Source organism: Anolis sagrei, chromosome 2 (assembly GCF_037176765.1).
Source record: "Anolis sagrei isolate rAnoSag1 chromosome 2, rAnoSag1.mat, whole genome shotgun sequence".
Lineage (NCBI taxonomy): Eukaryota > Metazoa > Chordata > Lepidosauria > Squamata > Dactyloidae > Anolis > Anolis sagrei.
Genome location: NC_090022.1, coordinates 183,886,410 through 184,030,588, shown reverse-complemented (window position 1 = coordinate 184,030,588; position 144,179 = coordinate 183,886,410). Strand labels below are relative to the sequence as shown.

The 144,179-nt window shown below is 43.5% G+C and overlaps 3 protein-coding genes and 1 long non-coding RNA gene across 6 annotated transcripts; 2 read left to right on the top strand and 2 right to left on the bottom strand.

Moving 5' to 3' along the window:
• Nucleotides 1-28,429: 28,429 nt before the first annotated feature.
• Nucleotides 28,430-46,032, top strand: NEMP1 (nuclear envelope integral membrane protein 1). 2 transcript variants are annotated; one of them, XM_067464235.1, is made up of 9 exons: nucleotides 28,430-28,569; nucleotides 31,656-31,771; nucleotides 34,394-34,613; nucleotides 36,681-36,753; nucleotides 36,947-37,040; nucleotides 38,940-39,054; nucleotides 40,457-40,682; nucleotides 41,611-41,784; nucleotides 42,837-46,032. In XM_067464235.1, exons 1-9 carry the CDS (start codon nucleotides 28,512-28,514, stop codon nucleotides 43,042-43,044), a joined length of 1,284 nt encoding a protein of 427 aa, XP_067320336.1. In that variant the 5' UTR covers nucleotides 28,430-28,511; the 3' UTR covers nucleotides 43,045-46,032. The 2 variants fall into 2 exon arrangements, with proteins under 2 accessions (XP_067320336.1, XP_067320337.1); XM_067464236.1 differs by having other exon boundaries at nucleotides 28,432-28,569; nucleotides 41,608-41,784.
• Nucleotides 46,033-48,493: 2,461 nt separating this feature from the next.
• Nucleotides 48,494-73,386, bottom strand: IGFBP6 (insulin like growth factor binding protein 6). Its single transcript, XM_060763019.2, has 4 exons — nucleotides 72,840-73,386; nucleotides 57,134-57,273; nucleotides 54,956-55,075; nucleotides 48,494-49,509 (listed from the first exon to the last, which is right to left on the bottom strand). The coding sequence occupies exons 1-4, from the start codon at nucleotides 73,357-73,359 to the stop codon at nucleotides 49,396-49,398; spliced, it is 894 nt and encodes a 297-aa protein (XP_060619002.2). The 5' UTR covers nucleotides 73,360-73,386; the 3' UTR covers nucleotides 48,494-49,395.
• Nucleotides 73,387-91,162: 17,776 nt separating this feature from the next.
• LOC132767740 (uncharacterized) lies at nucleotides 91,163-92,153 on the bottom strand. The gene is made up of 2 exons (XR_010909277.1): nucleotides 91,919-92,153; nucleotides 91,163-91,834 (listed from the first exon to the last, which is right to left on the bottom strand). It is a non-coding gene; the product is annotated as an uncharacterized lncRNA (long non-coding RNA).
• A 24-nt stretch (nucleotides 92,154-92,177) lies between these two features.
• SPRYD3 (SPRY domain containing 3) lies at nucleotides 92,178-143,895 on the top strand. Of its 2 annotated transcripts, none has more exons than XM_060763020.2 (12): nucleotides 92,178-92,258; nucleotides 94,466-94,535; nucleotides 98,462-98,604; nucleotides 99,789-99,864; nucleotides 102,015-102,139; nucleotides 103,976-104,111; nucleotides 105,614-105,805; nucleotides 122,042-122,191; nucleotides 125,326-125,383; nucleotides 138,088-138,207; nucleotides 140,210-140,364; nucleotides 141,591-143,895. In XM_060763020.2, exons 3-12 carry the CDS (start codon nucleotides 98,477-98,479, stop codon nucleotides 141,723-141,725), a joined length of 1,275 nt encoding a protein of 424 aa, XP_060619003.1. In that variant the 5' UTR covers nucleotides 92,178-92,258; nucleotides 94,466-94,535; nucleotides 98,462-98,476; the 3' UTR covers nucleotides 141,726-143,895. The 2 variants fall into 2 exon arrangements, with proteins under 2 accessions (XP_060619003.1, XP_060619004.1); XM_060763021.2 differs by having other exon boundaries at nucleotides 92,199-92,267.
• Nucleotides 143,896-144,179: the final 284 nt, after the last annotated feature.

The following is a 144,179-nucleotide window of genomic DNA, read 5'->3' as shown; positions in this document are numbered from 1 at the left end:
CATGATTCAGTGCTATGGAATCATGGAAGTTATAGTTTTAATAATGGTGGTGCCCCACCAAGCTACAATTCCAATAACCGGATAGCACTGAGCCATGGCAGTTTAAGTGGTGTTAAGATGAATTAATTCTATAATGTAGACACACTCTTAGGCCCCATCTATATATATAATCCGGTTTCTGAATCCAGATAGTCTGCTTTCAACTTGATTATATGAATCTATACTGCCATGTAATCCATTATATGGCAGTGTAGATGGGGTCTTAGCCTGGTGGGAAGAATTGGAATATGGTATGATCTTTAGTTCTGACGACTGATGAAAACAATAGGATTGAAATGCATCTGACCCTTATTTTATTGATGGCTTGTTGGGAGTCATGGTCATCAATCCTCCTCTAGTTATAGATTCATACACAACAGATCCTTAAACCTGCTGCTACTGAATTGTTTTGATTTTATATATTTTATCTGTGAATTATTGCTTGCTTGACAAATTTATTAGAACTTTGTATATAGTGTTTATCAATATTTATTCATTTTCTGACTGTTCCTTTACTTTCTGCTCTGAAAGAAAGAGTTACACTGAACTTTGAAATAAACCGGAGAACGAAAATATTTGCTTGTATATATGTTTATTTGTAGAATTGGGGAATCAAGATGGGTTAGAAAATCCTTTCAAAGATTCCAGTAAATTTACACTATCATGAAAAACATACGAAGAGTTATATCATTAAACATAGAAGTTTAATATTTCAATAATCGCAATTAAGGACCTAAATACTGTTTTGTTTATCCCAGACTATATTCTGTCGTCTTCCTGTATAATCAGGAACAAAAAGACAGTCAGCTTCCTAGTTCTGTTTATTTTAAGCCAGGGTAAAATCAGGAAAAAAATCAGAAACCAAATCGAAGACTTACGTGCCCACAAAAAAACACAGAGGAACAGAGGGGGTGGGTGTCAGAGAAGGAAGATGTGAATGTCAAAACAGCTAGAGAGTGGAGTGGGAGAACCTAAAGGGCAGAGTGCCAGTCAAGTGTGAAAGGAGAAGGGGCAAAGAAACAATAGCATATGAGTAAGTATACTTTGAGAGGTGTCTGGAAAGGGAGGAGAAATATATCATAAAAGGATGCTCAACATGAGAGTTTCTGAGTCTGAAACTAGTATCTAAAATGAGAATTTTGAGTCATGATACAAACAAGATCTCTCTTTTGTTGTGTGTAGTTCTATAATAGAACTTCCTGCTATGATGAAAACACAAGTATTTGGCAATCTCAAAAGTGGCTTTGAATTCAATATAAAGTGGCATTAGTGATATCTGAAGGTTTTCACCACACTATTAACTGACTAGCATCAGCCTCTATCTGATAGTTATTATCCCTTATTTGTCTAGTTCCATAAAATGATATTATATAGGGTCAATATCGGAGCCCACGTGGCACAGTGGGTTAAACTGCTTAGTTGCTGAACTTGCTGAATGAAAGTCGGCGGTTCGAATCTGGGGAGCAGGGTGAACTCCCGCTGTTAGTCCCAACATCTGCCAACCTAGCACTTCGAAAACATGCATATTTGAGTAAATCAATAAATACCGTTCCAGTGGGAAGGTAATGGCACTCCATGCCATCATGCCAGCCACATCTAGGAGGCATCTATGGACAATGCCAGCTCTTCGGCATAGAAATCGAAATGAGCACCACCCCTGAGTCAGACACGAGTAGGCTTAATATCAAGGGGAAACCTTTACCTTGCTGTCCACTTTGCTTTTGTCTGCTTTGAGGAACTTTGAGTTAGTTGATTTTGGCCCCTTCTACACTGCCCTCTATCCCAAGATCTGATCTGAGATTATCTGCTTTAAACTGGATGATATGATTCTCCACTACCAGATAATCTGGGATAATCGTGTGATTTGGGATCAGATCTTGGGCTATAAGGGCAGTGTGGAAGGGGCTTTAGTGTGCTTTTTATTCCTGGTATGTTTGGCTTCATGAAGAGAGAGAGGGAAAGAGAGTAAGAGAGGGAGGGAGCCTGGAATGAGTACAGTATGAAAAAAAAAGATGCTTCTTCCTCTTCACTTAGTGCTTCCTTGCCACAACTTTGTGCTTCTATTATTTTAAAGTTAATATTTTTATTGTTCCATGTGAATGTGCATTTATATATTATTTATTATTTATAAAGTACATTTCCTCATTTCAAAGACATATAACAAAAATGAGGTTGGGTGGGTCAGAATGGATTAATAGCATTTCAATGGGAAAATCACTTTGAGATAAGAGCCATTTGTGTTAAGAGCCAGGTCAGGAAACAAAATTAAACTCTTAACTCTTAACTCAAGATATCACTGTACATGAAGTAGAAAAGGACTACTTTTAGCTGTTTCCTTTAGGATTTTCCATTGACCACATGGATTCGAGAGGGTTGTCATAGTGGTTTGACCCTTGGACTCTGAATCTGGAGACCAGAGTTCGAGTCCAGACACCATGTTGCACACTTTTTGTAACTACTAGCTTGAGATTTTAGGTGTTTGCTTTCACTCTGAGAAGTTAAATTTCTACAGCAACTGCCCTTCATATTATGGCCCTAACAACTACTTGCAATCTTACAACTTCCATCATGGGCCAGAAGTAGCAGGATTTAATTAATGGGACAGTGATAATGTTCCTTCCTTTGATTGAAACACCAAACTTTTATTCTGATATCAAACTCATTGTAAAGGTATTTCTCTTAATATGAAGCCTAAAGCTATGTCCAGGCAGCAGTTTCTAGTATGGTTGCTTCCCATTGTTTAGAACAGTGGTTCTCAACCTTCCTAATGCCACGACCCCTTAGTACAGTTCTTCATGTTGTGGTGACCCCCAACCATACAATTATTTTCGTTGCTCCTTCATATCTGCAATTTGGCTACTGTTATGAATCATAATGTAAATATCTGATATGCTGGATGTATTTTCATTCACTGGGCTAAATTTGGCACAAATACCAAATACGCCCAAATTTGAATACTGGTGGGGTTGAGGGAAAATTGATTTTGTCATTTGGGAGTTGTAGTTCCTGGGATTTATAGTTCACCTACAATCAATGAGCATTCTGAACTCCACCAACGACGGAATTGAACCACACTTGGCCCACATAAATCTCATGACCAACAGAAAATACTGGAAGGTTTTGGTGGGCATTGACCTTGAGTTTTGGAGTTGTAGTTCACCTACATCCACTCAAACAATGACGAATCTGAACCAAACTCAGCACAATCACTCAATATGCCCACCTGCAAACACTGGTGGAGTTTGGGGAAAAATAGGCCTTGTCATTTGGGAGTTGTTGTTGCTGGGATTTATAGTTTTCCTACAATCAAAGAGCCCCTTGAACCCAACCAATGATAGAGTTGGGCCAAACTTCCCATACAAAACCCCCATGACCAATAGAAAATACTGGAGGGATTTGGGAGGAATTGACAGTGATTTAGGGGAGATGTAGTTCACCTACCTCCAGAGAGCACTGTGTTCCAAAGACCGTCATAAATATGTGTTTTCTGATGGTCTTTGGTGACCCCTCTGACACTGACAGCGGGCGCTGCCGGTAGCCCAGCCTTCACATTGGTATGAACTGCAGCAGGGAGTTCCGCAGTTCCTGGGCCGAACTTTGAGGCCAGCAGATGGAATGTGCCCCAGCCGCCAGTTCCAAGACCAGGAATGCCTGCAAACCACAGCTAACTTTCTCCCTCCCTTACTTTGTGTCATTCCCTAATAAACCACTTGAAACTTGAAACTTTTTATCTTTCCGCATGCTACTTTTGTATCCCTTCCTGGCTCAACACTCCATGAACGCTTCCATAAACTCCTTTCTGGGCTCCGGAGGGCCGTGAGCCCGCGGGGGACGCCTCCAGGTGGCCCCCGGACCCCGAATCTGCGTTCGACCAAAACGCGGATAAGGAAACCGCCATTACGGACCCCGCTATCCACTAAACCATTTAACATGGCGGATCGCCGCCGTTCCAATTTTGGCTTGTTCTATGATTAATTCTAAGTCTATCCGCCATCTCAGTTTCTCTGTTTTGGGCTGCTCCTCCCGGGGGAAAAAATTAGTTTTGTTTCGAGGACTTCTGTCTTGGAGAGAAACAGCTGATTGTCAGTGGCTGGGCTCTTTCTCGCTTCCCCGCGGCGGCCGGCTGCAGCAGCCCCGAGGAGGGGCCAGATGGCTCCCAAGTCTTGACTGGGAGCTGCAGTTCTCCAAAGGACATTGCCCCACTCTCCACTACTTGCAGATTCTTTGCGGACCTTTCTGCCTTCTCTGATTGACTTGGTGCCCTAGCATCACGGACTTCCTCCATGAACTCCAAAAGCCAAGCCGCTTGGGAAGCATGGCCCCCGCCTGTGGGTGCATGCCCTTGTTGCAAAGGATCATACCTTAGGAACTCTGCTGATTGCCTTTATTAATTGCTGTGGGTTTTCTAATAAACTTTACTGGGATGGGGATCTTTCCTATGAAATCTATGAGTTATGAAAGACTGTGAAGAATATATATATGAAGTATATGAAATGTAATGAGATGAAATGAAATGAAATGTACCCTCACCCCTTTCCTTACCTTTCCCCTCTTGAACTTTGCCCTACAAAAGAGTATGTGACCTGAGGATTACAGTTTAAGGAATCCAATTTCCTTGGAAGAAGCTCCATTCATATTGACATTGCATGGAAAATACTGGCAAATCTATGGCTTTGTTTTTCAGAGTTCAGACAAACAAAAGTCAGAGATTTTGTCAGCCAAAAGCCCGGAAAAACAGACTGATTGCATCAAGTATGGTGTTTGTGCATGCTCCCTTGTGACAAAGGACCCCTTTGCCCGCAAGGTTGAAGATCCAGACACCACCCATAGCCACCCTTTTGCCTATACACATCTTTTATCAAGACCCAGGAAATCCCTTGTTCTCCCCATCCGCTTCCCTGCTGTGAAGAGACAAAAGGTGTTCCATCAGCTGGCAGACGCCTCCCAGGCATTCCGCCCCTCTGCGCTGTCAAACTAGAGCCCGCCTCCTGGCCGCCGATTGGACAATCTCTGGAGGCGCTCCGAGGGCTCTGATTGGCCCTCTGGAGGCAACAGCGGCCGGCGATTGGAGGGAGGGTGGGACCAGCGGCCAAGCCTCCTCCCAGCTGTTCCGGAGCCGGCCAATCAGGACAGAGGGAACTGACAGGAGGCGGGCGGGGGATTCAAACCAGGATTTCTTTGTTCTGCCTGTATAAATATGCCTGAAATTCACTGTACTGCATGCCTTATGGAGGATTCATCCCTGTAACGCATCCTTTTCAGCTGAATCGCAAAATAAACGCCTCGGTCGTAGACTTCTCTTCAGCCTCTGGCGAGATTGATCTTCAGTAACTTTGCGTCTTCTTGAATTGGCATCCGCTGGCCGCTCGCCAAGGTCAAAGACCCCCTTTGCGGTCTTCTGGGGCCTTCCTCGCTGGGAAAGCCCCCCAAAAAGAGCTCGATATCATTTGGCTTTACCACGAAGGGACTGCTGCTTGAGGTTCCAGACTAAATTATAGCCTAAATTCTCAAGCAGGCGCCTTGGTCTGATTCTTTGGGCCAGCAGCGAAGGAGGAACGGCTTGGGAAAAGAGGCGCCTCTCCCAATTCGGACTTTTCATTTGACCAGCTAACCAAAACTACAAATTCTCCCGCAGCCACTTCCTCCCAAGCTCTGACCTAGGGTTTCAGCACAAAGGAGCGCCAGGGAAGCCTTGATCTAAGGACTTCCAGGAAGAGGAGCGACCGACGCGAAAAGGGGGGAAGAAAACGTCCGGACGGGTAAGAAGCCAACCGCGGGCTGCCTTGGCTGCCAGGTGGGAGGGGATTCTAGGCTTTCTGAACCAGCTTCGGAGTCGGCCCACTGGGGAGGGATTCTCTAGGTCTCGGTAACAAATTCCTGGCGGGGGGTAGCGAACATCCACGTTTGAGGCCTGGAATAGCAACTCAGCTCGCTTTTGCGGACTTGGCTGGAGCTACGCTGGAAAGGGAGCCCTCCCCTTTCGGACTGCCTAGCTGTCCAAGTGCTGATCGCCTCGGGCTCTCCTGCTAGGGGACCGTTCAGGCTCTAGCCTGCCAGCGGTTGGGGGGGCTACCCTGATTAGCCACTTCAGTGTGGGGCTACCAGGAGAGATGGGCGCATGTTATTCCAGGGTCAAACGTCCTGCTTCATCAGAGACATCTTTTGGAAGAATACTGGCAGAATGGGGCAGGGTTGCGTCGCCGACGCAGGCCAGTAGGGTAAAAAATCGCATGGAGAGGTGGCCCGTCCGGGCCCTCAGCAGGTGGAGTTTCGTGGCCCCTCATGGCAGTCGGATCGCTGTGAGGGGGCCAAGAGGACCGAAACCGCCTCTGCCTCATGCTTTTTACCATGTGCCGGTGGGAGGTGGAAGGGGGGTAGCTGTGACCAACTCCGACCATGCAAGGGGAAGGTTACAGAGCCCCAACCCCCAGGAAGCCCCCTCCAGACCCCTTCACCCCTCCCTTTGAGAGAAATTGCTTGTTCCCCTTCCATCCCTTTCCCATTCCCCTTTGCCCAGTTTCCCTATCACCCCTTTCCTTGGCATCCCAGCATCTCTATCTTCTATTGCTTCCCTCCTCTGGCTCCCAGCTGGAGCCTCTCACCATCTTTCCTTGCCTCTCTAGAGCCCCAGGGCCTTGGGGATGGGTGAAGATGCCCCCCTATGGGACCTAATCTTTACTTTTTTCCCCCCCCTCTTCCAGCCTTATCTAGAAAGTAAGGGGCGACCTCTTCCTATGAGTGAGGGGATATGGGAGCAGCCAGGTAAGCCCAGTCCTGCCGGCAGGTCTCGCCACTGGAGTTCGTCCTCCATTTTCAATCAAGGCCCCGCCTCAAGATTGCCAAAGGAATCAGATCACAGCCAGAAGATCGTCGGATGTGCTCCTTTCCTGGACAGGGCTGGCCTCAAGGTGCCCAAGAAGGAAGATCCTGATCTGCAAGGACGCGGTGAAGTATCTGGGACTTGAAGTTCCCCAGGGGCAGGGGGCAGGGGACGCGTGGACACTGCTCGCCCGGCCCCAGGGGGGGGAACGGCGCCTGGCCCAGAGACTTTCCTTCCCTTGTTTGGATCCACAGAAGGCTGGGTTGCCTTTGCTGGCTTTGCTGCCTTTGCTGCCACCAAAAGGCCCCTGTGTTTGCTCCTGTCCTCCGCCCTCCTTAGGAGGGAGTTGGGTCCTCCTCCTCCATGGGCCAGGACATCCGGGGGGTGGCTGCGGGGGGTGCTGACCCAACCCATGGGCAGCACCATGAGAACTGTGGCTGCCACTGCGGTGGGGGGCAGAAGGGGCCAGCCAGTGACTGTCTGTGGGACCCAGGGCATCCTGGTTGTCCCGGATGCCAGAGGAACCTATTGACTTTCTGTTGGCCGGCCCACTCGCCATCAGGCCTCCCGCTGGCCCCGCCAGCCCCAAGATCCAGCCACCCCAACGTCCATCGCCCCTTTTGAGGAGATCAACACCAGCCACCCAGACCCCAAGGGGTTGGAACTCAACACCCTCACCGGAGCCTTGGAGCTGGCTGAGGAAAGGACTGTCAACATCGATCAGGGTCTGACTTTGCCTTCCTGTGGGCTCCATGCCCCTTTTGGACCAAGTGGGGGGGGGGGAGGGCTGCCAACGAACAGCTGGCAGCCCTGCCTAACGCCAGACTGGAATTCGAAGGCTCTCGGGATTTGTCTGCCAGCCTGCTGCAGTTCCAGTCGCTCACTGCGGGGGGGGGGGGCATCAGCCTCCGCAAGGGCACCAAGTGGGGTCTCGGCGCCATGCTGGAAGACCCCAGGACTCCTCCTCCTCCAATCATCGGCTGGCCCGACCATTCATCAGGGCCATCGGGCGGTGCCTCCTGTGTTTGAAGGCAACTTGGGAGCCAGAGGAAGCCTGTGGCCGGGACGAGAGGACGGATCATCCAGCAGGATGAGATCTGTAGCGGACGGGCCTGTCCTGGCTGGATCCCCACTTCTCTTTGCTCTCGCTCAGGGTGGGGTGGCACCTGGTTGGAAAGGCTGGAATTGGGTTTCCTCTTGCAGTATGCCCTCCTTCTCTCCACGGGCCCCTCTGAAGGCTGAACGTCTGCATGAGGGGGGGGGGCAGTGGTTGTTAGGGAAGGCCGTCTCTCCTACCTCTTTTCCTTCTCTTCAAATAGGTACCTGCTTTCTCACCTTCCGGTCCCTTTGGATGCTCCTGTCCACAACTTCTCCGTTGCTGGTTGGGTTCTTGTGAGGACATATCGGCCAGAGGCACTGTCAGAAGAGCGGATCAGGCCCCACCAAATCCTCCTCACCACCCATACTGCAGCTGAGGTAGCGGGTATCCGGTCCTGGGTTCACCATTCCAGGCTGAGACTCGCCCCAGAGCCGCAAGTGGGGACCACTGAAGAAAGAGGACATCTAAGAGGAGGAAGCATCGTGCCTCCGGTCGAGGAGGGCCTCCAAAGGATCCCTGCCAAGTTTCAAGTCGATAGCCTCACGGGAAGCCACCTTTTTTCGCCTACTTCCGGGATTCAGAAGGTCCTCTGACAGCTCTTGACGGCTGTCAAACCCGCAATCAGCTGAGTTTGACAGGCGCGCCAGGAGCTTCTTTGCTGCTTTCACTTCCCCGTTGGCCTGCCGCGACCGCTGGGAGCTGTCCAGCACTTCAGCACTCTCGGCAAGCAGTAAGTCTATTTGGCCACTAGGGGGAGGAGCTGTCCAACACCTTTCAGCATGATCTATCTCTTATTATTTTGCCTGCTTTTCCCTTCCCAATGCATGACTTCCAGTCCAGTACTGTCATGGCTTAGAAAGGGTTTTCTGGTCTTCCTGAGTCCTATTGTTCTCTTGCTGGTCTTGAGCTGCTGCTGGTCGCACATTCCCTCTCTGCTCAAAATTGGCCAAAAGAGGGGACGTGCAGATCCGTCTAGGCAGATGGCCATGCTGCCATTAGTGGGCTACCGTGGGTGGGCGGAGGCTGTAGGAGGTCGCCTCCTGCGCCCTCCAGCGCCTCCGAGTGGGGATTGACAGCGGGCGCTGCCGGTAGCCCAGCCTTCACATTGGTATGAACTGCAGCAGGGAGTTCCGCAGTTCCTGGGCCGAACTTTGAGGCCAGCAGATGGAATGTGCCCCAGCCGCCAGTTCCAAGACCAGGAATGCCTGCAAACCACAGCTAACTTTCTCCCTCCCTTACTTTGTGTCATTCCCTAATAAACCACTTGAAACTTGAAACTTTTTATCTTTCCGCATGCTACTTTTGTATCCCTTCCTGGCTCAACACTCCATGAACGCTTCCATAAACTCCTTTCTGGGCTCCGGAGGGCCGTGAGCCCGCGGGGGACGCCTCCAGGTGGCCCCCGGACCCCGAATCTGCGTTCGACCAAAACGCGGATAAGGAAACCGCCATTACGGACCCCGCTATCCACTAAACCATTTAACATGGCGGATCGCCGCCGTTCCAATTTTGGCTTGTTCTATGATTAATTCTAAGTCTATCCGCCATCTCAGTTTCTCTGTTTTGGGCTGCTCCTCCCGGGGGGAAAAATTAGTTTTGTTTCGAGGACTTCTGTCTTGGAGAGAAACAGCTGATTGTCAGTGGCTGGGCTCTTTCTCGCTTCCCCGCGGCGGCCGGCTGCAGCAGCCCCGAGGAGGGGCCAGATGGCTCCCAAGTCTTGACTGGGAGCTGCAGTTCTCCAAAGGACATTGCCCCACTCTCCACTACTTGCAGATTCTTTGCGGACCTTTCTGCCTTCTCTGATTGACTTGGTGCCCTAGCATCACGGACTTCCTCCATGAACTCCAAAAGCCAAGCCGCTTGGGAAGCATGGCCCCCGCCTGTGGGTGCATGCCCTTGTTGCAAAGGATCATACCTTAGGAACTCTGCTGATTGCCTTTATTAATTGCTGTGGGTTTTCTAATAAACTTTACTGGGATGGGGATCTTTCCTATGAAATCTATGAGTTATGAAAGACTGTGAAGAATATATATATGAAGTATATGAAATGTAATGAGATGAAATGAAATGAAATGTACCCTCACCCCTTTCCTTACCTTTCCCCTCTTGAACTTTGCCCTACAAAAGAGTATGTGACCTGAGGATTACAGTTTAAGGAATCCAATTTCCTTGGAAGAAGCTCCATTCATATTGACATTGCATGGAAAATACTGGCAAATCTATGGCTTTGTTTTTCAGAGTTCAGACAAACAAAAGTCAGAGATTTTGTCAGCCAAAAGCCCGGAAAAACAGACTGATTGCATCAAGTATGGTGTTTGTGCATGCTCCCTTGTGACAAAGGACCCCTTTGCCCGCAAGGTTGAAGATCCAGACACCACCCATAGCCACCCTTTTGCCTATACACATCTTTTATCAAGACCCAGGAAATCCCTTGTTCTCCCCATCCGCTTCCCTGCCGTGAAGAGACAAAAGGTGTTCCATCAGCTGGCAGACGCCTCCCAGGCATTCCGCCCCTCTGCGCTGTCAAACTAGAGCCCGCCTCCTGGCCGCCGATTGGACAATCTCTGGAGGCGCTCCGAGGGCTCTGATTGGCCCTCTGGAGGCAACAGCGGCCGGCGATTGGAGGGAGGGTGGGACCAGCGGCCAAGCCTCCTCCCAGCTGTTCCGGAGCCGGCCAATCAGGACAGAGGGAACTGACAGGAGGCGGGCGGGGGATTCAAACCAGGATTTCTTTGTTCTGCCTGTATAAATATGCCTGAAATTCACTGTACTGCATGCCTTATGGAGGATTCATCCCTGTAACGCATCCTTTTCAGCTGAATCGCAAAATAAACGCCTCGGTCGTAGACTTCTCTTCAGCCTCTGGCGAGATTGATCTTCAGTAACTTTGCGTCTTCTTGAATTGGCATCCGCTGGCCGCTCGCCAAGGTCAAAGACCCCCTTTGCGGTCTTCTGGGGCCTTCCTCGCTGGGAAAGCCCCCCAAAAAGAGCTCGATATCAACACCCCCTCGCAACCCCCTTAAGGGTCCTGACTCCCAGGTTGAGAAACGCTGGTTTAGAATGTGGAAAGTGGTGTGTGTGTGTGTGTGTGCGCGCGCGCACTTGATAAGAATTCCATACAAGAAACCCGTGTTTCAGTAATGCTACATAGGTTGAATTTACTTGGCACTAAATTTACTTGGCACTAAAACTGGGATATTATCCGCCCCCATCTACACTGCCAGAGAGTCCAGTTCCTGATCCCAGATTATCTGCTTTGAACTGGATTATATGGCTGTTGTAGTACAACGTGATGGTAACGTTGCTACTACTGGTAGGAGGGAGAAGAGAGCTGCGCAGGTGTTGGAAGAGGAGCAGCAGCGAAAGCGGATTAGAGAGATAATCATGGCCCCGACTGATTCCGAAACCTTCGAAGGTTTGCCCGACTGTGAAATGGGGGATGGGGAGGAAAGAAGGGGAGTCAAGCAGGCTACTCGCGAACAAGAATCTGATGAGGAGATTCAAAGGAAGCGTATCCGTGATATACTTAGCGCTCCTACAGAGGATGAAGACTTCATGGGTTTTGAAGGGAGTGATGGGACTGAGAGTGATATGGGGGAGGTGGATGAGCTTGATTGGACCCGTGTACAGGAGATTAGGGATATCTGTACCCAGCCTACCTCCAGCGATGACTTTGAGGGGTGTACAGAAGAGTGGCAACCGGGGAGCACTTGGCAAGATCTAAGTCTTGACAGATGCTGGCAAAGGTGGAGGGATGGCGGTCTGGGTTCAGCTGCAGGGAATGGGGCAGCTGAGAGCGATGATGAAAAGGTGGGGAGCACCTCATCTTCTGATGAGGAACTTTAGGATATAAATGAGTTTTGTTTCAATGGGTCTTTGCAGAAGGCAAAGTGTCTTTTCGTGTGTGATTCTTTGTTACTGCCACAATTCTCGAGTTTGGGTCCTTGGAGTACAGATCTCCATGTTCCTGTGTTTACTTCTTGAAACTCCGTAAGTGACGACTTCTACTCTCCTGTTTTTGACTCCGGATCGTGTTTGACAACGGCTACGTGTTTTGGACTATCTCAACTTGCTTGGGACATGTTTGGACTATGAACTGCCTTTGGACACTGTTTTTGCTCATTACCAACTTGTTTTTGTATGCTCTTTGGACACTGTGAGTTTCAAGCGGATTGCTACATGTTTCTGTTATACCGGATTATATGCCAGAATAATCCGGATTATATTTAAGTTGCTTTTTTTGCTTTGCGTTTGCTACAAACTCTTAGTTCTTACTTGAGACACTGAAGTAAGTGTGTCCAAGCCTTTTTTGTAACAAATAAACCTGTGTTTGGACCTTTTACATCGTGTTTGGCGTCATTAAGGCTTCTGGGTCTTGACAATGGCAGTGTAGATTCATACAATCCAGTTTGAAGCAGAAAATCTAGGCTCAGATACTGGATTATATGGCAGTGTAGATCCAGCCTCCATTTATCATTTGACTGTAATAAGAAATTACTTATTTAACAGCCTCCTTTCTCCTTTCCACCCTCCAAGGAGTTGGCTTGAGATTTCCCAAACTCCACTGGCAACACTTGGGATCTGTTCGTAGTTTTATAAATGGTAGATTCTGGAACAGCGAGCCAAACCAGGACTGCCAGTTGCAGTAATATATATCTTGTTTTCGTTTTATCTTGCACAAGTGCCTTTTAACATCATGCCAAGATATTTTACTGACACAAAGTATTGCTAAGCCTACTCACCAGAAAGTAAATTTCATAGAACTCATTTCTGAGAATATCTGTTTCAAATGCAATCTCAAGCTTACTATTTTAACTGAAGTGCTCCTCTTAAGAAAGAAAAGAAATAATTTGTCAATTCTTTGAATTCTACTTGGAAGCAGTTTAGTAGTCACCAGCGGAACTGTTGTAAAAAAAGGGAAATGTATCCTCAGTGTAACTAGCCTTATCAACAGTCTGACAGAAATTCATTGTATCAGCTGAATTTCTGAACAATCTTACAAGACAGACTTGCATAGGACACTGTAATAAAAGACGAAGATATGACAAATAACAAATAGGGCACTGAGGAGAGTATGATAGTGGTGGTATGTGTGTGGCTGAGGCTTGAGATAAATTTGTATGAGAGACTTTACAATGTGCAGTCAAATACCATAAACTGAATCCTGTTCCAATACCATAAACTGAATCCTGTTCCAAATATCTTCAGCCGTCTTCCTTGAAGCAAATCTTCACCTCAAAAACTGGACACAAGTCTTTGTTATAAGAAATTTAACAAAGAAGTATTTATTTAAGGATTGTCAGGCACACAGTAGCTTCTTCTCAGTATTCCTTAGTATAGTTACAGTTAACTTAATTTCATGAACCTTTGAAACAGTTTCTATATAACTTCCAGGTTGGCTTATCTTTCTGCCAAGCTGACTTTAATAACTAGCTGTACTATAAAATGTTATTCCTTTTTCAGTCCTCTGACTGGGTAAATATAATCTTGTAGGTTCTTCACCTAAGTGATAGGTTAAGTGTAAATTTGTCTCCCAAAGTACACTTTTACCCTCAGTTCCACTGACTAACACTTAGGCACAGTTTTGCCCTTTATTTACTTCAGCTCTCCTACTGAAGACACAAAATATTACTGTGGATTCCTTTCTCCTAGCTCACAAACTAGTTACTAATACAACACTGGTTCATTTAACCCTCTGAATCCAAGGTTGAAGACTTAAACTACTTGGTCTAGCTCCAACATAGCTAAAACCAACCTTTCTTTGGCTCCTCCAGCCAAATACTGGCTAACTTTTAAAAATATCAGCTCTGCTCCTGTTGGCAGTAAGCTCCACCCCCTTTGGCTACGGACCTCTGCTAAACTGGATACATTTCTACAGCAAACTTGTTACTATGGCAACGCATCAACACAGCAGCTGCAGCTTAAGCAGACCTGTGCTTACAATATACTAACCTTAATAAACGTATTCAAAACCTATATTCTAATTAGATGTCTCGTTACAGACACTTTATAGTAATTGAAATAGAATTGATCTAAGGCAGATCTGATACTTCTAGGAATGAGCATATTTGACACACTGGTTTTAACTATGCAAATGTGCTCCTCACTATTGCAGACACCTGAGCATCCAGGCAGAAAGCAGAGTTCAGAAGTACAATATGATTCTTGTATCAGTTGGATTGTTTCATTTACCCGGGTCTGCCCTCTACAGGCATTCTCTAGGTCTTCTAGGTATCCTTGTGCTAGAAGTTGTCCATAGAATTGCACTAAAGGATGTAGCGATGTCTAGAAAGTGTCATCTCTAGGCACTTACCCAGTCAAAGCCTTCCAAACTGTGTGCCGCAACATATTGGTGTGTCAGCTGTAGTGTGTAGGTGTATTATGCAAACATAAAATATAAAGGAAAGGTATTGTCGAAGGCTTTCATGGCCGGAATCACTGGGCTATTGTGTGTTCAGACAATCAATACAATGGTACATGTTATTACCAGCACCATCATGTGATTTTACATATATGTCCCACTGAGATAAATTGGGCATTCCAGTTTTCCAGAACAACAAACTGAAATTTGGGTTGCTGTGAGTTTTTCGGACTGTATGGCCATGTTTGAGAAGCATTCTCTCCTGACATTTTGCCTGCATCTATGGCAGGCATCCTCGTAGGTTGTGAGGACCATTGGAAACTAAGCAAGGGAGGTTTATATATCCGTGGAAGGTCCAGGGTGGGAGAAAGAACTTGTCTGTCGGAGGCAAGTGTGAATGTTGCAATTAATCACCTTGATTAGCATTGTAAAGCCTTGCAGTTTCAAGGCCTGGTTGATTCCTGATTCCTGTCTGGGGGGATCCTTTGTTGGGAGATGTTAGATGGCCCTGACTGAAAGCTTTTGACAAAAAATTGGGAATACATTGCAGTCTACACAGGTGAGAAGGTATAAGTTTGCATCCTTAGATGATTGTTTAATTCATTACTGAAAAAGTGATACATTTGTATATGAGAAAAGACAATTACAAAAATCAAAAAGCAAACTTTATTTTTAGCTGATTGCATGCTTGGGTTGGCAGATATAAGGAGGAGTGCAAAATAAGAATCGAAGACAGGCTTTGCCATCTGCAGTTTTGATAAGTGTCAGAGTTAATTTGTATGTCTTGTTTTTAAAATCTGCTGCCTGGTTAATTAAAGAGCCTATGTTGCCTTTCTGATTTTTTAAAAAAAACAAACTTAATATTGCTAATTAAATGTTTTAGATTTAGTTTGAAATAAAAACTAGAAGGAGCTGTGATTGCAAATCTTTATTGCCACTGTTGTGAGTCCCAGGCTTCTACACTGCCATATAAAATCCAGATTATCTGCTTTGAACTGGATTATATAGCAGACTCTTATAATCCAATTCAAGGCAGATAATGTGGATTATCTCTTCGATAATCTGGATTATATGGCAATGTAAGAGTAAGGCGGAACTACAAAATGGAACTTGGGGAAGTTACCAGTACTCATGGGATAGGGGGCAGTATGGGGTTAGGGAGGGGTTTGGCAAGGGTGGCGGGTGGTGATTGGATGTTTGGGTGGCAGGGGATGATTGGATGTTTATTAAACTGCACCACAACTTAGTGGTCATAGTGGTCAACTTTGAACCAATGATTTTTGTTCCGGGGCGGTCCTAAACCGAACCCCTTTGACTGTATAAAAAGGCCACATGGCTTGAGGCCTGTGTCGTTTCCACGAGGCGCCATGTTGCGTAGGAGGCGACCCAAGCAGCTGCTTGACTTCTGAGTAAACTGCTTTCTTGAAAGAAACTGACTGCCTGTCTTGTTGTTCCTGCGCCCGCCGATTTTGCAGCCTAGGAAAAGGGATCATCCACTTCATTTTTGGTGACCCCGACGTGATTACTTTGAAGGGCCGATAACAACAGACAGGTCCTGTTGGCAGGTCGATTGCTGGTCCGGGACCGGGACTGGAGGCAACCACCGTGAGCCGAGAAGAAGGGGGCCCCCGACCGCCGCATAACCGGTTGCGGTGCTTCCCTCTTTGGGCCGGGCCCGAACCAGGACAATCGCAGTCGAGAAGTTCGCAAGAAACCAGTCCGGGGAGGATCCAGGTGGAAAGTCCAGGGGCGGAGGTTGTTCCGACGTCTTCAGAAATCTGGCAAGTATAGTGGTCAAGTTAGACACTAGGGAACACACACATAGGGCTGGTACCAGGGGAAAAAGGGTGATCACTAAGTTTCCCTGAGGGAGGGAAAAGGGAGGAAGGACTGAAAACCTTGCGGTTCCTGAAGCACGCCGTTGAGTGTCCGGGTGCCCAGGCCAGGGTGGAAGGTCCGCGTAGGAACCATGGGTGGGGGAGGTTCAAAAAAGGACACCCCATTAGGATGCATGTTGAGGAATTTTGACAAATTTGTGGCGGCTTCAAGTCAAGCCGATCCAGAGGATTTTAAGGACTATAGGTTGAGGAATTTATGCACTAATGAGTGGCCAACTTTTCCATTTGGGTGGCCAGAAGAAGGAACTTGGGACATAAAGAAGATTAGGCAGGTTGAGGCCTATTGTGCTGATCATCATCCGGATCAGCTCATCTACATAGATGCGTGGGATACTGTAGTGACTCAGAATCCGGACTGGGTGCAGCAGTGTAAGAAGCTTAGGTGTATGGCTATATGCAAAAAGGGAGGCCGAAAACCAGCCAAGATCTTGGAGGCAGATACAGAAGAAGAATGGCCCCAGGCGGTTCGAAGGAGGATCCCGGCGGGACTTCCAGGTCCTCCACCTCCACCTACGGCCCCTCCGGCGGCCCACAACCTGTCCCCAGGACAGTCAGTAGTTGCAGAATTTGACCCCCTTGCTCCGCCAAATATGGGTCCGCCGCCTTTGCCACCTTATGATAGTACTCCCTTGAGGCCTACTCCATCTGGGCCTCATGGGGACCTCTCTAAAGAATTGCAGAAATATGTGAATCGGAGACTGCCCAGTGATGCAAGCCCGGCTCTTACAAGAGCAAGGGAGGCTTTGAAAAAAGGAATAGGAGCAGATATGCCTACTGGGGACTTATTGGGAGAATTCCCGATAAGGGAAGTCTACGCCTTAGGACAAAATGACGCAGTCCAATCCCTCTTTCAGGTGGTCCCATTTACTAGCAGTGATCTCCTGAATTGGAAGAATTCCACACCTCCTTACTCAGAACAGCCGATGGCAATGGCAAATCTCCTAGAGACAATAATGTCCACCCATAATCCCACTTGGAAGGACTGCAAACAACTTTTGCAGGTCCTCTTCACTAACGAAGAAAGGAGGCAGATTTTAAATCAGGCAAGCCTAATTGCCCAAGAGGTAGACGGGAGGCCGGCCGCTACTGACGTGGCCGAATGGGGACGTCAGCAGTTTCCCCAAGAGGTAGACCTGCAGTGGAACTACCAGGAGGTAGCCCATCGCCAGAGGTTGAGTGTTTTCCAGGGGATTTTGGTGAAGGCCGTAAGGCGAGGGCCCCCGAGACCGGCCAACATTTTAAAAATCCAGGGGATACGCCAGGAGAAGTCTGAATCGCCCACAGCATTTCTTGAAAGGTTAGAAGAAGCATATAGAAAATACAGTCCATACAATCTGGACGATGATAATGGGAAACGCGCGATACAACAGTCATTCATTACTCAGGCAGCAGATGACATTAGAAGGAAGATACAGAAACAGCCAGGGTTCATAGGTAAATCTATGACAGAACTCCTGGCCATAGCGGACCAAGTCTATATGGCCAGAGATCAAGTCGAGGAGGAGAAAAGAAAGAAGGACAGGAAAGAAGGGTACAAGGTTTTGGTTAATATGATGGAGAAGCCTGAGGCACCCAGGGGACGGGGGCGTGGGAGAGGCAGAGTACGGTTGGATTGGAACCAGTGTGCCAAATGTAAGAAATATGGGCACTGGAAGGGAGAATGCAGGGGACAGGAGGTAGAGGGACCAGTCCAGAAGGATATGGGGGGTCGAGGAAGAGGTAGAGGGAATGGTCGAGGAAGGGGACGCGGAAGCTACGTCCCATTCCCCAGGAAGGAGATAGCAGCCGCCATAGTCTCAGAAGAGAATCAGTGGGTGGACATGGAGGAAGAGGAGGAGGAATGAAGCGGCCAGGCTCTTGTACTGCTGGATCCCGGGGAGCCGATGGTTAAGGTTAGAATCGGGAACCAGCAATTGGACTTTCTTGTAGATACTGGGGCAGAACGGACAGTGGTAAACCAAATGGTGAGCCCCCCCACAGATTACACCACTCGAGTGGTGGGTCTTTCTGGAAAGATGCAAAGGTGTCCGTTTCTGCAGGAAAGGACCTGTAACCTAGCAGGTCATGAAGTAAAACATAGACTATTGTACCACCCAGATTGCCCAGTGTCCCTATTGGGAAGGGACATTTTGAGTAAGCTCCAAGCGCAGATTCAGTTTTTAGAAGGGGGCCAGATGGAATTGACTTTGCCAATGGAAGAGGAATGGAGACTGATGATTGCAAAGGAGGGGAACCCCGGAGGCGGCTCCAGTATACAAGAGTGGCCATGGGATAGGACCCCAACGGTCTGGGCCGAGGACAATCCACCTGGGCTGGCAAAGAACGTACCCCCCGTGGTGGTGGAAGTTAGGAGAGGAATGGGATCCGTTAGAAAACCTCAATACCCTGTGAGTAGGGAAGCATCATTAGGAATACAAAAGCACTTAGATCGCTTGATTCAACATAAGATTATAGTACCTTGCAGTTCTCCATGGAACACTCCTCTTCTTCCAATTAAAAAATCCGGGGTGCCGGGGGAGTACCGCCCAGTTCAAGATCTAAGGGCAGTTAATCAAGCTACAGTCCTATTGACACCAGTAGTACCAAACCCATATATTATGATGAGTTTGATCCCACCATGGACTGTCTGCTTTTCAGTATTGGATTTGAAGGATGCTTTTTTCTGCATCCATTGGCTCCGGTGTCACAACCAATTTTCGCCTTTCAATGGGACTCGCAGCAGGCAGGTCAGAGGGCCCAGTTTACCTGGACTCGTTTGCCACAAGGCTTTCAGAACAGTCCGACGATTTTTGGGCAGGCATTGGCCAAGGATTTGGAGGACTTTGAAATTCCGGCCACAGAGGGGGTGGGGCTCCAATACGTAGATGACCTTCTGATCGCCTGTCGCAGTAAGGAGGGTTGTCGGCACTATACTTTGAGGATGTTGGAAGCCTTAGAGGAGAAGGGCTATAAGGTTTCGAAGAGGAAAGCTCAACTCTGCCAGACAAGAGTAAAATATTTGGGGTTCGAGATAGCAGATGGACATCATACGTTAGGAACAGAAAGGAAGGAAGTAATATGTGCCATTCCCACCCCCACCACTAGGCGACAGGTGTGAGAGTTTTTGGGATCTACAGGGTACTGTCGTCAGTGGATCCCTGGGTATGCCGCAATTGCCAAACCTCTATATCAGGCTACGAGAGGGGGAAGAGAAGACGCATTCAAATGGACCCCGGGGTGCCAGGAGGCGTTCGAGAGACTGAAGGAGGCTTTGATGACTTCGCCGGCCCTCGGACTGCCAGATGTGGAAAAACCCATTGTCCTATTCGTCTCTGAAAAGGATGGAGTGGCTATGAGTGTCCTTACACAGAAATTAGGATCTTGGCAGCGGCCGGTAGCATATTTGTCTAAGCAGTTAGATACAGTGGCCCAAGGGTTGCCCCCTTGCCTAAGGGTAGTGGCGGCAACCGTCGACTTGATCAAGGAAGCTAGTAAACTGACCATAGGACAGCCGCTGACCGTAAGGGTACCACACCATGTTAAGGCATTACTAGATACAAAGGGACCTCGATGGCTCACGAACGAGAGATTGACTAAGTATGAGGGGGTCCTGTGTAATAATCCAATGGTGACCCTTGAGACCTGTGCCTCCCTAAACCCGGCCACCCTGTTACCTGTCCCAGGGGATGAAACAACTCACCAATGCACTCAAGTGATGGAACAGGTATATTCCAGCCGGCCAGACTTAAAGGATGTGCCGTTGTCCAAAGTAGACTTGACCCTATATACTGATGGTAGCAGCTTCATTGAGAGTGGTGAGAGGCGAGCAGGATACGCTGTTGTCCAGGAGGGAGGGGAGGTCCTGGAAGCAGAGCCTCTACCTCCGGGGACCTCAGCTCAAAAGGCGGAGCTTGTGGCCTTGACCCGAGCTCTACAGTTGGTGAAAGGAAAGCGGGTCAATGTCTACACCGATTCCAAGTATGCATTCACCACGCTGCATGCCCACGGGGCATTGTACAAGGAGCGGGGACTCCTAACGTCGGCTGGAAAGGGAGTGAAGTATGCGGGTGAGATTGTAGCTCTCCTGGAGGCGGTCTGGGATCCGGATCGGGTAGCGGTGATGCATTGTAAGGGCCACCAAAAAGGGGAAGATGCGGTCACAAGAGGAAATCGCCAGGCGGATTTGGCCGCAAAGGAGGCCGCTCGGCAGGGTGTTGCACAAGGAAGGGTGGCAGTATGTAGAACCGATGCTCCCCCTTTAGAAAGACTTCAATACACAAAGGAGGAGGAGGAGTGGGCTCTCACAGAAGGAGGACAATGGGAAGATTCAGTGATCGTGATGCCAGACCACCGTGTCTATGTTCCTAAAAACATGGCATGGCACATAGTTCAACAGGCACATCATACCACACACTTAGGAAAAGGTGCCCTGGCGAAACTCCTTGAGAGACAGCTATACATCAACGGGCTACACAGTCTGTCCAGGGCAGCCGCCATGAGATGTTGGACATGTGCCAAAAACAATCCAAGAGAAGGACCCCTGCAACCTCCTGGGATCCAGCATACTGGGGGGACCCCTTTCGAGGCACTGGTTGTTGACTTTACGGAGATGCCCTCTCATCGGGGGCTCCGATACCTGCTGGTGTTTGTAGATACTTATACCGGGTGGTTAGAGGCCTACCCCACCCGAACTGAAAAGGCTGTCGAGGTGTCCAGGGCCCTCCTAAGAGACATTATTCCTCGATTTGGAATACCCCTGCAGATCGGCTCAGATAATGGCCCAGCTTTTGTCCATAAAACCATACAGGGATTGGCCGTCCTATTAGGAACAAAGTGGAAATTGCATTGCCCGTATAGACCTCAATCATCAGCTAAGGTTGAAAGGATGAATAGGACTTTAAAGTCAGCAATTTCCAAAATTTGCCAAGAGACTGGGCTACAGTGGCCAGTCGCCCTGCCAATGGCATTGCTAACAGTCAGGTGTACTCCGCACCGGAGGAGAGGACTGTCTCCTTATGAAAGGCTGTATGGGAGACCTCCACTCAATTTGAGAAACATTTTAATGCAAGGGGCAGAGGCCCATGTAGTAGGAGAAGAGCAAACGGAGGGACAGTTACGAGCTTTGGGAAAGCAATTGGAAAAGTTGGCTCAATATGTCGCAGATCTTCATCCCCCTTATCCTACCACACCTCTGCATTGTTTTTCACCAGGTGACGAGATTTTAGTAAAGGAACTAGCTGTGCCCTGCCACATGTTGCTGTGGCCTATAGTAAAACTTATCAAAGTTGAGGTAGATATCTGGACTATTATGAAAGAGAGGTCCCTACCTATTCCTTCCCCCTTTTCCTCCCCCTTTCTCTCCTTTCTTCCTTCTCTACCTCTTTCTTTCTTTCACTACTTGGTTTCATCCTTCTCTCTTTCCTTCATTCCCTCCCCCTTTCTTCCTTTGCCTTTCTTCCCTCCCTGTTTGCTTCCTTCTTTCACTTTTTATTTCCTTTTATTTTACCACCATCATAACAATAACAATAATGCAATGCATTGCCTCTGGGACCTGACACCTCTCCCATTCCCCCTAAAAGGGTCTCATAGGAATAATAGCATAATAATAATAGAAATAACAACCTTTACCCGCCACGTGTTGCTGTGGCCAATCTTCCCTCTTTCTCTCCTTTCCCTCCTTCCTTCCTTCCTTCCTTCCTTCCTTCCTTCCTTCCTTCCTTCCTTCCTTCCCTCCCTCCCTCCCATCTTTCCTTCTCCTCTTCCTTCCCTACCTCTTTCCTTCCTTCCCCCTTTTTCTTTCTTTTCTGCTGTCTCTCTTTTCTTTCCCTCCATCTTTCCTTTTCTTTCCTTTTCTTCTTCCTTCTTTCTCTAACTTTCCTTCCTTCCCCCTTTTTCTTTACCTCCCTTTCTCTTTCTTCCTTCTTTCCTTCCTTCCTGTCTTTCCTAGATTTTGACAGGGCAGGAAGGGGCGGGGTGGGGTTTGGAGGTGGCGTGAAGTAAAAGGAGGTAAGATTGGGGCAGGGGAGTGATGGAGCATGGGGTTGCGTGTGTGTGTGCGGCGGCGGGGGGAGTGATGGAGCGTGGGGTTGCGTGTGTGTGCGCGGCGGAGGGGGGAGTGATGGAGCATGGGGTTACGTGTGTGTGTGCGGCGGTGGGGGAGTGGGGTTGCGTGTGTGCGTGCGGCGGCGGGGGAGTGATGGAGCGTGGGGTTGCGTGTGTGTGTGCGGCGGCGGCGGGAGTGGGGTTGCGTGTGTGCGTGCGGCAGCGGGGGGAGTGATGGAGTGTGGGGTTGCGTGTGTGTGTGCAGCGGTGGGGGGAGTGATGGAGTGTGGGGTTGTGTGTGTCTGTGCGGCAGGGGTGTGTGTGTGCGGGAAGCGGCGCGGCGGGGCTTGGAGTGGGCATGGCTTCCGCAGAGGGAACGTTGGCTGGCGCCAGGGAACTTGCGGCTGGGCGCCAATGCGCATGCTCAGTTGTTTTGCCGTTTTGTGAGTGTGTTGTTGTGTTGTTTTTCATTTTGAGTAGATATGTTTGTACCTTGTGGGTTGTGTTATGGGCATGGGAATTTTGGTTAAGTTTCGTTGGGGTTTTTTTGAGTTTTGTTTTTTTGCCGTTTTGAGTGTGTTGTTGTGTTGTTTTTCATTTTGAGTAGATATGTTTGTACCTTGCGGGTTGTGTTATGAGCATGGGAATTTTGGTTAAGTTTCGTTGGGGTTTTTTTGAGTTTTATTCTTTTGCCGTTTTGTGAGTGTGTTGTTGTGTTGTTTTTCATTTTGAGTAGATATGTTTGTACCTTGTGGGTTGTGTTATGGGCATGGGAATTTTGGTTAAGTTTCGTTGGGGGATTTTTGAGTTTTGTTGTTTTGCCGTTTTGTGAGTGTGTTGTTGTGTTGTTTTTCATTTTGAGTAGATATGTTTGTACCTTGTGGGTTGTGTTATGGGCATGGGAATTTTGGTTAAGTTTTGTTGGGGTCTTTTTGAGTCTTGTTCTTTTGCCGTTTTGTGAGTGTGTTATTGTGTTTTTCATTTTGAGTAGATATGTTTATACCTTGTGGGTTGTGGTATGGGCACGGGAATTTTGGTTAAGTTCCGTTGGGGGATTTTTGAGTTTTGTTCTTTTGCCGTTTTGTGAGTGTGTTGTTGTGTTTTTCATTTTGAGTAGATATGTTTATACCTTGTGGGTTGTGGTATGGGCATGGGAATTTTGGTTAAGTTCCGTTGGGGGATTTTTGAGTTTTGTTGTTTTGCCGTTTTGTGAGTGTGTTGTTGTGTTGTTTTTCATTTTGAGTAGATATGTTTGTACCTTGTGGGTTATGTTATGGGCATGGGAATTTTGGTTAAGTTTCGTTGGGGGTTTTTTGAGTTTTGTTTCTCCGTTGGATGCCCCTAACAAATTTATATATATAGATGGAAGATTGACCCTTTGGGGCCAAAGTGGAGAGGGCCATATATGGTGATATTGTCAACCCCAACCGCAGTAAAAGTTAGGGAGATTAAACCCTGGATTCATTATACCCGCATAAAGCAAACCCCACCTACGTGGAGGGTACGAGGAACCGATCCGAGTGGATTAAGACTCAGGATTGTCTGGCAACACCCTAAGGGGACAACAAGGCCATGAAGCTGACCCCTTCGGGAACAACAGAACGCCGTTGGTCAAGTATGTCCCAGCGTGACCCACCGAAAGCATTCTCCTGGAGTTGGTGGAAAAATGTCCTCATGGGAAGGAGGGAGACTAGAGGGCCGGTGGGACGGAGAACGGTGTTTGGGTTTATAGTGTTGTTTAGCATGTTTGCACCGACCCTTGGGAATTGGTTTACTCTCCATGCCAGCGAAATGTTCAAGGTACATGGGAAAAATGTGACACTGATTTATGAGCACCCCCGGAGGGTGGGGGATTTTGCCTTTCTCCCTGATGTGTTTAATGAACCCCAACCGGTCTTGGACGACTTATACCGAATAAACAATAATCGGCCCCCTGGCTATTTACTAATATTTCCAATAGGGCGGGAAACGATAGGAGTACATTGATTAGATTCCGAAAAGCCACCAGGGGTTTGTGTTTCTGTTTTGGCACAAAAGAAAAACAACCGAATTTTGCCAGGGGGATACAAAAGATTTTTGATGAGATGGGAAACTATAGTGCCTGTAGAGATCGTTTCTTTCTCCATGGTGCATACAATTACTCATACCTTAATGACACCAATAATCTCTCGGATTTTCTAAATGAGTCCGAATGGAAAGAGATATATCCAAATTTTCAATACACTTCCCAAGTAAGAATCTTTCCGGACCCCATAAATGTATGGTGGATAAGAGATCCCAACTTATGGTTTTTCTTTGATAAATGGGCTACTAAATACCATCCTGGGAAATATCAGTGTGCCGGCATAGGATACCTGACTTTCCCAGTCCGGGTTCTACACCTCACAGGAAAGATATCCACCGGACCCCGAGCACGGAAAAAGAGGACAACTTACCAAACAGGGCCCCTAGGGGCAGGGTGCTCGGACGAGGTTATAATAGGACAAGGTTTGTCCTACTCAGAGGGGGCAAGGGTGATTGGAGGATTACTCACTGGGACTCTGACGCTCGGGTCCTATCCAGGGATCATCTCTCAGGAAAATAGGAGAAGTATTTTAGGCCTCACCTGTAGATTGGAGAAGAGTGTAAACACCACTGGGGAGATTGTAAGGGCCTTACAGACTGAAGTTGAAGAGTTAAGTCAGATGATTATGCAGCAAAAGGTAGCTCTAGACTATTTGCTGGCTGCAAAAGGAGGTTTCTGTAAGATGGTGGGGCCCCAGTGCATAGTTAGGTTCCATAACCTGAACTCTACCATTAAGGATGATCTTGAAACGTTACACAACTTAATAAATGACAATGTAAAAGAAGATCTGAGATGGTCCCCCTTCTCGTGGTTAACCGATTGGTTGCCCTCAGAAACATGGATAAAAGAAATTTTGATGATTTTTATGCTAGGCTTGTTTGTATTTTTCATCATACTATGTTGTTCTCCCATAGTTATGCAAATGTGTACCAAGTATATGATTCAGACCCCAACGGTAGAAAAGGTTACTATGTTTCAACCCAGTAAGACTTGGAGGGATCCATAAAATGTTTATATTGTTTTACTCAAATGATAATGTCATTTTCACATTTGTAGAACTGTTAAGAGGGTTGTTTGATATTTCGTTTAAAGGATAATGACCACTGGTCTAATAGGATGGTCTACTGGGAGCTTTTCCAATTTCCCTAGAAAATTGGACTTTTGAGGTCGGACGGGTTTTGAAAAAAAAAATGGGGGAATAAGGCGGAACTACAAAATGGAACTTGGGGAAGTTACCAGTACTCATGGGATAGGGGGCAGTATGGGGTTAGGGAGGGGTTTGGCAAGGGTGGCGGGTGGTGATTGGATGTTTGGGTGGCAGGGGATGATTGGATGTTTATTAAACTGCACCACAACTTTGAACCAATGATTTTTGTTCCGGGGCGGTCCTAAACCGAACCCCTTTAACTGTATAAAAAGGCCACATGGCTTGAGGCCTGTGTCGTTTCCACGAGGCGCCATGTTGCGTAGGAGGCGACCCAAGCAGCTGCTTGACTTCTGAGTAAACTGCTTTCTTGAAAGAAACTGACTGCCTGTCTTGTTGTTCCTGCGCCCGCCGATTTTGCAGCCTAGGAAAAGGGATCATCCACTTCAAGAGGACCCCCAGTATTCAGAAGAAGCAATAGTACAGAAAGCCAGAGAGGACACAAAAAGGAAAACAGTCCTGTCTTTATTGCTTCCTGAAAGTAAACCATAAACGTAATGCTGAGGTTGGAGTCTTTGGCTGGATTTACTCTGGCCTATATCCCAGGATCTGATGCCAAATTATCTGGCAGTGTATTCATATAATCCAAAGTAATTAATTGGGATCAGATCCTGGGGTATAGGGCAGTATAGATTCAGCCATAGGGAGAGCCTGAGGCCCCTTCTGTTGTCGAGCAATTTAGAATGACTGTGGATAGTGAGATCCAAACCATTGTGGATTTAGCCTGGTGAGAAAAAGAAGCCAGTATTCCAGAATAAATCTCACCAAGTTGAAGAAAAGCCACCAAAGTTTATTTTCTATTCCAGCTGGAAAGGATGACGACTGCAGTAATCTGCCAAATAAGCTGACATGCCTGCTAGGCGGGTAAATACAGAATATATAGCATTCAGATTCAAAAGTTCCCATGCCCCCCCCCCCCCCCCCGAGCTGGCTTTGTTGTGATTGGCTGTGACGTCAGCAATGACAGCCTGTGCCCCGCTTTGGCCGCTCAGCCAAGGTGGAAGGAGGCGGGCAACAGGGAAACAATGAAAAAAAATGTCATGATGACAGGTTATGAATGGCCCTTTCCGTCCCTGTGTGGCCAAAGCGATGGTTTAAGCTCTCCAGCCTCGGTCAGGATTATTGTCCTGATCTTTTGAAATAACATTTTTGTCTGGCCTGGTAAGACCAGGTCTATTGTCTTACTGTCCTGCAATATTGACCATTGATGAAAGTGGAGAAATGGCATAGCAGGGGGGGAGGCGGTGACAGTCACCTTTTCCTCGCAGATGGGGAAATGTCCTTTGTGTTGAGTGATTCAGTATGTCCAGAGGTTCCATTGTCCTGGATAGCCTAGCCATCAGGGCCCTCCGAAGTCCAGGGAAAAGGGGCCATTCACTTATTGACCATGCAGTGAGTTTTGGTCAAGTCCTTTGTTAGGAGATTATTGGCTCAGGAAGTTTGGAGATTCCTAGAGCCATGAGTTGCTGGCATAGTTTCGCCTGCATCTATGGCAAGCATCTTCAGAGGTTTTGCCATAGATGCAGGCGAAATGTCAGGAGAGAATGCCTCTAGAACAGGGGTCCCCAAACTAAGGGCCGCGGGCCGGATACGGCCCTCCAAGGTCATTTACCCAGCCCTCACTCAGGGTCAACTTAAGTCTGAAACGACTTGAAAGCACACAACAACAATCCTGTCTCATCAGCCAAAAGCAGGCCCACACTTCCAATTGAAATACTAATTATTAATTATTTTAATTATTGTATTGTTTTAAGTGGTTTTTTGCACTACAAATAAGATATATGCAGTGTGCATAGGAATTCATTCATATTTTTTTCAAATTATAATCTGGCCCTCCAACAGTTTGAGGGATTGTGACCTGGCCCTCTGTTTAAAAAGTTTGAGGACCTCTGCTCTAGAACATGGCCACATAGCCCAGAAAAACCTACAACAACCTAGTGAGTCTGGCCATGAAAGCCTTCGACAATACATGGTACCTACCGATCTACTCACATTTGCATGTTTTCAAACTGCTAGGTTAGCAGGAGCTGGGGCTGACAGTGGAAGCTCACGCCGCTGCCCAGATTTGAACCTGTGACCTTCTGGCCAACAAGCTCAGCAGCTCAGCGCTTTAACCTACTGCACCACCGGGGCCTCCAACTAGCATCTAGAGCAGGGGTCCTCAAACTAAGGCCTGGGGGTAGGATACAGCCCTCCAAGGTCATTTACCCGGCCCTCGCTCAGGGTCAACCTAAGTCTGAAATGACTTGAAAGCACACAACAACAATCCTATCTCATCAACCAAAAGCAGGCCCACACTTCTCATTGAAAGACTAATTAGTTTATATATTTTAAAATTGTTCTTTTTAATTATTGTATTGTTTTTAAGTGGTTTTTTGCACTACTAATAAGATTTGTGCAGTGTGCATAGGAATTCATTCATGTTGTTTTTTCCAAATTATAATCTGGCCCTCCAACAGTGTGAGGGACTGTGACCTGGCCCTCTGTTTAAAAAGTTCTGATCTAGAGGGTGGGGACGCCGGGAAGCCTTTGTTGTCCTCCCATAGGCTGAAAGGTAATGACTTCTACCCAATGAAAAAGAGGGGCGGGACTTAATGCCACCAATCATGCTGACCTGCCATGGGAGCCGTGTGTGGAATTCTAGAGTCTGTCGTTCCGCGAGGCCCAAGCGCCCTCTGACTTGGAATTCTAAACGCTGCTCCTTTAAATATGCAAATCCCAGTCTCCACGGCAGTTAAGGCCGACAGAGAGCTCACTGAATGGCAGCCTTGAAAGAAAGCGCAGAGAAGCGCTTTATCTCACAGAAGCCGCTCGCACTGACGCTGAGGGTCGCTGATAGGCTAAGAGCGGCGCCACTCAAGGCGACCCCTTGAGCAGCGTTGCCTTTTCCGTCCAATCGCTCGCGGCGAGGGAGGCGGGCTCGGCGCCTGATAGGCTGCGGTGGACGCGCGGCGCGAAGGATTTCCTCGAGGATGGGCGGCGGGTGAAGGAGGGCAGGACAGCGATGGCGGGAGGCCCGCTGCTCTGGGGATCCCTGGCGCTCCTGTTGCTGGGCGGCTCAGGTAGGAAAGAGCCTCATACACCTTTGGGAGCCTCTCCATGCCACTTTAACGGCCTTGGCTCAGTGTTAAGGGATCCTGGGGTTTGTAGTTTACTGAGGCACCATCACTCTTCGGCAGGGAAGTCAAAAGGCCTTTTCAAAACACTACAACTCTTTATAGCATTGACACAAGGCAGTGGAAGCGGTATCAAACTCTGCTGTGATGATAATTTCATACAATCATAGAGTTGGAAGAGACCACATGGGCCATCTAGTCCAACTCCCTGCCATGCAAGAAAAGCACAATCAAAGCACCCCCGGCAGATGGCCATCCGTCCTCAGTTTATAAGCCTCCAAAGAGGGAGCTTTCACCACACTCCGAGGCAGAGAGTTCCACTGTTAAACAGCTCTTGTTTTCACTAAGTTCTTCCTAATCTCCTTTCCTATCATTTGAACTCATTTCACCCAGTTCGAGGCTGGATCTACACTTCCTTATTATCCAAAACATGTCATGAAAGAGCTAGTGTGATTAAACCCACAGAACATAAGGAGTCTATTTCTGTTTATGAACTGTTTGCTAAACAAATATTCTTAACTCTAGATCAGTGGTTCTCAACCTTCCTCATGCTGTGACCCCTTAATACAATTCCGAATGTTGTGGTGACCCCCAACCATAAAATTATTTTCGTTGCTACTTCATAACTGTCATTTTGCTACTGTTATGAATCATAATGTACATATCTGATATGCAGGATGTATTTTCATTCACTGGACAGATATGCCCAAATTTGAATAATGGTGGGGTACTGGAAGGGTTTGGTGGGCATTGACCTTGCGTTTTGGATGTAGTTCGCCTGCATCCAGAGACCATTGTGGACTCAATGATGGATCTGGACTACTCCATATGCCCAAATATGAACACAGATGGAGTTTGGGGGAAATAGACCTTGACATTTTGGGAGTTGTAGTTGCTGGGATTTATAGTTCACCTACAATCAAAGAGCATTCTGAACCCCACCAATGATAGAATTGGGCCAAACTTCCCACACACAACCCCCATGACCAACAGAAAATGCTGTGTTTTCTGATGGTCCTTAGTGACCCCTCTGACACCCCCTCGTGACCCCTCCAGGGGTCCCGACCCCCAGGTTGAGAACCACTGCTCTCGATACTCTAAACTTGATATGCTCCAAGCTAGAATATATCCAGAAGAAACTAGAATGTACTAATTTTAATTCTGTTGAGTCTGCGAATCCCACAATTGGAATAATGCCAAAACAGGATCAAGAAGAAATAGATAAGACACAGCCTGTAACTGGGCAAGACCAATTATTCATGCGACACCCAATTGTAAACAAAAGAAGTAACATGCCAATTGGAATTTTGTATTTCACCGAACTCCATAAACTGGAATAGATGGGGTAACAAAAACCATGTACTCTTCTCTCTAAGTCTTCTGTTAAATGTTCCAATAAGACAGATAAATCTCCATTCATTGATTTGACTCCCAAAAAGACACTTCCATAAAAGATTTATTTTAGATTTCAGCAGTCCTTCGATTCCACAGTTGTTACTCTCTATGCATTCTCATTTACATCATAAATTTGGAATTTTCATAAACAGAGTGTTCGACGAGAATGGAATAAGGTCTCTTATCGGAAATCAATAGAAAAAATAATAACAACAGCAACAAAATAACTCAAAAAGCAGAGCAATAACATTAACAACACACAATGACGCAATTAAAATCAAGGGCAGGGCCAAATGTAATAATTAAAATTAAAAAGTGCTGGGTGTGACCAGGTGGAGTGTTTGGAGGGGGATGGGCATGCAGATATCCTAGATCTCTGATAAAGTGCTTAAAGTGATAAATCAGCACTTGAATGTTGTATGTGCCAGCTCTAATTGTTGAAGTAATTAAAAGTTACAATTACATGAAAACAAGCAAAATTATCCTTAAGGTAAAGGTAAAGGTTGTCCCCTGACATTAAGTCCAGTCGTGTCTGACTCTAGGGTGTGGTGCTCATCTCCATTTCTAAGCCAAAGAGCCGGCGTTGTCCGTAGACACCTCCAAGGCCATGTGGCCAGCATGACTGCATGGCGCACCATTACCTTCCTGCAGAAGTGGCACCTGTTGATCTACTCACATTTGCATGTTTTCAAACTGCTGGGTTGGCAGAAGCTGGGGCTAACAGCGGGAGCTCACCCCATCCTGTGAATTCGAACTGCCGACCTTCTGGTCAGCAAGTTCAGCAGCTCAGCAGACCCCATATAATTTCAAAGCAGGTAGTCCAGGCCCCCTTCCACACAGTTGTATAAAATCCACATTGAATTAGATTACATTGCACTGTGGACCCAGATAATCCATTTCAAAGCACATATTTATGCAATCCCCAAGCAGTCTGAAATGACAGGAAGACTAACTTGCCTTGAGTTGTGCAAAGTCCTTGTTATTTTAATCGATGAGTCTCTGCAATGATTGTTAAATGATTTTAGAATGTTTATTTATGTCATTCTTATGGATGGCTTTATTGTTATATATGTCTGTTGTTTGTACTGTTTTTAAAATGTGAGTCGCTTTGAGTCCCATAAATAATAATAATAATAATTATTATTATTATATTTTGGATTATCTGCCTTGATATTCTGGGTTATATGACTCTATGGAAGGGCCCCAGATTATCTGCTTTGAACTGGATTAAATGAGTCTACACTGCCATATAATCATGTCCAAAGCATATTTTACATAGCCCTGTAGAAGGGGCACTAGTCTCACATGTTTTTTTTAAAAAGTGTTTTTGAAAACCCATAGTGGCCTTGTTCAATTAAAGTAAAATAATGGTTAATGGTGTTTGTTTTTTAATCAAATCAACATGTTTTTGCTGGAGTTTGTTTACTGTTAATGGCCACAGTTTATTGAATACTACAACTCACAGGCTTGGTGTATGATTCCTGATATGTTGGGGTGCTATTTCAGGGATCATGAGACAGATTTCACGTGATTTAGATTGAGACTAGCAGTGCACATACCAGCCTCTGATCTCAAATTGGGTTATTTGCAGTGTTATTGTCACATTACAGTATAGTTTTCTTTATTTGAACTTGAAGGTGGAGAGGTGATTCAACTTAAAGAAAACATCGAATATAGAAACAATTCCCCAGAGCGGTTTTGCTATACAAATGACTTGATACCAAAATGGCATGATATATGGACACGGATTCAGGTAAGAATTAGAGTCCTTTCTGTTTCTTGAAACCTATTAAAATGTGAACCGTATTTGCCCCAAAATATTAAAGAGAACTAATGCTAGATTCGGTAAATCATTGCTAAGTCGTTGCATACAGTTTTTTAAAACGATAAAACCTGGTGCATTGTCTTTTGTTTCCTGCTATGGCTACTTGGGACCTTAAAACCTGGCTAGCTCCTATTGGAGACTACAGTTTTTCAAGCCAGTTATTACATACTAAAAGGCTCATAACAAGTGCTCTTGTGCTTGGAAATGGACCAGTAACCAGTTATAGAAACTGTTGTAAGCGGGAAGCCACATACATCCATTAACTAGCCCGATTAATCCCTGGTCACAATATTTTGTACCAGTTGAAGTTTCCAAATACCATATTTTCCAACATATAAGATGAATGGGCGTATAAGACAATCCCTACCATTCCAGTTAAAATATAGAGTTTGGGATATACTCGCCGTCTTCCAATGCACGCCAAATAAAAAATTTAAAACATCAGATTTGATTTCAATATGGTAATTTTCCTATTACCGTACCTCCTTCTCTGCCTCTCAGATCTTGTACATGCGTGCCTGCGCTGCTTCACTGCAGTTCTCAGGAGCAAGATTTGAGAGGCAGAGAAGGAAGTACAGTAATAGGATACAAGGGCGGGCCAGACGTGTGGGCACAGCACCGCTCTAGCTCTTTTTTTCCATATCGTACTTGTACAACGCTGCTCTTTCTGCTTTCATACGGTCGCCGCATATGGTGGGGAGAGCTCAAAAACGGCCGCAACCACATCCCCGCTGTATGTGGTGACTGTATAAAAGCAGAAAGAGCGGCGTTGTACAAGTACGGTATGGAAAAAAGAGCTAGAGCGGCGCTGTGCCCAGAAAAACACGCCTCTTTCACACGCCTGGCCTGCCCTTGTATCCTGTTATGGTACTTCCTTCTCCAGTCTGGCTTGGAAGTTTCAGCACTCACGTATAAGATGACTCCTAACTTTTGAGAAGATTTTCCTGGGTTAAAGAGTAGTTTTATATGCCAGAAAATACAGTACTTTTCAAAGGTAGCCTGATGTGGAGTATGCCACAAAAGTCCATACATGTATTACTTGTGCTAATTGCACTAAGAGGAGCAACATCTTGTACTGTTATTATTTTACTTCAAGGCTTGAGAAATAAATCAGTGATGTCAAATACAAGGCTACCTTTTGTAGCCCTTGTTATGTTGTAGCATGATATAACTACTGGCCTTTATGAGTTATCCAGCTTATCTCTAAACTATTTGTTTTTGCATTCTCTACATTGTACTACTCATTTCACTGCTGCTTTGCTAGTTTAAATTAAATTAAATCTAGTGTAGAAGGTGCCTCAGGGGTCTGAGGCCCCTTCTACACTGCCATATAAAATCCAGATGATCTGCTTTGAACTGGATTATATGGCGATGTAAACTCATATAATCCGGTTTAAAGCAGATAATGTGGATCATTTTTTTTAACTTTACTTGTATACCGCAGTTTCTCAGCCCAACAGGCGACTCAACGCGGTTTACAAGGATAAAAATCAATCAGCGATATACAATTTAAAACCGTAAGACCATAGTATACAATATTGATACAACAATAAACAACACAATACATCTCATAACTAGAGTCGTAATCCAATTCGTCGTCCATATTTCCATTCCTGTAATCATCACATTCATTGCACTGTTTATCCGAATGCCCATTCACACATCCAAGTTTTTAATCTTCTTCGAAACACCATTAGCAAGGGGGCTGATCTAACCTCCATAGGAAGGGCGTTCCACAGCCAAGGGGCCACCACAGAAAAGGCCCTGTCTCTCGTCCCCGCCAGCCGCACCTGTGAAGCAGGCGGGATAGAGAGCAGGGCCTCACCAGAAGATCTTAGGGTCCTGGCGGCCTGATAGGCAGAGATACGTTCAGATAGGTAGCTTGGGCCAGAACCGTTTAGGGCTCATTTGCTTTGATAATCTGGATTACATGGCAATGAAGAAGGTCGTCGAGTGTCTTTTTTTGTGATTGTATTCTTGGTATATTCTAACGATGGTAACAGGATTATATGGCAGTATAGACTCCGATAATCCAGTTCAAAACAGATCATATGAATTATCTGCTTTGACCATCTGAATTATATGGCAGTGTAGAAGGGGCCTGATTGGCAGTATCAACGAATCACTCTCCACTCTCCTAGGCCCCTTCTACACTGCCATATAAAATCCAGATTCTCTGCGCTTGAACTGGATTATATGGTAGTGTAGACTCAGATAACCTAGCTCAAAGTAGTTAATGTGGATTATAAAGCAGTGTAGAAGGGTCCTGCAGCCGGAGATCAAGAAAGACCTTCCAATTATGAAGTGGTTTAATTTCTCAGGGGCATTGATTTACCTCCTGCTCAGTTAATTGAACAGTAAAGTTCAACTTTAGAAGAGTGAGTTTTTCTGTTTTGTCATTTTCTCCCCAGTATCTTAATAATTTCCTTATAAAGTAAATGCTCCACAACTCTATCCAATATGTGTGGTGGTGGATTCAAATATCTTTTTAAGCTGACATTGTGGTGGTTTTGCATTACGCGTTGTCCTTTTCTTCTTCACTTTGTACAGATTCGAGTGAAAAGTGACAAGATGATCCGGGTCATCCAAGTTGAAAATGAGGAGAAGCTGAAAGAACTGGAGGGGTTCAACATATGGAACTACATTGGTTCCTTCTTCAAAGAGAAGCTCAATGATACTTACATTGCTGTAGGCCTCTACAGTAGTAAAACCTGCCTGAAAGTTGAGCCCATTGAACTACCCTCGCATTACAGTGTCATCGTTGCTCGTAGTATGTGTTGTTTTATATTGATTGCTGAAATGTTGAGAAAGTTGTCATCTAGTATTGCTACTGCACTAGATTAGTCTTGTTCTTTACTAATTCTGAGAATAGTAACTGTTGGATTCGCTGTCTGTGTAGCCTCAGGATTACAAGGATAGCAACTGGGCTGATGATGTAATATGGAACTTTTAACGAACTGGTTTATGCAGTACTATAAATGGGATCCCCTAGAATGCACTGTTGGCGTTAGCTTCTCCTGTCTACTTAACTGAACAAATACAAAGTACCACAGTTGAATAACACTATGTAACATGATTTTTGTTCCTGGTTATAAATGCCATTTCCTGATGGGTTCTGTCATAAAAACCTGGGAAAAGTTATTTAAACTGCAAAAACTTTGGTTGTGGGGGACATCCTGCAGCACATTTTGCTATAGTTTTTCAATGAATATCTCATCAAGTCTCAGTCAATTCAATATAGTTTGTGGCAGTCACAGTAATGAAGTTTCTAGAGGATAACTACTTTCAAAGTAAGTATTGCACAGTTAAACAGGAAATAACACTTTCAAACCAGGAACAGATTCCCCCCCCCCCCCCCAAATCTTGTTGCATAGTGTAATTGCATGGGAGTAGTTCATCTTAAAGTCAACTAAAATAGAATAGCCAAGTTCCTTATGGAGATGAACTTGTATTCATATTCCTCTGTAGGAGAGAGCTCTCTCCCACTTCCCTTACACATAGCTCCAAGAGCGTTCACAGAGTTCTACCACAGGTATCATTTCTTTACTAAAGTATCCAGAACTAATCAGGATTATGTTCCTCAAGAAGGCCAATCCCCATAGAGCAGTGGTTCTCAACCTGTGGATCCCCAGATGTTTTTGGCCTACAACTCCAAGAATTCCCAGCCAGTTTACCAGCTGTTAGGATTTCTGGTAGTTGAAGGCCAAAACATCTGGGGACCCACAGATAGAGAACCACTGCCACAGAGCAAAGTCTGCTTGCTCTTTAATAGCTATCTCTCCTTTACCCTAGTGGGTGGGGTAGACTGGGTTAGCGAATCAACTATATTTTTGCATATCCCATTCTGTGTAGAAAGAAAAATCATTGCAAGCTCTGTGGCATTAGTCCTGCATAGACATGTGCCTTGGAAGCCACAAGGGGCTATTGTTGAATACAAGGAGTCTAGGACAGGAATGCGGTCCTCTAGATCACTGTCTCTTAAACTGTGGATCCCAAATGGGTGGTGCCCTTAGCTCAGTGTTTTGTGTTAGAAATATCTGGCAGCTGTAAAAGTTACAGGCAAGATTGATTCTGTAGATCTGTTCTTAATCTGAATTTGTATGTAAGTAGGAACAGGTACATTGTTAAATGTAAGTCCAGCCAAATGAGTATTCATATTAATTTTGGATAGCATAGGGAAGGTTTAACACTCCTATGACATTCGTTTTTCTGCCTGTGCCTCTGTTTGGAAGATTGCACTTCGCTTTCTGTCCCTGTGATAATTTGATTTTAAAAAAAATATGGCTTGTTGTGGAAATCAGGATTGATGATAAAGCTTCAGTGGAGACACCTTTTCCCTGTGATAACTCTTTCAGGAGTACACTTCCCTTCCTGGGAGTAGATTTCCTCTCACTACCTGTTGTGTCATCTCCATTCTTAACTATGAGTCATAGGTGAATTGTATGTATGTAACTTGGAGATTACCTGGACAAGGTTTACAATGGGCTCTGCAGAACATACTTCCACAGTTCTTCATAAATAGGAAAATCAGCCTGTTTAGCAAGCCTTGCAAATGCTGATTTGTCATCAGTAAATGTTTGATTTTTATACCTATTTTGTATTTCTGTATAACTGGGGTCATATAAAATGGCTTGGGCCAATGGGAGAAAAGTTTAAGAAGCCTGCTCTAAATATTGTACTCTGATTTCTCATCAACTCTTGCAGCATAGCCAGTTAATAAGGAATGCTGAGAGTTGCAATCCAATCACATTTGGAGAACTGCAGTTTTCCCACTTCAAATCTATTAGCTCTTTGGTCAGTTCAGCACACCTGATAGGTTCTTTTGTTTACTTTCTAGGACTTGATCCCAAGCTCTTCGTGGTTACATTTGTGGGCCTTCTGCTGTACTTTTGTAGTGACTTAATGAGCAGGTGAGTGTTGCAATGGTCATTGTAGATAGATTTTTGCTTATGTAGTCATAAACTCGGTTATTGACAGATTATTTGCTGTCTCCTAGAAGATGAGTATTTCACTTTTTATTTTAATAATTTCTCCTTCTTGGGGCTCTCTGTATGCATAGATCTTCTTTTTGTACAGCCACTGAGATAAGTGTTGTCTTTGCAGGAGCTCATTGTTCTATTATTCAGCTGGCACAAGCATTGGGGTGCTAGGTTCACTGCTCATTGCCATCTATGTGGTGTCCAGATTGGTGCCTAAGGTGAGTAAAAAACATGTTATTGCTGGCTAGTATTGATTATTTAGCAACAGGAGGCACAATTTAAATGGTTGAGCACTACTCTAAAGATCTCGTTGAGGCCTTTGCTCCATGGAGTGCATCTGCACTGCTTTAATTTAGTGGCATGGAATCACAGAACTTGTAGATTGGCAAGGTATTCAGCCTTCTCAGAAAAAAAAGAATACTGGTATCTCACTACATCCCATAGCATTGCATAATGGCAGTTAAAGTGCTGTCAAACTTCATTAATTCTAGAGTGTAGAGGCATCCATGATCTTGGGAACATGTAGGAAAAGCCGCTTACCCAATCAGGGCTACAGTAGACGATCTCCAGCACAGTTTTGCTATTCATGTTACTGCTTTCCTAATTTTTCCTAATCTTCACATGCATTTCTGAAAAGATCCTTAAGGGTTCTGGCAAGAGATAGCAACAAATATATGTATGTGTTCTTCTGCCTTCCTTTGGGAAACTGATTTCCTTGGTGGTGGACAGAAGGAACATTGATGCAACATGATTCTCTTGGGATTTCTTCTACTTGTTCTCAAAGACACCGGATATAAAAAAAGAGGAAATGCACAGCAAAGAAGATGGAAGTTATAGCTAACTCTGATAATAGTAATTGAGCCTAGATGGCAGGACATGGAGGATTCTCATAGAGGAAGGATGAAACATGAGTGCATGGAAGCTAGAGAAATAGACTCATATTCCCCACAATAAGATAGTTCTTATTGAACCTTTATTGTACAAGGATCTTATCTATTATAAAACTGCTTGGCACAGTATCAGTATGTCCTTTTGCTAAAACTTGGAAACACATTGTTAGAAAGCCTGAAACGATTTCACTGCAGTTTAAAATATAGTGAAGTATTTTCCTGACAGTCGTGGGAATAATTGGTTAATTCTGTGTGTTTCTGTCATACCAATCTGACTGTGGAAGTTCATATTCAGGCCTTGAGAAAATTAGTATTTTGGACTATAGCTTCCAGATCTTCAACCAGCAGTCCTGGGGATTTCAGGGATTTGATAACAAAACCTTTTCCTAGTTCTGTTCAAATGTTAGTGATTTTATACTTCAAGAAATCCAAGAAAAGGCTAATTTTGCAGTGTACGAAAAGGTCTATTACCAAGAAGGCAATGCAGATTGTTCTGTTTCCTAAGATGCCTTCCTGACAAGTAAATCAGGACATGATTATGCTAATTTTTGAGCAAGATGATGATGATATCCTGAAGGAGACCGAAGCGGCCTAACGTAAGATACTGAAATTGAATTAAAATGTCATCTGTGCTGGGAAAGGCGATATGTATTTTCCTGTAAATTTTACATGTTTAAGCATCTCTGTGGAGTTTTGAAAAGTATTGAACTGTTCCTTGTGACAGCATTCCAACACAATGCAGTAATAGAATATAGTGGAGTTAGAGTGGTGGCCTGGGACATTTTAGTTATTTATCTGATTGATATTTTAATCCTTCCTCATTAGTGTTTGTGGTTTTCCCACTGCCCATTTATTTTCTGTAGCCTGAAATGTTACACTGTATTTAGGGGGGAAACACTGAAGCTGACAAAAGGAGTTTGGAAAAGAGCTGATGAGACCTGCAACCCATATGTTGCCTACCTATAGTCTAAGTGCAGATTGTCCCTTTCGTTCACAGATGTGAGAATATCACAACTGAATGTTTCATCTCAACATCTAACAGGAGATTTCTTCAGACAATTTGCCCAGACTCTTTGGCAAATTGTCTGAAGCCCAATGAATAATTAATACACGCTGCACATTCATTGGGCTGTAGCCCAGCAGTTATTTGTACCTGCTTTAGTACTAATTTATTTGTCTGCTGTGTCATAAATACTGACCTATATTTTTGGATTTTTTGTGCCCTAGAAAAGTCCCATCTACCTCATGTTTGTGGGAGGCTGGTCTTTTTCCGTTTACCTCATCCAGTTGGTTTTCAGAAACCTGCAAGAGATCTGCAGATCGTACTGGGAATATCTACTGGGTGAGTGCACGACTCAGCCTTCTGTGATCTATTTTCAAAGCCTAAGCTTAAAACTGTTTTGCATATTTCTAAGCAAGCCTAATTAGGAAATAAATGATATCTTCCTTCAACTTCTACACTTTATTAAATGTGTAGCTTCTGATACCTGTTCACGGCTTCCTATTAGCCTCTCATTATGGCTCAGAAAGCTGCCTGGTTATCTTGATCACTGTCTTGGAAAGGAGAGGACAATGTTTAGGAAATTATTTGTAGGCAAGATTGGAGTCACTTGAAATGAGTTCCGTGGACTAATAAGTAATTGGGTTGTTACACCTTAGTGCAGGCAGTCTCCAAGTTACAAACATCCAACTTACAAATGACTCATAGTTAATGGGGGTGAGACAAGAGGAAGGGAGAGAAAATTTACCCTTCAGAAGGGAAATTCACTCCTGAAAGAGTTATCCTGGGGGAAAGGCATCTCCACTAAAGCTTTCTCACCAATCCTTGCTTCCACAACAAGCATATTTTTTTCAAAATCCAATTATTACGGGGACAGAAAGTGAAGTGAAATCTTCTGAACAGGGTCAGCAAAACAAACAATACAGTGGTGTTAACCCTTTCCTATGCTATCCAAAGCCTGTGTAAGACACACACACACAAACATGGCTGGAGCGACACTTAAAAATGTACCTGTTCCAACTTACTTAAATTGAACTTGAGAACAAACATACAGAATCTATCTTGTTCATAACTTGGGAACTGCCTGTGCTGGAATGGGAATTATGAATGAGATCATGGCACCAACCGTGCTAATAGATATCATACTGTATGTGTGTTTAGAGTGACTTGTTAAAGGCTGCCTGTTCAGTCTTCATTGAAACAGTCTTGATTGTAATTGTTTGTAATCTGTTTTTTTTTTTAACAGAAACATGTTTAGAAATTACATGCTTTCAGAGTACAGGAGAGCAGTGTCGTAGTAATAATAATAATAATAATAATAATAATAATAATAATGATTATTATTATTATTATTATTATGTTATTATTATTATTTCTTACCCCATCAGAAGAGTTCTGGCAACCTAGAGTAGATGTCCTCTAGAGAACCTCAGTGTGCAGGGCAGATTGTATGAGAGAAAGCAATCCTATAGGTTTTGAAACACTTTTCTGGTTCCAGACCTTCCCAGTGTATTGGGCTTTTGCCTTTTGTTACATTCTGTGTTGTGCACTTGATTGTGTGTTCTCATCTTTTGCCATTTTTAATGTATTCATATTCAAGATCAGCACCTTACTCTTGGCATATTTATGCTGATTTCTCACTTTTAGGGTGAAACTTAATTCAATTATTTTTGTATTTTTAAGTAGAAATATTTCTTGAAGTTCTGCTTTGTATGTATCACATGCTTTCCTCCCTTCCTCACAGGTTACCTGGTGATTGCGGGGTGCATCAGCTTTGCTGTGTGTTACAAATATGGCCCTTTGGAGAATGAACGCAGCATCAACCTCCTCACTTGGGGCCTGCAGCTCCTCGGCTTGCTGCTTCTCTACTTGAGCATTCAGATACCTCAGATCTCCATTGGCTTGATCGTCATTGCATTCTGCACTAAAAACTTGGAGTACCCTGTTATCTGGGCCTATGCCGTCTACAGGTGATGGATGGGAATTTGAAGCATTACTCATGTAGAAGGCACAATCCAATAAGAGTTCAGAAGAAATAGGTGTTTATTGAAGAAAGTTGTTTAAGCACTAGATGGTTAGGTCTTTAGTTATATATTTCCTCCATGAGGCTTCTTGTCTAAACAGATTGCGGTTCAGCTGTTTGTGGATTTGTTTGAGCGTAGAATAGGGGCAAAGTTGAAATCATTGAAATGTTGATATTTAGATGGCCCTTTGGCATTAAGATTTGAGATAATTTTATTATATTTAAGAGAGCCTCACCCTTCCTGGCGTTCAGGTTGGAGTGTGGAATGGCAACTCCCACCATGCTAGATCACATGACCATACAATAAACCTAGCATTTTTGACAGGTTCTCAAGGCATAAATGAGGAATGAGAATCCCATGGTCCTTCGAGTGTTGGCAAGCTGCAAATTCCTGCAGCCAGAACAGTCAGGGTGGCCCGTGGTGAGGGCTGCTTAAAGTTGCAATCCAACATGGAAAGAGCCATGTGATTCTCATCCTGATGGCAAAACAAATGTCACCTTCTAGTCCTTTTTAATGTGATACTCTTATTTTATACACAACTGTGAGGTGTGCTCATCTGCTCATAGAGCATATACTATATCAAATTAAGCTGAGCAAATGTGAGTAGAATTCAGTCCAGACCTTCAAATCTAGGAAGGATTGCAGGACAGATTCTCTCCCCCAGGTCTAGTCTTACTGTATAAACATGGTGTGGAGTCCTTGGGAGACAGTCTGTACCCAATCCCTGTCTCCTGAGAACCCCATCATCTGGGCCTATTCCACCTTAAGGGTTATGGATGGGAATCATGACCATTATTCAAGAGTTGTTGAAAGGAACCAAACTCCAGTGGATTCAGGCTTGAAGCTGCCACTAATGCCCTTGCTATTCTAGCAGGAAGGTGTTCACAGCCACAGCAAAGCCCAGCCCACCGCGCCTGCTCACTGAAGAGGAGTACCGAATACAGGGGGAAATAGAGACACGCAAAGCGCTGGAGGAGTTGCGGGAGTACTGCAGCAGCCCCGAGTTCTCTGCATGGAAAGCAGTCTCCCGCATCAAGTCTCCAAAGAGGTAATGGGTGGGTGGGTACTCTGTGGGATATTTCTTGTCCTTGAAAAGGATGCTCATCTTACAGACCTAGTGGTGGGAAGCAGGTGAAATGTGGGGTTGTGATGGAAATAGGAATGAGATTCAGAACGGATGTTTTTCTCTGTCCTCTCTGTGTACCAAATGCATCCATAGCAGAATGCTTTTGTAGCCCTGTAGCTAATTTGAAACCTCTTACAAATATTTAATAGGGTCCCTGGTGGCGCAGTGAGTTAAACCGCTGAGCTGCTGAAATTGCTGACAAAAGGTTGGCGGTTCGAATCAGGGGAGTAGATTGAGCTCCTGCTGTTAGGCCCAGCTTCTGCCAACCTAGCAGTTTGAAAACCTGTAAATGTGAGTAGATCAATAGGTACCACTTTTGCGGAAAGGTAATGGTGCTCCATGCAGTCATGCTGGCTACATGGCCTTGGAGATATCTATGGACAACACCGGCTCTTCAGCTTAAAAATGGAGATGAGCACCATGATGATGATGATGATGATGATGATAACAACAATAACAACTATTTATACCCTGCCACCATCTCCCCAGTGGGGACTCGGAGCGGCTTACATGGGGCCAAGCCTGGACAACATATTACAATGAAATAAAACAAAAACATAAACGATAATCAATATCATCAAAATTACATAGGAGAAAGTTTAAAAAAATGACTAGACTTAATATCAGGGGAAACCTTAACCTTTAATGTTTTAGCATTATACACACACACACATACACACTCCTTCACTAACTTGAATGACATGACTATTGTATGCCTTTTAAGAAGAATCAATACTGTGCTATGTGGAGTCCAGGTTGAGTTACTACATAACTGACCAGTGATAGGATGAGAAACACCGAAAACCCACATAAAATTGCTCAAGTAATTGATTGTTTCATCACATTTTCATATTTATTTGTCTTTAAAAAAAACTTTCCATGCTTCAGAACTTCACTGTATAAATATAACCTAAGTAATGGAAAAGGTTTACTTCCTTGCTGAAAAGCCCTCCTTTTTTCTGGCTTCCTTCTAGATTTGCTGACTTTGTAGAAGGTTCTTCACATGTCATTCCCAATGAGATCTCGGTCCATGAGCAGGAATATGGACTGGGAGGATCCTTTCTAGAGAACCAACTGTTTGAAGAGGAAGGTGAGGAAAGAGATGACAGCTTTGACGAGGAGGACTTCTTGGATGCCTCATGGCCCCCGAACTACCAGAGTTTTCCAGACAGGGAAGGCTAATATTCATACCAGCAGAGTGATTGGTATCCTTGTTGGCCTGCAGCTTTGCTGTCCTCTGGAGCACATCTTTGCAAAGCCTGTTCTGTATGGCAGGCCCATCACAAAGTGTATCTGCATCAAGGGACGCTCTGGGAACCATGGCAGTGGTAGTGTGTGCCATTAAAGTCTGGTCATCTGCCTCTGACAGTGAATCAATGTGAATTGAACTTCAATTGGGATATGTCAGAGTGCTGCGCAATTGCAAATCAGGTGGTTGGGCTGCAAGCTGTGCATAAGGGTCAGAGAAATGAGTTTAAAGTGGGTTGTGAGAATCTGCTGAAAGTCTGCTAGTGACGAACTTTGTATCTTGGTAAAATCAAGGGCTTTTAAAAGGCCTGTGTCTAATATGAGTTCAGCTTGACAGAAATATTGTAACTCGCATTTGTCCTTTGTTCATTGGAAGTGCACAGCACGGTCCTCTTAAGGCCAGGTGTGTGGCATTTTTGCCCAGTCTATTCCCCTGCACTGATTCATTGAGTAACACTTGTCTAAACTATCAGGCTTGACCTCTTTGCACAGATCTACTTTGATCTGGAAATGACCCACACTGTGCAGATCAGTCAAAATTTATGTTTTATTATTTTTGCTTGCAAGTAAGTTTTGGGTTTTTTAGAGTTGCCCCTCAGTTTCAACTCAGAAGATGGAAGCTTCAAGAAGTATGATGAGAACTTTGGAAACAGACATGTATCTAGGCCTCTTTCTGCCATTGCACAATTTATTTGTTTTCTCATGAAAAGGGAATTCCATCAACTTGTAGGCCTCCTAAATAAATCCCTCAGGGTTTCTGATTTGCACCTTTATTTGCACCCTTCTTGCATATTCAAAATGTGTTACGTGCTAGGCCTGCCAGGACACAGGTATACTTCATATACACTTTTTATCCCTGCCCTTGTACTTCTGCACTTCCCCTTATGAGACAGTAGTACATCAATGAAGATGTGGCAGAAGTAAACGTTGTGCAACAAATGTTTACATCATAGCTGTTCAAAAACCACTGTTTTATGTCAGGCAAGACCAATTGACTGGTACTGGTCTTTGAGTGGGATTTAACATGTGGTCTGTTGCTTTCAAGGACCTGCCTGTATTTTGTGTTATTTGCAGCTCTGATATTTTAATGCTGGCCTGCTGCCCATTACTAAACTTCTTCTCAGATGAGTTACATAGGGGTCTATTCTGTTGCTAGCAGCATTTTATAGTAGAGTTGAGCAAAGAGGTCTTAAAAACAGTTTTGACTAAGCCTATTGCATTCTCCCACTGCCACTTTGACATCAGAGGTAACTGCTGAAATCAGGAAAAAAAGAATACATCTTCACTTCCACATTTTCAGATGTGGTCTCAATAGAGAGACATACAGTGAAGATGTCCCATTTTCAAAGTTGCTCTTTTTTACCTAAACTGGGCTAAATCAGATCGTAACAGAATGGATGAATTCTGTGGGATTCTGAAATCCATTAAAACATAAGCCCCAACAAACAAGTGCTTCTGGTATAGAAGAATTTTACCGCTGAGTTGTGCCTTAATTTCTTGCTTAAATATAATAGAAAATATAAAAAGAGGGGAAACGTGTAGCTACCAACAATCTTGTCTTTTCTAACTATTCGTTTTCACCTTTCTAACTTGACATTTGAATGTCCTTGCAAAGTGATTACATACGTAATTGGTGAAACCTTTGACTTGAAGGCCAGAATCCAATTTAGTACTTAAGCGGGATGGTACCTCTTTCTTTGGTCTCAGTGGCCTCCCCTCCTCTGGCAGCCCCATATATCCCTAGAAACCTGTTGCTGAGGATTTCCCATTCTCCTGGTCCTTCCATGGGGGACTTCAGGAAGAAGAGTGCATGTGCTCGTTGCAGAATGTTCCATTTTAAGTACACCGCTGGAGAGCATAGACCAGTGGTTCTCAACCTGGGGTCCCCAGATGTTTTTGGCCTTCAACTCCCAGAAATCCTAATAGCTGGTAAACTGGCTGGGCCAAAAACACCTGGGGACCACAGGTTGAGAACCACTGGCATAGACCATGTATAGTGCTCTGCTGATGATACAGAGGATGCTGCCTTGTGGATGTATTTTTTTGCGAACGGAATGAACAGTGTTACCAAAAACACAAATCTGCTGCTGAAAATGACAGCCCAGTGTGAACATGTGTCTACTGTATTCCTTTGTGGCACTGCTTATCCAGGACCCTCAAATCTTCCCCACCAGCTGCATCCAAAGAGCAGGGAAAGGAAACGCACAGCATATTGTTGAGATATAAATACATTGTTCTAGAGCAGGCGTGGGCAAATTTTGACCCTCCAGATGTTTTGGATTTTAACTCCCGGAATTTCTAACAGCCAGTAGTCCAAAACACCTGGAGGGCCAAAGTTTGCCCATGCCTGCTCTAGCGGTATTGCTACAAAACTGACAGAAAGGCAATGAGGTTTTGTAACACCACCTTACAAATGGTTTATTTTCTTTTATTTTGTGTTACTTTAGAGTTCAGCAGTAAAGCAAATCACTTTTATTTTGTGTTTTATATTAAAAGAACCACCGATGTCTGATCTAACAGCAAAGCCCCTGACCTAGAATGTTTTTTTTACTAAGTTAGTATTTTCAGTCATTAGCAGGTTTGCTCCACACTTTATGTAAACTACGTATGTAAAATGTCACTGGTCTCTTCCAACATTTGAAACCAACGTGAAGCACTGAATTCTAGGACTCTGTTTAGCTGCAGAGCATTCTGTGAAAAGGGCCAGTTACTTGATCTATGCAATGTATCTTCATAAGGAATAGAAGCCATGGATGCTTTTATGGTGGTGGCCATTGAGAATATCTCTTAACAGTGATGAAACTACTTGCAGCTGTAATGTTTATGTTTTACTTGTTTCTTTCATTTTAATTTGTTATAGAAGATAAAGTCAATATTTTTTAAAAAAAATGTACAAATGACAATAAATATATTGAGATACAACTTCAATGCTTTTTCACTCAAATTGTGAAAGTTTGAGATTTTTAATATCGCCTCTTTTTGGTAGGAAATGGACTTCTATGTGATGCGGTGGTGGTGGGAAAAAATAAATTCCTTTTTTACAGGTTTTAATACAGGGTTATCAGGCATGTGCCTCAGCTTTGTCACAAAAATTGCCTTTCCGCTGTTTGCTTGTGAGGTTTTTCCTCTAGTATTACATATATTAATTTTTTTACTGGCTTGGGCATGGAGTTTTTCCTTAAAGGGTTGAGAGTTTGAGCCCTTTCTTCCAGGCAAGTGGCTGCTTGATTATGTGCCATTTAGTAGCTGCTGTATTAGACATTTTAACTGAGTGTGCTGAAACACATTGTAATCAGAGGTGATGGTGTGCAAACATTGTGCAGTTCTCATGCACTTGACAAACAGCTGGAGATGAAATCAGTGGCTTTTAGCTGGTCTATCAGATGCTTAACTGTTTCTCTAAACATAGTGTGTGATTTCAATTTGGTCTGCCCAAATAAACTGGGTAATTATTTTTTCATGTTAGGAGCAACGTGAGAAACTGCAAGTTGCTTCTGGTGTGAGAGAATTGACCGTCTGCAAGGACGTTACCCAGGTGACACCCGGATGTTTGAATGTTTGATGAGAGAATCAAGGAAACTCAATATCTGGGGCAGGGGGATTTCAAGTTTCTCAGGACCTGTCCACACAGCCATATAACCCAGAATATCAAGGCAGATGGTCCATAATATCTGCTTTGAACTGGATTATATGAGTCTAAACTGTCAGATAATCCAGTTCAGTGTGGATTTTATATAGCTGTGTGGAAGGGATCTCAGACTGTAGACCTCTGCATCCTGCATCATCTTCTCACTTTCAGAGTATTACTAGAGCGAAATACAGCCCTATTCACTGCTCCTCAGTAACTCAGCACTACACTGTAGTTCTAATAGAGTTCAATATTAATTTGTTCTTGTACTGCACTTTACAAATATTTTAAAATAGAGGAGTTGGCTTCTCTCTGCTGGCAATAGAGTAGAAAGCAAGTAGAATCACTGGTAGAGAGGTGAGAGCAAGTGTGGTGTAGTAGCCTGGGCTTTGGACTCTGGAGACGCAGGGTTTGCATCCTTGCTTAGCCATGGATACCCACTGGGTGACCTTGGACAACTCGCACGCTGTCAGCCTTAAAGGGAGGCAAACCCTCTCTCATTAGTGTTGTCGAAGGCTTTCATTGCTGGAATCACTGGGTTGCTGTGGATTTTCCAGGCTGTGTGGCCGTGTTCCAGAAGCATTCTCTCCTGACTTTTCGCCCACATCTATGGCAGGCATCCTCAGAGGTTGTGAGGTCTGTTGGAAACTAGACAAGTGAGGTTTATATATCTGTGGAATATCCAGGGTGGGAGAAGGAACTTTTGTCTGTTTGAGGCAGGTGTGAATGTTGCAACTAGCCATCTTGATTAGCATTTAATGGCCTTTCAGCTTCAAAGCCTGGCTGGTTGCTGCCTGGGGGTATCCTTTGTTGGGAGATGTTAGATGGCCCTGTTGCCAATAAAACCCTGTGATAGGAACACCATAAATCTGAAGGCACCCATTAAAAAGGACAGCATCACTGGCACAGCTCCCTTTAGACTGGATAATAGAATGTAATTAATTGCTGTGATCTAGGACATTCTAGTATAATTAACCAACAGGTTGAGATGAAATCTCAGGGGCACTGCTATGAGATCTCCACAGCACTAAGTGGTGCCCTTGATCTGTAGTTCTTTCTGCTCTTGCATTCACACTCATTGTAGGCTGAAGGTTGTCTTCTTGTTACATATTTCTCTATTGCAGAATCAATGATATTGTAGTGACAGTGCTTTGTGTTTTTTTTTTTCTTTTGGCTCTCACACCGGAGATGGATAACATACGTATCATGTTTACACAAGAGTGCGGAGGGAGAAATAGGCACCTACAATTCTGTCTGGATCCATTTCAGGCCTCTTCCACCTTGTCTGCTGCAGAACACACTTTGCTCCCATACATCTCTCTCAGTTGTTAGTTTCCAGACACACAGCAGAATGCTGGTAACACTATGTAACAAAATTTGAAAAATGTTCCGTTCTTTAAAAAATATAGCAAAATGTGTTGCAGTTTAATAAACATTTCCCATGTTTCAGTTATAGAACCAATTAAGAAATGACATTTATAACCCAGGAACAAAAAATCGTGTTACATAGTGCTAACAACAAACAGACTGATGGTTTAAATATAATGGAAGTAAGTCGTCTAGCTACTTGCAGACAAAACTATAATGACTTCAGTTTCCAAAGAAAATGAAGTTGTGAATATAGTTCTAAGTGCCCAAGGCAATTATAGCTTCTTTGGTGTATTTCTTGGACAAGGTTATTTTTGTTGTTCCTTTTGGTTTCCTTTCACCGAGATCTTCCTAAGTTACCATCTTGACAAGAGCAACAGCAAAGGCTTATAGTCATCAAATGTATTGTAACCAATAACAGTGAGACATACAAAAGTCAAAACGCACCCCCTCCAACACACACAAGTTAAATTAAAGCACGTTGCAGAGAAGAGAGAAAGATCCTTCATTTGCTGCTCCTCTTTGGAGAAGGCAAGCCAAGCCCTTCCTTCAGTGATTCCCACCACCCAGGTAGCTCTCCCCATAAGCTGCTTGAGAGGAAGGCTGAAGAGATCAGGAGACTTTTGTGTATGTCGCGTCTTGGCAGCAATATAGAGGCACTTCAATAGGTTCATTTCCTTCCCTTTCATATTAGCCCTCTTGAGTATATCATGGTCTCCATTTCTACAAGTGTCTCCTTTCACCATCTAGCCTTTTCAGTTCTGAATTGCAAACTACTTCAATATGAAAGGTGCTTAAATACATCCAGGCTGGCATTAGCTTATACCTTATCCTTACCACACACCTCATAAAATCACCTGCAATGCTCTCTTGAGAACTATACATACACCGCTCCCAATATTTAGCTTTCTTATTTGCCTGCAGGGTTAGCACTGGGAATACATGCTACGTCTACCAAAGAGAATAGCTTGCCCACCAGCCAGTGCATCTTTGCAGTGCAACCCAATAGCTTATACAATAAAGCATCTTCAGTCATGCAGTCAGAATGAAGCCACCTGTCTGCTATTGCTGTGGTGCAGCCATTCAGGGCTCTTCTCCCTTTTTTGTGGGCTGTTTGTCAGGTAAGATAACTGCTCCAAGGTTATGCTAGGGCAGGCAGGAGCCCAACAAGGCATCAGCCACACAATAAGTTAAAAACAAACACTTCTGTGACCATTCTAGTATAGAGATTACTCTTGGTCAGAGAGTCCCTGTCACTAGAGTGCGGTGCGTCTTCTCCGCCACCCCACTCAGTCACTGTTGGCAAGCAGGCAAAGCGGGTTTTCGTCCTGTCCCTCCAGCCGGCGGCCTCGCTTGTCCACACACCAGCACTGGCCCCTCTTCTGCCCTCTGGATGCCAGGCACTATAGAGAGAAAGGATGTTGATATGGCAGAGGTGAGAATACCAGTCAATTGCACACCCTTCAGTAGCAAAGCCAACATAAAATATTCAAAGACCACCAGGAAAAAAGTCTCATAGACTTCTTCCCTTTTGATTTGATTTTGGTTTTGATTGAAAGCAGGGGAAGAAATCCTGTGAGCTGATTTTATGTCCTGTAGAATAGTGGTTCCCAACCTTTTTTTGACCAGGGACCACTGCGACCACATTCCGACATTAGTACCAAAAGGGTTCCGAATCCGTTTTTGGTCAACTTGAGATTTGGTTTGGTTATTTGAGATGCCGATTCAGAAAATTGCATCGGATAGATCACATCAGCTTTAGTTTCTGATACAGAACATATGCCATCCAGTAGTCGCCATCTGCTCGCCCACAGAAAACCATATTATTTATTTAAAACATTTATATTCCATCCTTCTCACCCTGAAGGAGACTCAGGGCGGAGCACAGCATATACACGGCAAACATTCAATGCCAGGACACAAATTCACATACACATACATAAACATTAAAAAAAAACATTTATCAAAATATTAAGATACACGATTTAAAACTGTCCTAGTCATCTGCATCAAATCTAATTGGCCTGGTCATCTTTCCTATTGCTGCTTTATTGCCCTGTCCCAAAAGCTTGGTCCCACAGCCAAGTTTTTACCATCCTTCTAATCTCACCAGGAAGGGAGTTCCATAGCCGCGGAGCAATCACCGAGAAGGCCCTGTCTCTCATCCCCACCAATCGTGCCTGCGACAATGGCGGGACGGAAAGCAGGACCTCCCCGGAGGATCTTAATCTCTGCAATGGTACATAGGGTGAGATGCGTTTGGACAGGTAATTTGGGCCAGGGCTGTTTAGGGCTTTATAGGCCAAAGCCAGCACTTTGAATTGTGCCCAGTAGCAAACTGGCAGCCAGTGGAGTTGGCGTAACATGGGAGTTGTATGCTTCCTGTATGCTGCCCCAGTTATTAACCTGGCAGCCTCTCGTTGGACTATTTAAAGCTTCCGAGCAGTCTTCAAAAGCAACCCCACGTAGAGTGTTTTGCAGTAGTCTATCCTAGATATCCTAGATGTATTTAATAAGCCTTGATACTATAAGAGGGCTTCGCAAAATCAGCCACTCTCGTTGCAAATGGTGAGTTCGTGGACCATATTTTAGTTCTTGCAGACCACTGGTGTTCCGAGGACCACAGGTTGGGAACCACTGATGTAGAAGATCCCAAAAATCCAATGTTCTACACTAGTGTTGAGCTAGACCTAGAAAAATAAAGAATTACCAGCAAAAAGATGATTTAAGACAGAAGAGAAGGGTGTCGGAAAGAAAGTTCACTCTGCCAGTTTGCTAGTCAAAAGAAAGCACAACAGGAGCCTTAGATGGGGAATTGAGGGAGATGAAAGTATGTGTAAAGGTTCAAAAAGACTTTATGACCTGCAAGGATGAGACAGGGCTTTGAAGGGAAAACTGAGAGTTCAGTAGGAAGGGGTGAGAGAGGGTGAGCTATTGAGAAGGAATAGAAACAGGCACAAGAACTGAGAAGAGAACAAAAAGGAAGAAAAGGACTGAACTTCATGTATGCTTAAAAAAAAGTTCTGAGTATAAAACTAAACTACACATCTCAGCCATGTGGCACGTTTGGCACCCAATGGCTTTGCTCTGCAGATTAAATCTATTGTATTTTAAATCTTCTCGTCTCTAGTGCTTGATTGGAATAGATACTAGGCTTTTTATGAGACACCTATCCTCAACACTATTTCAAATGTTAATGCCACAAGAAGGTATTTACTCCTCTGTTGGAAAATGTATCTTCTGAGTGAAAGATTTGCCTTTCCTCAGCTGAATCCTCCTCTTGTGCTTTGTGGAAATTGTGGTGTCCCCTAACTGGGATGAGGCAGGACCACAACAGGAATTCAGGAATGCAATCTCTCCTAATAGCAGACAAGCCTGGTGCTTGTTTCTTGTTGATAGGAGTGTGTAAAGAACATTGTGTCACATCTCTGCTATCCGGGTAGGTACTGTACCACTAGTTCCCGATAAGATTCCACTGGAATCTGAATGCTTGCAGATCCAGCAGTGCTCAGGTGCTATAATGAGGCATATTGCAATGTCTCTAGAATTGTGCAATGGAAAGCAGTCTCTAATAGGTAAAGGTAAAGGTTTCCCTTTAACATTAAGTCTAGTCGTGTCCAACTCTGGGTGGACACGACTAGATTTTTGGTTTGATTCACAAATCAAATGAAGATTTTGGTTTTGATTGAAAGCGGGGGAAAGAAATTCTGTGGGCTGATTTTATGTCCTGTAGAACAGTGGTTCCCAACCTTCTTTTGACCAGGGACCACTTTGACCAAGGGCCACTTTGACCAGGGGCCACTTTGACCAGGGACCACTCTCCGACATTAGTACCAAAAGGGTTCCGAATCCGTTTTTGGCCAACTTGAGATTTGGTTTGGCTATTTGGGATGCTGATTCAGAAAATTGCATCGGATAGATCACATCAGCTCTAGTTTTTGATACAGAACATATGCCATCCAGTAGTCACGATCTGCTTGCCCACAGAAAACCATATTTTTTATTTATTTTATTTATTTAAAACATTTATATTTCGCCCGAAGGGGACTCAGGGCGGAGCACAGCATATACAAGGCAAACATTCAATGCCGGGATGCTTGTTTCCATTTCTAAGCCGAAGAGCAAGTGTTGTCCATAGATGCCTCCAAGGTCATGTGGCCAGCATGGCTGCATGGAGCAAAGTTACCTTCCCACAGAAGCAGTACTTATTGATCTCACATTTGCATTTTTTTCGAACTGCTAGGTTGGCAGAAGCTGGGCCTAACAGCGGGAGCCTACCCCACTCCCAGGATTCGAACCCCCAACTTTTTGGTCAGCAAGTTCAGCAGTTCATTATGGTTTAACCCACTGTGCCACCACATATGTATATGTAAATATAAAAATTATGTCTCAATAAGAACTTTAACACAAACCCATTCTTCAACTGTGAAATAAACAGCAGCTTTCCTAAAACCTGTATTTAATTTGTTATAAATGATTTTTATATCCTGCTTTTCCTTTATTCAATTCAATTTCCAATGTATAGTCTACTCCTCCCCACTTTCTTTTCATAACAACTCTATTAAACATAGTGCCATTCCACACACACACACACACACACACACACATACATACATAGCTGAAAATGCCAGGGTTCTAAGCAGGGCCTTGCAGCACATGAGCAATGGGCCATTAATTAATTTAGGAAACTTTAATTAGAGTAACCCAGGAATAAGCTTTGCTTCCAGTTAAAAGAAGGGAGATGAAGAATATTAAGATCAAAAAACATTAAGGAAACATTGAAGTATTTGGTTTGGAAACTGAAGAATGGCTAGTGCTCCCTTCAAATAATGGGAAAAAATAACCAGTTTTGGAGCCTGTGCAAAAGTAAGACTAAACACTAGATGGTGCTAGGTCTTGGTTGAAAGCTCCCAGTAGCACTGGTTGAAATATAGCTGAAGGCTTGAAAATGTGGAACACGTCTATAAAGTAGATCTGTCGAAACAGCTGAACATCCAAAAATGAATCAACGAAAAGAGGAGATAGCTATACCAGAACTCTTCACAGCCCTCAAAGAGAAAGGGGGTAGTTAAATTGACTGCCCAGCTAAATAAGTTTGGTTGAGAAACTGATGATGTCAGACAGAGGATGACCATGTCCTTCCTCAACATCATGTGGTCTATGGGATTTGGGGAAATCAGCCCACCTCCCCAAAAGAGCTCCTATGACTGTTCTGATTCTCGCATGAATGGGAACGGGAGGAGCCTCTTTGCTTCCTCCTTCAGCAAGACAATTGCCAGATCGGATTTTTCAATGAGTCATTTGACAACTGCCTGTTTGGATTTTCCCACTCTTGATCTTCAGCATATACACAGAATTCAGACACAGCAACTAGGCCAGTGTGCCAAATACTATGAGATCTTACAAACATGCCATGTTGGATTTAGATTCAGTTAATGCAATTCACTATCAGTCGCCAAGAGTCCCTAGCTCCAAGGCTTTAAAACAGAGACAGTCAACCTTTTACTGTTCAGATATTCTTGTCTATGCTGCCCATGGCTGATGGGATTTGTAGTTCAGCATCATCTATAGGGCCCCAAACTGTCCCCCTCCTGCTTTGAAAGGAAAGCTGAAGACAGATAAAAAAATTAAGGAAGAAGTGTGTTGTAGAAGGCTTTCATGGCTGGAATCACTAAGTTGCTGTGAGTTTTCTGGGCTGTATGGCTATGTTCCAGAAACACTCTCTCCTGACGTTTCGTCTGCATCTATGGCAAGCATCCTCAGAAGTCCTGGACTTTCCACAGATATATAAACCTTACTTGCCTATAACCCCATAACTTCTGATAAATAATAATAATAATAATAATAATAATAATAATAATAATAATAATCTTTATTTATACTCTGCCACCATCTTCCCCAATGGAGACTCGGGACGGGTTACATGAGGCCAAGCCCAAACAACAAATTACAGCAAATAAAACCGAAAACGCAAACCGAAAACGCAGACAATAAACAACATCATAATTACATAAAACGTGAATGTGTAGCAATATAAAATTACAATAAACACAATCACAGTGACAATGGGCGGGCTACATGTAATGATTAAAAGAAAAGACTACTGTATATACTCGTGTATAAGCCTAGTTTTTCAGCCCTTTTTTTCGGCTGAAAAAGTCCCCCTCAGCTTATATTCAAGTCAAGGTTATTTATTATTTTACTCTGTTGTTGTTGTTGTTGTTGTTGTTGTTGTTATTATTATTATTATTTTCATTTATTATTTTATTCTATTTATTATTATTACATCTATTATTATACATTTATTATTTTACTGTATAATTGTTGTTATTGCTACATTCATTATTGTACTCTTTTTATTATTGTTGTTATTACATTTATTATGTTACTCTCTTTATTATTATTGAAAGGATACGTAAGCACATTTACAATGAAGAAGGTAAATAATCATTTAATCAGAGTTGGACAGTCTTATCTTAAATTACCATTTTTGTAAATATTCAAAAATATATAACCTACTGATTCCTCAATTAATGTAATTTAATTGGTATCTAGTCTAGCTATCGTCTAGTTATACCATTAGTGATGTTCCTGAGAGTGTTCAACCAGCCGTGTTGGTGTCAATTACAATCCTATAGATTCATTTCCCTTTGAAGAACACTATGTGTCTCCACACTTGCACTGAGTCGTAGATTGTGGCAACCCACCCTGTTCTCATTCTCTTGAGACATAGCTGAAGAATCTGCTCTTCCTACAGCCCACGGTTGGTCTTTGTTTTCACAGCTAGGGCTCACCTATAAGCCCAAGAGCAAACCCCATTTTGCTGCTGAACAACATTGCCATCTGTACCTGTTTCCGCCTGTAGAAGCCTTTGGTGTCACAGTTGGGAATGAAGATATCTTCACCATTCAGATAAAGGGGGGCCTTCAGCTCCTGTAAGATGGCAGCCAAATGCATTCGGCAAGGAGCCTGCTCAAACAAGTGGGACAGAAGTCACAGTTAAGCACCGACATTTGTGAAACATATAGAGCAAGAAGAGTTCTTAAAGCCATGTATTCAATCTGAATTACATAATAATTCAAAATGTGGGTTTCCGGGCTCACTAAAGGAATCAATATTCTTGTGAGAGGCAGTATATAAAATGAATACTAGCATGAAATGAACAAAGGTCTGAAGACCATGAATAGTCCCTATGTAAAGGTAAAGGTTTCCCCTGACATTGAGTCTAGTCATGTCCAACTAGGGGTGGTGCTCATCTCCATTTCCATACGCACCTCCAAGGTCATGTGGCTGGCATGACTGCAAGAAGCGCCATTACCTTCCCACCAACTCACATTTGCATGTTTTCGAACTGTTAGGCTGGCAGAAGCTGGGCCTAACAGTGAGAACACACCCCACTCCCCAGATTCAAATCTCCAACCTTTTGGTCAGCAAGTTCAGCAGCTCAGTGGTTTAACCCACTATGCCACCCTATGAGGAGCATCTTAAAGAGCTGGGCATGTTTAGCCTGCACAACAGAAGGCTGAGAGGAGGCATGATCTCTAAGTTTCAATATCTGAAAAAATGGCATAAGGAAGCGGGAGCAGTCTTTTCTACCGCTGCCATGGAGACTAGGAGCCATAGCAATGTGTTCAAATTACAGGAAAGGGGAACCCACCTAAACTTTAGGAAAAACTTCCTGACTATAAGAACTGTTCAACAGGGGAACTCTCTGCCTTGGAATGTGGTGGAGGCTTCTTTCCCGAAGGCTTCTAAATGGGCTGGATGGCCATCTGTCAGGGGTGCTTTGTGCTTTTCTTGCATGGCAGGGGGTTGGACTAGGTCAGGGGTCCTCAAACTTTTTAAACAGAGGGCCAGTTCACAGTCCCTCAAACTGTTGGAGGGCCGGATTATAATTTGAAAAAAAAATTAATGAATTCTTATGCACATTGCACATATCTTATTTGTGGTGCAAAAACACTTCAAAATAATACAATAATTAAAATGAAGATTAAATTTAACAAATATAAACTTATTAGTGTTTCAATGGGCAGTGTGGGCCTGCTTTTGGCTGATGAGATAGGATTGTTGTTGTTGTTGTTGTTGTTGTTGTGTGCTTTCAAGTCGTTTCAGACTTAGGTTGACCCTGAGCGAGGGCCGGGAAAATGACCTCGGAGGGCCGTATCCGGCCCTTGAGCCTTAGTTTGAGGACCCCTGTTCTAGAGGCATTCTCTCCTTACGTTTCGCCTGCATCTATGACAAGCATCTTTTGAAGTTTCGCCATAGATGTAGGCGAAACGTCAGGAGAGAATGGCTCTAGAACATGGCCACATAACCCGAAAAAACCTACAACAACCCAGTGAGGATTGTTGTTGTTGCTGTGTGCTTTCAAGTTGTTTCAGATTTAGGTTGACCCTGAGCGAGAGCCGGGTAAATGACCTTGGAGGGCCGCATCCGGCCCCTGGGCCTTCATTTGAGGACCTCAGGACTAGGTGGCCCATGTGGTCTCTTCCAACTCTGTGATTCTATGAACATGCTTACCGCTTGCTTCCCTGACATGCTAACTTTCTAGAGGCAAGGAGGGTGAGTTTGAATGCTTTAAATCTCATGTGTGTCCAGTAATACGATTCTTGTCTTGCTTTCTGAAGATGTGCAATCCCAGAAGAATTATACTTTTCTGAAAGACTATATTATAGGAGTATGGTCAAGGCTGAGAGGGAAGGAAGAATAATAGACTCATAGAGTTGGAAGAGACCTCGTGGGTCATCCAGTCCAAACCCCTGACAAGAAGATGGATAAGAGCAATGTGGAGGTTTCCTTGTTTTTTAAGCCTCAGTATAATTATTGCAGGACAAGAGCTCTCAAAAGTTACTTTTTGGACTACGGCTTCCAGAATTCCCCAGCATGGCCAATAAGTTGTATTTCAAAAACTTCTCAAACTAGGATGGTAGCATGGCAGTAAAGCATGTCATGCTACCATGGCATGCTTTACTGCCATGTGGAAGAAGCAGACGTGGCCTCCAAGCAAAAGCATTTCATGCCACACACCGTATCAAGGTCCTCTTTGGCATCACTGTTGATGGATAGCTGCTCTAGCTGGGCTTTGCCAACAGAAGCCTCTTGTAGTGGATCCTGGCTATGCAAGCGGAGTGGCTCTGGAGTGAAGTGAATTGCTCCATGATTCTCACCTGGAAAGAAGAGACGATAGATTTCATCATTGTTTTCTATGTCTTCAAGTCATTTTTGACTTAGGAGGGGGTTTTTTGGTTTTTTTTGGCAGAGTTTGTTCAAAGAAGAGTTGCCTTCCTCTAAAGCTGAGAATTTGATCAAAATCACCAATTAGGTTTCCATGGCAAGGCAGGGATTTGAGCCCTGGTCTTCTAATGTTCGAGTAGAGTTTGACACCACTGTAACTGCCATCACTCAGTGCTGTGAAATCCTGGAAACCGTAGTTTGGTGAGGTACCAGCATTATTTGGCAGTAAAGGCTAAAGACCTTGTAAAACTCCCATTATTCCATAGCACTGAGTCATGGTTGCTAAAGTCTACAGCAGGCATCCTCAAACCACGGCCCTCCACCTGATTTGGTCTCCAACTCCCAGAAGCCCTTGCCAGCTTGTTCATTGGCCAGGAATTCTGGGAGTTGGAGGCCCAAACAGCTGGAGGGTCACAGTTTGAGGATGCCTGCCCTACAGTATAGATGTACCTCTAGTCCAGTGGTTCTCAACCTGTGGGTTCCCAGATCTTTTGGCCTCCAACTCCCAGAAATCCTAACAGCTGGTAAATTGCCTGGGATTTCTGGGAGTTGTGGGCCAAAACACCTGGGGACCCACAGGTTGAGAACCACTGATCTAGTCCAACAGTTAAACCACTACACCATGCTGGCTCTTTGGTGCTGAAGACACCTAAAAAAGCAAGGCAAGTGGTTGGAAGACTACCTCCAAGCTAGAAACATCCCAACTCTGCACTGTGAACTATGAACAGAAGTATGAAAAATGAAGCTAATCTTGGGGAACAACTTCAGCCTTGAAAAGGTGCACTCCATCAGGTTTTCCATTCTCTTTAGCAATATGGGTTAAGCACCCCTTATCTGGAAATCCAAAATATTCCAGAATCATTCACATGGGTGGCTGAGATAGCGACACCTTTGTTTCCTGATGGTTTAGTGTACCTAAACTTTGTTTTGATACATAAAATTACTAAAATTTATATAAATAAAAATGTAATGTTCGTTTGTGGGATTAACAGAACTCAAAAACCACTGGACGAATTGGCACCAAATTTGGACAGCATACACCTAACAACCCAATGTATGTCTTTCACTCAATTTTTTTTATTTTGTCATTTGGGAGTTGTAGCTGCTGGGATTTATAGTTCACCTACAATCAAAGAGCATTCTGAACTCCACCAACGATGGAATTGAACCAAATGTGGCACACGGGACTCCCATAAACAACAGAAAACACTAGAAGGGTTTGGTGGGCATTGACCTTGAGTTTGGGAGTTGTAGTTCACCTATATCCAGAGAGCACTGTGGACTGAAACAATGGTGGGTATGGACCAAACTTGGCACGAATATTCCATATGACCAAATATGAACGCAGATGGAGTTAGGGGGAAATAGACCTTGACATTTGGGAATTGTAGTTACTGGGATTAATAGTTCACCTACAATCAAAGAGCATTCTGAACCACACCAATGACAGAATTGAGGCAGACTTCCCACACAGAACCCCCATGACCAACAGAAAATGCTTAAGGCCACCCAGTTCAACTCCCTTCACCAGAACAAGAAAACGTAATTAAAGCTCTCCTGACAAAGAGTCATCCAGCCATAGATATAGTTAGATATATATGATTCATGCACACACATAGTATCATAGATTTGAAAGGGACCCCTAAAGAAGGACGATTATATGTTGCATGTTCCAGAGTAGGCAAAGCAAACAATCTCCACATCAACACTGACAAAGAAACAGCAAGAAATACTGTTTACCCACAAGCATAAAGAAATTACATATATTAGAAACCAACACTTTCTCATTACTTTGTTTTCCAGATCACCAGACTGGCCCACAATGCGTGGCAGGGGACGGGTAGTATTTTATAAAATTATCTTCAAGCTATACTTTTATGATGGATATGAAATATGAATTAAATTGAGTACTATCTCCAAGGCATCTCATTATATACATATATGCAAATGCAGATATTCCACCCCCACCCCCCCAAATCCCAAACACTTCTGGTCTCAGGGGTTTTGGACAAGAGATAATCATCCTGTGTGTGGCTCGTAACACATCCCCTATTCACCTCTAGATGGAGCAAGGACAATTTGGGATTCCCTGATGTATCAATGATGGCTGACAGGTGCATCACCATTTAGTCAAACCACAGCTGTATGTTCAATTCTCAGTGAGCAAAGGGAAGGAGGCAAGGCAGGATGCTGGGTTAGGATGTTCACTAACAAAGCCTGCCGTGTAAAGGGAAGATGGCTGACAATCATCCTGGTGAAAGCACACACACCTCTGAAGTACAAGAGTAAAATCTGTTCCTGTTTGCAATCTCACAACAAAGGAGATCAGACAGAAAACAAGGAAATATAGGACTCGAAGGTACAGTCAACCACATTGGCCTTGTAAGTGCTGGTATGAAAATGGTTGTTTCCTCCAACTCCAACCTATTTCAGCATGTCAAAAAGTATTGTCTGGCAAAATATCAAGGCAGGGCTAAAGTCATTGCAGCTTTGCCTGCACTCTAGCAGGACAGAGCTGCATCAAACTTTGTAGAGATGTGACTAAAGATCGTGAGGATTCACCAAACCCCTTCCTGTCTGTTGTGTGCCTTCAAGTTCGAACCACTGAGGACTTTAAGATCATCTGGGGAGGCCCTGCTCTCGGTCCCGCCTTCGTCACAAGCACGTTTGGCGGGGATGAGAGACAGGGCCTTCTCAGTGGTGGCCCCTCGGCTACGAAACGCCCTCCCTAGAGAGATCAGATCTGCTCCCTCCCTCTTGACATTTCGGAGGCAAGTTAAAACGTGGCTATTCGAGCAAGCATTTACAAATACAGAGTAGCTAACATAGGAAATCGAATGACCTGACAATGGAACTGGACAATGCTTGAAAATAATGAGACACGGATGATGTTGTTTTTGCTGCTTTTGTGATGTCTTATACTGTTTAATGTTTTTTATCTATATTATGTTTTATGTATACTGATTTGTTGGAAACTGCCTTGAGTCGCCAATTGGTTGAGAAAGGCGGTATACAAATACAGTAAATAAATAAATAATAAATAAGTTGTTTCCGACTCTAGTCATCCTATCATGGGAATTTTCTTAGCAAGATTGGTTCATAGAGAAGGTGCATTTATTTTCTCTAAGCTGGAAGAGTGTCCCTAGCTCAAGGTCACCTGGTTGTTTCCATGGCTAAGCAGGGATTCCAATTCTGGTCTTCACAGACCAGTTCTCAAACCAGTTAAACCCCATTGGCTTGCTGAGAAGATATTGTAACTTTTCCTTAATGAGCATTGTACCTTTTATTTATAAAGGGTATAAAGCACCCAACATGATCTTAATAGATCTAGCACATTCAGTAAATCCATACCTGAAATCAGGGATGATGATGATGATGATGATGAAATAATAATAATAATAATAATAATAATAATAATAATAATAATTTATTTGTATTCTGCCCTATCTCCCTGAGGGGAGTTGGCGGTTCGAATCCGTGGGATAGAGTGAGCACTCGCTGCTAGCCCCAGCTCCTGCCAACCTAGCAGTTCAAAAACATGCAAATGTGAGTAGATCAATAGGTACTGCCTCATCAGGAAGGTAAACGGTGCTCTATGCAGACATGCTGGCCACATGACCTAGGAGGCATTTATGGACAACACAGGCTCTTTGGCTTAAAAATGGAGATGAGCACCACTCCTTAGACCCAGAAGGGGAAGCCTTTATCTTTATGTGTGTTTCATTGTTTCTAGGCATTGAATGTTTGCCTTTGTGTTTGTGTATGCATGCTGGAATCCCCCCTGAGTCCCCTCGGGAAGATAGGACAGAATACAAATGCATCATCATCATCACTATTATTTGAAACACAACAAGATTAGTATACAGCAAACAAGATCACTATGCTGGTTGTTGTATTGGATCACACGTCGGACACTTTCCAAGTGTCTAGGACTGTGTGATGTATTGGTGAATAATACATGGAGATTATTATTATTATTATTATTATTATTATTATTATTATTATTATTTGAAACACAACAAGATGAGTCCACAGCAGACACTCTGCTGGCTGTTGTATCACACGTAGGACACATCCCAAGTGTCTAGGACTGTGTGATGTATCGGCGAATAATGCGTGCAAATCTCAATAAGGTGGCCGTTTGCAGCTGGCAGATGATAATTTTGTCAGCGCTGATTGTGTTTAAGTGCAGGCCAAGGTCTTTAGACACTGCACCCAGTGTGCCGATCACCACTGGGACCACTTTGACTGGCTTGTGCCAGAGTCTTTGCAGTTCGATCTTTAAATCCTCATATCATATCAGCTTTTTGCATTATTATTATTATTATTATTATTTGATACACAACAAGATTAGTACACAACAAACAAGATCATTATGTTGGCTGTTGTATTGGATCACACGTCGGACACTTCCCAAGTGTCTAGGACTGTGTGATGTATTGGCGAATAATGTGTGCAAATAATAATTATTATTATTATAATTATAATTATTTGAAACACAACAAGATGAGTCTACAGCAGACACTCTGCTGGCTGTTGTATTGGATTACACATCGAACACTTCCCAATGCCTAGGACTGTGTGATGTATTGGCGAATAATGCGTGAAAATTATTATTAATATTATTATTATTTGAAAAACAACAAGATGAGTTCACAGCAGACACTCTGCTGGCTGTTGTATTGGATCACACATCGAACACTTCCCACGTGTCTAGGACTGTGTGATGTATCGGCGAATAATGCATGCAGATCCCAGTAAGGTGGCCTTTTGCAGCTGGCAGATGGTAATTTTGTCAGCGCTGATTGTGTTTAAGTGCAGGCCAAGGTCTTTAGGCACTGTACCCAGTGTACCAATCACCACTATTATTATTATGTTCACCATAATAATAATAATAATAATAATAATAATAATAATAATAATTTATTATTATTATTATTATTATTATTTGGACCTGTGGTCCTCACCCTGGAAGGGGGATGGGGGGACGGGACAGCCACCATGGCCAATGATCAGGGCAGAATCCTTAATCATCCATCAATCAGAATGGAACCCCCCCTCCCCAATAAATAAAAATATGTCTGGAGCCTTCCAGGCTGAGAACCACTGATATAGGAAAAGTGTTTTAAAAGATACAAAATCAGAAGTGAATCATGGAAATTTCCCATTAAAAAAACACATCTCCAGTCTCTTAAAAGTCACGGTTACATTAAGTTCCAATTTAAAGCAAAACAAAGCCATCTAATCTATCCTGACAGCTCCATAATCTTGCTACTTCGGATGTCTCAGGCGTGTGCTCCAGTTCTCCTTGGGGAAGCCCCACCCAGCTTGTGGCAAGTTATATTCATTTCTCCCACTATAATTATCCAGCTACGATTGCCCTTGGGGGGAAATGCAAGGTCTGTCAACAAATTAATGCCTGCCCACCACTACCTTGGCATCACGGATGGGCCAGGAATTTTGGGGTTTCCAAATTTCTATTTGAGACCTGAGAGAGAGTCTGAAAGAGCAGGTTTCATTAGAAAGCTGCTTCCCATTCCTGCTCTCCAGAACACCCGGGTGACACACATAACTCCAAGGTGAGTCCCATCCCTATAAAATTCAACCTTAGGCTCAAAATAAGACTTAACACTGCCAGCTCTGTTATTTTGGCTGGCAGCTATTCCAATATTTTAATAGAGATGACATGAGATTCAGGACCATCCCACAACTTGTTCCCAAACAATGCTGAGTCCAAAACTTTATAGTCTGAAACTTCCTTTTAATTTACAGCACAAATCACTGTTTGGTTAAGGAGTTACATCAAAATACTAACAACAAGGAGAGTACAACTAAGGATGGCACGTAAAACCAATGCTAGACTCAAGGGCTCCTACCAAAACCCAAGGGCCCTTCCACACCGCCATATACCCCAGAATATCAAGGAATATAATCCACAATATCTGTTCACACTGCATATAATCCAGTTCAATGTGGATTCTATACAACTGTGTGGAAGGGGCCCTAGACATACATTGCAACTGTATACTGCCCATGCACTGTCAAATGAAGACATGGATTCTTTTTCTTCTTCCTTCGCTCTTTCCTTCCTTTCCTTTTTTCTTTCCTTCTCTCCTTTCTTCTTTCTCTACCCATTTCTTTCCATCCCTCTTCCTTTCCTCTTTCTCTCCTTTCTTCCTTCTCTATCTCTTTTCTTCCTTCCTTCCTTCGCTCTTTGCTTCCATGCTTCCTTCTCTCCTTCCTCCCTTCCTTCTCTCTTTCCTTCTTTCTTTTTGTCATTTATCTTTTGGGGAATGTTAAATCCTTTCCACTGTTTTTTTTTTGGGGGGGGGGGGGTTATGAGTGATGGACAGTCATTGATCTGTTAGGGGTGTTGTGTCCAAATTTCAAATCATTTCGTCCAGTGGTTTTTGAGTTCTGTTAATCCCACAAACGAACATTACATTTTTATTTATATAGACTAGCCATCCCCTGCCACACATTGCTGTGGCCCACATAGAGGTTCTGTGTGGGAGGCTTGGCCCAATTCTATCGTTGGTGGGGTTCAGAATGCTCTGCGTTTGTAGGTGAACTATAAATCACAGTAACTACAACTCCCAAATGTCAAGATTCTATTTTCCCCAAACTCCACCAGTGTTCACATTTGGGCATATTGAGTATTCGTGTAGAGTTTGGTCCAGATCCATCATTGTTTGAGTGATCTCTGGATGTAGGTGAACTACAACTCCAAAACCAAAGGACACTGCCCACCAAACCTTTCCAGTATTTTCTGTTGGTCATGGGAGAACTGTGTGCCAAGTTTGGTTCAAATCCATCATTGGTGGGGTTCAGAATGCTCTTTATTGTAGGTGAACTATAAATCCCAGCAACTACAACTCCCAAATGACAAAATCATTTTTTTAGTGAAAGACATACATTGGGTTGTTAAGTGTCTTGTGTCCAAATTTGGTGTCAATTCGTCCAGTGGTTTTTGAGTTCTGTTAATCCCACAAACGAATATTACATTTTTATTTATATAGATTACAGAGGGGAAGTATCTGCCTCAAAATATGGGAAGCTCCCAGAGGACAATGCTGTGTATGTTTTACTCTGAAGCAATGCATAGTCGGTGTATCCAACAGGCATGCTGTAAGTCAGTTTCTTCAAAACATAGTCAGCAAATGTGATAGTATCCTGACATTGGAAGCACTTCTATTGCACTCCACTTCGTGTCTGCTGTGGGCTATGGCCTGCAATGTTCCACAATGATTACTCAGAGGTAACTGTATGCAGGACCTCAGTCTGAAAAACCAGTTCAGCATAATTTCCAAGCAATACTTGAGGGTAGCAGAAGCAGAAAAGGCACCAGACTTTAGCCACAAGTTCATTATAGGGACAGGTAGCTTGGCATCACGTAACACAACTAATAATTAAGATGACTGAGGCTTCTCTTTTTGCCTTGTAAAACTTCACAGTCACAGCTTGCTGCAAAGAAACCAGTTTAGAGGGTTTTTTAAAAATAATAATAATAATAATACAAGCGTTTTAAATTTGCATTCTACTTTTCCTTCAACTGAGCTCAAGGAAGTGTAACTGCATCCACTCCCTGAGATTAAGATCAATGTTGAATAAGAGAGAAGAGCTTCACAAGGCTTGATGCATGGATCATCAAATGTCTAACCTCTAACCCAATGAAGTCTATTGGTGGGCTTCGGAGGTCCTCTGAAGCAGACACAAAAAGATGTTTCTTCAATTTAATTTCCTTAACTTTAAGGACGATAAGGAAGTTAAGTTATTGTATATTTCCATTAAGTACTACCCCCGGTGGCGCAGTGGGTTAAAGCCCTGAACTGGCAGGATTGAAGACTGACAGGTCACAGGTTCGAATCTGGGGAGAGGCGGATGAGCTCCCTCTATCAACTCCAGCTCCTCATGCGGGGACATGAGAGAAGCCTCCCATAAGGATGATAAAAACATCAAAATCATCCGGGCGTCCCCTGGGCAACGTCCTTGCAGACTGCCAATTCTCTCACAACAGGAGTTACTCCTGACACGACAAAACAAAAACAAAAAAACCTCCGTAGGGATACCAAGGTGCTTGTTCATAAAGCTATTGTCCTCCCAACCCTGCTATATGCCTGCGAGACGTGGACTGTCTACAGATGTCACATGCAACTCCCAGAACGATTCCATCAGTGCTGCCTCTGGAAAATCCTGCAAATCTCTTGGGAAGTCAAGTGGACAAATGTCAGCGTGCTGGAAGAAGGAAAGGCCACCAGCATTGAAGCGATGGTCCTCCGCCATCAACTCCGCTGGACCAGCCACGTTGTCCGGATGCCCAACCACCGTCTTCCAAAGCAGTTGCTCTACTCCGAACTCAAGAACGGAAAATGAAATATTGTTGGGCAGGAAAAGAGATTTAAAGATGGGCTCAAAGCCAACCTTAAAACTGTGGCATAGACACTGAGAACTGGGAAGCCCTGGCCCTTGAGCGCTCCAGCTGGAGGTCAGCTGTGACCAGCAATGCTGCAGAATTTGAAGAGGCACGAAACATGAATAAAGTCTGAAATAATATCTTGAATAAAATCATTCCACCATGGGTTGTACTAGTTATTAATACCACTATGTAACACGATTTTTGTTCTTGGCTTATAAATGTCATTTCCTAATTGGTTCTATCATAAAAACATGGGAAAAGATTATCAAACTGCAAAAATTTAGTTTTTGTGAGACATCCTGCAGCACATTTTGCTACAGTTTTTCAATGTATATCTCGTAGCATCTCAACCAATGTAACATTGTTTGTGGCAGCTACAAAAACAAAGTTTCTGGAGTATAACAACTACTTTCAAAGTAAATACCACACAATAAAACAGGAAATAACACGTTCAAACTAGGAACAGATTTTTTTCAAGTTTGTTACATAATAGAAGCTGGGACTTCTGCCCTTCCTCTTCTCAATTGAACTGTCCTGCCAAACCTTTAAACACAAACCTGCCAAACCTTTAAACACAAGTGGATATGCTCATCTATAATTAGTCCAATTCTCCAGATTCACATTCTGTATAGCTACTTACTGGCCCAAACTAGCACTGCCAGAAAGTATGTGGAGATCTAACCCAAAATCATAGAAAATATTTCAAGAAAAGAAATGAAGCAGCATCTTACTAACTTTTTAAAACAGGACTGTGATATTTGGGATATATATGTATGTGTATGCACACACACATATAGTGTCTAGATCCAGGGAAGTCATCTTACCCCTCTATTCTGTCTTGGTCAGATCACCCCTGGAATACTGTGCATCACAATTGAAGGGAGATGTTGACAAGCTGGGATGTGTCCAGAGGAGGGTGACTCAAATGATCAAAGATTTGGAGAACAAGCCCTATGAGGAGTGGCTTAAAGAGCTGAGCATGTTTAGCCTGCAGGAGAGAAGGCTGAGAGGAGACATGATAAGGGCCATGTATAAATACATGAGGGAAAGTCATACGGAGGAGGGAGAAAGCTGGTTTTCTGCTGCCCTGGAGACTAGAATGTGGAACAATGGCTTCAAACTGCAGGAAAGGAGATTCCACCTGAACATGAGGAAGAACTTCCTAACTATGAGAGCTGTTCAACATTGGAACTCTCTGCCTCAGAATGTGGTAGAGGCTCCCTCTTTGGAGGCTTTTAAGCAGAGGCTGGATGGCCATCTGTTGGGGATGCTTTGAATGCTATTTTCCTGCTTACTGGCAGGGGATTGGACTGGATGGCTCACGAGGCCTCTTCCAACTCTATGATTCTATGACTGTATGATGTGTTTGTATATGTGGAGCTTGTTTCCAAAAAGTATCACATCCAACTGAATTTTTTTTAATACAGGAATCGAGAAAAATGTGTTAAGGATGTGCATTCTTTTGCTATAAAGTGCCATTTTCCAGACCTTTACCGAAGTGATTTCATACATTCTGATAGTTTTTATTTATTCTTAATACCTCACTCCTAGCCAACAATGTTATGGAGCCCCTGGTGGCACAGTGGGTTAAACCCCTGTGCCGGCAGGTCACAGGTTCAAATCCAGGGAGATGCAGATGAGCTCCCTCTATCAGCTCCAGCTTCTCATACGGGGACACGAGAGAAGCATCCCACAAGGATGATAAAAACATCAAATCATCCGGGCGTCCCTTGGGTAACGTCCTTGCAGACGGCCAATTCTCTCACACCAGAAGCGACTTGCAGTTTCTCAAGTAGCTCCTGACACAATAAAAAAAGCCAACAATGTGCTCCCACTGATGACTTGGTTTTCATTTTTTTGAATTTGGTACCTTTTGGAAACATACTTCAAAAATAATGCAAATTCTTTTATTGCTTCCACTTTTTAAAGTGAAAATTGAACTCCTGCACCCACATATCCCATCAGTAAAGTGGGTTACTGGTAATTGTGACTCCCTGAAATGCAAGCAATTTAAACTGCAAACACCCAGTTTGCAAGCTTCAGTCTGTAGTGAATTTTTAAATCACAAACAAAGCCATTTCATAGCCTGCATTCCACTACAGAACTGAACACAGGAATAGAGATATGGACATTTTTTTTCCTTAGGGAGCCACCAAACAATTTTAGAGATAAGAAAGGCCTTCAATTGCAACATAATTTCTCACCATAAATCTAGGTCTTTAAAAGAAAGGACAAGGCCAGATACTTTTTTTCCCCTAATATTAATGTTACAGAATTCAAGCCCCAGCTTTCCCCTCCCAGGATGTCTCTGTCTGCCGCAGAAACTAGTGGATACTTGTAGTTGGCAAAGCAAAAGCCACAGATAACTCACCAGAGTCCTCCCATGAATTCTCCGCCTGGCCAAGATCTCTTTAGGGTATAGGTGTCTCTATGGAGGGGAAAACGATACCCGAGCAAGATTTGGACAAGATATGCATATGGAAATAATAATAATAATAATAATAATAATAATAATAATAATAGAAAAAATGGTTCTGGCTCACAAATGGAACTCTGAAAAAGGAGACAGAGGGCCTGATTCTGGCAGCCCAAGAACAAGCCATTCGAACCAATGCCATCAAAGCCAGAATTGAAAAGTCGAGCACAGATCCCAAATGTAGACTCTGCAAGGAAGCAGATGAAACAATAGATCACATCCTCAGCTGCTGCAAGAAGATCGCGCAGACAGACTACAAGCAGAGGCGTAACACCGTTGCTCAGATGATTCATTGGAACTTGTGCCACAAATACCATCTGCCTGCAACAAAGAACTGGTGGGATCACAAGCCAGGAAAAGTTACAGAGAATGAACATGCCAAACTCCTCTGGGACTTCCGGATTCAGAGTTTTGGAGCATAATACTCCTGTCCTCACAATCGTGTTAAAAAACAAAGTAAGGATCGTCGATGTTGCAATCCCAGGTGACAGCAGGATTGAAGAGAAACAACTAGAAAAGCTGACACGATATGAGTATTTAAAGATCGAACTGCAAAGACTGTTACAAGCAAGTCAAGGTGCTCCCAGTGGTGACTGGCACACTGGGTGTAGTGCCTAAAGACTTTGGCCTGCACTTAAACACAATCGGCACCGACAAGATTACCATCTGCCAACTGCAGAATGCCACCTTATTGGGATCTGCACAAATTATTCGCCGATACATCACACAGTCCTAGACACTTGGGAAGTGTCCGACGTGTGATCCCAATTCAACAGCCAGCAGAGTGTCTGCTGTGGACTCATCTTGTTGTGTTTCAAATAATAATGCCATAGATGTAGTTGAAAATGCTTCTGGAACATGGCCATACAGCCTGAAAAACTCACAGCAACCCAGTGATTCCAGCCATGAAAGCCTTCAGCAACACAATAAATCATCATCATCGTCATCATCATCAGAACCCCTGGTGGTGCAGTGGGTTAAACCCCTGTGCTGGCAGGACTGAAGACCGACAGGTCTCAGGTTCGAATCCGGGGAGAGGTGGATGAGCTCCCTCTATCAGCTCCAGCTCCTCATGTGGGGACATGAGAGAAGCCTCCCACAAGGATGATAAAAACATCAATTAATCCGGGCGTCCCCGGGCAACGCCCTAGCAGACAGCCAATTCTCTCACACCAGAAGTGACTTGCAGTTTCTCAATTCGCTCCTGACACGACAAAAAAAAAATCATCATCATCATCATCATCATCTTCATCATCATCATACCCTATTTGTAGATTGCCCTATTTCCCCGGGACTATCTCCCCGGAGGGAAATGGTGATGATGATCCAAGTAGGAAGATATAGTTCTTTTTATATGAGAGGAGTTTTGTACTATGGCCCTTCCATGTGACAGCAGAGCCTTTTGGGCAATAGGCATCATCTTTGACTTCTTTTATATTATATAGTTGAAATGCTCTGTTTCACCTTTTGACAGTCACAGTTGCATCCTAGAGGATTTAGAGTCTGATCAAAGGCATCAGGGGAGCACGCCCACATTCCATAGGTAGTTAATGTGGAATCATAGTGCTACAATACTGTAGTGTGAAAGGGCTCATTCTTGACAACCTTGAGAAAGGAGCCATTCTTATCTGACAGTCTGCTTGTCATATTTCACTTGCTCAAAAGAGATGGCTATTACCTGTTGGCAGTAGTGAGGACAAGAAAGAAGTGCATCAGCTCTGAGGATCAGGTGAACATCAGTGCCTTTTCAAAGCAAGAGACAGCCAAGCAATGAACAGCAAGCTGGAACTAAGTGACTACTGAAGCACAGCTGCAAGGCAACATCTTTGCAATCTATCTATTCTATACACATAATATAAGTGAAAAATGTATATGTGGCAGAGGTGTCCACTTACACAGACAGCCTCCCATCTCCACAAACAGGCTATAATTCCAAGTATTGAGAAGCCTCCAAAGGCATTCCCTCAACTGACATTGCAGGTTATAGTGAGTGTCATGAACATGTAGCCCAAATGTTGTCAATGTCCTCCCCAAACACTAACCACCCAAGGAATGCATTCATTCGGGGACAATTTCATCCTAGATTTGACACGTTTCCTCCATCACAGACAGGCATCCCAGGGTGGTTTTTGAGTTATGTTAATCCCACAAACGAATATTACATTTTTATTTATATAGATACTAGCCGTCCCCTGCCACGCGTTGCTGTGGCCCAGTCTGGTGATCTGGCAAATAATGAGACAGTGGTTGATTTCTAATGTATGTAATGTCTTTATGCTTGTGTGTAAACAGTATTTCTTGCTGTTTCTTTGTCAGTGTTGATGTGGAGATTGTCTGGTTTACCTAATCTGGAACATGAAACATATAATTGTTCTTCTTTAGGGGTCCCTTTCATATCTATGATACTATATCTGCGTGTGTGTGAACCATATCGATTTATCTATATCTATGGCTAGATGGCTCTTTGTCGGGAGGGCTTGGATTACATTTTCTTGCCCCAGTGAAGGGAGTTGGACTGGATGGCCTTCAGTATTTTCTGTTGTTCATGGGGGGTTCCATGAAGGAAGTTTGCCCCAATTCTATTGTTGGTGGGATTCAGAATGCTCTTTGATTGTATGTGAACTGTGAATTCCAGTGACTACAACTCCCAAACATCAAGGTCTATTTCCCCCAAACTCCATCTGTGTTCATATTTGGGCGTATTGAGTGCTTGTGTCAAGTTTGGTCCAGATCCATCATTGTTTGAGTCCACAGTGCTCTCTGGATGTAGGTGAACTACAACTCCCAAACTCAAGGTCAATGCCCACCAAACCCTTCCAGTATTTTCTGCTGGTCATGGGAGTTCTGTGTGCCAATTCCATCATTGATGGAGTTCAGAATGCTCTTTGATTGTAGGTGGATTATAAATCCCAGCAACTACAATTCCCAAATGACAAAATCATAATTTTTTGAACGATGGGCACTCCTTGTGTTGTGAGACGTTTTGTTGCCAAATTTGGTGTGATTTCATTCATTGGTTCTTTTGTTTTTAAGGTACTCATTATGCACAGAGCATATATATATATATATATATATATATATATATATATATATATAGTATGATATACTGTTTTATTATTGCATATTTGTATATCTGATGCTGTAATGTTTTTGATTGTGAGCCGCTTTGAGTCTCCGGCTCACGAGGTATAAATAAATTAAATATTAATTTTTTTAAAAATTAAACAAATTAATTAAATATTAAATAAATAATAAATATATAAATAAAACTTGTTTAAGGGTTAGATAAATAGATAAATAAATTCTGCACCACTGTGGCCTCATTTAACAAAGTTTTGCAGTTTGATAAACTTTTTTTTCCATGCTGAACCATTTAAGAAACGACATTGATAACCCTGGAGTAACATAAGTCGTGTTACACAGTGTGCAAAGCTAGCTTGAAATCAATATTCTACAGCAGTGGTTCTCAACCTTCCTAATGCCATGACCCCTTAGTACAGGTCCTCATGTGGTGGTGACCCCCAACCATAATATTATTTTCGTCGCTACTTCACAACTGTAATTTTGCTAGTGTTATGAATGGTAATCTAAATATCTGATATGCAGGATGTATTTTCAGTCACTGGACCAAATTTGGCACAAATACCCATACTGGTGAGGTTGGGGGTGATTGATTTTGTCATTTGGTAATGCTGGAGTTGCTGGGATTTATAGTTCACCTAAAATCAAAGAGCCTTCTGAACTCCACCAAGGATGGAATTGAATCAAACTGGGCACACAGAATTCCCATGACCATGAGAAAATACTGGGAAGGTCTGGTGGACATTGACCTTGAGTTTTTTGGAGTTGTAGTTCACCTACATCTAGAGAACACTGTGGACTCAAGCAATGATGGATCTGGATCAAAGTTGGCACAAATACTCAATATGCCCAAATGTGAACACTGGTAGAGTTTGGAGAAAATAGGCCTTGCCATTTGGGAGTTGTAATTGTTGGGATTTATAGTTCACCTGCAACAAAATAGCATTCTGAACCCCAACGACAAAATTGGAATGTGTCCAGAGGAGGGCGACTAAAACGATCAAGGGTCTGGAGAACAAGCCCTATGAGGAGCGGCTTAAGGAGCTGGGCATGTTTAGCCTGAAGAAGAGAAGGCAGAGAGGAGATATGATGGCCATGTATAAATATGTAAGAGGAAGCCACAGGGAGGAGGGAGCAAGCTTGTTTTCTGCTTCCTTGGAGACTAGGACGCGGAACAATGGCTTCAAACTACAAGAGAGGAGATTCCATCTGAACATGAGGAAGAACTTCCTGACTGTGAGAGCCGTTCAGCAGTGGAACTCTCTGCCCCGGACACTTTCCACACAGAACCCCCATGGCCAATGTTTTCTGATGGTCTTTGGCGACCCCTCTGACACCCCCTCGCGACCCCCATGGGGTCCCGACCCCCAGGTTGAGAAACACTATTCTACAGGATTGGGTGGCGACTGTCGGGTGGCTCCCCTTTCTCATCTGCAGCCAAAGGAACCTGGCAGATCTCTCTTCCAACGTCAGGACCCGGCTTGCTGGAAGGAAGAAGAAGGCAAAAGGGATTCAGTCTGTCTCACCTGCGTGGGGTTCTTGCTGCTGGTGCTGCTCCTGGGTCCGGTTCCTCCTGCCTGCTGCTGCTGCTGCTCCTTCTAAGCAGAGGCCCCGTCCGCGGAGCAGGGCGTGGAGCGGGGTCCTCTCTCCCGGCCGCGGCACGCAGCGCAATCCCGGGGCGCATCCCGGAGTGTAGACGCCGCACGGCTCCCCCGGCGCGCGCGCCAGCCCCGCGCAGCCCTTGCCCTCCGCGCACGAGGACGACGCCTTGCAGCCAGAGCCCCGGGAAGCAGCAGAAGCAGCAAGGTGCGGGCAAGCAGCCGTCGAGGCCACGGGGAGCAGCAGCAGCAGGAAGAAGAGCAGCGCGAGCATGGCGAGGCAGGAAAGGAGAGAGAAGTCCTTGCGGCGCGCGGCGGATGCAGCAGCAGCAGCAACAGCGGGGCCCTTAAATGCCTGGCCCGGCCCCCGCCAGCCAGCCAGCCAGCCTCCTTCCAGGTGCAGTCCGCCCCGAGGGAAAAGAGGGCAGGCCCCTGGACGGCAAGGCATGCCCCCTCTCCTTCTTCCCTGCGGAGGAAAAGGAAGCCCTCCAGCGTTTCTATTCCTGATGGGGAAACAGAGGCCCCTTCTACACTGCCCTCTCTCCCAGGATCTGAGCCCAGACGTTCTGGCAGTGGACTGGACACTACATAAACCAATTCTAAAGCAGATCATCTGCAGCCCCTTCTGCACTGCCATATAAACCAGATCATCCAAGCAAGTCATCCACGTTTGAATTGAGATATCTGCGGCCCCTGCCTGGCTCGAGAGCAGTAAGTGTGAAAAAGATCTTGGAGACCTCGTGGACAACAAGTTAAACATGAGCCAACAATGTGATGTGGCGGCAAAAAAAGCCAGTGGGATTTTGGCCTGCATCAATAGGAGCATAGTGTCTAGATCTAGGGAAGTAATGCTACCCCTCTATTCCGCTTTGGTTAGACCACACCTGGAATATTGTGTCCAATTCTGGGCACCACAATTGAAGAGAGATATTGACAAGCTGGAATGTGTCCAGAGGAGGGCGACTAAAATGATCAAGGGTCTGGAGAACAAGCCCTATGAGGAGCGGCTTAAGGAGCTGGGCATGTTTAGCCTGAAGAAGAGAAGGCTGAGAAGAGATATGATGGCCATGTATAAATATGTGAGAGGAAGCCACAGGGAGGAGGGAGCAAGCTTGTTTTCTGCTTCCCTGGAGACTAGGACGCGGAGCAATGGCTTCAAACTACAAGAGAGGAGAGTCCATCTGAACATGAGGAAGAACTTTCTGACTGTGAGAGCCATTCAGCAGCAAAACTCTCTGCCCCGGAGTGTGGTGGAGGCTCCTTCTTTGGAAGCTTTTAAACAGAGGCTGGATGGCCATCTGTCAGGGGTGATTTGAATGCAATATTCCTGCTTCTTGGCAGGGGGTTGGACTGGATGGCCCATGAGGTCTCTTCCAACTCTGAGATTCTATGATTGATTCTATGATTCCACACAGCTAAATAAATCCCACCTTATCTGCTTTGAACTGGAATATAAGGCAGTGTGGACTCCGATAAGCTAGGGCCCTTCCACACAGCCCTACATCCCAGAATATCAAGGCAGACAATCCCATCTTATCTGCTTTGAACTGGAATTTATGGCAGTGTGGACTCTGATAAACTAGGGCCCTTCCACACAGCCCTATATCCCCGAATATCAACGCAGGAAATCCCACATTATTTGCTTTGAACTGGAATATATGGCAGTGTGAACTCCGATAAACTAGAGCCCTTCCACACAGCCCTAAATCCCAGAATATCAAGGCAGAAAATCCCACATTATTTACTTTGAACTAGAATATATGGCAGTGTGGACTCCGATATTCTAGGGCCCTTCCACACAGCCCTACATCCCAGAATATCAAGGCAGAAAATCCCCCATTAACTGCTTTGAACTGAGTTATCTGTGTACACACTGCCTTATATTCCAGCTCAAAGCAGGTGCCTCGGAGACTAGGGTTCAAATCTCTGCTTGGCCACTGAAACCCACTGGGTACCCATAGGGCCTTTCCACACAGCCCTATATCCCAGGATCTGATTCCAGTTTATCTGTGTCCACAGTGTCATATATTTCAGCTCAAAGCAGGTGACTCTGAGACTAGGGTTCAAATCTCTGCTTGGCCATTGAAACCCACTGGGTACCCATAGGGCCTTTCCGCACAGTCCTATATCCCAGAATATCAAGGCAGGAAATCTTACATTATCTCAGGGCCCTTCCACACAGCCCTATATCTCAGGATCTGATTCCAGTTTGCCTGCTTTAAACTGGGTTACATGAGTCTGCACTGCCAGATAATCTGGGATAAACAGAAAACCTGGGATTGGATCATGAGACATACTTCGGATTGGATTGTGAGATTTGGGGCCCTTCCTGTCTGGAAGGGCCCCAAGTGTCTTCCTGTACCTTTGGTTTGTGGATTTGCGAATACTCGTAATGCGGATGTACTAATATCCAGGACCGTTCTAGACTGCCATGTAGAATCCAGCTTTGAACTGGATTATATGGCAGTGTCAACTCAGGGCCCCTCGACACAGCCATGTAACCCAGAAAATCAAGGGAGAAAATCCCAAATTATCTGCTTGGACCTGGAATATATGGCAGCTTGGACTCGGATAACCCAGTTCAAAGCAGATATTGTGGGATTTCCTGTCTTCATATTGTAGGTTATATGGCTGTGTGGAAGGGCCCATAATCTTCTTAGATTATCTGGCAGTTTAGACTAATATAATCCAGTTCAAAGCAGATCACATGGTCTCAGATCTTGGGATATAGGGCAGTGTATTTTCAGCCTGACAAGGTCAGCTATTACTAACAATGCTGTCAAATTTGAAGAGGCACAAATGGAAGGCGAAGGGGGGAAAATGCCAAGAGGAAGGCATCTCAAGCAAACCCTTGTGATCACCTTTCATTTGGAAATCTATGTCCTTTCAGCCATGCAGGACAATATATTCATCCCAACAGATGGCTTGAAGGCCTTCAGAGAAGACTCCATCACCCTCCTAGGCAGCATATTTTGCCACATAGATCTTCCTAATTCTTGAAATTTGAATCAATTGCTCTGTTGTCCCCTAGTCTCCACAAGCTCACCCCTCTTTCAAATATTGAAACATGGCCATCACGTCTCCTCTCAAATTCATATGCTCTAAGATAAACAGACATGGCTCCATTGGCCATTCCTCATAGGGTTTGGTTTCTAGACCTTTAACCGTTTTGATTGCCTGCTCTGGACATGTCCCAGCATGTCAGTATACAGGCTAGCTTCACCTTTACCTCTTGAATTGTTGCTGTACCCTTCAACAGCATCTGCACTGAAATGTGATTGCAGTTTGGCACCACTTCAACTGCCAATGCTCCATACTTTGGATTTTTGGGAGTTGTTTTACTTTCACCTTCTCAGCCAAAGTACAAATTACAGGATTCCAGATTATATGAGACTTGTCAGTTAAAGTGGTGTCAAACTGCATTGTCTACATTGCAGAGCAGCGTTTCTGAACCTGAGAATTGGGACCCCTCAGGGGGTCACGAGGGGGTTGTCAGAGGGGTCATCAAAGACCATCAGAATTATTATTAAATTATTATTAAACTTTATTTGTATCCCGCTAGCATCTCCCAAAGGACTCGATGCGGCTTACAAACACATATTTATGATGGCAGAGAAGGCTGAAGATCTCTCCGTCTGTCCTTCTCTTCCTTTTTGGAAACAGACTGTGAATCCTCCCACCAAAAGACCTCCTCCTGCTGTGATTGGCTGGCCTCTCAGTTGGCCTCTCAGCCAAGGGGAGGGCTGCTTATGAGACCCTAAGCAGGGATGGGAGAGCAAACTCCACCAATGTTTACATTTGGTCATATTGAGTATTCGTGCCAAGTTTGGTCCAGATCTATCATTGTTCGAGTCTGCAGTGCTCTCTGGATGTAGGTGAACTACAATTCCAAAATTCAAGGCCAATACCTAGTGTTTTCTGTTGGTCATGGGAGTCCTGTGTGCCACATTTGGTTCAATTCCATCATTGGTGGAGTTCAAAATGCTCTATGATTGTAGGTTAACTATAAATCCCAGCAACTACAACTCCCAAATGACAAAATTAATTTTTTGGAATGATGGTCACTCCTTGGGTTAGTAGGTGTCTTGTAGCCAAATTTGGCAGCAATTCATCCATTTGTTTTTTGAGTTATGTTAATCCTACAAACAAACATTACATTTTATTTATATAGATTTTATTTATTTATTTATATAATAATTTATTTATTTAATATTTAATCTATCTATAGCCTGCTTTGGAGGCCCCAGTGGCGCTGCTAAACTGAGCTGCTAAACTTTTTGACCAAAAGGTCGCAGGTTCGAATCCAGGGAGTGGTGTGAGCTTCCGCTGTCAGCCCCAGCTTCTGCAAACCTAGCAGTTCAAAAACATGCAAATATGAGTAGATCAATAGGTACCACTCCGGTGGGAAAGTAATGGCACTCCATGCAGTCATGCTGGCCACTCATTGTTTGAGTCCACAGTGCTCTCTGGATGTAGGTGAACTACAACTCCAAAATTCAAGGTCAATGCCCACCAAACCCTTCTAGTGGGTTGTTGTAGGTTTTTTTGGGCTGTATAGCCAAAAACACCATTCTAGTGTTTTCTGTTGGTCATGGGAGTCCTGTGTGCCAAATGTGGTTCAATTCCATCGCTGGTGGAGTTCAGAATACTCTTTGATGGTAGGTTAACTATAAATCCCAGCAATTACAACTCCTAAATGACAAAATCAACCCCCCCCCCCCCCCCACAACCCCACCAGTATTCAAATTTGGACATATCGGGTGTTTGTGCCAAATTTAGATCAGTGAATGAAAATACATCCTGCATATCAGGTATTTACATTGCTACAACAGTAGCAAAATTACAGTAATGAAGTAGCAATGAAAATAATTTTATGGTTGGGGGGTCACCACAACATGAGGAACTGTATTAAGGGGTCGCGGCATTAGGAAAGTTGAGAAACATTGTTGTAGAGGAACTCAAAATGGGCTAGATTTTTCACAGGAGCCCTTTTGGGAGAGTACACCACTTCTGTGATATTGCTGTGTTCAAACTCCAGGGTCATGCAGAGGCCTGCACTTGAAATAACACGGGGCTTCTTCTGAACAATTAGTTGTGATGAGGACCACTTCACCTATTCTGCCTGCTCAAGACATTTTGGGGGAGAGGGAGGAAGAAGAGCCTTGCCTTGAGCATGGTGTGCTTGGTGGTGGTTTTAAGCACCAGTTAGTGGGAATAAATTGCTGACTCTTACAACATGTGACCGTCGATGGATGAGAGACAGCATAAAGTATTCAACCACAACATTGAAATTAAGTCTTTATCTCCCTTTTCTTACAGTGCTCCCATCTCTTTCTCTGCGGTGGGGAAAATGTATTTTTAAACACCTGCCTGTTACATCCCTGAAGGTCAGGTAGCTTTGCCAACTTCATTTCTGCATTTAGGCAGTTGTTAAAGGTAAGGGTGTGGACTTAGGCTTAGTTTTAAAGGTTTTTTTTATTTATCATGTCAGGGGCAACCAGACAATTGTATTACATTTCTAACAGAACAAAACAAACGAACGAACAGACAAAACACAAAACTTTGCAAGCTTGGTAGTTGATTAAATGTCTTTTGACCAGTATCTGGCCACTTGGAGTGCCTCTGGTGTTGCCGCAAGAAGGTCCTCCAATGTGCATGTAGCAGGGCTCAGGTCGCATTGCAGCAGGTGGTCAGTGGTTTGCTCCTCTCCACACTCGCATGTCGAGGATTCCACTTTTTGGCCCCATTTCTGAAGGTTGGCTCTGCATCTTGTGGTGCCAGAGCGCAGTCTGTTCAGCGCCTTCCAAGTTACCCAGTCTTCTGTGTGCCCAGGAGGGAGTCTTTCATTTGGTATCAGCCTGGGTTTGAGCCTGCCACTTTTGGACTCTTGCTTGCTGAGGTGTTCCAGCGAGTGTCTCTGTAGATCTTAGAAAACTATTTCTAGATTTAAGTTGTTGACGTGCTGGCTGATACCCAAACAGGGGATGAGCTGGAGATGTCACTGCCTTGGTCCTTTCACTATTGGCTGCTATTTCCCGGCGGATGTCTGGTGGTACAATACCGGCTAAACAGTGTAATTTCTCCAGTGGTGTAGGGCGCAGACACCCCGTGATAATGTGGCATGTCTCATTAAGAGCCACATCTACTGTTTTAGTGTGGTGAGATGTGTTTCACACTGGGCATGCATACTCAGCAGCAGTAGCATAGCGCAAGGGCAGATGTCTTCACTGTGTCTGGTTGTGATCCCCAGGTTGTGCCAGTCAGCTTTCGTATGATATTGTTTCTAGCACCCACTTTTTGCTTGATATTCTTGTAGGTCAGAGCACGGTGACTCCCAGGTATTTGGGTGTGCTGCAATGCTCCAGTGGGATTCCTTCCCAGGTAATCCTCAGAGCTCAGGATGCTTGTCTGTTCTTAAGGTGAAAGGCACATGTCTGTGTTTTAGATGGATTAGGGATCACTGTTTTAGATGGATTAGGGATACAGGTTTTCCCTGTAGCAGGCGGTAAGGGCACCTAGAGCTTCGGAGAGCTTCTGTTCTACCATCTCAAAGCTCCCTGCTTGAGCAGTAATGGCACTATCATCAGCATAGATGAAACTCTGTCCCTTCTGGCAGTGGCTGGTCATTTGTGTAGATGTTGAACATGGATGGAGCAAGCACACTCCCCTGAGGCAGGCCGTTCTTCTGTTTCCGCCATCTGCTTCTCTGGCCCTGGAACTCAACAAAGAAGCTCCTGTTTTGTAGCAGGCTTCCTATGAGGCGGGTGAGATGGTAATCCTTTGTGATATTATACATTTTTTCTCAGGAGGAGGAGGTGGTTCACAGGATCATAAGCCGCTGACAGGTCTATGAAGACAGCTCCTGTGATCTGCTGCCTTTCAAAGCCATCTTCTATGTGCTGAGTCAGGTTCAGCACTTGCGATGTGCAGCTTTTGTCTTTCCTGAAGCCAACTTGCTGTGGAATCAGACAGGGGTGAAGGTGAAGTCCTGCCATTTCATCTTCCTTTCTTTGGGCAGTGCTCACTCCTCAATTCTTCTTCTCTTCACTTTTTCTCCATTCTGCCCATTTGTGTATCTATCAGATGGGAGCGGTAGCAATTAAAAGAGAGCAAGCTATTGTATATTAGATCCTTGAGGAAATTTCTCTGCATTTGATTGCAAGCAACTTATTTTTAGGCATTTTTATGCGGAGGCATGTCCAAGTTCTCTTTCGCAAGGAAGTGCGCACAGAATTGCAACCTCTTCCTATTTTCCTTTCATTTTGGCTCATTTTATTCTTTGGAAAAAATTTTTTGAAATGGTTTAATGTATAAACAAACAAAAAGCTGCCATAAACCAACATGTTTCCGATCAAGGAAACTTTTATTCTGTTGTTCCTTGGGACTTGGAAAGCCCCCCCCCCCCCCCGGCCTTTCCAAAAGTTATTCCATTTGGATCCAGGCAGAATGCTTCAGATAGTTCAAGTTTCCAGGCCACCTCAGCTGTGTAATCCACTTCCCCAGCTATTTCTCTCCTTGGCCAGTTCTTCCCAAAGGAACATAACATCCATCATTTCTGTTTCTTTTTTGGCGAGGGGAGTAACTCATGTGCCTGCTTGGCAGCCCTGAGCATCTGTTGCAACTGAGATTGAATAACCCTTGGATCACAATAAAGGAGAAAGGGCTCCTGAGTATGTACAGAGACTGAGCCGTTATGCAGGCACGCCAAAGTTGCCGCCAAAAAAAAAAAAAAAAAAAAAAAAAGCTGGTATGGCTACACTTGTGCCACACTTTAGCATCACTTCAATCTGCAGACACTAGTTTGGGTGAATATTGACAGTATGGAAGTAAGTTGGCCACTTGAAAATATATCTCCTCATTATGTTTCAAGAAAGATTGGCAATTCTCTTTGTTAGTAATTGTGGAGGTACCAAATAAAAACAAACAAACAAACAAATATGAAAAATTAGTTATTGGTGGCAGCATATTGTTGGGTAGGAGTAGAGCATTGTGTATAGATCAAAACTACCAAAATGTATCAGATCAATGTGTTGTCAAATGCTTTCATGGCCAGAGTCATTGGGTTGCTGTGAGTTTTTCAGGCTGTATGGCCATGTTCCAGTAGCATTTGCTCCTGATGTTTGGTCTGCATCTGCGGTAAGCATCCTCAGAGGTCTGTTGGAAATTAAGCCAGCGGAGTATATAGGTTAAGGTAAAGGCTTCCCCTTGACATTAAGTCTAGTTGTGTCTGATTCTGGGGGTTGATGCTCATCTCAATTTCTAAGCGAAAGAGTTGGCGTTGTCTGTAGATGCCTCCAGGGCATGTGACCGGCATGACTGCATGAAGCACCGTTACCTTCCCGCCAGACCTGTATCTATTGATCTACTCATATTTACATGTTTTTTAATTGCTAGGTTGGTAGAAACTGGGACTAACAGAGCAGCTCAGTAGTTTAACCCACTGTGTCACCGGGGACTTCAGTGGAGTGTATATATATCTGAAATGTCCAGAGTGGGAGAAATAACACTTGTCTGTTTGAAGCATGAATGTTGCAATTAGCAAGCTTGGTTTGCATTGAGTAGCCTTGCAGCTGCAAGGCCAATCAGTGGGGGTATTTGCATAGAGGTAGCATGGCTGGAGGCATCCTTTGTTCAATTGACACTTGTTCGCTGTCTGAAATTCCCATTTTTCTGCGTAGTATATCAGATCACTTCAGCACAGAGCTTGAACAATTGCATTTTAGAGCAAAATCCTCTAGTTTTCCACCCTGATTCCTGTAAAATTTGTTCAGATGACTTTGGTTCTTTTTGGAAACAAGCTTCACAATTATAGCTGGATACCAGGGCATGGAGCACAATAGGAGAGAAACATGTATGTCTTATGGGCTTGCTAGTTGGCTAGGGCGACAAAATAGCACCATCTTGTGCTTTTGAGAAGTGGGTCCTGTAGAAAGAAGCAGGTAACTCTGCCTGCAAACTGTTCAAATGAAGGGACAGCTCTAAGAATGGCTTCAGAAGTTGGCATCCTCATGTGTTTTCCTTGCACCATTGGGTAGCATGGAATCTTTGAAGATGCAACCTGACAGCAGAAGGTAGTCAAAGCGGCAAAAGCCACCATTGCTCACGTTTCTTCCTTCTGCACAATTTGAACATGTTTAGGGGCCTGACCTTGAATGCCTTTGGTAAACCTTCTGCGATGCTTGTCGATGAATAAATGTGCATGGGGAGAAATGCAACCCCCACCAAACACTGGTTCTGTCACATGTGGCACTAGCAAATTCAAAAGAAACACTGTTAAGTGCATATGTCCTTTTATAGCCTTACAACAGACCTCTGCAAAAGCCTTTTCTGCACTCCCCTCGGCATCATGCCAGAGGAATCTATGTGCTTGATTTTTGGCACTCGCTCCCTCAGCCTTGGGCCACGGAAGAGATATAGCTCTCGGGAGTCTGGAGGAATGCTCCCCGACCTGACCGGCAGAGAAGGAGCAGGCAGACAAGATGTACTTTCCAGGAATTACCCCCCTCCTACTCTTGGGCTCCATTCTGAAAGCTTTAGAGCCTGGAATGGCAGTGACGCTGTAGGGAGCAGGAGGGGAAGAAAGGACAGAGGAAACACATGATGCAATGGGGATGCTAGAAAGAAGCAGAGGCAGGTGGAGAGAGACCAGGCCCAGTTGGAGACTTGTCCTGAATGCTTGTTTTTGCTTTAAAACATCTGTGGCTGCTCAATCTGCCAAAGAACACACATAGCCTGGAGAAGTTCCCTGTGTACTATAACTCCCAAAACTCCCTTCGGCATACTGCTAGGGGTATTGATGGAATTAAATTATAGGAAGTGTGTTTTTCAAACTCTGGGAGTATTGATAACATCAACAACGAGGGAAGATGGTGATGAAATAGACTTAGTATTTTGAGAGACTCTATGCTTATGCCGACAACCATCTGGGGGCAGAGGGGACCCAATTTAACAATGTTTCAGATTTCTGAGCCAAAAATATTTTTAGGCCTCTTCTACACTGCCATATAAAATCCATATTATCTGTTTTGAACTAGATTATATGGCAGTGTAGACTCATATAATCCAAACCAGATAATGTGGATTGTCTGCTTTGATAATCTGGATTATCGTCACATGAGCCAGAGACCGCTGTGACGTGCTTCTCACAAGTCATGACAGGTGCTGATGACTGCTGGACAGACCACACGCTAATCCAATCTAAAATGGCTATCAAGATCACCCCCAAGCACAGACTCCAAGGAAGAAAGACAAGGTGCAAAATGAACACCCAAGCCCTTCAACACCGCCTGAGCTCTGCGAGTGCAGCATTTTTCCCGAATGAAGCGGAGAGTGTTCGAGGACCCATAGGGATACCAAGGTGCTTGTTTATAAAGCTATTGTCCTCCCAACCCTGTTATACACCTGCAAGACGTGGACAGTCTACAGACGTCACATGCAACTCCTGGAACGACTCCACCAGCGCTGCCTCCGAAAAATCCTGCAAATCTCTTGGGAAGACAAGTGGACAAATGTCAGCGTGCTGTAAGAAGCAAAGACCACCAGCATTGAAGCGATGGTCCTCCGCCATCAACTCCGCTGGACTGGCCACATTGTCCGGAGGCCCAACCACCGTCTCCCAAAGCAGTTGCTCTACTCCGAACTCAAGAACTCAATGTTGGTGGGCAGGAAAAGAGATTTAAAGATGGGCCCAAAACCAACCTTAAAAACTCTGGCATAGACACCGAGAATTGGGAAGCCCTGGCCCTTGAGCGCTCCAGCTGGAGGTCAGCTGTGACCAGCAGTGCTGCAGAATTTGAAGAGGCACGAATGGAGGGCAAAAGAGAGAAATGTGCCAAGAGGAAGGCATGTCAAGCCAACCACGACCGGGACCGCCTTCCACCTGGAAATTGATGCCCTCACTGTGGGAGAAGATGCAGATCAAGAATAGGGCTCCACAGTCACCTTCGGACCCACCGCCAGGATACTACACTTGGAGGACCAACATCCTCAGACTACGAGGGATCGCCTAATTAAGTAATCTGGATTATATGGCAGTATAGAAGGGGCCTAAGAGCTCATGGGTCTTTAGTTCAATTCTTCCTGCTTGTACATGCAGCCAAGTTTCCTGATGAGGTAAGATTGGAGATGACTCAGGAAGCAGAATTAATGCAGTCTATATAAATAAAAATGTAATGTTCATTTTGGGATTAACATAACTCAAAAATCACTGGACGAATTGACACCAAATTTGGACACAATGCACCTATCAGGCCAATGAGCTTCCCCTTCTGGCTCTGGGAGATGGTGCTCATCACCATTTCTAAGCCGAAGAGCTTGCGCTGTCCCTAGACAACCTCCTAGATCATGTGGCTGGCATGACTGCATTGAGCACTGTTACCCACAAAAGTGGCACCTATTGATTTACTCACATTTGCTTGTTTTTGAACTGCTAGGCTGGCAGGAGCTGGGGCTAACAGCAGAAGCTCACCCCGTCCTGCGGATTTGAATCACCAACCTTCCAGTCAGCAAGTCCAGCAGCTCAGCAGTTGGACCCATTGTGCCACCGTAATTGACACTGTTTCTAGGTTCTTGTGGGTTTTTTCGGGCTATAGAGCCATGTTCTAGAGGCATTTCTCCTTACTTTTCGCCGGCATCTATGGCAAGCATCCTCAGAGGTAGTGAGGATGCTTGCCATAGATGCAGGCGAAACGTCAGGAGAAATGCCTCTAGAACATGGCTCGATAGCCCGAAAAAACCCACAAGAACCTAGTGATTCCAGCCATGAAAGCCTTCGACAAGACACTGTTTCAATTGCAATGGCTCAATGCTATGATGAGTCCCTTTTCAGGGGTGAGAAGGACAGGATAGAAATGTCCTAAAGAAATAAATACAGAAATAATGGCTTGTATAGTTTGGCAAGGCATAGGTACTTTTTGGCATAGAGTTGATACAACTACAGCTTCCATGATTTCCTTGCATGGAGCAATGGCAGTTGGAGTCAAACTGTATTAATTCTACATTGTAGACGCACCCTTTGTGTCAATTTCAACTTCTGTGGAGGTAGGAGTGGAATTTTCATAGGAATGGAGGAACAAAGCTCAACTTTTTGGACCAGAAGCAAATGCGTCTATTCACTTTCCCTCTGCGGATTTTTACTGTTGGTGTGTGTGTGTGCGTGCAAGGTCTCAACATCATCACCTTGCAAAACTTTTATAGGGTATGGGAAACATAAACTGTTTCTCTACTTCAGGCAATACATTCCGTTGACTGAATACAAAATCCCACAGATGCCTCATCAGCGGAAGAGATGATTCACAAGGCAAGAGCTGAAGATAAGAATAAGTACAGCAGAAATTTCAAGTTTGAAATGGTTTACAAAGCACAGCCTAAAGCCTTCTTTGAATTCACTGTTGTGTTAAAGAATAACTTTGTTGCCCTAGTTTGAACGTCTTGAATGTAATCTCCTCTGATAGTTTTTCTTAATCCAATGTTTTTTTTAATGTTCTAATTATATGCTGGCTATCACACCAACTGATCACACTTGGAAATGACAATATGAAATGAAAACAAAACGAAAACAGTGGTGCCAAGGACTTGTGGGTATGTGCAAATGGAAAGGCTATATTAAAACACAAGCACCTGATGACTAGGGAGCACTTTACCTACGTGGGGACAAGCAGGTGGCCCTCCAAGTGTGCTTTGCACTGCATCTCCCATCAGTCCTGTTGGGTATTATCAATGATGAGGGATGATAGGAGCTGCAGTCTAACAACATCATTGCTCATTTTATCCTTGCAGATGGCCAATTCTCTCATACCAGAAGTGACTTGCAGTTTCTCAAGTTGCTCCTGACATGATAAAAAAAAATCTGGGATTATGGGGTGTTCCTGGGAAGCTCACATGCCAAGTTACGATAACAACTGTCCTGTTTTGCCCCAGAAACAGCCTTACAACAAGGGTTAAGGCAACTAAACAAAGCTTTACTTCAGCAAAATGATATTAATATAACAAATGGCAGCATGGAATAAAGTAAATCTCAAGAGCAAAGCAAAAAGTCTTATATCAGACATTAAACAAGAGTCTTTGGCAAAAACTCTTTGCGAGGCACTTTGCAGACGCTGGAGCTGCAAACAAGGAAACTGGAGCACAGAAGTACTACGTAGAATGGTTGTTGCCAGCACTGACCACTTGCTTTACTGGTGATTTATAGCCCCCAGCTCCCAGCACAGGTGTTCCTAGGCCGAGGTCTGCTTGCTCAGCCTCCTTGCAGCAATCCTGGCTGACTTTCTCCTTTCTTCTTTTGCCCTTCGGCGTTCCTGAAACATAGGAGCCGGCAGTATAGTGCCTCTGGTGTTGCCTCAAGAAGGTCCTCCATTGTGCATGTAGCAGGGCTCAGGTTGCATTGCAGCAGGTGGTCTGTAGTTTGCTCTTCTCCACACTCGCATGTCGTGGATTCCACTTTGTAGCCCCATTTTTTAAGGTTGGCTCTGCATCTCGTGGTGCCAGAGCGCAGTCTGTTCAGTGCCTTCCAAGTTGCCCAGTCTTCTGTGTGCCCAGGGAGGAGTCTCTCAGTTGGTATCAGCCATTGGTTGAGGTTCTGGATTTGAGCCTGCCGCTTTTGGACTCTCGCTTGCTGAGGTGTTCCAGCGAGTGTAGATCTTAGAAAACTATTTCTTAATTTAAGTCGTTGATGTTCTGGCTGATACCCAAACAAGGGATGAGCTGGAGATGTCACTGCCTTGGTCCTTTCACTATTTCACTATTCACTATTATCACGGGGTGTCTGCACCCTACACCACTGGAGAAATTGCACTGTTTAGCCGGTATTGCACCACCTGACATCCGCCGGGAAGTAGCAGCCAATAGTGAAAGGACCAAGGCAGTGACATTTCCAGCTCATCATGATGTGAGATGATGGCCAAAGACATTGTAAAACTACAACTCCCATGATTCCATAGCACTGAGCCATGACAGTTAAAGTGGTGTCAAATGGCATTTGTTCAATAGTGTGGATGCACTTTCAGTTTTTCTATCAGGTGAAAAGTCATCTGATTAAGCAAGTCATCTGCCTTTTATCCTCAATAGCCAGTTTCCTTCTCTTGTTCTCCATCTGCACTTAGGGATATGAATGTAAGTGTACTTTGGAAACACTGATTCCTGGTGCATTGCTTGATGTTTGCATTGAAAAGCTACTGCAGACCAGGATACAAGTGCTCTTATTTGTCCTACTGCAGAATTTCGAGAGTCATTCCATGCCAAAGCAGCTGGCATCCAGGCCACACTGCAGTAAAGCACAAGGCACATGGTTCTCCACCGTGGAGCCAATGCTATTTACTTCTGGATATGGGAGAAGGCAGAGAACAAAAACACAGCGGGTCTTCTCTGCTTTCATCAGAGGCTGTAAACTATATTCCACAAAAAGCGCCTGTGAAAAATAAGTTGGTTTGGCCTAAATTCCCAATTACTAGTCCCAAAGTCTTGATTTCCTATTCAGCAATTGATTCAGTGGACCTAACACCCAGTTTTAGGCTTTCAAGTCTACACAGGGCTCTTTGTTTTTACTGCAACGATTTTACATGGCTTGTCTATTTGAGAATTCTCTTAACCAAGATGTGGGGATTGTACAACCGGAATGGGAAGGGGAACAGTGGATGTTTTTGTCTTCACCAGAGACTGTTTGCCCTGAACAAGTCATATAATACTAGTGATTGCTACTAAGTTGAAAGAGAACCACAATGTTGGGAGATGCTCAGCATCCCTCCCAACAAATCTCTGTGCAGCTTTCATTGATCTTTCTTCTGCTTTTACTTCTCTGAACAGAAATACAAAGTGAGAGAATTTCCCAAGGAGAAATGATAGGAAGTTGAGAATGATACAGGCATGATATAGTGATACACAAATAATATTTATAATGACAAATAGCTAAGATCTGTTCATCTGACTATGGGGGAAAATATGCTTGCTGTACAAATTGTTGAGCACATGCTGGCAAGGCAGTATTTACCATCCTAGGTTTCACATCTTTAAAATGGGCATAATTCATTGCTTGAACTAACTATACTGGTGTGACACTCTTCAGCTCCAGTGCAGGCAGATAAGCCTTGCCTAACCCTCAGGCATAGGCCCCTTCCACACAGCTGGAAAAAATCCCACATTATCTGCTTTGAACTGGGATATATGGCAGTGTGGACTCAGACAACCCAGTTCATAGCAGATATTGAGATAGAGCGGCCAGAAAAAATTTTCTGCCTTGATATTCTGGGTTATATGGCTGTGTGGAAGAGCCCACATACTACAGGTAGAGTAACATTGTAAAATTAATGCATACTGATATACCGTATTTTCCGGCATATAAGACGACTGGGCATATAAAACGATCCCCAACTTTTCCAGTTAAAATACAGTGTTTGGGATATACTCACCATATGAGACTACCCCTCTTCCAACGCACACCAAATAATTTTTTAAAATCAGATTTGATTTTAATATGTTTTTTTTTGTAGAGACAGGAGCAACTTGAGAAACTGCAAGTTGCTTCTGGTGTGAGAGAATTGGTCGTCTGCAAGGACGTTGCCCAGGGAACACCCGGATGATTTGATATTTTTTATCATCCTTGTAGGAGGCTTTTCTCATGTCCCCGTATGAGGAGCTGGAGCTGATAGAGGGAGCTCATCTGCCTCTCCCCGAATTTGAACCTGCGACCTGTCGGTCTTCAGTCCTGCCGGCACAGGAGTTTAACCCACTGCGCCACCAGGGGCTCCCAGTAATTTTACTATTACCGTACCTCCTTCTCTACCTCTCAGATCTTGCACATGGGTGCCTGAGCCGCTTTACTGCAGTCTCAGGAGTGAGATCTGAGAGGCAGAGAAGGAGGTACAGTAATAGGATACAAGGATGGGCCAGATGGGTGAAAAAGGTGTATTTTTCTGGCCGCTCTATCTCTTTTTTCCATACCACAGGTGTCCTAGACGCCTGCAGCTTGCTCTGCCCTTCACTTACACCTTCCTGGTGAGGTGCCCCCTCACCTCGTCATCGGGACCATATTAAATCACTTCTTTCCATTAATCCCAGTGAGTGGATTTTCTTCTACCATACTTGTACAGTGCCCCCCTTGTTGCTTTCATATGGTCATGGCCATTTTTGAGCCCCCCCCCCCCAAGGCGGCGACAGCAGATTCTTCAGTCCAGCTCAGAAGTTTCAGCACTCACCCTATAAGCCAACACCCAGCGTATAAGATGACCCCTGACTTTTGAGAAGATTTTACTGGGTTAGTGCAATATAATACTACTAATAATAATATGATATTATAATTATATATTTATATTACATGTAATACTACTAATATTACAGTATAGTAATATTTAATACTGATATTGTACTATGCTAATAATTTATTTATTTATTTTATTTCCTATATTTATACCCTGCCCTTGTCCCCCCAAAATGGGACTCATATAATATAATATAATATAATATATTGTATGTAAATATATCTTGTAAGCTGCTCTGAGTCCCCTTTGGGGTGAGAAGGGCAGCATATAAATGTCTTAAATAAATAAATAAATAAATCTTTCAGAGAATGCAACTGGCAAAACTGCCTTTGAGATTGTGGGATATACGGTAGTTAATAATAGAGTCAGTATGTCAAACACCTTGGCGGGGCCAATGAGGCTCTTGTACTTACCTGGTTGCAAGTCCCATCGAGTTTAATGAGGCTTATATGCGAGTCAACACAAACTGACTTCTTGTTCAACTTAGTGGCCAAGATGTAAAACAAGGTGTAGAACAAATATGTGGTGCATCTCGGGAGCTAAGCAGGATCAGCCCTGGTTAGGATATGGATGGGAAACCATCAAGTGATCATCCCTTCCAAATATGTTCAGATAATATATATATTTCAGATAATGGAACCGGCGAAACTGCATTTGAGTATTCCTTGCCTAAAGTTGTGTCTACACTGTAGAATTAATGCAGTTTGATGACACTTTAGTTCAATGCTATGGGTTCAGGGGAACTGTAGTTCTACATGGTGCCTGCTGAAACTACCATGACCCCAGGACTCCATAGCATTGAGCCATGGCAGCTGAAGTCTGCAATACCCTGCCTCATGTACAGAGTAAGAGTTGTTGGAGGCTACAGACAATGCGGTTGCTGTTGCCCGTTTTTGGTCGAAGGATATTTATTAGCCACTTGTGCTCCTTCTATTTTCTTAAAATCAGTTTTATACTCATTTATGCAATACTTTTGATACGAAATTTTAAAAAAAGTTGAAGTGGTGTCAAACTATGGAATTCAGAGGGAAAAGTTACAACCAATTGATACTTTTTATTGAGGGGATTAGTTACAATGTTAAGAAGGGGGAAAAGCAAAGAAATAAGGCAGCTTCTGAGTTGCAGCTGCTGTTGTGGCCACCCTCATGCAGTTGGCCCAAGCGGGGCAATGAAGAACTGAGGAACTCCCTGCTGCAGGTCAGATCAGCTTGAAGGCAGGGAGTTCTGCGTTCGGCCTCAGTATCAAACTATGGAGTTCAAGCAAAGAAATAAGGCGGCTCCTGAGTTGCAGCTGCTGTTGTGGCCACCCTCATGCAGTTGGCCCAAGCGGGGCAATGAAGAACTGAGGAACTCCCTGCTGCAGGTCAGATCAGCTTGAAGGCAGGGAGTTCTGCGTTTGGCCTCAGTATCAAACTATGGAGTTCAAGCAAAGAAATAAGGCGGCTCCTGAGTTGCAGCTGCTGTTGTGGCCACCCTCATGCAGTTGGCCCAAGCGGGGCAATGAAGAACTGAGGAACTCCCTGCTGCAGGTCAGATCAGCTTGAAGGCAGGGAGTTCTGTGTTCGGCCTCAGTGTCAAACTATGGAGTTCAAGCAAAGAAATAAGGCGGCTTCTGAGTTGCAGCTGCTGTTGTGGCCTAAAGTTGTGTCTACACTGTAGAATTAATGCAGTTTGATGACACTTTAGTTCAATGCTATGGGTTCAGGGGAACTGTAGTTCTACATGGTGCCTCCTGAAACTACCATAACCCCAGGACTCCATAGCATTGAGCCATGGCAGCTGAAGTCTGCAATGCCCTGCCTCATGTACAGAGTAAGAGTTGTTGGAGGCTACAGACAATGCGGTTGCTGTTGCCCGTTTTTGGTCGAAGGATATTTATTAGCCACTTGTGCTCCTTCTATTTTCTTAAAATCAGTTTTATACTCATTTATGCAATACTTTTGATGCGAAATTTAAATAAAAGTTGAAGTGGTGTCAAACTATGGAATTCAGAGGGAAAAGTTACAACCAATTGATACTTTTTATTGGGGGGATTAGTTACAAAGTTAGGAAGGGGGAAAAGCAAAGAAATAAGGCGGCTTCTGAGTTGCAGCTGTTGCTGTGGCCACCCTCATGCAGTTGGCCCAAGCGGGGCAATGAAGAACTGAGGAACTCCCTGCTGCAGGTCAGATCAGCTTGAAGGCAGGGAGCTCTGCGTTCGGCCTCAGTGTCAAACTATGGAGTTCAAGCAAAGAAATAAGGCGGCTTCTGAGTTGCAGCTGCTGTTGTGCCCAAGCGGGGTAATGAAGAACTGAGGAACTCCCTGCTGCAGGTCAGATCAGCTTGAAGGCAGGGAGCTCTGCGTTCGGCCTCAGTGTCAAACTATGGAGTTCAAGCAAAGAAATAAGGCGGCTTCTGAGTTGCAGCTGCTGTTGTGCCCAAGCGGGGTAATGAAGAACTGAGGAACTCCCTGCTGCAGGTCAGATCAGCTTGAAGCCAGGGAGTTCTGCATTCGGTCTCAGTGTCAAACTATGGAGTTCAAGCAAAGAAATAAGGCGGCTTCTGAGTTGCAGCTGCTGTTGTGGCCACCCTCATGCAGTTGGCCCAAGCGGGGCAATGAAGAACTGAGGAACTCCCTGCTGCAGGTCAGATCAGCTTGAAGGCAGGGAGCTCTGCGTTGGTCCTAGTGTCAAACTATGGAGTTCAAGAGGTCACCATAAATTGACAGGCCCATATACATATGTATGCATACAAAGCAGGGTGGAAAACAAAAGTCACCTGACTCTGTGATGAGCTCTTCTCCACTGCAAAGGTGCCCCACAGCTATGCAAATCCTCCTTTGCTGACGTCACAATCGCCACTCGCTTTGCCTTCCACGCGCACTTCCTCATTCACTGCTGTGAGAACCACCCCGCCCGCTTCCATTCATCTTCCCTCGCGAGCTTAGGCAACCAGGAAGCCACGCCCCGGCCCTCCTTTGATTGGCCCGCGGAGCCGACGCGGCGGCTTTGCGAACGAGCTGGGGAGCGGGAATGGGCGGGGCCAAGGCGCGGGAATGGGCGGGGCCAATGGGCGGGGAGCCCGGATGTGAGCAGGGCGGCAGCAGAGCTGAGTGGAGGTACTGCTGGTAGGAAGGAGGGAGCCAGGCTGGGAGAGGGCAAAGGAGGGGTGCCTCTGGGAAGGGGGCTTGGGGGCAGGAGCACATGGGTTGGCCTGGAAGGCTCTCTTCTGAGTCCTTGGGGTGCTTATATGCCATTGGAGGTAATCATTTGGGATGGGGGAGTGGGTGGGTGCATCCACACTGTAGAATAGATGCGGTTTGACTCCACCTCCACTCCCATGGCTCAATTCTATGGAATCATGGGAGGTGCAGATTTCCCCCCCACAACATCCACCCCCCTTTCTCTGCCTCACCAAAACTACAAATCCCATTATTCCATAGCATTGAGCCATTGCAGTGAAAGTGGGGCCAAACTGCATCCATTTTACAGTGTAGATGCACCCATTGCTGCAGAGACAGTTCCTTAGAATCATAGAATCCTAGAGTTGGAAGAGACCTCATGGGCCATCCAGTCCAACCCCCTGCCAAGAAGCAGGAATATTGCATTCAAATCACCCCAGACAGATGGCCATCTAGCCTCTGTTTAAAAGCTTCCAAAGAAGGAGACTCCACCACACTCCGGGGCAGAGAGTTCCACTGCTGAACGGCTCTCCTTCCCCTTGCCTGTAAATATTGGACCATGCTCAGTGCACTCTGTACATTCTCAGAGGCACGTATTTCCTCCTCAACCCAACCCGCATTCTGTGCTTAATCACTATCATTAAGAAACATTGAGCTGTGACCAAGGGTGCATTTACACAGCAGAATTAATACAGGGTTGTAGGTTTTTTCAGGCTATATGGCCATGTACTAGTGGCATTCTCTCCTGGCAAGCATCCATAGATGCAAGCGAAATGTCAGGCCTCTAGAATATGGCCATAAAGCTCAAAAAACCCTCCCAACAACCCAGTGATTCCGGCCATGAAAGCCTTCGACCATAGAATTAATACAGTTTGAAAGGATCAGTGCTATGGAAGGAGGAGGGCGCCCAGAAGAGGGCGACTAAAATGATAATGATCAAGGGTCTGGAGAACAAGCCCTATGAGGAGCGGCTTAAGGAGCTGGGCATGTTTAGCCTGAAAAAGAGAAGGCTGAGAGGAGATATGTATAAATATGTGAGAGGAAGCCACAGGGAGGAGGGAGCAAGCTTGTTTTCTGCTTCCTTGGAGACTCGGACGTGGAATAATGGCTTCAAACTACAAGAAAGGAGATTCCATCTGAACATAAGGAAGAACTTCCTGACTGTGAGAGCCGTTCAGCAGTGGAACTCTCTGCCCCGGAAAGTGGTGGAGGCTCCTTCTTTGGAAGCTTTTAAACAGAGGCTGGATGGCCATCTGTCAGGGGTGCTTTGTATACAATATTCCTGCTTCTTGGCAGGGGGTTGGACTGGATGGCCCATGAGGTCTCTTCCAACTCTTTGATTCTATGATTCTATGAATCCTAGTTTTACAAGGTCTTCTCTGCCTCGGGCCCTTCTATACTGCCATATAAAATCCAGATTATCTGCTTTGAAGTGGATTATATGGCAACACCATATAATCATCTGGGGAGGCCCTGCTCTCGGTCCCGCCTGCATCACAAGTACGGTTGGCGGGGACGAGAGACAGGGCCTTCTCAGTGGTGGCCCCTCGGCTGTGGAATGCCCTTCCCACAGAAATTAGATCGGCCCCCTCCCTGTTCACATTTCAGAGGAAAGTGAAGACCTGGTTGTTTGAGCAGGCATTTGAATAGGCAGTGTAACTAATATAGAAATATGGAACATTTGGATGATGAGACTGGATCTTGATTTTAACTATGAGACGAGATGAGATGTTACAATGTTTATTGATTGTTATAATGTTATACTTTTAAATTGTTTTTAACTTTTTTATCATGTTTAAGTATTGTATTTGCTTTGTTACCCGCTCTGAGTCGCCCTGAGGGCTGAGAAGAGTGGTATATACAAATATAGTAAATAAATAAATAAATGTAGACTCAAAGCAGATAATGTGGATTATTTGCTTTGATAATCAAGATTATATGGTTGTGTGGAAGGAGCCACAGAGAGCTGGTGCCTCACCAAACTACACAATTGAGTCAAGGCAGTTATAGTGGTGTCAAACTGCTTTAATTCGACTGTGCAGAGATACACCCTGAAGCTCCCATGTCTGCATTAATTGGTCTAGAAGAGAAGATGTGTATAATGCGGATCCTCATTTTAGTTCTTACCTCTCTTTTTTCCAAAGGTGACTTTTGCATTTGAATTTCACAGTACTTCTGCGGTGGAGACTGAGATCGAGAGTGTGATGTGCTCAGGTCTGTACAATGGGCTTCATCAAGATCATTATAGAAACATAGTTTTGCTACGTACTTGTTTTATATTCTGCAGCGTAATTGACTTGGACCTTCGTATTTCTATAGGTCAGCCATCCCACAGGTATATTTGGTTACAACTCCCATCATCCTCTGGTAACATGATCATGCTGGATGGAAACACTGGAAAGTTGGGGTGCATCCACACTAGTGGTTCTCAGCCTGTGGGTCCCCAAGTGTTTTGGCCTACAACTCCCAGAAATCCCAGCTGTTGGGATTTCTGTAAGTTGAAGGCCAGAACATCTGTAGACCGACAGGCTGAGAACCACTGATCTGTTTATGTATTTATTTACGACATTTATATGCAGCCCTTCTCACCCCAAAGGGGACTCAGAGCGGCTTACAAGTTATATGTACATTGATTTATTTACAGTATTTATATTCTTCCTTTCTCACCCTGCAGGGGACTCAGGGCAGATTACAATGCACATATACATGGCAAACATTCAATGCCATGTAGATATACAACATATATAGACAGACATAGAGGCAATTTAACATTCCAGCTTTCCAGCTTCATGAGGGTATGTTTGATTCCGGCCACAGGGGGAGCTGCTATTTCACTGTCCACTTGTGACACCGAGTCCTTGATGGAGTACGTCTTCATTCTTGCATACGCGGCTGGAAGGTTTTATGGTGTCATAAATTAGTTAAATTAGCCTCCACACATAAAGCGGTACCTACATTTCCTACTTGACAGATGCAACTGTCTTTCAGGCTGCATAGATCAACAGCAAGCTATTAATGGTCGGGAGCTCACTCTGACCCATGCTGGCTTCGAACTCATGACTTCTCGGTCAGTAGTGATTTAATGCAGCTGGCTACTAACTAGCTGCGCCACAGCCCGGTCTAGATAATAATACAATATACATAAAATTTACATAAAATATATTATATTATTAGCATATAATAATATAATTATTAGCATATCATAATATTAGTATTATATATGGAGCCCCCGGTGGCGCAGTGGGTTAAACCCCTGTGCCGGCAGGACTGAAGACCGACAGGTCGCAGGTTCGAATCCGGGGAGAGGCAGATGAGCTCCCTCTATCAGTTCCAGCTCCTCATGCGGGGACATGAGAGAAGCCTCCCACAAGGATGATAAAAACATCATATCATCCAGGCGTCCCCTGGGCAACGTCCTTGCAGACGGCCAATTCTCTCACACCAGAAACGACTTGCAGTTTCTCGAGTTGCTCCTGACATGACAAAAAAAGTATTATATATTACTATATTGTACTTTTAATATGAAATATAAAATCATTATATTGTATTATTATTATTATTATGTATTACTTTATAATGTTATCAATATAATATTGTATTACATTATAATATTATCAATACTGTATGTGTATACAATATATATCTACACTGAGGAGTGTTTTTTTTTGTCGTGTCAGGAGTGACTTGAGAAACTGCAAGTCACTTCTGGTGTGAAAGAATTGGCAGTCTGCAAGGACGTTGCCCAGCGGACGCCTGGATGATTTTGATGTTTTTATCATCCTTGTGGGAGGCTTCTCTCATGTCCCTGCATGAGGAGCTGGAGCTGATAGAGGGAGCTCATCTGCCTCTCCCCGGATTCGAACCTGCGACCTGTCGGTCTTCAATTCTGCCGGCACAGGGGTTTAACCCACTGTGCCACCGGGGGCTACTGAGGAGTTAATGCAATGTGATCCCACTTCACCTGCCATGGCTCAATGCTATGGAATCCGAAGAATGGTGGGATTCCATAGCATGCCGAAGAGTATTTGTGCTTCACCAGACTAAAACTCCCATTATTCCATAACATTGTGCCATGTTGCTTAAAGTGAGGTTAAAACTGCGTTAATTCCACAGCGTAGATGCACCCCTGTAGTTGTCCATCATAAATATTGGTCACAAAGTTGGGAAAGGCTATTCTGTGCTGTGTAGTTGGCCAAAGGAGGATTGCGGAGAAGTGTATTAAGTTGAAAAACAAGGAAGTGAAAGCAAAATGAGAAGAGATCTAGACAGAGTTCTGAGAAGAGGGAACAAAGATCTGAGCAGGTCTCTGTATATGTGTGTGAAGCACATAAGGGACAGACAACACTTTAGGTTATAGTTCTGGATCAGTGGTTCTCAACCTGTGGCCTACAACTCCCAGAAATCCCAGCCAGTTTCCTAGCTGTTAGAATTTCTGGGAGTTGAAATCCAAAACATCTGGGGACCCACAGGTTGAGAACCACTGGAAGAGACCTGAAAAAGTTAAGACATTACCAGTGTAGGCTGCCTGGGTGAGAAGATGTCATGAACCAACATTGGAGTAGACAGAATATTTTCATAATCGTATCTTGGTTTAGCAGTCATTGGCTGAAATCAGCAGTCTACAACCTGTTGGTCTATTAATGTCTTTCAATTGAATTTCCGTCTAAGCTACTGGAAGTGTGTATTTTAAGCATTTCTTTTTGGGTTCACCAAACCAGAGATTTTCAGAAAGATTAATAGTAATGTATTTTTTAATGAAGTAAAACACTATACTGGAGCCCCCGGTGGTGCAGTGGGTTAAAGCGCTGAGCTGCTGAGCTTGTTGACCGAAAGGTCGCAGGTTCGATTCCGGGGAGCGGCGTGAGCTTCCGCTGTCAGCCCTAGCTTCTGCCAATCTAGCAGTTCGAAAACATGCAAATGTGAGTAGATCAATAGGTACCTCTTCGGTGGGAAGTTAACGGCGCTCCATGCAGTCATGCCTACCACATGACCTTGGAGGTGTCTATGGACAACGCCGGCTCTTTGGCTTAGAAATGGAGATGAGCACCACACCCCAGAGTCGGACACGACTGGACTTAATGTCAGGGGACAACCTTTACCTTTACCTTTAAAACACTATACTAGGGAGCAATTGAATAAACCTGTCATAGCTTTCTCTAACATGCTGTCTCGAGGTGTTGGTCTGCTGCCTCTTTTGCCTGTATCTGTGGCCTCATTTTCCCACATAATCCAATTTCTGAATCCAGATTATCTGCTTTGAACTCGATTATTTAATTCAGAAACTGGATTATATGCCCATGTAGATGGGATCATTGATAAGGGAGGATGGGAGCGATAGTCCCAGATCTTTCAAAGGTGAAATCACAATGGAAGTTAATACAATGAGATTTAGGCAAGGAGTGAGTCTGGTATCCATTATACACATAGGTAAGAAACACAGTACACATAGATAAGAAATTGAGTTATAAAATGGAAAACTTAATTAGGTTTATGTTTAGGATTTAATTTGATAAAACAACATTAACATTAGGTTGCTGGGAATTTTCCGGGCTATATGGCCATGTTCCAGAAACATTCTCTCCTGACGTTTCACCCACATCTATGGCAGACATCCTCAGAGGTTTTGTTGGAAACTAGGCAAGTGAGGTTTATAAATCTGTGGAATGTCCGGGGTGGGGGAAAGAACTGTTGTCTGTTTGAGGCAAATGTGAATGTTACAATTGGTCACCTTGATTAGCATTGAATAGCCTTGCGGCTTCAGAGCTTGGCAGCTTCCTGCCTGGGGGAATCCTTTGTTGGGAGGTGATCACATCAACCCAGTGATTCCAGCCATGGAAGCCTTCAACAAAACATTAACATTGCTTAGTGAAGAGGTAACTACTATCGACCGGACCATTTGAGTTGAGAAAATGTCGTTACACCGAGACTGATTATTTATCTATTCTTACTGTTTCACTTTTCTACTTCACAATCTGTGACTGTCTTGGAAGTTTTATATGCAAATAGGAACTAAACTTGGCTTTAATATGTCCAAGTTTAATATTGCTGCAATATATTAAATAAAATCTGTTGCATTAAAAGCTTCTCTTCGGAAACATTGTTACGGACTTACTTTAAACCTGGATTTCTCCCATGGGTAGATCTTTATAGCCATCATGGATGATCTAAACCTGCACTACAGATTTCTGAACTGGCGGAGGAGAATACGGGAGATCCGAGAGGTGCGAGCTGTTCGTTACCAAGAGAGGTTCAAACATATCCTTGTTGATGGCAACAGACTAAGGTAACTCTTTTTAATGAGATTCTCGAACACAGGAGAGTCAAAAGTTTAAAATTAAATAATGAAATGTGCTATTTGTTTATACAAGATATTCCCCATCCTAGGAGTAATGTGACAACTAATTCTCTGTTAGGGCCCGTCTAGACAGGCCCTATATTCCAGGATCTGATCCTGGGTTTTCTTTTTATCCCAGATTATCTGGCAGTGTGAACTCATATCATCCAGTTTAAAGCAGAAAACTTGGAATCAGATCCTGGGATATAAGGCCTGTCTGGAAGGGCTCTTAATGTATTGAAGTGGTTCCCAACTTTTGATTCTCCAGGTGTCTTGGACTTCAACTCCCAGAAATCCCAGCCAGTTTACCAGCTTATTGTCGAAGGCTTTCATGGCCGGAATCACTGGGTGTTGTAGGTTTTTTCGGGCTATATGGCCATGTTCTAGAGGCATTCTCTCCTGATGTTTCACCTGCATTTATCAATAACAATAGATTGCCCCAGGTATTGCCAAGGCATCAAATGCTAATCAAGGTGGTCAGTTGAAACATTCACACCTAGCTCCAACAGACAAGTGTTCTTTGTCCCACCCTGGCCATTCCACAGATATATAAACCCAACAGACCTCACTACCTCTAGGATGCTTGCCATAGATGCAGGTGAAATGTCAGGAGAGAATGCCTCTAGAACATGGCCATATAGCCCGAAAAAACCTACAACAACCCAGTGATTCCGGCCATGAAAGCCTTCGACAATACATTATGTTGCTGGTTTCCATGATTTGAGATGAAGGAGGTGACTGGCTGTTCTTCAGTCCATCAACCTTTTTTTTTTTTGGCTATAATTTTCAAACACAACTGCAGCTTGGGCTGAATTGCAGTGTACCCCCCTGCCTGTTTTTAAACACAGACACAACCTGAAAGTCAAACTGTTGTAAACAAGAACCCAGTGACAGGTTAATCTGTCTGACCAGAAATATGTCATGAAAAAAGGAAATGGCAGCAGGATCCATGGCAGAAAAGGATTGCAGGTGTTTAGGACTTGAGTAGTAGTATTTACTTGCTGGCTACTCATTCGTCTCCTATGGCCACAGACATCCATGCCTGTATTCTCACCTTCTTCTTTCTTTTGCATAAGACTGTCCATTCGTGTGACTTGAGTTTTGTGGGAGATTGATTCCTCTCTTTTCTTCAGTTATCAAGGAAACTCTGGGGAAGTTGGCTGCTACGTTGCTCCTCGTCCACTGTCGATAGACAACAATTATTTTGAGGTAACTACTTGCATCCAACAGTTTATCACAATGCCAGCTTGTTTGTAAAATCTTGCATAACATACTTTTCTCTTTCTCAAATCATGGAAGGAATTCACCCTTTTTTCTGAATAGAGTTGCTGTTGGGTTGTGTTTTTTTCCAATTTTTAGTATAACTTTTATTCAAGAAAGCAAAATTCCAAATATATTAACCAACAAAAACATATGCAAGAAAAACATATTAAAACAGTATCTGCATTGAGAAAATACATCATAGTATGAAGATTTTTAAATGTATTAATAATGTCAACAAGTCAACAAAGATAGAATCATTGTCTATACTGGATAACATAAAATAATTATAGATATAATAATGAAAAAGCACCTAATTTAGTTAAAAACTTTCCCCATCTAAAGTATACCGGAACTGTGGCGCAGCTGTCTGAGTGTCAGCTGCATTAATATCACTTCTGACCAAAAGGTCATGAGTTCGAAGCCAGCCCGGGTCGAGTGAGCTTCCGACCAATTGTGTAGCTTGTTGTCGACCTTTGCAACCTGAAAGACAGTTGCATCTGTCAAGTAGGAAAATTAGGTACCACCTATGTGTGGGGAGGCTAATTTAACTAATGTATGGGGCCATAAAAAAGACGCTAGCAAAGCACTCCAGCAAAAGCATGCAGGGAATGCAGAAGTACTTCATCAGTGTCTCAGATGGAAGATGAAAGTGACAGCTCCCCTGGCGGCCAGAAAATTAAATAGCCTCTGACTGTCTGTCTATATCTTCACTTCACTTCACTTTATTTCTTAATAAGTCGCTCTCCACCAAGTTGCTCCAAGCGACTTACAATTTAAAATAGCATTTCACAATATAAAAACATTCAACATAAAAACATTCAACAGTGACTATTTGGCAAATTAGATGTGATTACTTATTTTTTTATTTTTTTATTTATTGTAGCTTTAACATATTCGGTATTTAAACATTCTTATACTTATCACTTCCCATTAACAATTGTACAGAACATGTATGTCTTGATACCTATAATATTTCATTCTCCTGCTTCATTACATCCAATCACCCAGTGCTAACCCTTCACCCCCGACCAGCCAATTACAATACTTATTTCCAAAAATCAGTTGTTTCTATTACAGGTTTGGTCCCCTTACCTTCTATATATACATATTCTATCAATTTCCCCCAAATCTTCCCAAAATCATCTTTTTTTGATAATCCTCTTTTAACCTTAATGTTTCCTGTCAGTTTATCGTTTATTGCGATGTCCCAAATCTCCCTATACCACTCTTCCAATTGGCACTCCCCTCCTTCTTTCCATTTTTTTAGTTATTAATAATCTTGCTGCTGTTACCAGATTGGCAATTAATTCTTTTAGTTCTTTTGGTATTTTAACATTGTCAATGAATGACAGCAGTGCTATCTCCGGTGTTCCTGTTATCTCTATTTGGGTGATTCTTCTTATTTCTTGAAATACCTTTTCCCAAAATTTTTGAACATATTTGCAAGACCACCACATGTGTATATATGTGCCAGTTTCTTGACAGCCCCTCCAGCACTGCTTAGAATGTTTCTTGTCAATTTGATTTAATCTGACTGGTGTGAGGTACCATCTCCACACCACTTTGTAATAATTCTCTTTTATTCTTATTGACATATTTTTAATATACGCATATTCCACATTCCTTTCCAGTTTTGTGGGTGTATTACTTTATTACAATCCAACTCCCACATTCTTTTAAGGTGGTCCTCCTCCTGGACTCCTTCCAACAGCATTTTGTAGATAAGATGTGATTACTTAAATGCACAACCAAACAGCCTGTTGTGTGTCTTTGGCATTGAATGTTTGCCATATATGTGTACATTGTAATCTGCCCTGAGTCCTCTGCAGGGTGAAAAGGGCAGAATATAAATACTACAAATAAATAAATACACTGCACTTATAGTTCTAATACAATTTTTCTTTTATTTATTCATTTATTTTTAAAATTAATTTTGTTTAAATAACTTTGAATTTTAAATGTCCAGTGCTTAAAAATTCTTATACATACTACTTTCCCCATAACACATTTGTAATACAGAAATATGTATGTCTTGACTCCTATAATATGTTGAGTTTTTAAAATCTCTGTCTGTTTGTTATTCAAATTTGTTTCAGGTATCCATTGTGGACAGTGGTGTGCGAGGGACCATTGCAGTGGGACTGGTGCCCCAGTACTATAGTCTGGACCATCTGCCCGGATGGCTACCCGATTCAGTTGCTTACCATGCAGATGATGGCAAGTGAGTGCATAGCTCCCATTGCGTAAAATCTAAGAGTAAGAATGGGACAGAATCAGGAAGTGGTACATACTGTATTTCCTGTCATCTCTCACTATTAGCTGTGTTGGAATTCAAGGACATAGCCATGTTAGTCTGCATCAGTATCAAAGGGACCTTGTAGCACCTTTGGTGCACATGTGGAGATGTTTGTATACTTGAAAACAAGAGGATAGGCTTCAGCTTTCTTCAGAAATTTGACACTCAACCGCTTTTGCTTTGCCTCATGACTTTGCTTTGCCTCCTGTGGCTGCCGTCTCAGTTGGGGTGACAGTGAGCACTTACAAGACCTTAAATGAGAGAACTTGAAAGAAAGGTCTCTTTGGTCCTTAGATGTGTTGGACTTCGGTTCCTTGAAACCCCTTCCAGCTTACCAGTGACCAGAGATTCTGGGCGTTGAAGTCCAAAGCACCTGAAAGATCAAGGTTTGAGAACCCTTTCTCTAATCCAGTGGTTCCCAACCTTTTTTAAACCAGGGACCACTTGATCATGGACGGCTTTGACCAGGGACCACTCTCCAACATTAGTACCAAAAGGGATACGAATCAGTCTTTGGTCAACTTTAGATTCGGTTTGGTTATTTGGGGTGTTGAGTCAGAAAATTGCATTGGATAGACCACATCAGCTCTAGTTTCTGATACAGAACATATGCCATCTAGTAGTCACCATCTACTCATCCACAGAAAACCACATTTAATAAGCCTTGGCACTATAAGTGGGTTTTGCAAGACCAGTTTGTTTACTATATTTGTATACCGCCGTTCTCATTCAGAGGTGACTCAAGGCGGTTCACATTCGGTAGCAATTCGATGCCATAACAATAACAAGGTACAGTTAAAACAAATTATAAAAACAATTCAAAACAATTCAACATTAAAAATGTAATATAAAAGAACAATAATATCTATAAAAACAAATATAATAATAAATATAATAAATATAATAATATAATTTTTTTGAATAATCTTTATTAAATATTTCATTTACAATTAAAATAATAGAATAGAGCAAAAAGATAGAAAACAAAAAGAGTGAGAATAGAAATAAAAATAAGAAAAAAGACAAAGAGAAAAGAGAAGCAGAAAAAGAAGAAAATAAAAATAAAATAAAATATATGAAAGAATAAAATGTTGTTTTGACTTCCTGGTATCTTCTAGAGGTCGAACTTTAATGTTGATGGTATAATAATAGTATAATATAGTATAATATAAAAATAATATACCAGTAATTGTGATGGCATAATAATAATAATAATAATAATAATAATAATAATATAACAATATACCAGTAATGATGATGGCATAATAATAACAGTTTCTCTTGTTGTAATGGTGTAGTTTTGGTGAGACCGTGGACTATATTTTAGTTCTTGCGGACCACTAATAATTCATGGACCACAGGTTGGGAACCACTGCTCTAACCTTTGCTGTATTTCTGGGTGTTGTGAGGAAAGGAGCCAATTATATTATCCTCTGAAATGAAAAGTCTCACCTTTGCTGTGGCCTTATTACTATGGAAGCCACTTTGGGTGGCTTGCCTCTTCCGTTTTTCTGACGTCAGCACTTAACCATCACACTTGAGGATCCAGGGAAGATAACTTATGCCCCCATCCTGCCCCTTCTTATTATGAGAACTATACTTTGTGTCATTTATGGACTCTTATAGGATCAAAGGATTTTTTCAACATCATGGTCTTGTTATAGTGCTAGTTTTGCGTCTCATACCAAGGCTGCATGATAAGACATTTTATATTCTTTTAAAACTTATTTTAAAGCTCTCCCTCTGCATTTGTCCATCCAGGCTTTACAACGGCCGAGCCAAGGGACGTCAGTTTGGGACAAAATGTAGCTCCGGGGACCAGATTGGTTGCGGCATTGAGCCAGTGTCTTTTGAAGTCCAGACAGCCCAGATTTTCTTCACCAAAAATGGGAAGAGGGTGAGCTCTGACACTTCCTTTAAAAAAATGTCTGAAGACATATCATGTAGCAATTATGTGTGTTTGGGTTTTGTTAGAGCAGACACGGGGAAGTATGTGGCCTTCTAGATTGCGTTGAAATGCAAATTCCATCAACCTTGGCCAACATAATAAGTGCAGAAAGAAGGTGAGAGCTGTAATTCAACTTGAAGGTGTTGTCAAAGGCTTTCATGGCTGGAATCACTGGGTTGCTGTAAGTTTTCTGGGCTGTGTGGCCATGTTCCAGAAGTACTCTCTCCTGATGTTTTGCCCACATCTATGACAAGCATCCTCAGGGGTTGCGAGGTCTGTTGGAAACCAGACAAGTGAGATTTATATATCTGTGGAATGTCTAGGGTGGGAGAAATAATAATAATAACAACAACAACTTTATTTAATACCCCGCCACCATCTCCCTAATGGGGACTTGGGGCGGCTTACATGAGGCCAAGCCCAATAGCATATTACAATAAAGTAAAACCAAAACACAGTAACAACACAGTAAAATGCATACAACATATGAGTGTAAAGATGATAAAGCAAAATCATACACAGTAAAATAAAATAACATAACAATGAGCAGACCGCATGTGCAAGATAAAAACTAAGATACTAAAAATACTAAAATCAGGACGAGATAGGGATGGAGTAAATTGTTTGCGGGGGAGAAACACGTAAAGGAACAGAGTCATAAATATAGACCTTAAGAACTCTTGTTTGTTTACGTCAAGTATATAGTATACAGATATATAAACCCCACTTGGCTAGTTTCCAACAAACCTTACAACCTCTGAGGATGCCTGCCATAGATGTGGGTGAAACGTCAGGAGAGAATGCTTCTGGAACATGGCCATACAGCCCAGAAAGCTCACAGCGATCTAGCATTTGAAGGGTCACGAGCTATTAGCTCTGTGCTCCATGTGTTCATGGGATGACTTTTGGGAAATGTTACAAATGAACTCTGTCCCTGAATCCCAGGCATGGAAAGCAAAGCATAGACAACATTGTGAATGCGTGCCCCAGTCTCACTTCAGAGGTTTCCCTGGGGTGGCTTTGTCATTTCATGACTGGGGGCAAGTTTAACTCAAGGCTTGCAAACCCCATTACAGACACTTTAGAGAAAGTTAAGCAGAACATGGTAGCAGAATTATGGATTGTGCCAATCTGGACTACAAGCGGAACTGCATTTTTAAGATCTTCGCCATTTAAAAAAATCCCTTGTTTGTATAAAGGCAGTTAAATATATCAAGAAGAGATCTGTGCAGTACCTTTTGCCCCACCTTGATAGTTTTCTAAATTCAGTCTTTTTAATTTGGTTGTATGGGAAGATTCCACCTGCAGTCCAAAGTGGTATTGCCCATAAAGTCTGCCAACTCACTCTGCTACTTTATTCTGTGTAATTGGTACATAGATTTCATAGCCATTGCACTATACCAGTCTATACAGAATAAATGCAGCAATTATTTATTGGCTTCCTCTCACAGGTGGGCTCAACTATCATGCCACTTTCCCCAGAGGGGCTCTTCCCAGCCGTGGGGATGCACTCGCTGGGGGAAGAGGTCCGGCTCTATCTCCATGCAGAGCTTGGCAACGAGGAGGAAGATGACAGCGTCATGATGGTCGACAGCTATGAGGACGAGTGGGGCCGACTGCATGATGTAAAAGTCTGCGGCACAGTGAGTGAGCATCACCTGGGAGGGGTGGAACATGCCAGACGACTCTGGTCGAGCACTTGTGCTTTGGGGAAGCCCTTCTCCTGATATAGGGACTCAAGGCATATATATGTATGTAAATTTGTTGATGAAGGCTTTCATGGCTGGAATCACTGAGTTGCTGTGAGTTTTCTGGGCTGTATGGCCATGTTCCAGATGCATTCTCTCTGTAAATGTGTTAAAATATTTTGTCTGTACTCCAATCATCCCTAGTCAGCATAGACAATGTGAGGGATGTGCTATCCTACCATATCGGGAGGACGCTGTATTTCCCATCCCTGTCCTATGGGAAAGCAGATAACCTCTGCAGTCTTGGGATATAGAGCAGGGGTCCTCAAACCTTTTAAACAAAGGGCCAGGTCACAGTTGGAGGCCGGATTATAATTTGAAAACAAAAACATGAATAAATTCCTATGCATACTGCACATATCTTATTTGTAGTGCAAAAACTTTAAAACAATACAATAATTAAAACAAATATAAATGTATTAGTATTTCAATGGGAAGTGTGGGCCTGCTTTTGGCTGATGAGATCGGATTATTGTTGTTGTTCTTGTTGTTGTGTGCTTTCAAGTCATTTCAGACTTAAGTTGACTCTGAGTGAGGGTTGGGTAAATGACCTTGGAGGGCCGTATGCCCTCCAAGGTCATTTACTGCCCTAGAGCCCTAGAGTGTGTAGCACTCATGTCTTTCTCTTTGCTGGACCATGAGTTGTAACCTGGGTGTATTTCTGCTTTTTGTTTTAAATATGTTATTATGTGGGTGTATACCTGAATATGTGCCCGTCCTATTATTTTTAAAGTTCTTGTTGTTCAAAACATGGTATTTGTTTATTGTGTCAGAAGCGAATTGGTACAGTTGCAATGTATTTAAAAACACAAAGTTAAAAAACTTGGCATTATGCTAAACGTCCTTTGACCAGTAGCTGGTAACTCGGAGTGCCTCTGGTGCTGCTATAAGAAGGTCCTCCATTGTGCATGTGGCTGGTCTCAGACTGCATTATAGAAAGTGGTCTGTGTTTGCTCTTCTGCACACTCGTATGTTGCGGACTCCACTTTGTAGCCTCATATCTTAAGGTTGGCCCTGCATCTCATGGTGCCAGAGTACAATCTGTTCAGTGCCTTCCAAGTCGCCCAGTCTTCTGAGTGCCCAGGAGGAAGTCTCTCATTCAGTATCAGCTAGGGATTGAGGTTTTGAGGGTTTAGCCTGCCACTTTTGGACTCTCGCTTGCTGAGGTGTTCCTGTTAATATTTCTGTAGAGCTTAGAAGGCTATTTCTTGATTAAAGGCATTGGCGTGCAGGCTGATATACAAACAGGGGATGGGCCAGAAATGTCACCATGTTTTAACATGGTGAGATGTGTCCCACACTGGGCATGCGTACTCAGTAGCAGAGTACCAAAGTGCAAGGGCAGATGTCTTCATTGTGTCTGGTTGTGATCCCCAGGTTGTGCCAGTCAGTTTTTGTATGATATTATTTCTAGCACCCACGTTTTGCTTTATAGTCAAGCAGTGCTTCTTGTAAGTCAGGGCACGGTCCAGAGTAACCTGCAGCACCAAAACATGGTGGTGGGGAAGTATTCTTGAGAGAGCAAGGGGGGACAGGATGGGATGTCCAGGGGCTGATCTCTTTGAAGTGCAACGCTCCATGAAATGATGGCTGCTTATAAAAGTGATGATGTGAAGCTACAAAAACTTCTCAACCCAACTCTGACAAAAATAGTTTGGCATTGATTTTGTGGCAGATCTGAGCTTTTGGCTCTCCACCTTCCTTGCTTGTTTTGAGACTGGAGACTCACATTGCACAGAACACACTGGAAATGCAAAATGCAACTGGGTTGTGCCTGCACCTGCTCTATTCCTCCCTTTTGCAGAGGTACTGAGAAGGTTAGGGGCTTGGAGGCCAGGTTGGAAGCTCCTTTGAGGAGCCTTGATGGAATCCCTGGGCTACCGGCTGCCTGTATAATGGCTCTCTGAGGTCCCTTGCACACAGCTGTATAAAATCCACATTGAACTGGGTTATATGGCAGTGTGGACTCAGATAATCCAGTTCAAAACAGATACTATAGATAAACTGCCTTGATATTTTGGGTTATATGGCTGTTTGGAAGGGCCCTGAGACATATCCTCTCTGTTCATTTTTCCTGCCTTCTGTGATCTCAAATTGATTCTTGGCAACCTGCGAAGCTGATTTGCTGAAATCCCAGTGGATTAACAGAATATGCTGTCTTTTCTTAACCTTCGGAGCAGTAGGGAGGAATGTGGGAAGTGAGATAAACTGAATTTTTGGGGAGTGAGAGTTTGTGTTAAAGGGGTCCTGGGAGCAAATTAAGTTTGAATACTCTGTCAAAGCAAAAATGACTAAAGTGTCATAACATTTTGAAATGACATGACTCATTGGAAAAGATGATATTACTGGGGAAAATGGGAAAAGAGGAAGAGCTTGTTACTTGTGGATTAACCCAGTCAAAGAAATCACACTTGCCGCAAGGTTTACAAGACCTGAGCAAGACTGCTGGTGAACAGGACTCTTGGATGCCTGTCATTTGTAGCGTTGCCAGATTGACAGCTGGTATTTTGGTGACTCAGTAAATGCCATCTCTTGCTTCTTCACTGTCACTCTTCTTTTACATATTCTGAATCTGCCTCCTCCTAAGACGCTTGCTCCTGTGGATGTCAGAACAGGAGGGAATGTGTCTTTCTGGCTTCCTTGGGAAGGGAGTATTACTCCAGAGGAAGCCACCTGGAAGGGTCATCCTGGACCAACCATTTTAGTGAAGTCTGTGCAATGGAGGGCCTTTCCACACAGCCTTATATCCCAGAATATCAAGGCAGAAAATATCACGTATCTGCTTTGAACTGGGTTATTTGAGTACACACTCAAATAATGTGGGATTTCCATCTCTTGAATTATTTGAACCAGTGCAGCTTAAATCCAATATTATCTTTGCACCAATTGATTTACATGACTAAAGCTAATGGGGTTTGCAGCCTGACAAATGAGGAAAGGCTGCATGATTCCTGTCCTTTCCTAACTGTCTCCATGAGGTCCAGAATCATATTAGATTTGATTTCTTCTGGAGAATAAAAACCGTAGTTCTCAGAAATTTGATAGAGGAGCTCTCTACAGGAAACCAGCCTCTGGGTTTTGTGAGGGTGCAGAAAGTCAGCATCTCACCCCACCCGAAATGTTTCTTACATGTCTGTTGGTCTTGGCTGTTACCACTCCTGGCCGTGCACCATCTCAGCCAGATGTTTCTCCAGCTTCATTTGATAGAAATTTTACAGAGAGAGAGTGTCTGATTTTGAAAACTAAGTTATTCCGTTGCCTGTTGTAGGTTAGATAAAATAGCATGGAGTGAGGATGAGGTGGAAGTGGAAACTTTAAAATTCTCAGATTGGTTACATTTTGTCCTTTCCACAGTAGGTTTAATGGAACCCTTTGGCACCTTTCCCCAAGATAGCAAGTTTCCTGTTGTGTATTGGGAAATCTTGCAGCTCTTCTTTTTAAGAACACCAAGTTCCTCTCCCCTTTCTTGACAGAGTCACGCTGTCGTTCTTGGAAATAATATATCCATGTTGGGGAGCAAATTGGTAATGTGCAGCCTGTGAACTGGACAATGTGAAAATTCCTGTGCGTTTTGAGCATATTCATATAGTTAATCTTAGTATTTGCATAGCATCTCATGAGATCAGTCCTTAGACCCTGTGGACATTGAGTTGGAAGAACATCCTTACTCCAAGTTGGAATAGACTGCCTCGAACGTTGGTTGACTTTCCTTCTTTGGCAGTCTTTAAACAGAGGTTGGATGTGTGAAGATTTGAAAAAGGACGCCATGATATGGTGGATTAACTGGAGAGAAATGTGTCAGCAAGAAAGTTGGCAGCCAGCAATATCTCTTCACTGTCCAAAGTGAGAACATATGGAAGAATGACAGTTAGAACCGTTGGTCTCAGCAACCAAGGCCAGGGTTCTGATTGGCTGCTGCCTCTGGCTGGCTGCTGAGACTAACGGTTCTAACTGTCATTCTTCCATATGTTCTCACTTTGGACAGTGAAGAGATAGTACTGGCTGCCAACTATCTTGAAGACTTATCTTTTTATGGCATGAGGCTTATTTCAAAGACTATTTAAAAAGACTATTTTATTCCTCTGTTTCCTGCTTGAATTCAAAGAGACGGATGTATATATTGTTACCATGTTTGAACTTTTGAACCAAAGTAAAGATGCTGTTATTTGTTTCACAAGCCTGAGTGACATTTTATTATACAGCAGAATATATCTTGGTTTAAATACTGTGGTAAAGCTTCTATTTATTCTGCTTATTCACATTTGCCAGCCCTCACAAGATGGGCATCTTACAGAAGTGCTTTAGTTGAACATTCCTGTGTAAGTTATACTGCATGGCCCTTGCACTCTTTTCCCAACTATTTGACTCTGTATTTCCTGGGCATCAGGAGCAGATCAGTGGACGATCTAAGTCTGTAGGTCTGTGGGTTCCCCAAATTAAGTAAATATGAGGAAGCCTGAGACAAATACTTTTCCCTGTTAAAGGATGTGTGGCATCTTCCACCATCCCTTGCCCTTGATCATCCTGGCTAGGGCTGCTGGAAGTGGAACTCAATGCTCTGGAGGGCCACGTTTTGTCCACTTTCCTCTGGTATGTAACTTTGTGTAACCCCAAGATTTGGAGAGAGGCAGAATTAACAGATGAGGCATGGGATCTGCAGCCAGTGGGTAATTCCATTCTGAAAAGTTTCCTAGTGATACGTGTGCAGGAGACTCTGTGGTGACAGTAGCATTTGTTCTGGCCCTGATGCCTTGAATCATGGAAGCCTCCTGAGCTTTCTGTCTGGGGATAAAGCAGACCCACACGTGACTAAAGAAACTGTAAGTCCTTTCCGTCAGAAACCTTACTAGAGCTCATCCCAAGCTGTCTTCTGTATCTGGCGTTTGGCAGACAAGGAGCATATATAAAGTGTGGCTTCAGGATGTGCCAAGCAAACATTCCAGACTTTTTCTTGAGAGCCAATTGTTCCACCAGACTGAAATGGTAACTGGAGGTCAGCCCACGAGCCAAAGGTTGTGGCTCTATGTTCATTTATTTGGCTTAACTGAGATTCTGAGTTGCCTGCTTTAGGTCAGCTCCACTCTATATATTGTTTTTTTCTTGTCCATCATCTGCCTGTTGTGTACACTACTTCCTCTCCATTACAACTTCCTAGTTTCATTTAGATCAGGCATGAGCAAATTTTGGCCCTCCAGGTGTTTTGGACTGTAACTCCCACAGTTCTTAACAGCGGGCAAGCTGGCTGGGATTTCTGGGAGTTGAAGTCCAAAACACCTGGAGGGCTGAAGTTTGCCCATGTCTTGATTTAGACAAATGTTTGTAATCTCATGACCATGACACTGAATGATGGTTTTACTTGTTCTTTAACTTAATGTATCTTGTTTTTCAGTTCAATAAGTAACTGGACAGTTTTCAGTATGCATTTGACATATAAACAATACAATTAGAATCACATTTTACATTTTATGAAAGCTGTACTTTACCAACTGGCATGTAAGGCAGAATCTCTCGAAACCTGAGAAAACTTTTAAGGGTTTTACTTTGGCAAATTGGGTTTTCAGCTATTAAACTGTACCTGTATTCAGCATGCAGGTATATAACTTGTCATTCCAGTTACAGTTAGGTTTTGAAGTACCTGTATGCTGAATATATGAAGGTTGTGAGTAAACCAGATACGTTACTTTTAACAAAGTCTACTTTATTTTTGTCTCTTGAGAGCATGATACAGAAACATATGAAGGTTGTGACCTCTCAGTCAGTAGTGATTTAATGCAGCTAGCTACTAACTAGCTGCGCCACAGCCTGGTCTGACCCAAGAAACTATCCCTAATGACTTCCTCGCGCCTCCTTGCCATGGCCACAAGGAAAGGGGTGTGGTCTGTGGGGCGTTGTAACGGTGTAGTAACAGAGAGTCCGTGGACCATATTTTAGTTCTTGCGGACCACTGGTGGTCCATGGACCACAGATTGGGAACCACTACTTTAAAGTATCAATGGATAACACTAGTTTCCTCCTCGCAAAAAGGAATCAAAAGTGGCTGGTTCAACCAGCTGGCTCACATAGAAAAAATGCCTCTAAATAATGAAATACAGGGTTAAAACAGCAAGGTGGGTTTTTTTTTTTTTGCATCTATGCTAAGTGTTTACTTGCAGAGAATAAAATGGAGGGGAAGTGAGTGGCAAGAGTGTTTGTGCTGGAGATGAAAAACAATATTTTTAGAAAGCACCATCTATTACAAAAAGTTCCCTGCAAGAATTAAGTTTATCGTAAAGAAGTGGAAGTCTTCATGTAAGGCAATTAGAAAAACTTGAAAAAAAATTGTCCTTGGTTTTTTGTCATTGTCGACACACACAATGTATTATATTATTAGCATAGTACAATATCAGTATTATATATTACCATATTGCACTATACTATTATATTGTAATATTATTAGTAATATTACATATAATATAAAATATTACATGTATTAAAATATATAATTATAATATTGTATTATTATTAGTAGTATTATATTGTATTACATTATAATATTATAAATATTATATGTATATACAATATGTTATATTACATTAAGGTAAAGGTTTTTCACCTGACATTAAGTCCAGTCGTGTTCGACTCTGGGGTGTGATGCTCATCTCCATTTCTAAGCTGAAGAGACGGCATTGTCCGTAGACACCTCCAAGGTCATGTGGCTGGCATGACTGCATGGAACGCCATTACCTTCCCACCGGAGCGGTACCTATTGATCTACTCACATTTGCATGTTTTCGAACTGCTAGGTTGGCAGAAGCTGGGGTTGGCAGCTTTAATATAATATAATGATATATTAATACTAATAACTTTATTTTTATACCCTGCCAACCATCTCCCCAAGAGGGAGATATATTATATTAATATAATATAATATAATGTATACACAACAAGAGAACTCAGGCTTAGCTTCACACTCAAATGTAGCGTTGCCTGAACTGACCTTAAGGATATAATATATTGTATAATATGATATAATATATTAAAATAATGAAATATACATTATATTATATTATATTATTAGCATAGCACAGGAGACAAGATGTTACTGTCCCCTGGCCCCTTTTCTCTTCACTCTGGCCCAGAGCGAAATCTATTGTCATGATTCTGTCAGAACTTATGCTGGCATCGTTTGCACATGTAGACAGGCTCCTACTTTTTGCCACTGAGTAGGATTATGATAACAAGGTGATAACAATGCCTCAGCCTTGGCTTCAAGCTGCAGTGGACCCAGTCCTTTGCTTCTGTGCAGTCCTCCATGAAACAGCTGCAAGAGGAATTAAGCTCAAAGCAGATTAAGAACATTTTGCCCCTCAGCCCGCAGTGTTGCTTTTGCCTTGCCTGCACTTGGACTCCGCCAGTAAATGTGTGTGCTTTTAATTTTTGAAGTTCCTTTAGCCTCCACTGGCCCAGCATCAGGTTCATGTGCCTGGCACAGAGAGCGAGGCCTGCAAATGCTTATCTGAGAGGTTCACCTGTTTGTCTTGGACAAGCTCTTCCTTGGCCAGGGTGTCCTTGCCTGCATCCGCTGGAAGGTTTCCCTTATAAACTATGGTTTGAAGTAAGTGCCACCAGGAAGGGCTTGGGGTGGAATTTCTTATTCATGATTGTGCGTCTGACTATAACTTTATGTAATCTGGTTGAGAGGCAGTTTTGGGCTAAATGGTCTGAGGGAGATGGCTCAGGAGATTCTTCTTGGATCTACTTCACAAAAAGCCAGGAGAGTCAAGCAAGATACCTCTCCATTTTTCACAAGCAGTGCATGTCTCACCTCCCCATAGGGCAGGGGGAAAAAGTGGTGGATATCTCCTCTATTCCTTGCCTGTGGTTAGCCATTTGATTGAGATTAGCACGTAGGAATTGTGTGCCCCTCCAGATGATGTTGCACTGCAACTCACATCATCCCTCACCATTTTAATTTATTATTATTTATTGTTGTTGTTGTTCATTCGTTCAGTCGTTTCCGACTCTTCGTGACCTCATGGACCAGCCCACGCCAGAACTCCCTGTCGGCTGTCACCACCCCCAGCTCCTTCAAGGTCAGTCCAGTCACTTCAAGGATGCCATCCATCCATCTTGCCCTTGGTCGGCCCCTCTTCCTTTTGCCTTCCACTTTCCCCAGCATAATTGTCTTCTCTAGGCTTTGCTGTCTCCTCATGATGTGGCCAAAGTACTTCAACTTTGTCTCTAGTATCCTTCCTTCCAGTGAGCAGCCGGGCTTTATTTCCTGGAGGATGGACTGGTTGGATCTTCTCGCAGTCCAAGGCACTCTCAGCACTTTCCTCCAACACCACAGCTCAAAAGCATCGATCTTCCTTCGCTCAGCCTTCCCTCAGGTCCAGCTCTCACATCCGTAGGTGACTATGGGGAATACCATGGCTTTGACTAGGTGGATCTTTGTTGCCAGTGTGATGTCTCTACTCTTTACTCTTTTATCGAGACTGGACATTGCTCTCCTCCCAAGAAGTAAACGTCTTCTGATTTCCTGGCCATAGTCTGCATCTGCAGTAATCTTTGCACCTAGAAATACAAAGTCTGTCACGGCCTCCACATTTTCTCCCTCCAGCAAAGGGTTACCGCCTTGTTGTGGCACTGGAGCTTGAGCACCTCAATGATGTCATGAGTGAAACTGTGAAGGGCCACCCAAGACAGGACGGTCGTGGCAGAGAGGTCAGACCAAGCGTGATCCCTGGGGAAGGCAACGGCAAACCACCCCAGTATCCTTGCCAAGAAAACTAAATGGACCAGTACAACCAGAGATATTATTATTTATTATTATTTATTTATTTACTGCATTTGTACCCCACTCTTCTCACCCCAAAGGGGACTCAGAGCGGACTTACTACAAGCGTTATTTGATGCCATATACATATATGTCCATAAAATACACAAATACAATTAAAATCCAATTAAAACATCAATTATTAAGACATCAGTTAAAATCACAGAATCCAAATCATAATCCAGGGTAGTTCCATTTATCAATAACATCAATATGAAGAAACTTATTGCACTGCTACAATTGATGATCAAAGACTTGGTTTTTCCAGAAAGACAGGAGAGAGGGAGGTAATCTAATTGCACTACGGAGGGAGTTCCATAGATGAGGGGCCACCACTGAGAAGGCCCTGCCACTCATTCCCACCAGTCATGCCTCAAAGGAGGTGGGACTGAGAGCATGACCTTTCCGGACAATCTTACCCTCCAAGGTGGATGATAGAGGAAGATATGTTCAGACAGGTAAGCTGGGCTTGAACCATTTAGGGCAGTGTTTCTCAACCTTCCTAATCTTCCTTCTCAACCTTCCTTCTCAACCCTTAACGCAGTTCCTCATGTTGTGGTGACCCCCAATCATAAAATAATTTTTACTTCATAACTATAATTTTCCTACTGTTATGAATCGTAATGTAAATATATGATATGCAGGATGTATATTCATTCACTGGGCCAAATTTGGCACAAATATCTGATACGCCCAAATTTGAATACTTGTAGGGTTTTGGGAGGCGATTGATTTTGTCATTTGGGAGTTGTAGTTGCTGTGATTTATAATTAATCTACAATCAAAGAGCATTTTGAACCCCACCAACGATGGAATTGGGCCAGACTTCCCATGACCAACAGAAAATACTGTGTTTTCTGATGGTCTTTGTGACCCCTCTGACACCCCCTCGCGACACCCCCAGGGGTCCTGACCGCCAGGTTGAGAAACACTAGTTTAGCGTTTATAGGCTAAAGCCAGCACTTAGAATTGTGCTCAGTAGTAGACTTGCAGCCAGTGGAGCTGGCGTAACAGGGGGGTTGTGTTTTCCCTATACCCTGCTCTGGTGAGAAATCTGGCTGCCACTTGAAGCTCCAAAGAGTCTTCAAATGCAACCCTCATATAGAGTGCATTGCAGTAGTCTATTCAGGATGCAACCAGAGCATGGACTACCGTGGACAAGTCTGACTTCCCAAGGTATGGGCACAAATGGTGCACAAGTTTTAATTGCGCAAAAGCCCTCCTAGCCACCGCCAAGACCTGGGATTCCAGGCTCAGCTATGAATCTAGGAGAACTCCCAAGCTTTTATTGGCCGCCATGAAATATGCACAGGACCACATGATTCTTACACAATTTTCAGCCCTGCTGTTTAATTCAACAGGACAAATTTTATTTCTACACTTAAATGACTAATTTCACTCCATTCCTTTCCTTTGCCCCAGACACATCTGAGATCTTTCTCCTTTGATGGCCTGAATGTGGGAAACATTCAGTCTACCATCCTGTGACTATCTTTCTCCTAATCCCCCCCCCCCCCCCATTATTTCATGCAGCATAGTTACTTCTCCTCAGTGAGTCCTCTTCCAGGTAATATTATCTTGTTTCAGAAAGTTCCTGCACCCCAAATAGTCTGAATTGTGTGTGAGGACCCTTCCACACAGCTGAATAAAATCCCACACAGAGGTGGCTGAAGGCGGTACGCAAATTACGCTTTTGCTCAGAGCGCATGTCTCGGGGGGCGCTCTTGAGGAGCTCCTGAGTCACCCCTGCCCCGAACAACACCCAGAGGTAGCTCGCTCTCCTTCTCTCACAAGTGAGCGTGCGTTTTCTTCCTCTCCTCCTCCTCGCAGGCCAAGGAAGAAAGGAAGTGCGCGGGGAAGAGGGGCGACGCCGGGAGAGGGATGCACACCGGCATTGCTGGGTGCTCGGGAAAAGAGGCCTCATCAATCCCCTGAGCTAGTGGCAAAAGCCACACCCGCTCAGAGTGCAGTGCAGCCAATCCCAAGCCAGCAGCGCCTCTTTGGAATTCCTAGGCGGGAGGCGCGCAAGCCACTGCTTTCTTTCTCTCCTCTCCCTTCTTTCAACATCCAGGCAGGGAAAAAAGGCTGGATTTGGGGTGCATCTGGCTGTTACGAATTGTGGGAGGAGAGCCAAAATTGGCCCAGGCCTGTGTGTGTTGTGTGTGTGTGTGTGTGTGTGTTCGTTCCTCCTGCTGCTTCTCTCCCTCTGGAGATATATATATATATATATATTCAGTGATTTTTTTTGGGGGGGGGGGGAGCGCCAAAATACTTTTTGCTTACACTTGAAAATTACCTAGGGCCGGCCCTGATCCCATAATATCTGCTTTGAATATAAGGCAGTGTGGACTCAGATCACCCAGATCAAAATATTGTTATATTTTCTGCCTTGATATTCTGAGTTATATGACTGTATGGAAAAGCACTGAGAAACATGCTACTTTTTCTGTAACCCCACAAATATACATCAAGGTATGTGTATATCCTCTTCACCTTTGTAAACTGGAGGATGTATTTTCTGTACACTCAGGTAAGCGTACCTAATGTCACAAAGCAACATACACCTAGTTGCTGTTTCTTAACATCCTGTATGGATGCCAGTTCTCAGTTAAATTTGGCAATGCTTGGCTTTTAAAAAAATTAGCAGGGACAAATGGACATGCTGCTCATGACTCTTAAGTAAGCATACAATGGTGAAGAAACAAGTGAGCGTAGTGGTAAATGTTGTTGACCACTCTAGTCTGTGTCGCCTGGCCCAAATGGAAACTAATACATGCAATAGAAACTTCCAAAATTAGAATGTTATTGGGCAGAAACCCATGCCCCAAATACTTGGTCTCTTAATGGTTTCAAGGGAGGGTACAAGTTTGGCAAAGAGATCCAGGATAATAGGTGGGAGGACAAGGTTCCTTCCTGACCCGAGTGCCATGTCTTGCTTGGCCTGACTGGGATCTCGTTAAAGTTGACTGAGATATTTTGAGACACTAGAAATACCTCGTAAAAGCTTTTAATTGCTATATATTGCATATGAAGCTTTGAAGCATACATAGAATTGAAATCGGTAGCACTGTTCCAAGGGCTACTTCTTTCCTCCTCCTGTTTTGCAAGTAGAAGTGCCAGTTTCACCCACGTGAACTTCCTCCCTTTCCTGTCTCCTTCCCCTCATTCGCCTGGTCTAATGGAAAAATAAAATTGCATAGCTTGAATTCTTCTCATGGACAATTTTAATATATTGTTTATTAAAGGTCCACTCTTCAAAGGCTGGGCATGGGTTTTCGGCACGCTGGCGGAGTGGGAGGTGGGTCCGGATTTGCTCTGTGTCTCTTGAAGGTTTTTGTCTGCTCTTGCCAGATGGTTGTCTTGGAATTTTGAACGTCTGGCTTGGAGTCGCCCGAAGCCATCTCCTTTCCCCTGGCCATCCTGCTGCCTTGGAAGCCCTTCTCCCCCACCCCACTCCCCCTTTCTCCCCTTTGTCTTAACCAGCTTTCAGATTTGAACTTGATGGTGTGATGGCACCAGGATGTTTTCTTCAAGAGGGAAATGCCACTGTGATGGCAACACTCAGGTTTCATGCTTCGATCACCCATGCTTCAATCTCTTCTTCAGTGTGTCTCTGAAACACTGAACAAATCCACAGATTGGTTCTTTCCATGCAAAACTGTACTGAGATATTAAGCTGTAACTTGGCAGGATCTGACCTGACACCAGAAGAGAGAAGGTGGGCTAGAGGACCTGCCCATCTTGGCTTTATGCTGCCTTGTAGGAAGGAAGCAGAGCCAGCTTTAGTGTAGTTGACATCCTCTTTTCTCTTGGAACTCTTGCCATTTAATTTAACAGTGGCACCAGCAAAAGTAAAAACTAACATGTGCAGTCACATGTTTTCACAAGGGAAAGAACAGCAAAATCTACTCCTTATTGAAATCCTGTGGGTTGAGCTGCAACAAGCCTTGTAGTATTACTTAACAATCTGTTCTTCTTCAGGCCACAGTAACTTCCTGACTGTTTCATTGCTTCCTTGAAAGATCAATCATATCTTTCACTCTGGCTGCCTTTTTACCATCACTTTATTTTTCCAGGAAAGAAAACTCCCTCAACTTGCCAGGGAATAATAGAGTGCTATGACCTGAATTGATCATGCACATTTTCTTTGTAATTTTGATTTTGGTAATTGTGAGGGGGCTCGGAAACAGTCTTTTGGAATTAGATATTGCTTGCATGTTTTCTAATTTGACCTTCGATAGGGGCTAGAAACTTTTTTTTTCAAAATCAAAAGTTCAGAACTATGTAGTTCAAGGTTCTAAAACTGCATGATGTGTCTGTTCAGGCAAGATACCCATCCACATAGCTCATTGTATGGGTTTTTTTCGGACAATGTAGGGTTCTGCAGAGGAATTGACCAAGATTGATTCCTCTAACACAGGGCAAAGTGTGGCACTAGAGCAGTGGTTCCCAGGGACCACTTTGACCAGGGACCCCTTTCCAACATTAGTACCAAAAGGTTATGAATCATTTTTTGGTCAACTTTAGATTTGGTTTGGTTATTTGGGGTGCTGATTCAGAAATTGCATTGGATAGACCACATCAGCTCTGGTTTCTGATGCAGAACCTATGCCATCTGGTAGTCACCATCTTCTCACTCACAGAAAAGCACATTTAATAATCTAGAGCTGATGTGGTCTATCAAATCAGCACCCAAAATAACTCCAGGAACTAAAAACAAAGACACCAAGGTGGCCCCGCTTCAAGGCATCACATGGAATGGCTCCACATGGGAATGGAGGAGGAGGAGAAGCAGCAGTCAGGAGGCTTGTTGTCATGCCCATCATGGGCAGTCAGCCTCTCCCCTCCCAACATCCCCATGGACTCGGCACTATAAGGGTTTCATGGAACCAGTTGCTGTGATTGCAATGGTGTAGTAACGGTGAAGCCGCAGACCATATTTTAGTTTTTGGGGACCACTGGTGGTTCACGGACCACAGGTTGGGAATCATTGCACTACACCTGGACTTCTAGTTCCACCAGATTCCTTAGACAACTCCAGCAATGCTAAGTAATCTTCTAAATAGTTTATTTAAAGATAATACTTTTCCAAAACCAGGAGTTGGATTATCAGTCGTTTTCTGTTTTTTGGGCATTTGGGGCAGGTTATTGATCCTTAGACCTGCTGTAATGGCTCTGCTTGGCTCTAACTGTACAGAGATTTCCTCCCACTGAACTTTCTGGAAGAAATGGGAGAAAATAACAACAACAACAACAACAACAACAAGTAACAACAACAAAACAACAACAACAATTTTATTTGTATCCTGCGCTATCTTAGGGTGGTTTTGAAGACATGGGCACATGCATTTTGACAAGAGTGGCTTGATGGCTATCTGTAGGGGGTGATTTGATGTGTTGTTCCTTCATAGGATGGGGTTTATTATTTATTTATAATTTATTTATTTACTTTATTTGTATACCGCTCTTCTCAGCCCTTAGGCGACTCAGAGCGGTTTACAACAATTTAGATATACAGAATACAAAATCATTACGCATTTAAAAACAATTACTAGTATTATATTGCATTACATTACATTGTATTACATTACATTACATTACATTGGATTGGATGGCTCTTGGAGTTTCTTCCAACTCGGTGATTCTCTGATTCTGAGATAGTTAATTCACTTTGTGTGTGTTTGTGCCAAAAACCCCCCAACTAAATCATGGCATGGTTATCTGGATCAGTTGGAGGCAGTCAAGAGCACTCATTGGGCTGTGTCTAAAACACCCCCTCTCCTAGCAAATTGGGTGTATACATTTGAAAAAAGAAAGGGCATTATGATGCAAGTTATAAGGACATGTGAAAATAAATAAAAGAGAGCAAAAAACAACACTTGATCCACCTGCCTATTATATAATCTGATGGAAAACTGAATAATTTGTTTTAGTACACTATACTTTTTAGACAAACCGTAATGGATATTGACTAATTTCGGTGTTTTAATGTAATTATGATGCTGTTGCTTATGTTTTTGGTTTTATTTTGCAGTAATATGTTGTCTGGGCTTGGCCTCATATAAGCTGCCCCGAGTCCCCGTTGGAGAGATGGTGGTGGGGTATAAATAAAGATGATGATGATGATGATGATGATGATTATTATTTCTCTTAATACAAAAGTATTTTATGATCTATAGAGTTCTAAGATTCAATATGGTTGTAAAATAAGACACATAGTTTTGCATTTACTTGACTCTTTCCTACCCTTCAAGTTTTAATGCATTAGGAGGGAGACATCTACAAAAGTGGAAAGCCTTTACCACTAGTTCTGCACTTATGTTTGTTCAAAGCGGCCTTGAATATCTTCAGAAGTGGAGATGTGCTCCTTGCCAAAAGAGCATTTTCTAGATGGTGGTTTTACAGATTAATTGGGATCTGATTGTTCCCTCTTTGAAGCATGCTGGAAGTTCCTTTGCAGCCACCCAATCTCACATGTAGTGCTTGTTACAGATCCCTCACAGTTGCTCGGTTTTTCTGCCTTTCATCTCGTCTTTGAAACTGAGAATTGTGTGGTACCTTCAAGACAAAAAAAGTTTGATTTGGCCAAAGCTTTGTGGACTCTCTCCCACTTCATCAAGAACATCCGATGAGATCAGTCCACAAATGTTTCTGCCAAACAAACTATTATGTCTTTAAGGTGTCATGAGATTCTTAAATGTTTTGCTGTAAGAAAGTAACGCGGCTTCTCTTTTCAGAATTAAAAAAAATTCACATAGAATTTCTCCCAGTGTCTCCACTTTATCATTATTAATCATTCTTGTAATTATTATTCTGTGCTAATATTTATTTTTCATATCAGGAGCGAGCCAAACAGTTGTATTGTATTTAAAACTTGGCAAACTTTTATTAAATGCCCTTTGACTAGTATCAGGTCACTTGGAGTGCCTCCAGTGTTTCTATAAGAAGGTCCTCCACTGTGCACGTGGCAGGGCTCAGGCTGCATTGTAATGGGTGGCCTGTGTTTTGCTCTTCTCCACACTCACATGTCGTTGACTCCACTTTGTGGCCCCATTTCTTAAGGTTGGCTCTGCTTCTCGTGGTCCCAGAGCGCAGTCTGTTCAGTGCCTTCCAAGTCATCCAGTTTTCTGTAAACACAGGAGGGAGTCTCTCATTTAGTATCAGCCATAGATTAAGGTTTTGGGTTTTAGCCTGCCACTTTTGGACTCTCGCTTGCTGAGGTGCTCTGTGCTAATGATCCTGCTGGAAGGTGTAGTGCTGAGGCAGACATTTACTGTGCTTGACCACTGAATTGATGAGACCTCTTTTCTCTTCAGCTTCTGGAATACGTGGGGAAGGGGAAGAGCATCATTGATGTGGGTCTTGCCCAAGCCCGGCAGCCTCTGAGTACAAGGAGTCACTACTTTGAGGTGGAGATTGTGGATCCTGGAGAGAAATGCTACATAGCACTGGGCCTGGCTCGCAAGGTAATGAGAAAAGTCAATGTCATCATTACTCCCCATGTGTATGTGTATGTGTGTGTGTGAGAGAAAGAGATTGAAAAAGATATATTATATTATATTATATTCATACAAATACTAGTTTAGGTAGCCTGTAGTGCCCAGGATAGGTATTTAAGGGTAAGCATTAGAAAAAGTCATTGTTTTTGTGTTTGATGAATGGGCACATTAGAAAATGCATTAAGATGTCGATAAACTACAACTCCCATCATCCTCTGTCATTGGCTGCTTCCCCAAAAGCCACTAATATATAAAGTTGGTCATGATGGGTCAGTGTGCCAACTTTGGTCCAAATCCATAGTCAGTGGGGGCCACAGGACTCTCTGGATATGGGTAAACTGAAACTCCCATCATCCTCTGTTATTGCCCCCACAATTCACCAGTCTTTATAACTGGTCATGTGGGGGGAGGGGGGAACGCTGTGCACTAAGTTTGGTCCAGATCAGATCCATTGTTGGTGGGGGTCACAGGACTCTCTGGATATGGCTTAACTGCAACTCCCATCATCCTCTGTCATTGCCCCGATAAATTCACCAGTCTTTAAAATTGGTCATGTGGCGGGCACTGTGTATCAAGTTTGGTCCAGATCAGATCCATTGATGGCGGGGGTCACTGGGCTCTCTGGATATGGGTGGACTACAACTCCCATAATCCCATCAATCTCCCCCAAACCTCTCCATTATCACAATGCTCTCTAGAAGTGGGAGACATCTTGGAAATCGACCATAAACATATTGTTACTTATTAAATAGATAGATTTAGTTATGGAAGAAGATACATATGTGTGTGTGTCATAGTCTTCTCAATTCAATAGTTTTACCACTAGAGTTTCCTTTTCCTATGATGCCATCCTGTGCGGCTGGACACTTTATGAGCACGAGGCTCTTAGGGCCCTATCACACTACACTGATATAATACTGTGATTCTACATCAACTGCCATGACAACATTATAGGAAATCCTGAGATTTGCAGTTTAGGGAGGTATGTTGAGAATCCTCAAACAGAGGGCTCTTGGACTTCATTGAACTACAAACACCAGAATTCCACATAATGTTGGCATGCCAGTTAAAGTGGAATAACAGTGATAGGGTCCTTAAAGATGTTTGTTGGGCTCTTTCTCACTCATTTGGTGCTCTCTAAATAGTTGAGGGAGGGTCAGTTGTGTGGGACTGAGAAGCCCTACAGACATTGTCTCATGTGGAGGAGACACATGACCTTTAAGGCTGGGACTAAAGCAATTCTGAGCCATTTTCTCAGTTGAAATACATCTTCCTGGCAGAAATTGCAGAAACAGTAGAAGGAGCAGAGTGTGCAATGGGTAATGTGTTGATCTACATTTTCCAACTGTCCCTTGCTAAGCATTTCTGGCTATGCAAGGATTATTCCTACCTGAAACAATTGGAATTTAGTTGCGGACAATAACACTATGTAACTAAATTTGAAAAAAAATCTGTTCCTGATTTGGAAGTGTTATTTCCTGTTTCATTGTGCGGTACTTACTTTGAGAGTAGTTGTTACACTTCAAAAACTTTGTTTTGTGCCTGCCACAAACTATGTTGAATTAGTTGAGACTCTGTGAGATATTCATTGGAAAACTATAGCAAAATGTGCTGCAGGATGTCCTGCCTAAACAAAGTTTTTGCAGTTTAATAAACCTTTTCCATATTTTTATAATAGAGCCAATTAGGAAATGACATTTCTAACCCAGGAACAAAAATTGTGTTACATAGTGTTATGATTAAGGTTGTGTGTGCATGTGGTTGGAAAAAAAGGGATGCATCCGGATGTGGAAATTGAGTTGCATCAGTTCATAATCTAGCTCTTGAAAGCTTCAGTCGGGGTTTCTAGAGGTTGTTTTTGAAGTCTTCCCCATGTTGGGATTTTATTTTTTTCGTGTCAGGAGCGATGTGAGAAACTGCAAGTCACTTCTGGTGTGAGGGAATTGGCTATCTGCAAGGACGTTGCCCAAAGGACGCCTGGATGTTGGATGCTTTACCATCCTTTTGGGAGGCTTCTCTCATGTCCCCACATGGGGAGCTGGAGCTGACATAGGGAGCTCATCCGCATTCTCCCCGGATTTAAACCTACAACCTGTTGGTCTTCAGTCCTCCCGGCACAAGGGTTTAACCCATTGTGTCACTGGGGGCTCCTATGTTGGGATGTTGAGACATCCCATGTTGGGATGTCGAGACATCAGATGAACGAGGAAAAACCATTAGCTTCTGATTTCCTCGTAAGCTCATGTTAACATGAACATTGTATCTCCAAAGGAAATGCCCCAAGTTAGCAACCTTTTGGGAAAAAGACCGCATGATATCAAGCAAGGGTTTTGGATAGAAGATGGAAATTGTTTTGTAAGATGATGTTGCAAATCTTAAGGTGAAGTCTATCTCAGGGCTTTCCCAGCAGTGGAAAATTTTGGGTCTCTCCACTCACATCTCTGCTTCATTGTTCTGCACAATCTGAACAATTTTTCTGGTAAAAATGTCCATATAATAAAGTGTAAGCAGGCAGGCTTCATGGTGAGACTGGATTGGCATCTGCCCCACTTCCTTTCTTGTCAGAGGTAGCCATCTGGTTCTGTTTGTTTACTTCCAAATATGTCCAGGATTCATGTGGCCTTTTGAAGCTGGGCCAATGTATTCACGCCCTCTCACTATGGCAGGCAAATCCCAGGAGATCCATCTTCACTACCACCACCACTATCATCATGTTTATGTATACCCCACTTTTTCTCTTCACAAGGAGACTCAAACGTACATGCACAAAGACAGATTGCGGCACTCTTCTAACAAAAATCTCTGATCACTAAATACTAAATGGTGGCACAATGGGTTATACCCTTGTGCCGGCAGGACTGCTGACCAAAAGGTTGGCGGTTCGAATTCGGGGAGCAGGGTGAGCCTCCCATCTGTCAGCTCCAGCTTCTCATGTTGGTACATGAGAGAAACCTCTCAAAGGATGATAAACATCCAGGCGTCCCCTGGGCAACGTCCTTCCAGATGGCCAGTTCTCTTGCATCAGAAGGAAAGAAGCTCCTGACATGAAAAAAATAAACATAAACAATGATTCTGCTTGATCTGTTTCTCTCTTGCTCTAGGATTACCCAAAAAATCGACATCCTGGCTGGAGCAGGGGATCTGTGGCTTACCATGCAGGTGAGTGAAGATTTGTGGCACTCAAAGGTTAAGCTTTGGGCAGAGTGGGAAGACCTGCGGGATGACAAAATGTCTTATGACACAACCCCCCCCCCCCATCCATAGATTCAATATCCATGGTTTCAGGTATCCACAGGAGTTCTTGAAATGTGTCCCCCATGAATTCAGGGTTCGTATTGTATATGCTCTATTTCTGTCCTCTGTTTTTTTTTTTTTTTTTTTGAAACTGATAAATCTTTGTGGAGGAGAGGAGTATAAAGATACTTAAATAGCAGTAAAGAGATAGGTAAGAAGAAGGGAGAACTCCAGAGTTGTGGTCCACTCTTACAAAGGCAGGGTTTCTCCAGATGATCTAAGGGTAATAAGAGTTTGTTGTACAAGTAGACGACCCCCCCCCCCCCCCAAGTATTTCTTTATCGTGTCAGAAGCAAATTGAGAATACAGTTATGATGTATGGAAAAACCACAAATAAAGTTAAAAACTTGGCATCATACTAAATTTTCTTTGACCAGAAGCTGGCCACTTGGAGTGCCTCTGGTGTCGCTGTCAGAAGGTCCTCCATTGTGCATGTGGCAGGGTTCAGACTGCATTGTAGTAAATGGTGTGTGGTTTACTTTTCTCTATATTCACATGTCACAGACTCCACTTTATAGCCCCATTTCTAAAGATTGGCTCTGCACCTCGTGGTGCCAGTGGGCAGCCTGTTCAGTGACTACCAAGTTGCCCAGTCTTCTGTGTACCCAGGGGGAAGTTTCTCGCTGATTGAGGTTCTGGGTTTTTACCTGCCACTTTTGGACTCTTGCTTGCTGAGGTGTTCCTGCAAGTATCTCTGTAGATCTTAGGAAGCTATTTTTTATTTAAGGCATTGGCTAATGGGCTGATATCAGAACAGAGAATAGGCTGGAAATGTCAATGCCTTGGTCCTTTCATTATAGGCTGCTACTTCCCAACTGATGTCTAGTGGTGCAATACTGGTTAAACAGTATAATTTCTCCAGTGGTATAGGGTGTAGACATCCTGTGATAATGTGGCATGTCTCATTAAGAGCCACATCCACTGTTTTAATGTGGTGAGATGCATTCCACACTGGGAATGCATACTCAACAGCAGAGTAAAGTGCAAGGGCAGATGTCTTCACTGTGTCTGGTTGTGATCCCCAGGTTGTGCTAGTCAGCTTTTGTATGATATTATTTCTAGCACACATTTTTGGCTTGATATTCAAGCAGTGCTTCTTATAAGTCAGAGCACAGTCCAGAGTGACTCTCAGGTGTTTTTGGTGTGCTGCAATGCTCCAGTGGGATTCCTTCCCAGGTAGTCCTCAGAACTCAAGAGGCTTGTCTGTTCTTAAGATGAAAAACACATGTCTGTGTCTTAGATGGATTAGGAATCATCTGGTTATCCCTGTAATCGACAATAAGAGCACCTAAAGCCTCAGAGAGCTTCTGTTCAACCACCTCAAAGCTCCCTGTTTGAGCAGTGATTGCACAATCGTCAGCATAGATGAAACTCTCTGTCCCTTCTGGCAGTGGCTGATCATTTGTGTAAATGTTAAACATTGATGGCGCAAGCACGCTCCCCTGTGGCAGGCCATTCTGAACAGAAGAATGGTCCCCAGGTAAATATTTCCTTAAAAATTTATGGATTTATATTTGGAATGCCAATATGTGTAATCCACTTATTTGTTAGTACAGGCATGGGATTAAAGCATTGAGATTATTGTGGAATTTTATAAATTGGGTCTTTGGAATCTAACTATATCTGGAAATCTTTGTGATTAGGACAACAATGGCCTGTTGGTTATTCCCAGCTAGTCTTCCCGGAAATTGAGGATCTGCCTCACTATTTGCTTCTCTGTCCTCTGTATTCTAAATCAAGAACCAAAATCCTGGGGTCTATTCTTCACCTCTTTCAGACCAACACTGTGTCTGAAAAGATTTTCTATCTCTTGGCTGACACTAACCCCGTGGTTACTCACAAGATGTCTCTTTTTGCCCTGACAGCACAGAAAATCCGGGCAAGACTAATCTCTGATATTGCAGTTGACTGTGCTGGGGATGCTTTTAATTAATAGTGGCTGTTTATGAAGTATCCATTCGCTTTTACTTGGTTTTTAATTATGCAGGTGTGAGTCTATACATTATGTAGTATTTTAAAGGTACATCTTGCCATTGATATATGTAGAATTTTAATGATTTATAGGATTTTACTGTGTATTTTATATTGTATTTAATAATCTGGTGTTCATGTATTTATTTATTTACCTTGCCTTGTATGTGAAAGACCTACGGTCTAAGCATCGAATAAACTACGAGCTAGCTTTTCCCCATTGACACTATTGTTGAAGGACAAGTCAAAACATAGGTAAATCCCATTGATTCATTAGCTCTACTCTGAGAATAGGATTAAATAAAGTGGTTTCCAAGAGAGGAAGACGAAAATGTGTAGGCAATGCCTTTTGAAATGTCCAAGTTTTGGTGATGACAGGTGGCTTGGAGAAGGAGCAAGACGAGAGCAGTTTGGTGGTGTGTTGATCACTTGTTCTCATGGCAGCTAGAAGAATCACAAGGAACTGTGGAAACGCAGTAGGCTGTCTAATTATACAAGCATGTTGAACACAGTTTCATTTAGATGTGAAGAGCTTTGACTACCATAGAATCATTCCAGGGGACTTAAAATATTCCTAGAGAAACGTACTTTTTAGCCCTCCAGCACAATTCTATAGTCAACCTCTGCTGGAAGTTGCCACAGGAATTGCACAGGATTGGATAGTGTTAAATACCTGTTTCCTGGAGTCATGTATAAACTTTCCTGTTCATAATCGCCTCATCTACACAGGTGACGGTGATGAGACTGTCTTCTAGTGAGTCTGTCTACCATCCTCAGTCTTCTCAGGATAATGTGATAATTTTCGGATGATCCCCAATTTAAAAGCATCATGATTGAGACAAAGACTTGATTGAAACCTTCTGGATTCTTTGGTTCCCAATCTCCATCCCCGCCACACCTTTCTCTCTTTGTTTTGTTCCGACCTTATCCTTGGCCTGCCTTCAGCACAGCTGGGAGTGCCTCTTATTCCCACCACCTCCGTTCCACTCCTAGCATTGCCCACATGGCTGTTCCCCGGGCTTGGCTACTTCCCCTCTTTGTAGATTGTCTTGTTGGGATAGCTCTTGCCCTTTCTTTCCAGAGCACTGTGCCAAAGGAAGTTTGAAAAAGAGGTTGAGAGTCCTGTCCAAGAGTCAGCTGTTTCTCAAGACCTCCTTTCCCTCTTCTCTGGGTGTTTTCTTGCTCTGAGTTCTTTCCCAACCTTGAAGTGAGTGGGACTAGAGGCAGGCTTTACTGGTCAATGTGCAGCCACTGGTTTTCTTGGCAGAAAGATTCACTAGTGGATGTTGGAGCTGATCAGCAGGTGTCACTGCCAGGAACTGTATTGGAATTAGCCTTGGAGAAACCTAAGGCTCTGGTCCCAGCTCTGCTGTCAATCCTATTCCCAATGTTTAAAGTGACAAGTTTAGTAAGTCACATCACTGGGTGGCTGTCTAAGTGAAAGAAACACAAAAAGTAACTGGTCTTTATGGAATGGAATGAAACAGAGGGTTATAGAATGGAAAGGAAAAGAAAACCCAGAAGCAGATTTAGACCAAATTTTAAAAAGTGGAGAAAAGTTTGGTGGGTTTCATATATAGCAAAATAGTAGAAAAAACAATGTAATTTCAAAAAAACAACAACAACCCCCACTGATTGAAATATAGAAAGAGGAATTCAATAATAATGAGAAAGACATTGAACACTGGATTCATACAATTAAAAAACTTAAACACATAAGGATTAAAGAAACACAATGGAAAATATGGACAAAATGATATTGTACTCCAAATCAACTAGCACATATAACTAAATCCACATCAAAATTATGTTAGCACAAATGTGGTGGAACAAGTGCCTTTATGCAGATGTGGTGGGATTGTGATAAGATACACACTTTCTTTAACAAAAAAAAAAAAAAGAAAGAAGGAGGGGGGCAAGCGAAGTAGGAAGAGGAGTTGTTGACTTCCAATCTCTTTCATCCAGTAGGTGCAGTGGTTTCCAACATTTTTTTTGTTCAGGATCCATTTTGACCCGTGCCCACTTTGACCAGGCCCACTTGACCAGGGAACACTTTGACCAGAGATCACTTTGACCAGGGCCCACTTTGACAAGGTCCCATTTGACCAGGGGCCACTTTGACTGGGTCCCACTTTGACCAGGGACCACTTTAACCAGGGGCCACTTTGACCAGGGGCCACTTTGACCAGGGGCCACTTTGACCAGGGACCACTTTGACCAGGTCCCACTTTGACCAGGGAACACGTTGACCAGGCCCCACTTTGACCAGGGAACACTTTGAGCAGGAACCACTCTCCAACGTTAGTACCCAGAGAGGCAGAGCTAGTCAGCTCTGCAGAAAGGAGTGGAAATAAAATAAATTAAGAAAAATAAATAAAAAGTAAGGAGGTTTGTGGACCGGATTTTTGCTCTTGCGGCCCATTGGGTAGTGAATATTTGTTTATTTTCAGTCCTTGTTAAGATGTTCTACTCACTCTCTGAGTGTAGATAATGATCTTATATTAAATCATCATCATTTTTTCTTGTTTCAAATAGTCTTTAAATAAAGGCCAGTCTGTTGTTTTTTTCTGGGTTCCCTTGGTAGTTCTTAAGTTGATGTGTTAAATTGTCCATACTTGTAATGTCTGTAATTTTCACTAACCATTCCTCTGTTGTTGGGATCTCTTTGGTCTTCCATTTTCTCACATAGGTTATTCTTGCTGCTGAGGCAAAATAGTTAAATGAAATATTTTGATTCTTGTCTAATTTCATATGTGTCATTCCCAAGAGGAAGTATTCTGATTTCATTTGAAATTTTATATTCAATATTTTCTGTATCATTTTGTGTATATTTCTCTGGTAATTAATCGCAATTCCACCACGTGGTAGAACGTACCCACATGCTTTTCACATTTCCAACATTTTTCCTGAATGTTTTTATAACAGTTTGCTAACTTTTGGGGTGTAATATACCACTGGTACATCATCCTGTACTAGTTTTCTTTCAAGTCATATGAATATGTATATTTTAATTTTTTTTATTCCAGATTCTTCCCCATTTTTCTAATTTTAGATTATGCCCAATGCAATATTATCACGAGCAATAAAAGTGCACCAGTTCACTCTTCTCATAAAAATACTAGCATTTATTGGATGCAAGAAAAAAACTCCAACACACACATTGGATTAACATGTTGTGCATTGTATTGTCGAAGGCTTTCATGGCCAGAATCACTGGATTGTTGTAGGTTTTTTCGGGCTCTATGGCCATGTTGTGCATGTTTAATGTATGCACAGAATTGTATTGCATTTTCTCCAATTTGAAGACTCTTCTACATACATATCTTTATATCCCAGAGATCCTGGAATTTTGAATGAGCAAAAGTTTTTGAAAAGCATCTTACTAAAGACAATACTTCAATTGACTTTTTAAAAGTTTCTTAACATTTCTAGTTCTGCCATTGGAAAAAAGTGGAAAATCTGTGAAAAATAAAGGGAAAAAAACCTTCCCAATTCTCAGCTTTCAATTTCTTTCCGTTTCTTTTTTTTCTCTCCCTCACACACGCTCTGCAAAGGCTGTTCCAGCACTTTCTTGAGAAATAAGCTTATTAAACCTTAACATTTTATAACTTACTAGCCGTCCCCTGCCACGTGTTGCTGTGGCCCACTCTGGTGGTCATGGGGGTTCTGTGTGGGAGGTTTGGCCCAATTCTATCATTGGTGGGGTTCAGAATGCTCAGTGATTGTAGGTGAACTACAAATCCCAGCAACTACAACTCCCAAATGTCAAGATTCTATTTTCCCCAAACTCCACCCACCAGTGTTCACATTTGGGCATATTGAGTATTTACATTTGGGCATGTAAAGTTTGGTTTTGGTCCAGATCCATCATTGTTTGAGTCCACAGTGCTCTCTGGATGTAGGTGAATTTCAACTCCAAAACCAAAGGACACTGCCCACCAAACCCTTCCAGTATTTTCTTCTGGTCTTCAGAGAACTGTGCACCAAGTTTGATTCAATTCCATCATTGATGGAGTTCAGAATGCTCTTTGATTGTAGGTGAACTATAAATCCCAGCAATTACAAATCCCAAATGACAAAATCATAATTTTTTGAGTGATGGTGACTCCTTGTGTTGTGAGATGTTTTGTTGCCAAATTTGGTGTGATTTCATTCATTGGTTCTTTTGTTGTTAAGGTAATCATTATGCACAGAGCATTTATATATTTATAGATTTACATGCAAATGCATATTTTAAAATTGTATCAGAAGCAAATTGTAGTCTCTTCTGGTGTGAGAGAATTGGCTGTCTGCAAGGATGTAGCCTGGGGGACGCCTGGATGTTTTTACCATCCTGTGGGAGGCTTCTCTCATGTCTCCTCATGAGAAGCTGGGGCTGACAGATGGGAGCTCACCCTGCTCCCTGGTTTCGAAATGCCAACCTTCAGGTCAGCAGTTCAGCCGGTACAAGGGTTTCACCCATTGCACCACTGCGGCTCTTATGCTAATGCATGTGTGTGTATTGTTTCATTGAGATAACCATGTTCAAGTATTGCATTATATCTGATGATTCTATGTAAATTCAGGGACAGAGCTCACTTTGAGAGCCAAATTAATTATATCACATCTTAAATACATTTTAGGCAACAAGCTTTGGTTATGTTTGCACTGGGCTTTTGGGTACTTTCGGTGGGAAGATAATTCCCAGAAGAAATTTGTGACCTTTAATAACAACACATTAAAGATAAGCCAATATTAGCAAGAGATAAAACGCTATGTGGAACACCAGAACACTCACCCAGTGGAAAATCTTATTAGACACCTGTTGTTGTCTTCCTAGATTGTGATATTTCCCAAGATATTTCCCTTTAAACTTTCAAAGGTTATGGTTAGACCTCTGAAATGAAACTTGTTTGTGTTTCTTAGGATGTTGAATTCTCCACTTGTGGCCATTCCTGTTCTTGTAAATGGATGGAAGCATATACACAGATAGGATTGAGATATCATTTACACTTCCTATAAAAATAAGATTAAGAGATAAGCACTTGGTGCTGCTGGGAGCTGTCCATGTTTCATAGGAAGGTCTGCCTCATAATCGGAGATAGACTCCTTGGCTAAGATAGTTTTCCCCCTTGATCCTATATTCTTTAGAGCAATGGTTCTCAACCTGTGTGTCCCCAGATGTTTTGGCCTTCAACTTCAGAAATCCTAACAGCTGGTAAACTGGCTGGTATTTCTGGGAGTTGTAGGCCAAAACATCTGGGGACCCACAGGTTGAGAGCCACTGGTATAGTAGTTTGCCTTCTGTTGTGGATTTGAATGGTGATCCCACTAGTTTTCTATGTAGTCTCAAACTGAATGCTGCTGCTTCTTCAAGAGCAATGTCATACCACAGAGACTCCAGTCTTACTGTGAAGCATGGATGGAAGCATATATGTTATGTTTTAAGTACCATATGTAATGATGGCATTATATAAATCGATGATGATAACAGTATATTCTTTAAAGAACTTCCTTGGTTGTACTAGAATAAGACGGAGTCTCTGATGGCAAAATGGGTTAAACCCTTGTGCCGGCAGGACTGCTGACGGAAAGATCAGCAGTTCAAATCTGGGGAGGAGGGTGAGCTCCTGTCACCACTAGCTTTTCACGTGGGGACATGAGAGAAGCCTCCCACAGGATGTTAAAATATCTAGGCGTCCCTTGGGCAGTGTCCTTGCAATTGACTAATTCTCTTACACTGGAAGCGACTTGCAGTTTCTCAAGTTGCTCCTGACATGGAAAAAAAAAACAACAAACTAGAATAAGACAGTAATATTCTTTACTGTCAAAATGACCTAAAGTCAAAATGCAGTGGGTATTTTTCCTAAAGTAAATGACAGTTTTCTTTGGTTAGTCTGAGGCATGCCTCTTCTTTCCCTTGGCTGGTTTTGTCTTGTGTTTGGTGTTGTCTACAGTATGCTCTTTTGTCATACTATGGTCCAGCATGATGAGGCTTCCTTGATGTACCTACTAGAGCTAACATATCATGTTGATCTGTTGCCTCTTCTGATAGTCCGTACTGTATGCAATCTTTGTCTAAAAGATCTTGCTCATGTTGATTATGACCCATATACACACTTGCAAGAATATTGGGTAAGGGTGCAGACCGTACCACCTATGATTGCAGGCATTTTTAATGATCCTGTAAACACATAGAACCACAGAGTTGGAAGAGACCTCATGGGCCATCCAGTCCAGCCCCCTGCCAAGAAGCAGGAAAATAGCATTTAAATCACCCCTGACAGATGGCCATCCAATCTCTCCTTAAAAGCCTCCAAAGAAGGAGACAGCTCTTTTCAGAGACAGCTCTTTTCAGGTAGAGGATTGATAAAGCTGAAAGTAAACAGAATGAGCTATAATAATAATAATAATAATAATAATAATAATAATAATACTTTATTTATACCCCGCCACCATCTCCCCAAGGGACTCAGAGCGGCTTACATGAGGCCAAGCCTGACAACACATCAATAAAACAGAAAAGCAATAAACAAAAAACAATACAATTAATATAAATCACATATAAACAATAACACACAAGAATTTAAAAACCTATGGCCGGGCCAAATGTAATAGTTTAAAATTTAAAAAATAAACGCTGGGCATGAACAGAGGTAGGATGTATCTGGTAGGAGGGTTTTAAAAGAAATGAAGGGAGAGCAATCCAATGAGGAGTTAAAGTGCTTCTGAGGACATTTTGCTGGGAATTATTTCCTTATTCAGGGAAGGCACACTGGAACAGCCACGTTTTCAGGCTCTTCCTAAAGACTGCCAATGTGGGGGCTTGCCTGATATCCTTAGGAAGTGAGTTCCAGAGTCGGGGGGCCCTCTCCCTCGTCCCCACCAATCGCGCCTGCAAAGGGGGTGGGAGCGAGAGCAGGGCCTCTCCAGATGATCGAAGGGATTGTGTGGGTTCGTACACAGAAATGCGGTCATGCAATTCAACAAGATAACTAGCTAGAACTGTTTGCCCTGAAACCCTTAGTTATCTTGTTGAACTTGTGGAGAGTCTCTCTGGGGAGGAAAACATGCAAAATGATACACGCTCTTGTCACCTGTAAGCTACCAAGATGTGTACATTGAGAAGGTTGTTGTCGACTGATGGTGTCCCTATAAATAAGACATCTCCAAGACACTCTTGTCTTCCAACAGCCCTGCTCAGCGTTTGCAGACCTAGAGATTTAGCCCATGTGTTTTTTGCAGAGCAGACACAGCCTTGGAGGGCAAAGGTTTTGCTAAACCTTCGATTTCTTGTGGAGCCCCGGAGCCATCCTTCTTCCTCCCCACTTCCCCGCCTCTCCAGCCCTTCTGTCTGCCTCTCTGTCCTACAGCTGCCGAGCCAGACGGGATTCCCTAAAAGGCACTCTTGCTGACCAGCCTTCATGATTTTCAACACACAGTTTGGAATGTTTACCCAACATTATTCCCAAAGTTTCCCCGGCAACGGCAGGAAATATTTACTGTCCTTTTGCCGAGCGAGCCTCCTTCACCGGAGACAAAAGGCTCTTGGCCAGGTGCCTCGTGTTCCGGGCGCCCGCATCCGCCCGCATAGCTGAACTCGGAGAGACGGAGGGAGCGCCAAGGCCTTTCAAGTGGTCTGCGGCCTCCCTCTCCCTTTTGTTCTTGTCTGGCCAGAGGCAAGGAACTGTTCCCTGACCACCAGGTTCTGAACTTGCCTTGCTTTGATCATGGGTGAATGGTGGGTTTCTTTTGTTGTTACTGTTGTTGTTTGGTCTGGCAAGGCAGTGCGGCTGATTGGTTAAATCTGCTTGTTTAGCCCCGGAGGGATCTTTTGAATGGTAAATAGGCATGATGGGATTTTTTTAAAAAAAGATTTCAAGTCCTCTGCCATTTTGCCAAATATACCCCGGAAATGGAAACTAGGCCTGCCTGTTCTGTTTCAAAATTCAGAGGTTGCCACCCCATGGTTGTTATCCTGAGAGATACAATCCTGTCTACATGATCAAGGGAATTCTGGGTTATTATTGATCTGAACAACTGGTAAACTGGCTGAGATTTCCGTTAGTTGTAGGCCAAAACACCTGGGGACCCACAGGTTGAGAACCACAGGTTGAGAACCCATGCCTCCTGCTCCTGTTGGAAATTCACCAGCATGGAATGACATGTACTGATGAACAAGTGGTTCCTTCTTGTCTGTAACAAAAAGTTATTCATTAAAGGAAGAATATCTAGCTTACTTCTCATTTCTTCCCTGAGTACACACACACACATATTTGGGGTTTTGAATAGCTAAATTGAATGCTTGGTGGTTTTCAGCTTGTGGGTCCTCTGTTGTTTTGGCCTTCAACTCCTAGAAATCTGAACAGCTGGTAAACTCGCTGGGACTTCTGGGAGTTGTAGGCTAAAACACCTGGGGACCCACAGGTTGAGAACCGCAGGTTGAGAACCGCTTTCTTCTGCTCCTGTTGGAAATTCACCAGCATGGAATGACATGTACTGATGCACATGTGGTTCCTTCTTGTCTGTAACGAAAAGTTATTCATTTAAAGGAAGAATATCTAGCTTACTTCTCATTTCTTCCCTGTGTACACACACACACACACACACATATACACACTTGGGGTTTAGAATAGCTAAATTGAATGCTTGGTGGTTCTCAGCCTGTGGTAAACTGGCTTGGACTTCTGAGAGTTGTAGGCCGAAACACCTGGGGATCCACAGGTTGAGAACCACTGGTATAGGGATTTCCAGTTGGGATTTCCAGACCTACCCATATTCCTTGTTTGCTTCTGACTCAAGTCATGCTGTGTGAGCATGTAAATTTGAAACAAGAAGTAGAGCTAAATAGTTGTTTCAGGATGTGTGTATATGTGCCTTCAAGTCACCTGTCAGCATATGGTGACAGGTGACTTGAATTTCACAAGGTTTTCTTAGGCAAGATAATATTCAGAGTTGGCTTGCCATTGCCTTCCTCTGAAATATAGTCTACAGCACACAGTAGGTGAAATCAGCCTTCTAAATAGGTGTGAATAAATTAATCCCCTATGGAAAAGATTACTAACATGTTGAGGGCGAGCAGAGGAGAGTGGAAAAGCAGTGCCCCATCCTTCAACAGCTTTGTGTCTAGATTTACGTTGGAGAGGAGGGCTTTCTTTTTTCTGCAGCCTCCTTGGTTTCTGTGGGATGGCACAGAGGAAGAGTGGAGTGGCCCATGCCTCCTGCTCCTGTTGGAAATTCACCAGCATGGAATGGCATGTACTGACGCACAAGTGGTTTCAACAGTTATTCATTAAAGGAAGAACATGTAGCTTACTTCTCATTTTTTCACACACACATACACACACCCTCTTGGGGTTTGGAATGAAGTAGTTTAGAATAGCTAAATTGAATGCTCAGTGGTTCTCAACCTATGGGTCCCCAGATGTTTTGGCCTTCAACTCCCAGAAATCCTAACAGCTGGTAAACTGGCTGGGATTTCTGGGAGTTGTAGGCCAAAACACCTGGGGACGCACAGGTTGAGAACCACTGCTCTAGATTAAGTATGCAGTAGTATAAATTTGCACATTCAGTGAACAAGGCAGCTTGCTCAAAGAGCTATGCTCATTGTATGAACACCAAATGTGGTTCTTTACTTTATTAATGCCTTGGATACTAATAGTAAAAGCCCAGGGACGTTAATTCTTAAGGTCTCCAGAGAGCTCTGCAGACACTGAGTTTTTAGTCTGTGGGTCACAAACAACAGAGCAGTGGAAACCCAAAGCAGCAGAAGCTTGATGATGATGATGATATTTTATTCATAGTCCACCACCATCTCCCAGAGGGACTCAGGGCGACTCACAAAACACTCAAAGTGTGACATGCAAAATACAACAAGTGCAAAATAAAGCCCATGAGTAGACAATAAACAATCAACACAACATCATACATTCACAGTACCCCCTAGTAAAAACAATAAAACACAGCAATTGTTGTAGATAAAACAACAGCTTAGAGAATATCGGAATATGTTCTCCATAAGCCCTCCCCCCTATTTGGTATTGTGTTATTGAGATAGGCTTGGGTGAACTACATAGAGCAGATCAGAGGATGTTTCTGACATTTGTATTTGGTTTTGGGGGGCTCTCAGTATTTTATTTTTGTAGTTTTTTACAACCACAGCACTCCTGAAAGATGCCCACACAACCTTTTTAAAGGCCCCCACAGAAGGAACAACCACTAACCTCTAAAGTAGTCTAACCTGGTATGGAAGAGTTCTTATATTAAAGAAATTCTTCCAAAAGTATAGGTGGGAACTCTTGTAATTTTAATCCATTGGCTGATGTTCTAATTTCTAGAGTTGCTTCATCTCCTATATGATATCCCTGCAGATATCATATAGGATGGCCATCACGTCACCTCTTGGTTGTTTTCCAAGCTAAATATATCCAGCTCCCTTTTTGTTCCTCATAAACATTGGTTTCCATTCCATTGATCACCTTTCTCTGGACATGCTTCAGTGTGTTGATATCCTCCTTGAACTGGATCATTCGAAAATTTCACATAATAGCTGGTCTCTGTGTTTTCTCCCAATTTTATTTTTTTTCTCATCACTGAGGTGCTTTTTTGTAAATTTGCAGATGATGGCAAGATCTTTCACGGGAGTGGAGTGGGAGACCCCTTCGGTCCACGCTGCTACAAGGGAGACATCATGGGTTGTGGGATCATGTTTCCCCGCGACTATATCCTTGACAGCGAAGGTGAGTATTTGGTATTCTGTAAATTGTAATATGAAGTAGAGGTCATAGTATGTGTGAATGAATGTGGAAACCCAGCTTAACAAATTTCTTCAGAACTATAATAATAATAATAATAATAATAATAATAATAATAAAAAATTTTATTTGTACCCCGCCACCATCTCCCCCAATGGGGACTCGGGGCAGCTTACATGAGGCCAAGCCCAAACAACAAATTACAATAAGATAAAATGCAAATTACAATTGCAGTAAAGTACAAAACATATAAATGCAATAAACAATATACACAAAACATTAAAAAAGCAGTAAACCAAACATAATGACAGTGAGCGGGCCGCATGTACATAAAATGATGTTAAAAACTCAGGGTGAGATAAAGGAGCAAAATTATTTGTAAGGGAGAACTTGTAGAGACAGGGTGATAGACAGATCTTCGTACGGGGGGGGGGGGTGTACTCCTAGGTCAAGAACATTGAGGGGAGCAACAGCTTAAGATTATGTGACTACTCTCCAAAAGCACAATGGCAGAGCCAGGTCTTGAGATTCTTTTTAAAGGTTTCTAAGGTAGGGGCTCTCCGGGCAATGAGTTCCAGAGTCGGGGGGCCACAGAGGAGAAGGCTCTCTCCCTTGTACCCACAAGGTGAGCCTGAGAAACTGGCAAGGACTAGAATTGCCACCCAGCAACTTTTGGGTTAGACTAGTCTTCTGAAAAGAGTTTCCACTAGGAATGCAGTACAGTGGTTGAAAGGGCTGTATTTTATTTGACAGAAGGTAGCAACTGCTCCCCTGGTAGCACAGCAGCTTAAACCGCTGAGCTGCCGAATTTGCTAGCTGAAAGGTTGGCAGTTTAGATCCGGGGAGCGGGGTGAGCTCCCGCTGCTAGACCCAGCTTCTGCCAACCTAGCAGTGCGAAAACATGCAAATGTGAGTAGATCAATAGGTACCACCTTGGCGGGACGGTAACGGTGCTCCATGCAGTCATACTGGCCATATGACTTAGGAGGTGTCTACGGACACCTTTGGATCTTCGGCTTAGAAATGGAGATGAGCACCACTCCCAGAACTGGACACAACTAGACTTTGTGTCAAGGGGAAACCTTTATCTTTAGCAGCTGTCATCCTACCTTGCTTAGGCCCAATTTGTCACCCAATAGTAAAATTGGTAGCCAACCAGGACTGTAGAAACAGCTTTACCAACTAGTAACTCTGTATATGACACCAATGGAATTCTGCTTTTGAGATCCTACAGGAATGTTAACATGGAAGATGGAAAACAATAAGTCAGTGTGATTTCCCATTCCTTCCTTTCCAATCTTCAGTTGCAAAAATAATTGGCAAATTTCAATCAGGTACCCAGAGGCTCATACAGTGTTTTAAACAGCAGAATTTTGTACCATATTTAAGCCTTTTGCCTTCTGCCATGCTCTTCCCTCAACTGTAGAAAATGGGTGATAACATGTTCGCAAATAAGTGTACATAATGCACTGGCTAACTGAAAGGACCATTTGTGGTTTAAAACAGATGCATATTTAAAACCAACGCCTGTATAGGTTCCTGGAGAAAACTTTTGGTCAGCACTTTTACAAAGCTGTATTGACCTTATACGACAGCATTGAGATACTATATTTTCATAAGCTCAGTCCAAGTTGTTGCGAGTCTTAGAGTCATTTCTGATTTATGGCAGACTTATTTGCAGTGGTTTCCTGGCAAGATTGTTCAGAAAGAGTTTTCCTTTGCATTCTTCTGAAGCAGAAGCCTGGGAAGTGGCAACCATTGGTCTGCTTAAGATTACCATGGCAGATTGAGGTTTCACATTCTGGTCTTTAAAGTCATAGTTTAGTGCTGGCTCTCATCTGGGTAGTGACCATTGGTTTCTAAACTTCATTGGCCTTGGTTATAATCTAGACTTGTTCTGAGGTTCTTTTTCAGTGTGGGTGTGTGGGTGTGAGGTTGGAATATATTTCAATCCAGGAGTTCATGTGGGTTTGCGGGTATCCTACAGGTGACAGTGACGACAGCTGTGATACAGTGGCCATTAAGGCCAAACCCCGGGGTGTGATGAATGTCTTGTACCTGCACCAGGAAGCTGAGGAGGACGAAGATGAAGAAGAAGATGGGGAAGACATGGAGCAGGAACACGAAGGCAAGAAAGTAGTGGTAAGTAGCACTTAGATTGCTGACAATGATAGTAGCCTTCTGTAAGGTACCGTCAACAGCTAAGCTGTCACTGGCCAGAAATCCTTTCCAGTTTTTGAGAAACCCTTTTTGTGGTGGTGATGCTGGGGTTGTCAGCCTTGGTTTAAATAAGACCCCCGCCCCCAAATGCGGTGGAGGGAAAAAGGCAGCCATAGAGGATAGCTAGTGGTCAGGGCAGTCCCTCCTAAACAGGGCAGGGGTTATATTTGGACTTAAACCAAGGACTTAACTGCCTACCCTTGTTGAAGCTGCTCTGATTGGGAGTGGCTCAGATGCTTGTGTCCCCAGCTGTTTCATGTCTTTAGTAAAATGCCGTCAAGGGACAGGCTGCTGTCTTCCCTATAGCAGCAACCGGACACTTCAGGGTTGTTGTTTTCTTTTTCTTTTTTTGTGCTTCTCAGTATGTGACAGACAGGAGGGGAGTCATACCCTCACTGCTCTCTGATTTGTCTCTTGTTTTGTCTTGGTGCAGACTGGATGAAGCTTTTTCTTTAGTCTAGGTTGCTTCCTAGTGGCTACTGTAAGCAATGCATCTGAGTCCATAGGATGGGAAAGCTGCTTCCCTGCTCCAGTTAACGGTCTCAGAAGGATCTCTGTATCCCAGAACTGGTTCTGTGCCAAAGGCTGCATTCCTCTTAGAGGTTCAAGGACTATTCATCTCTTTTGTTAATGTTGACTTTATAGTTCAGTGGTTCTCAACCTGTGGGTCCCCAGGAGTTTTGGCCTCCAAGTCCCAGAATCCTAGCCAGTTTACCAGCTGTTAGGATTTCTGGGAGTTAAAGACCAAAACATCTGGGGAACCACTGGTCTAGAGGGTTTGTGGCTGCACACATTTGCTACAAAGGAATACAATTTTCTGGACATCTAGGAAAGTATGGTGGCTGAGATTGGACTTTGGAAATGGTTGTGTCCTGGTTGTCTGGAACCATGATGAGAATTCAGCAGTGGTCTCTAATTGACCAGTGCCATTTATTGTATTTATATTTATTTATTAAAATTATTTCTGAATACATTTTCTTTAATTCAACTGTAGTTAGGTTTATATATGGTAATATGTTTTGTGGTACATCTCTGCCCGACAGTATGAAATATCCTTACAAAATCGGACCCAACTACTCAGTCCAAGTGCACAAAAGCTAACCTCTGCTGTTTTTCTTTTGTGTTTTTCTACCTCTCCTTCCCCGCAGGTGTTCTTCACACGCAACGGGAAAATAATTGGAAAGAAGGAAGCTGTGGTGCCCGCAGGAGGTTTCTATCCCACAATTGGGATGCTGAGCAGTGGGGAGAAGGTCAAGGTGGATCTGCACCCGCTCAGTGGCTGAGAGACAAGGGCCAGGAGCCCATTGCTTTCCTTCTGCAATTCCATGGGACTGCCAGTTGTGCCCCGGGCTCTTCTTCATTGCACTTCCAGCCTCCACTTCAGGGGCAATGTTGTCATTGTTTTTGTCTGTGGGGCCATCTAAGATATCTGTCTACTTAATACCAACTGAGTCAGCTATTCTTGTCTCTTTCGTATTCCATCCCAGCTGTTGCTGTGGGATAAGAAATCTTCAGGCGACCTTTGTTTTCTAAGCAGGTCTGGAATTTTGCTATGAGACAGAGGTCCAGTCTCCTTCCCATTGCAACTGTCCATCAGCCAGTCTCAAATAGCAGTGTGGTTCTGGGCTGGCAAGTTTGGTTGTCACTTTTCAGGCTTTGCAGTAAAGGCTGGCATCCAGTGCTGGAAGTTCTCAAGGCCATCTTCTGTGAAAGGCTGCCTCATCACATTACAGTGTGGCTACGGACTTTGTTTCTTCACTTTGTGTGATGTGTAGGTTACTTGTAACCTCTCTGAAACTGCAAGCTAGCCTTGTGGGATCTTAAGTCTAAAACATGCTGCTCTCGTGATTCCCTTACAGTGCAGCAAATTCCTTTTGGGGCCGGCCCTACCATTTTGCAGAGTGAGGCAACCTCTGGAACTGCCCAGCTGTTTTCCTCTGTTGGAGAGTGTTACACGCATTACACAACCTGTTCTGGATTCCCTGGCCTGCTGCTCTCGGCTGTCAAGGAATACACACAGTCCTTTTTGCTAGCTTTCAGGTGACAGTCACTGGAGTAGGAAAGTGAGGGGATATATTTTATTTTCCAAATGTCTTGGGCTGGTCTTTGCAACTTCTTCCTTAAGTGCACAAAGTTAAATCAAGCTGTGGGCTCCTAACAAAAGGCCAAGGAACTCCTGACTTTTTCCTCAAATGACTGGATCCATCTGAAGATGATGTCAGATAATATCTTTGGTCCAGGGAAAATAATTCTTTGTAAGACTTCACCTTTCCTTGATGAGCTCTCTGCCTGACAGCATACAAGCTTTTGCCTTGGGAGGAAAAGGAAGTGGCATTGGTCACCTTCAGGCAGAAAGACCTCTGCCTCCTCCCTTTATGGAGCCATTAAGGATGTTTTTAATATCATGAGTTATTATACAGGGCCACGCTGGCTGTTGAAAAGTTGTTCTTAGCCTGGGTGGCATGCTTTTGCATTCACATTGTAGATGGGGATCGAAAGATGGCATAGGACAGATGAGATTATATGTCCTGCAGTTTGATTGTAAAACGTTTACTCATTACCTTTCCTTCTTTCCATCCCTTGAGTTAAAGGCAGGCCTTTATGCCCATAGCCCTGCCCTTGTATGCATTCCCTTCCAATGTCTCTTACCCTTGTGCTTACATTGCTGTAACAAATTTTTTTTGCTCTGACTTTGAAGTTCACAGGGGTTCCTTGGGAGGATGAAGAAACCTGTCATTTGTGTATATGTGGGTAATTCGTGACAGGAGATGCCAAAGAGCAGTAACTTTGTTGAAATCTGGGACAATGGGCGAATGAAAGACAAGTCACTACAGGACACTCTTATTTCTTGGCCCTGTGTCGTCATGGGCAGTCTTGCTGCTAAAACTAGAATATTCTGGGAACCTGAGTTGTGTGGTCCTAAAAAGTATTGCATTGGCTCCTTTTGTGGATGTAGTTCCTTGGCCTTGTGGAAATTGCTGTTTTATAAGTGGGTTGGACTGGAGCAACACACTCTTCTGGTTCTCTTTCTTGATTGTATGTTGACGTTCTACTATCGATCTCTCCTGGTTCTTGGAAGAGTAAAAGACTTGCTTCTAGTCTTCCAGTCCAAACCTGTTGCTGTGTTGCACGCTGTCCTGGTAGTTACTTCCTCTCCTCCCATTTCTGAAATAGTGTGATGCTGCAGAAGAAAAGAAGTGGGGTGATCTGGGCAGGGAGCAAATGTGCGGAAGAATGTAGCAGACTTGTTAAGAATGCTATGCAAAATCCTCTGGCTGCAACAATCCTTGGAAGGAGCCAAATCCCTGCTCCCTCTGCTCATTGTGTCTGATCGGAACCTGATTCTCTCCAGCCCTTTCTCTCTGTGCCTCTGGCTCCTTTGCATCTCTATAGACAGAATCTTCATACAGTCAATAAAACTTGGGATTTCCATAATTATCCAACACCCAAAAAGGCTTCTGTTGTTTTTAATACGCCTCTGCCCCCTTAATAACATGGAGCACGTATCTGGACCCTCTTTCCCTTACTCTATTATGCTATGTAACAACATTTGAAAAATATTCTGTTTCTGGTTTGAAAATGTTACTTCCTGTTTAATTGTGTGGTACTTAGTTTGCAAGTAGTTGTTATACTCCAGAAATTTCATTTTTGTGGCTGAGGGTAGTACTATTATATTGTTTCCCCGAAAATAAGACACTGTCTTACATTTAATTTTCCTCAAGAACACACACTATGGC

Bases quoted from the DNA above. Each gene is read 5' to 3' on its own strand.
- NEMP1 (XM_067464236.1), top strand. From the start codon at position 28,512: ATGGCGGGAGGCCCGCTGCTCTGGGGATCCCTGGCGCTCCTGTTGCTG. The intron at 36,754-36,946 runs GTGAGTGTTGCA...TTGTCTTTGCAG, and splicing joins TGTAGTGACTTAATGAGCAG to GAGCTCATTGTTCTATTATT. The intron at 39,055-40,456 runs GTGAGTGCACGA...CCTTCCTCACAG, and splicing joins GTACTGGGAATATCTACTGG to GTTACCTGGTGATTGCGGGG.
- IGFBP6 (XM_060763019.2), bottom strand. From the start codon at position 73,359: ATGCCTTGCCGTCCAGGGGCCTGCCCTCTTTTCCCTCGGGGCGGACTG. The intron at 55,076-57,133 runs GTGTGTGGCATG...TTGTTTGAGCAG, and splicing joins CCAAAGAGGACCTTGATACG to GCTCCTTGCCGAATGCATTT. The intron at 49,510-54,955 runs GTACAGATGGCA...TTCTCTCTATAG, and splicing joins GCTTCTACAGGCGGAAACAG to TGCCTGGCATCCAGAGGGCA.
- SPRYD3 (XM_060763020.2), top strand. From the start codon at position 98,477: ATGGATGATCTAAACCTGCACTACAGATTTCTGAACTGGCGGAGGAGA. The intron at 102,140-103,975 runs GTGAGTGCATAG...TTGTCCATCCAG, and splicing joins TACCATGCAGATGATGGCAA to GCTTTACAACGGCCGAGCCA. The intron at 105,806-122,041 runs GTGAGTGAGCAT...TTTTCTCTTCAG, and splicing joins ATGTAAAAGTCTGCGGCACA to CTTCTGGAATACGTGGGGAA.